General features: G+C 42.6%; 9 protein-coding genes across 14 annotated transcripts; 3 read left to right on the top strand and 6 right to left on the bottom strand.

The window, feature by feature from the left end:
- Window positions 1-19,578: 19,578 nt before the first annotated feature.
- kcnc4 (potassium voltage-gated channel, Shaw-related subfamily, member 4) lies at window positions 19,579-39,343 on the bottom strand. Its single transcript, XM_071903234.2, has 4 exons — window positions 38,476-39,343; window positions 25,419-26,355; window positions 24,794-24,988; window positions 19,579-21,292 (listed from the first exon to the last, which is right to left on the bottom strand). Exons 1-4 carry the CDS (start codon window positions 39,088-39,090, stop codon window positions 21,225-21,227), a joined length of 1,815 nt encoding a protein of 604 aa, XP_071759335.1. The 5' UTR covers window positions 39,091-39,343; the 3' UTR covers window positions 19,579-21,224.
- Window positions 39,344-40,979: 1,636 nt separating this feature from the next.
- On the bottom strand, window positions 40,980-47,635 carry hspa1b (heat shock protein family A (Hsp70) member 1B). Its single transcript, XM_071903239.2, has 2 exons — window positions 47,536-47,635; window positions 40,980-43,001 (listed from the first exon to the last, which is right to left on the bottom strand). Exon 2 carries the CDS (start codon window positions 42,977-42,979, stop codon window positions 41,060-41,062), a length of 1,920 nt encoding a protein of 639 aa, XP_071759340.1. The 5' UTR covers window positions 42,980-43,001; window positions 47,536-47,635; the 3' UTR covers window positions 40,980-41,059.
- A 406-nt stretch (window positions 47,636-48,041) lies between these two features.
- ahcyl1 (adenosylhomocysteinase-like 1) lies at window positions 48,042-59,929 on the bottom strand. Of its 2 annotated transcripts, XM_071903241.2 has the most exons (17): window positions 59,824-59,929; window positions 56,014-56,128; window positions 54,957-55,100; window positions 53,822-53,922; window positions 53,629-53,731; window positions 53,402-53,496; window positions 53,182-53,288; window positions 52,261-52,377; window positions 52,079-52,142; window positions 51,870-51,958; window positions 51,606-51,676; window positions 51,203-51,297; window positions 50,976-51,074; window positions 50,610-50,678; window positions 49,930-50,008; window positions 49,580-49,700; window positions 48,042-49,454 (listed from the first exon to the last, which is right to left on the bottom strand). In XM_071903241.2, exons 1-17 carry the CDS (start codon window positions 59,854-59,856, stop codon window positions 49,448-49,450), a joined length of 1,509 nt encoding a protein of 502 aa, XP_071759342.1. In that variant the 5' UTR covers window positions 59,857-59,929; the 3' UTR covers window positions 48,042-49,447. The 2 variants fall into 2 exon arrangements, with proteins under 2 accessions (XP_071759342.1, XP_078144328.1); XM_078288202.1 differs by lacking the exon at window positions 48,042-49,454 and having other exon boundaries at window positions 49,576-49,700.
- Window positions 59,930-65,999: 6,070 nt separating this feature from the next.
- On the bottom strand, window positions 66,000-71,715 carry nfyal (nuclear transcription factor Y, alpha, like). Of its 2 annotated transcripts, none has more exons than XM_071903253.2 (9): window positions 71,616-71,715; window positions 70,665-70,770; window positions 69,566-69,712; window positions 69,110-69,241; window positions 68,891-68,993; window positions 68,580-68,749; window positions 67,647-67,820; window positions 67,366-67,476; window positions 66,000-67,109 (listed from the first exon to the last, which is right to left on the bottom strand). In XM_071903253.2, the coding sequence occupies exons 2-9, from the start codon at window positions 70,743-70,745 to the stop codon at window positions 67,044-67,046; spliced, it is 984 nt and encodes a 327-aa protein (XP_071759354.1). In that variant the 5' UTR covers window positions 70,746-70,770; window positions 71,616-71,715; the 3' UTR covers window positions 66,000-67,043. The 2 variants fall into 2 exon arrangements, with proteins under 2 accessions (XP_071759354.1, XP_071759355.1); XM_071903254.2 differs by having other exon boundaries at window positions 68,598-68,749.
- A 360-nt stretch (window positions 71,716-72,075) lies between these two features.
- Window positions 72,076-74,066, top strand: ngrn (neugrin, neurite outgrowth associated). Of its 4 annotated transcripts, none has more exons than XM_071903244.2 (4): window positions 72,076-72,194; window positions 72,383-72,636; window positions 72,749-72,859; window positions 72,993-74,066. In XM_071903244.2, exons 2-4 carry the CDS (start codon window positions 72,407-72,409, stop codon window positions 73,579-73,581), a joined length of 930 nt encoding a protein of 309 aa, XP_071759345.2. In that variant the 5' UTR covers window positions 72,076-72,194; window positions 72,383-72,406; the 3' UTR covers window positions 73,582-74,066. The 4 variants fall into 4 exon arrangements, with proteins under 4 accessions (XP_071759345.2, XP_071759346.2, XP_078144204.1 ...); XM_071903245.2 differs by having other exon boundaries at window positions 72,083-72,194; window positions 72,390-72,636; XM_078288078.1 differs by having other exon boundaries at window positions 72,083-72,218.
- On the bottom strand, window positions 74,056-90,002 carry sort1b (sortilin 1b). Its single transcript, XM_071903243.2, has 20 exons — window positions 89,403-90,002; window positions 87,415-87,474; window positions 87,084-87,157; window positions 86,895-86,997; window positions 86,020-86,193; window positions 85,534-85,607; window positions 83,996-84,045; window positions 83,424-83,551; window positions 82,460-82,604; window positions 82,036-82,191; window positions 81,426-81,532; window positions 81,040-81,142; window positions 80,685-80,856; window positions 79,947-80,137; window positions 79,593-79,782; window positions 78,770-78,886; window positions 78,518-78,626; window positions 78,292-78,404; window positions 77,949-78,078; window positions 74,056-76,658 (listed from the first exon to the last, which is right to left on the bottom strand). The coding sequence occupies exons 1-20, from the start codon at window positions 89,667-89,669 to the stop codon at window positions 76,644-76,646; spliced, it is 2,478 nt and encodes an 825-aa protein (XP_071759344.2). The 5' UTR covers window positions 89,670-90,002; the 3' UTR covers window positions 74,056-76,643.
- A 2,830-nt stretch (window positions 90,003-92,832) lies between these two features.
- sypl2b (synaptophysin-like 2b) lies at window positions 92,833-97,034 on the top strand. The gene is made up of 6 exons (XM_071903255.2): window positions 92,833-92,976; window positions 93,119-93,196; window positions 93,812-93,930; window positions 94,039-94,243; window positions 95,624-95,815; window positions 95,928-97,034. The coding sequence occupies exons 1-6, from the start codon at window positions 92,959-92,961 to the stop codon at window positions 96,048-96,050; spliced, it is 735 nt and encodes a 244-aa protein (XP_071759356.1). The 5' UTR covers window positions 92,833-92,958; the 3' UTR covers window positions 96,051-97,034.
- Window positions 97,035-97,356: 322 nt separating this feature from the next.
- On the top strand, window positions 97,357-103,266 carry atxn7l2b (ataxin 7-like 2b). Its single transcript, XM_071903229.2, has 10 exons — window positions 97,357-97,486; window positions 98,014-98,085; window positions 98,211-98,499; window positions 98,828-99,084; window positions 99,366-99,448; window positions 99,688-99,899; window positions 100,450-100,627; window positions 100,866-100,987; window positions 101,806-102,613; window positions 102,884-103,266. The coding sequence occupies exons 1-9, from the start codon at window positions 97,357-97,359 to the stop codon at window positions 102,608-102,610; spliced, it is 2,148 nt and encodes a 715-aa protein (XP_071759330.2). The 3' UTR covers window positions 102,611-102,613; window positions 102,884-103,266.
- Window positions 103,267-108,969: 5,703 nt separating this feature from the next.
- On the bottom strand, window positions 108,970-110,655 carry amigo1 (adhesion molecule with Ig-like domain 1). Its single transcript, XM_071903260.2, has one exon. It carries the CDS (start codon window positions 110,653-110,655, stop codon window positions 109,117-109,119), a length of 1,539 nt encoding a protein of 512 aa, XP_071759361.1. The 3' UTR covers window positions 108,970-109,116.
- Between the last annotated feature and the right edge of the window lie 6,581 nt (window positions 110,656-117,236).

Genomic DNA, 117,236 nt, shown 5'->3' with positions numbered 1-117,236 from the left:
AGCCTTAACACAGAGCAGCACTTCTCATGAAAGCAACCTTTCCCTCTCCTGAACAAACAAGGCTCCGGAGCAGTTAGCTGCTGCCAGCAGCGCTGCTCTTGTCTCTCCGCCATTCCAGCCGCAGCTGGCCTAGACAAAGCTTTCCCATTTTAATCAATGCCTTAGAAGGCAGAGGAGGCTTTGCATGGGCAAAGATAAGCAGAGCAGCTCGTGTTTGATCAGCAGGCAGCTTCGCGCTCGTCTCTGTCTGAGTGTCTGTGTGTGTGAGAGGGAGAGAGAGAGAGTGTTAGAGACAGAGAGAGAAGGAATTGTGTGTTTGTGTGTGTGTGTGCGTATTTGAGTCTGTGTGTGTTTGTGAGTGTGCCAAAGAGACAGAGAGAGAAGGGAGTGTGTGTTAGTGTGCATGTGCATTTGACTATGTGGGCAAGTGTGCATGTGCATGTTTCTGTGTGTGTGTGTGTGTGTGTGTGAGTGCGTGTGCGTTTGTTCCTCTGTGTCTGCTTCTGAATGAGTGCTGCCGGTGACCCTGCATGTTTAAAAATAGAGCTGCGTTACCCAGGGGAAGCCGTGGCAACGCACCATAGAGACGAATCCTCCTGCGATGTGGTGGAGGGGGAGGTGGAGGAGGAGGAGGAGGAGGTGGTGGAGGAGGAGAGCAGCGTTGCCTTGCTTTGTCTGCTCCACCTGCATGGCACATGCTGTCCTTTCAGAAATACAGTGATGAGACAATTTACTGTCAACAGTGTCCTAACAGTGTATCTCTGATGTTGTTACAGGGCATTGACTTAGTGGATGGTGGCTTTCAACAAAGTTCACTGCCATGCCACGCTGTGGATTATTCATATCTCATCCCACAGAGGATGACATCGATGTTTAGGGTTAATCGTTGTACATTCCTCAAATTGTGACCACTACAGACATGATCATCCCATAAGCACTACAATCTACACTTTATGTCTTTTTGTGAACTGAGGTGTGAAAACTAAAGCCTTTTTTTATTTTCAATGTAGAATCTTGTATGACAATGTATGTTTAGGGGTATAATGTGGAAAATGTAACGTGATATAAATGTTTTGGGGAAGCGGTAATACACAGTTTTCGCCACTGGGTGTCTCTGCTGGCCAGCGGAGGAGCCAGTGACATCCTCTGTCTTCTTGCCCCTCCCTGAGACGACACTGCAATTCTTCTTGAGACTGAACAGATGTTGTGTGAAGCACAGTCAGTCACATTGTTGGTGCCTGAACAGCATCTCTGTTGTCTGTTCGCCTTATGCTTTTGTCCTTTTTTACCGTCGTCGATCATGCAGTGTTGGCACGCAGAGTTTGGACCAATGTCTCGTCTTATTCACTTGAGCACTTTAATTAAGTAGAGACCCTGGAGTTGTCCGTTGAGCACAGATTTGAAAGAGCTTGTCTGGAGTTTTAGCATCGGTCATAGCAGCACTGTCACTGAATGTGTCTTGATCAGCAATATTTATAGAGAGAGAGAGAGAGTTGAATGTCTATGAAAGGCACAAAACAACCACACACAAATGGTACATGACCTAAGATGAAGGCACACACCTGGAAAAGCACATAGCGGAAGCACATGAAAGGAAGCACAAAGGAGTTACATGTCGTTTCTTAGTGAGCAATGGATTTTACCAGTCGACCCGATAATTATATCATGAGTCAGCACACTGAACTGAATGTGTGATGTAACTGACGGATCATGTTGGTTACGGTTTGATTCCTGCACCCCCACAGAGGTCAGTGGAGGATAAAACAAAGTACTGAAATGTGTTGTACCATCAGGCCATACTGCACCGCTACCAGCTGATCTGCACAATCAATAAATACATGACAACTTACTGAGATGAAACACTTGAGCTATCACTGATGCAGTAGATCCTGTACAAAGAGAGAGAGAGCACAATCGCAATACATCAGTTTATTATAATCTTGTGGAAACAGCATCAGTCACCGTGACAGACTACTTCCCTCATTTGTTTAAACGGTTTGCCCATTTAGATGCATGATGCCAAGGAGTTTCCCTTGTTCCACACACCGGGCACAGCAGGTCAACTGCCTCTAAAATGGAAAGACACTTGAAAGCACTGCTGAAATACAATGTGCGATGGAACAAGGTCTTCTCTTATTGGACCAAGTTCACCCAGTAATTAGGTATTGTAATTAGGTATTGATATTTGGTATTTATTATTGAAAACAAAGAAAGTTATATTACCACTCCAGGGTCTCTTTGTCTTGTCCATGTGTCATATGTATTGTATGTGTACTACAAAGCAACTCCTACAGGTTAACTCAGATTTCAAATGACTGAGATTAACGCAACAAAATTAGAGTTATAGTGTATTTATTTAACTGTGCAAATAGAGTCTTTATGTGACCAAACCATAGCTATATTTATAGTACTTAAGACAATGTATTTAATCTGTATATATTGATGTACATTCTGAGAAATTCACAATGAGTATCTATAGTAAGAGTGACAGGGTGAATACTTGAGCTGTAAATAATAACTGTATATTTTGAAATATTTCTGATTTTTGTACGTAATGTACCTTTGGTGTCTGTTCTATGGTGTTAGTGTGTGGTTGTTCTCAATCAAAATAGCTCGAGTGACTGTGTTTAGTGTGTGTGTGTGTGTACATGGGTGGGTGTGTGTGTGTGCGTGTGAAGTACAAGTACGTGTAGGTTTTGGTGTTCAAACGTGTGTGTTTTTTCCTCCACTCTCAGTGTTGTGTGCTGCTTACCTAATCCAGTAGATAAACTCCTGTTGTTGTGATGACCTGGGACCACTGATGTCAGCAATCTCTTCTTCTGTGTTTTCTGGAGCCGCTCACTGGAGATACAGTGGCTTCCATCACAAAACTGACAACATAATCAAAAAGAAATGTGTGACTACAGTGATGAGCAGAAACAATCTTTTTTTTCTTGCCTAAGAGAATGATATACTGTACAAACATGATGGAGGGAAATTAAAGTAACCACTTTTATGAAACAGAACTGTGTTGTATGTGTCATTTATTCAGACTTACATGACATTTACACTCCAAAGATGTGATTTTCTGGTCAAAATTTACGTTTATAGTGACCTGGCTGTCCTTGATTCCTGTGATTTCAAGTTTTCAAGGACAATATTTGTTCTTTAGCAGTCCTGACACTTACAATGCCATCTTACATAATCTTGTCATGATGTGTGAAGAAGAAAAAAAAAAAGAGTCAAAAAGGTGTTAGATCTCAACTTTATGCGGCCGTTTGGTCAGGCCACAGCACCAAGAAATTGTTCCCTGCGGAGAAAGATGGAGGTGGGAGTTAATATCTGCCTGTGAGGAAAAGTAATATCTGTCAGAATATAGTCTCTATGGGAGGGGACAGATACTCCCTTTGGACATTGGTTGCTAGTAGTGATTTACAGAGGCTGCCAGGAAATGTACATATTATATTTTGATGCCCAAATTCCATGAGATCTAATTTGGTTGGTGTTCTTTTTTTTTTATATTTTTCTCTTTACCAGACACTAAAATGTGTTTTCAATTTCTGATGTTAAGATACCATCCAAGGCAGATTTATTTTTTTTTGCTATGGTTGCTTCTGGTGAATGATTGAAGCAAAATTTTGGTCGACTGGAAATAGAATCAGCATTGATTCAACTGGTCGGCAGCAAGCGAGTTGCTGAGTTGCTCAGTAACTGCCACAGATGGGGGTCATATCTCGGTACGTATGAAAAATGTCCGCCGCAAGCCTCAATGCACAGTGCTGAGTATCAGTGACGGAGCCTGGGAGTCAGACACACAGCAGCACAGCTCAGCCTGGCCCCACGCCAGCAGCAGCAGTTACTAGAGCTCACTGGATGCAGTTACTGACCCGCAGCTCCGAAACTCCCAGGACAGTGAGTGGACTGTAAGCAGGGAGGATGTGTGTGTGTGTGTGTGTGTGTATGCTTGTTTGTGTGTGTGAGAGAGCCATAAAGAAAGAGAATGACAGAGAGAGGCTGTGTGTGTGTGTGTGTGTGTGTGTGTGTGTGTGTGTGCACAATACAACCCTATAAGCATGTGTTTGTGTGTAAAGTCATGGTCAAGTGCTCTTGCTCATCCTCAGTTTCTGCTCTACATGATAAAGGGCCGTGGATCAAGCTCCTTTTTTGTGTTTTTCCTATCAATGTGCAGCTTTCTTGTTCTATGTCCATGCCCCATGCTTGCTGTTATTACACTTGGCCCAATCACTGATAATCTCGTGTGCATTGTCATCCAGTAACAAGAAGAAACTGTGGTAATTGCAATAAGCCGAGTCCGCCCTCCATCCTTTCGGCTCTCAGGGCCACTTCACACATACGGCTTTTAAACCTCTTCCCACTGCTAAATTGAATGAAATTGCTTGGATCACATCCCATTGTGGCGTACACTTGGCTGGAAATGGATGCAGCAATTTGGTTAGGTATAGCTTCAGCAACCATTATTGTCACATGGTGCAATTTAGCCTTAGCAGCATAGCATGGAACCAGGCATTATCCAGCTCTAACACCTCAGCACGGACACAAATTAGGAGTAAAGGCTGCACACAGTCATACATCCATCGCAACGCAGCCTTATTATGGGCTGTTGACAGCAACACATCATCTGCCTTTTGAGCTGCCAGGCGCATCACCTGCTGGCTCTTTACCTCTGCTTAGTGGCTGAGCATTTATACAAGTGCAGTCAAATAGTACAGATTTATATCACTGTTGTGCAAGAAAAACATTTGCAAAATGTCAACAGTAACACTGGTGTGAAAATAGCCTGGCTTGCTGTCTCTAAACACATGCCTCCCAGGTCTACTCATGTCCTTGAGTTTGAAAAAAACAAAACAACAAAGCTGAGCATTCCAGTCTAAATCTAGTCTCACTTGTGCTGAGTAGTGGATTTAATAAAATGCTGCACAGCTCCCACAGGCAATCTTCAAGTCTACAATCTATGAGTCAACAAAGTGTTGTTTCTTTAATTGATATCCAACCGCATGTGCTTAGACTTCCACTAAAGCAGGAACTGGGACTTCCAGTGTGTTGGCTTGGCCACACAGGTTGTGTGCGTAAATGTCACCCTATTTTTCTCCCAGGCTGCGTCACACTTCCATTCTTAACCTGGCAGTCCTGCGCACTTTGAAGCACATCTCACTATTCAGTATCCTGTAAACAAATTCATTTCCCACCACTGCTCCCCCTCTGTCCCCCATGAGTTACACAAAAATGGGTTGAGGTATACACTGTGTAAACATGCACACACACACATAAACACACACACACATAAACACATGCATATATCACTTCGGTCCCCCACAAATGAGAGGCTAACATGCGCACACACTCACTCAATCATGCACACACACACACACGCACACACACACACACATATTCACACGCATTAATGGGAATCCCATCTTCACAGCTAATTACGCGCAGGTTCCCTTACAGATGTTTATCTAGAAAGAGCACATGCAGCCAAGAGGCCACTTCCCATTTTCCCACATGGCCCCGCCACCTAAATTAGGAAAAGGCTGCGGTGCGGCACATTTTTCACACTTTGAGCAGCGTTTTCCTGGCAGAAGGGATTGTGGGGGAGGAGATCCATCAGTCATATTCTCACATGGCTCTTTCAGCTCGCTGTCAGCTTCCACACCAGAGGCCAGCTGGTCCTCCACAAGGCCTGTTCAGAGGACTGACCAGACAGCCACCACAGCTCATTACTGTATGACCAGCTAGTCTGCAAACAACCCTGAGCTTTAACTGCATTCGCAATGAAGCAGTCCATATGTTGTTCAGTAGCATTAAGCAAAGTGTTTTGAATAGACAAAGTGATTTTATGTGACAAAATGTTTTTCATCTCCATCAGACGCTTTTAATCAGATCGCTTAGAGTAACTGAGTAACGTAACGTCCTGCTCTCCTGTCTCACTCAACAGAAGGCTATTGACAAAAACTAAACACATATCAATAAAGCACTTTTCATCATTTGACAGACACTGTTAATCAGATCACTTTTAAAGATGACAGCGTGCCTCAACAAAACATGTTATCTGTCTGCCTTTAGTTTTTAGCATCACAGGATGAGGGGGCAGCAGTAACTCGGCTTATGGAGGAAGGCTGCTATAGTTTGAATCCTTGGAAATCTGAGCAGGATAATGGATGATGGATGAATAGAAAAAAACAGTAGAAGACTGTGGTTGCACTGGAGATCTCCCAGGTGTAAAAGTGTGTAACTGTATGGATGTTAAGCAGGGCGTTGCTGAAAAAGCCCATTTGGTGGACAGAACAGCCTCGGGCCACGGAGCAATTTAGCAGATTTTGGTGGTGAGCTGGAATCCCCAATTCCCACGATGAGGCAATGATCGTTTTATGATCGTACATTACATTACGTCATTTAGCAGACGCTTTTGTCCAAAGCAACTTCCAATAAGTGCATTTTGTCAACAGTAGTCAAACCAGCTGTTGTCACAGTCTTCATCAAGACTTTAATGGGAATAAGTAGCATTTGTAGAATCAGAAAAAACTATAAAACTAATGGAGATAGAGACAAATCCTAAGGGTATTTTTTTTCAAGAAATCAATTTAACTTAACTTCAGAGATAGGAATGATGTTTTTGGGTGTAACAGCAAACCCTCCCTGGATAAATCAAGTACTGTAATGTAGTAATATAGTAATATAACGCCCTGCTCTCCTGTTTCACTCAACAGAAGGTTATTGACAAGACTAAACACATATCAATAAAGCACATTTGCATGTTTCACTCTCCTATCATCCTGTTTTTCATTCATGTCTGCTATTTTTATTGTTTAACTTATTGCCTTTTATTCATTTTTACCTCTGCCAAGGAGGTTATGTTTTCTCCCGTGTTTGTTTGTCTGTCTGTCAGCAGGAAATCTCAAAAACCTATGAACAGATTTCCATTAAATTCGGTGGACAGATCGGCCTTGGGCCAAGGAACGATTGAGCAGATTTTGGTGGTGATCTGGATCTGGGATTTCTGCGATGAGTCACTGATGTTTTTTTAGCCATAACTATAAAACTAATGGAGATAGAGACTTGATTCCAAATCCTAAGGGAATGTTTGCAAGGTCAAGGAATCAATTTAACTTAATGATGTTTTTGGGTGTAACAGGAAGTTGTTCAGAGTTGGCGGAGGTTTGCGCTCTCTAAGTGCCTTCTATTTATTTGATTGCTTTCAAAGGACTTTGTAGCAATGATCTAAAAAGTGTTATATAAATAAAGTTAGTCATATTATTATAGCCTATCATTATCCAGAATAGTGAGTATGTGAAGTGGTGAGGGGCAGGTTAGTAGTCATTATGAGTTGTGATACAGTTTGAACACAGAGAAACAGGTAGAGCAGGTCACAAGAGCCGGCTGTTTCCCCTCAGTCTGTTTTTTCCTGTTGGATGAGCAGCGAGCCGTGCGTCAGGCTCTCTGCTCTGCTGTGAGACACGGAGAGGTCAATTATCTGATGGCACAGTAAGGGAAGCAGGATACAATGGGCCCCTTTCAAGAACCACCCAATAATAGGTCTTGTAACATGTTTCTTTTCTCAAACTTGATCAGAAGTGAGCAGAGGGATAACAAGGTTCTGGTTTGGACTCCCTATGTTTGCTTTTGCTGCTTAAGTAAAGAAAATACTCTCTTTACATTAATAGAGATCAGGGTTGGGGACAATTCATGAATGAACTCATCAATTATAGTTCAACTGAGGAATTATTATTTATGTATTGTAATTAATGTATGCTTATAATTTCAGGAAGTTGAATTTAATTCAATGAAATTCTGTGAAATTCCATGTTTTTTTGTTTTTTCTTACCACATATCTGAGATGAGGCTACATGTTATATATTATCATTACTGAAGATCATAAAATATTAAAGATCGCTTTCAGGTGGTATTTTATGCAGAACATGTAATCATAATACATACATTATGATTGAATGTATTTGATTTGTTTAACTGTAATTCATTTGATTCATAATGTTTGACTTATAATGTTTAGCAAGTCAAGACAAACTCTCTTTGAAGTGGAATTTCCTGGAATTTCATGGAATTCAATTATGTTTCCTGTCATTCCAATTCCATTCCAATTCTGTTTCCTTGGAGCTGGGTGACATTCCAATTCCAATTCCAACTCCAGGAACTGAATTGGACTTTACCATGCATTCTCAATTCAATTAATGAATGGCCCCAACCCTGATAGAGATAGAGTATTCATGAATTGGAACATTAAACAGCACATACAGTGTCTGCCTGCTTTTACTGTATGTAATGTTCAATATAAAAACTTACAGCATGAGAGTAATCCTTGAGCACAAACCATGACTCGTAGTTAAAAGTTCACAGCGGAGGAACATGGACACCAGCAATTATCTCCACACTCAAGCCCTGCTGGACCACAATACACCTTGTCTTCCTGGATCCCAATTAGACGGTTGAGGCGGCTGCGGTCCCAGACACCCACTGACAACCAGCACCTTTAATAACCGCCGCGACGCCTTGAACCATGAAGAGGAGAACCTTTCGTGTTTCCCTTGCACTGGAGCTTGTACAGTATCAAAGAAGAGCCAGAAATATCTCTGGACCGGCAATAAAGATGGAGGATTGTGTTTTGAGCAAGAATATTTTCACTGGACTTTAAGTCATTATTTAAGCACAACAATTGTTCAGTGTGAAAATAGGAAGTAAAAACAACGCTCTAATTCAAGTGAAATGCTCCGCAATTATTTCTTTCTTTGTTGACAGAATGAATACACATACGCACATGCACACACACACACACACACACACACACACGGGTCAGCCATACAAAGCTGTTCCATTCATCCTCACATAAAAGCTATTTGTATCTGACTTCTTGAAGGGTCACAGGTAAACAGGAAGAAGTTTGAAAAGCACCAGGAAGAGCGAGGGAGGTGCAGAGGTCACAGAATCCATCTGTGCTAATATAAACAAACAAGCCGAAGACAAACACTGCCTTCTGACTGTATTAATCGTTTTTTTGGTATTGGGAAAGGCTTTCTGGAACATATTTATTGTCAAAATAAGGCAATGTGATACTATCATTGTCTTAAAAAAGCCATATTTAACTTTGTCAAACATCACTTTTTAGCATGCATACATGAATGAAAAGCCAACTTTTTTTGTTTTTGTTTTGACAAAAATAAGTATACACACACACACTCTCATTAACAATATATGCAAGCAGTCATTACTCAAAGATTGTAACCATAGACAAAATATAACGCTATCAAGATTTACATTATTGCAGGTTTTAAACTAGGTTTTAAAAACAAAAGCAAGTGACGTAACTACAGATGTCATGGTCAGAAAATAGCAGTGGTTGACAGCTTATGAAAATGGCGGTGTGCTTGCCAAAAAGTGAAAATGTTCCACCAAAAAAAAAAAAAAAAAAGAAATATTACTCATCCCAAGCAAAGCAAACGCAGGCTCATGAGCAGATGGAAATATCTACATGGCATCTTTGGATGAGCATCAGGAGAAAATTGGCAGGAGGCGGCGGGATCTTTGGAAATATTTGGAAGCAATTCATCCTTTCATATTCCACTCCAGCAGTGCTTGGCAAGAGCCCTGTAGGTCAATATTATGATATTGATCTCACTTAATCAGGCATCTTAATTGGAAATACAATACCCTATCAAATGGTGTGAGTGGGATGGCCGACATCAATTTCAAGGGAAACATATTTCCCCTCCTGAGTGATGTGTAGCTCTGATTACAGCATTTTCTCTTGCTAGCAGGGAACCACTTCAAAAATATGAGGAATTACAATCTGGGGAAATGGGTTTCTTGTTGCATTACAAAACATATAGTGCTGCACCTGTGTGATGACACAATATAGTATTTGTTCTTTAGGCGGGTTAAACCCAGTAAAATTGAACCGTCCATATTGTGTTTTCTCCATATCAGTGAGCTTTATTTTTGCCATAGTTCGGTCTTGGAGGATATTCAACATCAGAGTTAATTTAACTGGCTCAACATCCACAGATGTAGATCCTTGGACTACAACCATTGATTTGTATTAGACGTTCTGACCCATCCAAATAGCCAGTGTCAGAATAGACCGACCGCTGTAAGATCTCCTCTTCTGAGATACAGCAGCGTCATTATCTTCATGTTCATCATCCTCCTCATCTTCATCTTCATATGTGATCACCGGGGGTCAGGGATGATTGTCCATTGGGAGGAGGGAGGAGGGAGGAGGGAGGAGGGAGGAGGGACGTGGGAGGAGGGGGAAGATGCATTGTGGTTCCCTTTTGTGGGTCTTCAGAAGGCTGAGGAGGCTGATTTGTTGCATTGATCACTGCTCTGATTGAAGCTGCTCATATGGCCACTGCTGAGAGATCCTCGTTGGTTGCTATGGTTTCAGGTCTATGCCAAATCTGTCTCCTGGCAGAGCCTGGCTGTCGTTTTCCTCACACCAGGCAGGTTGGGGAGGAAGGAGAGGCTATCAAGAAATAACCCATGTGGTGATGATTAAATTACCCATCTGGAGATGCCAATATCTTATCCCGTTACACAGGTAAACTTACATGTCTAGTCTCTTTAGGGCTTCATGTTATCAAGATGAATTTGGAGAGAGAAGAGCATGAGTCAGTCAGTGAGACAAGGGCGACATCAAGGGCTCTAACGCTTTCCACTCTACCAAATCCACTGCAAATCTCCTCAACCACAGCTTGAAGTTGGATGAGCCACCCACCAGTAATCATAACTGGTTACTTGATAGGGGCCCAATTAGTGAATCAACCGCCATATGAAACATTTAACAGCTTCACATTGTATTTCTAGTAATGGAAGCAAAGTGAAGAGTTGAGGGTAGCGCAGTAATTCCTTGATAAATAACATCGGCGCCTTAATGATTACCCACCTACCTGGGGAAGGCCTCAGCTCTAATGCATTAGCCACTTAATGTGTGCAGCCCAGTGCTTAATTTGTGCCGGATCCTGCCGGAACAGGATCCGGCACCTCGCGGTTTTGGACTACCTGCATTCCGGTACTTATTTGCGTGGACCCGGCACCTCTGGTGGCATGAAAGTTTTTTAGATTTTTTTTCTGTCTGCCATGTAATAATCCCAATAGTTGACTCTTCCTTTCCCCTCCCTTCCAAAAACTGGCTCAATTGGCTCATTTCCATATGAAGACAGGTGATTACCATATTAGAAAGTAGTAACAAGCACATAGTAATCACGTCACATGAGTGAGCTGCTCTGCAGAGTGTGTTATGGTAAACTTCAGACATCGTCATGGCTAAAAGACAGTTGAATTTGCTGTCCCTATGTCCGCTGTGGACTATTTTTGGAAAATTAGACAAGGTAAGCATGTTTGGGTTTTTTTGTAAACGTGGTACAGTTTTCTGCTGGGACAATAACATCTAAATTCATATTTGCATAGATGAAAACAGAAATTATTTGGAGTGTGGACCTGTAAGTCCCACAGTTAAATATGTGGGCAATTGCGCATGTTATGTTGAGTGTCCAGAAATAATTGGTAATATAATTGGTTGAGTGAAGGGCTGTAAGCCCCACATCAATGTGGACATTTCAAAACCAGCGCGGTCCAGCTGAGTGTCGCATTTAGGTCGACTTCTAGCTGCATGGCATGACCATGATACGTTTTATTTCTGTCATTTCATTATTCGCTGATATTGTTTCCTACGTTCAAAATAGATATCCTATGAAAGTATTTGTGTTGAATATTAAGTACGAGTTGTCTGGTAAATGGTTGAAGCCATTAGTTTCCTTGATGTGTTTATATATGATTAGGATATCTCACAGCCAAGTAGGCCTATGTGGGCATTTTTATGTTGTGCACAGCGCAGTTATATCTTTAGTCCACTTCTTGAAGGGCAGGTTTGTAAAAACCCATCGTTTTGGACAAAATGAGCATTATGTAGCCTATGCAATAATCAAATATTGTTATAGGTCCCCAGTAGTCGGAGCTCTAAGGTCAGATAGTCGGTTATTCCTAATGTTTAGGCTGTTAGGTCTACAGTAAGCTATATGGCTGCACTGAGCACCACCGTGCCTCCAATGCGCTTGTTGTCTTGATATGTTCCGGAACCTTTTCCCTCCAGACCGACTCACGGGAACACCGACCCCTTGGTGTTCCGGGACCTCATCATTTACAAATTAAGCACTGTTGTAGCTGTGTTCGGAACCGCATACTAACGTACTATTCATACTAAGTATGACGTGAAATTGAGTATGTAGTGCGTTCCAACTGCATAGTATGTGAATTTTGTGTACGCGAGAAATGCCCGGATGTATACTAGATTAGCAAGAAATTCTGAGTATGTGTGAGCTTACTGGACATACTCAACCGCCCCAAAATGCATTGCGTCTCTTACATACTCACGTTAAGGTACAGAAGAGGAAAACAAATGGGGGCCGCTGGCTGGGTTTGTTTTCCTTCAAATCTCCGAAAACGGGCGTTATTTGGATAAACTGACCACATATTGGGAATCTACATGGTTACTTTCTCGCCTGAAAAAATACTAAAACTTAATAAAGTGACATATTAACAGTTGTAGAGCCAAAATTATAACAGCTTTTAGCCTGCTTTAAAATCCCCGCTATCGCTGCCGGCTGGTGCGAAATGCATTCTGGGATACTTGGTTGCATACTTCAGTGTGAACAGTCTGCTGGTAATGGCATACTTCATAATTTCAATCATTTAGTAGGCAGTATGCAGTACATACTCACTGAGTATGTAGTAGGCAGGACGTTAGTATGCGGTTCCGAACACAAAAGGAATGATTGCACCCATTCAGCCATCCGTCTGGAGTGCAGCTCTGATCCGTCCTGTCCGTAACTATAGCTGAAGAGCAGTGGGTGCTGATTAGACCACTGTTTAGAAACAGCGTGGTATCAGTCTCTCCTCATTGATCTCAGAAGGAGGTAGAAGACTTTATTATGCATGAGTAACGATCTACAGTAAGGAGATCGAAGCAAGTTTGCAATGTAGTGTTACTGTAAAGAGAAGGCATTTTGAGAAAGGTCATACAGTGGGGCAAGAAATGTTTTTGAGTGAAACCATAGAGCTGATTATAATAATTAAGTGTCAGGAAGTGACTGCATGGGAATGTATCTAAATGGACCCAGTATTTCAGAGACTTGAGAGGGCATCACGAAGAGGCAAATGCACATACTAATGGCCATGTTATTTCCCCCTGTCTTCAGACATAATGGCCAAGCTCTTACATAAGGCATCTCTCTCTCTCTCTCTCTCTCTCTCTCTCTCTCTCTCTCTCTCTCTGTCTCTTCTAAGAGGAGTCTCATCCCCTGTAACATGAATTTACTAAATGGTAGTAAAGAGCTTTACGAGAGGCTGTCCAGACAACGCTGCCTTCAAAGTTTCATAAACTTCCCTTGCTGTTTAGTTGATTCCCACTGCAAAACAAAGATATACAGTTGCAGTGAAAATGTCGCCCAAAAATAATGGGAGAGCGACAGTCAATTAGTTATATGTCAGTTTGATTGATTATCATGTTTGTAAGTTAGTTCAGGAACTATAAATGCTTCTTGGAAACACATCACATGGTTTTCCAACTCTTGCACAGTTTAAACAATCATACTTTCTATTCACCTTCCGCCAGATATCTGAGTACAAGAGCTGACTTCTCAGAAAGGCCCAAAGGAGCAGTGTAGATGTTTTCCACCAGCTGATGCATATCCAGTTAGCCAGGTCACTTGGCGCTTGGTGAAGCTTGATTATTGAGACACCGTCCCATTCCTGACCAGGCACAGGCCCAACATGTCTGACAAACAGGAAATTTCAGAGGTAGAGCGTGGAGTACAGTTTGTTCAGATTAGACATTAGTCATGTTTCTTCTGTTGATTATATTTTAGTCTAGCATCTAGACTTAAAATCATCATGTTTTCAAGATGTGCAAAAATCTGCCAATGGGGTGAGAAAGTTTCACTTGTTCCCAATGCAAATCAACATGTTTTAAGACTCTCTTGGACATATCTTGATACTTGATACTAGATACTTGATACCCATCTTATTTCAAGATAGAAGAAAATTCTTGGAACAGGTGAAACTGCGAATAAGTGAAATTATCTTGCCCATTTGGAGATTTCTTTCACATTTTTAAGGGAAACAAGATTTAAAGACTCAAAACTAAGAGTAAATAGGCTGAATGACTTGTTAAGAGTGATGTTGTTTGACAGTGAGGGGGCTAATATCTGATAGGAGATAAAGTTCTGTATAAAAACACTTTGGAAACACAGCTGTATGATTATAAAAAAAAAAAAAAACTCGACTCCATCTCCCACATCACAAATCCAGACACAGCTTTCTCATATTTTCCTGCCTCAGCCCGGTCCAAATGAGCTTATTATGAAGTGAACTCTGCTGTCTGTGCCGCCTGGCCTTTTCATTGGCTTGCATGCAGCAGCTCCATCACTCATTAAGATGTGAATGCTCAGCACCTGAGTCTTCTGGACAGCTGATTGAAACAGCGAGCATCCAATTATTTCCAATGGCTGGCATTTGGATGGAACCAACAAAAACAAAAACAAAACGTAAACTCATTTAAGGCCCGTGTGCACCCGTGGCGATTTAAAAGAATTATCTCAACATAACTGTGGAGAGTGTATGAGCAAATGATCTTTCCATGGAAGCGCACCATATTCAACAGCAAATATGAATGACTAAAAACATTACGGATCATTATCTGCTTTTTTTGTGCTGATTAATCACAAGCTGTTACCAACTGACTCAACCATATGCCATATGTCCCAATGAGTGTCCTTGGCCTCTGTGTTGCATTATTAACATTATTAATACTTCGACTTCCAAACATTTTCAGTCTCTGTAGTCTCACACCTCACACATCTTCAGCAGACATGTTGACCCTTAAAGCAATATTCCACTTAGTTTCAACATGGGGGCTATTTGGCACTTGACCGCCATGAAAACCAGAATATAAACTAATCACCAAGATCTGATGCAGCTGGACGAGTTTGTAGCGTTCAGATTTTTACTTCCCATTCGTTTGAATGAGGCAACGAAAAAAACCTGAAAACTGACATTTAACACGTTGGTGAACAGATTCAACAACAGATCCTGCTTTTAAGACAACAAAGCAGTCCTGGGTCCATCCTCAATTTGCGTTTCTATTCTTGGTTTACACTAGAATTAGTATTTAAAAATAAAAGTAGATCCGGTCTCCCAAACAGGAAACATCTCTCCTAAATGGTATCCCTCCGCTATGTTCTCTTCTATCAGTGAAAATGCTGTTGGGGGGAATTATGTTGTAAAACGTTGGACACCCACAGTCAATTGAAAATCACAGTATAACAGGATCTGTTGTTGAATCTGTTCATCAGCCCAGACTGACTTTCTGGTTCAGAAACAATGCTGCGTAGTATTTGATGACGGAGTTCCCGTGTGTTTGCGCCGGTTGTCGTGTTCAGCTGGTGTCCTGTTGGTGGTCTGATGATCGTGTGACGGTTGCTAGGGAAGAGAGCGGCGGTGTTTGATGGCGGGGAGTAAGGGAGCTGATGTGGTGTGTTTTCCTCCAGGGTCGTCACTGATGGAGCTGCAGAGTCAAAGGGCAATATCAATGTTCTTTCACTGTCGTACACTTACTTTCCCACTTTTTACCCCCCTGTCTCCCTCTCTCTCTGTCACTCACACACACGCACGCACACACACACACACACAACACACAGAAGGGGCCGGAGGAGAACAGGGAGTGCTGTCCATTAGTAGCCCCACAGAGACTGGCCTTTCTGCTGAACACATAATGCTTCTGCGGCAGGGGGAAACTCCCTCTAGGAGTGTTGACCGAGAAATAATACATTTGCTCTTCACAGATCATTAAGTTTCCATCCCCGTTCACAGAGTTGGATTGGTTTCACTTATTATTTTTTGTGTGTGTGTGTGTGTTGTTGTTATTGTACTTTTCACTTTAGGACTGTCCTCAGGAAGCATTCTGCCTGAACTGTTATGAAGAGTTTTGAAAAACGATGATAGAAATGGACATTGTGATTCTAGTGATTTGACGAAATGGACATCGTAATTCTAGTAATTCGTAGAAGAGATGAGAGCGGTGGTAAAGAGAGATTTGAGACACAGGCTTGTGACCGGAAAGTTACATTTAAATACTGAACCGCCTAGGAAAAGTGAAGGATTGATATTCTTTCTCACTTCAACAAATACTGCCACTTTGCCCTTGAGCAAGGCACTTAACCAACAATTAGATAGATAGATAGATAGATAGATAGATAGATAGATCAGTATGTTTGTTTTCAGTTTGTTTGAAGTTGCCAGGCAGATCTTAATAGCATGCTTTGATCTCTTGTAGCGGCACAGTGGCACCTGAGTGGCTTGCAAAGCCGTCAGAGATTGATTGACACCATCTGAAGTGATGAAATATAATAAGATGTGAGCTCAGCCTGCGGGGAAACATGACACAGGATCCTCTGCTCCCATAATGCCGTGCATAGTAGCTATCAGTGAAGAGGTTCTGCGGCTACACATCCACTCCAGTTCTAAAGGCTAATAGGGGTTAGCTCTCCAAATGGGGATGACGCTTGAACTCGGGGAGAAGAGATACGGAGGGGAAAAGAAAAAAAAAAAAAACACCCAACGCCCTAAAGCTGCATCTCCATAGCAACCACATTGTGCCTCTGTTTTCTCCCTCCTTTCATTTGTCCTTAAGAGGCGAGGAATTGGCGGAACAAGGCTTGCACAGAGGAGAGCCTGTGAATACTGATAGACAGGGCCGAAACCAATTACACCTTCACTTTCTGACATGTGACAGACACGCTGTTCTCGCTCTGGACGGGCTTTCATTAGTCAGGTGTAGTCATGGCTTTACTGTGGCTACTAAAAAAAATCCTTCTCTTTTGATGATAAAATATTCTTGAGCTACATACAAAAGAAAGATATCCATTTTGTGTCAGCTTTGATGTTACCACTCCTTGCGTCAGACGTCAATATTTGTTCATGTGTTTGATGGACTTTATTTACTTTTACAAAGCATTCAGCACCACATACAGATTAATTAAAATGGAATGAAAGCTTTCTATGTGAAATCTTTAAAGTAAGATACTTTCACTTGTACAGCTGTTCAAAACAACTAAAAAGGCTTAGTCATATCCCAGGAGTTCGAAATTAATCTTCTCACTCATAAAAATAAAAAACCACAACCATGTGTTGCAAACAGCAGAGGAATGGCCAGGCTTTCTTGACAGAGGCACCAGCAGACTCACACAGCTGCTATAAAACTATAGTTAGAGTTGCACAAAGTGTGTTCAGTATGGTGATCCAAATCCCACCATGCACCTATCTGTCGTCAACTCTCAAGTGCTTTTGAACTTGTGCAACAGTCCAATAGTCATACATAATTTATACGAGGCGTGGAAACCCCTTACCTCTTATGGATAGTGGAAAGGGACATTGCTTATTATAGGCCACCCTCTAAATCGCAGCCTCATAAAGTCATAAGTGAAGTTTATTATTCCACCAGTCAAGATAAGAAGTCAAGATGGCCCCTTTCCACAGGGGTAACACTGAGTGAATGCAGCGGTGAACTGGCTGGGGCTGAGGTTGAGCATTTCTCCATGGAAACTGTGTTCAATATCGTCATGACAACCTTCAACGGAGGAGAAAAAAATAAAACAACAAATGAGGGGAAACAATGAAAGGGAGTAATCAGGGATGACAGGACGAGGCCTGTGACAGATACTCTCCCTCAACTTGCGGCTCAGGCGCTCTCTCCTCTGCCTCGCGCTGATCTTGTTTCATGAATCACGGCCCGGCAATCTGTCAATCACTGGAGCGTGCTTCCTGGCCCTCGGAGTGTGTGATGCCGCTACACCAAAGGAGTTATTCAGGTGTGCAAAACTATCAGCTACTGTGATGATGACTGCTTTGTTTTGATAGAGTCGTCAAAATATGGCGTTCAAGCAAAGGGAAGCATCCAGCCGGGCAGTTATCACCTCCCGTCAAAGAGAGGTACACAAGTTTAAAAAACACTGTTAAGGTGATAAATCTTGCAGGAATTAGTGAATTTTTGTTACATAATTTTGTTGTGCGACTGCGACTGCCAACTGCATGGCAGATGTATATAAGAGCCCATGTGGTGATCACAAGGCATTTTCTGCTGTTAAGTGATATCTGATGTGACCATAACATTCAAATGCCATCACAGTGAACATGACTGATATAAAGAGTTTGCCTTCACAACAAGAGCTGAGCTACAAAAACTTTCATTCACTCATGCCTTCTTTACCTTTACATTACCTTCCTTTATTGCTTATTCCTTTTCAGGGTCACATGGGGCTGGAGTCTATCCCAGCATGCATTGGGTGGAAGGCAGGGAAACACCCTAGACAGAGCACCAGTCCATCGTACCAAAGATTTGAATGCAGCATATCACTTATACACATGTTGAAGGCTGGTTCTCCATTTAAAATGCTAAAATGGCCCCCAAAATCAAAACACAGCCCACCAGTGCATCTGATTTTAATACTGTGGAAAATGGTAAATGAAATCCTAAAGTTTTGCTAATGAAAGAGCCCTCAAGCTACAAAACCCACCTATCACACAAATGTTCAACATACTAAAAAGGGTTTCAATTTGACCCATGTCATCACTTTGCATATAGATGGTATAGAGGTGATGCATGCACTCAACTCCAACAACTTGCCAATTTGCGGCCTTAAATGGTCAAGGTGGCAATGATCGAATGATAAGATAGCTATTATTCTTCAATTTTCTTAACCAATTTTCTTAATTTAATGAATTGTTAATATAAACAGAGCAAAATATGTGAGAACACCCATTTGAGCGACAGTGACAGAACAAGTGCATCTGCTCCTATCAGTCCAGTCAACCTCTCAGCCCACATTTAGCCTGGTAAGAGAGCGTGTGTCTGTTCTCATATGAAAACAAGGTGTCTGCTTTCATATTCATGCAGCCTTGATGTTTGTGACTCACCGATGTCATCTTGTCCTCCTCCCCTGTCACCACAGTGCAGTGCACACTTCAGCTCTGAACATCAAAATGTTCCTCATGGGCAACAACAGTAATGATGATCTTGCCCTGAGCTGAGGTGTGAGTGAGTGTGAGTGCGTGTGTGTGAGTGTGAGTGTCTGTCTGCGCGGGTGCGTGTGTGCTTGACTCAAGTGTGTGAGTGTGTGAGAGAGAGTGTTTCTGCATGCATTGCGTGCGAAAGACAGAGGGAGGGGGAGACGGAGGCAGGCGAACAGTAATTAGCGTTGCCTGTCATCCCAAATCTCCATGGAGATGTGTTCTGTATGCCATCTACACCTTCAGTACATAATCATGCAGGCACAGGGGAGCAGGAGGCATGGCTGTGACTTCCATTACACCACTTTGAGCAAGCAAAAGATCAACCAGACCACAGTTGGGTGTCACTATAAATAGAGGTAGTTAACAAAACAGCACCGCTATGGTCACAAACTGTGCAGTTAATGGAACAATGTGGATTCCATAGCGTAAACTGTGATTGGAAATATTCTGCGTCAAAACAGAACGGGAACGCACACAGAAGACAGTCGCACGCTTGTATCTTAAACACAGGGGGGGAAATGGATTTTATTTGTATTTCTGCATAGAAACACATGCCTACATGATACAAGATATCCACTGCTTTGCATCGGACGCACAACATCTGACAGTTTGACTGGGTTTTAATCCAAGACAGTCACCTACACAACCCATAACGAGGAAATCCCAAACTGATGTACTGTGTGCTTCTCCTCTGTCAAGTATATACAACAGGGGGAATGGGAAACGAGGCTAAAAAGGTGAATAAATCTGAATTATCAAAATAATAATCTTTATAGTAATCTTTCATTATTGGTTACTTTAACAGAGCTTCATGATGCATATGCATGTCATATACATAAGAGAAAATGGTTTAGGAATGATCCAGTATATCGTACTGTGCTACATACAACTGTGCTTTTACATAATTACAGACTTCTGTGTCAGCATAAAAATGGGACTGGAGTCTAATTAAGATGAAATAAACTTTCCATTTGTTTATTAAACATAAGGCAACTATGGTCGACCATGAGGAATATATTAAGTCACCAGTGAAAGAAACCACACTCCTCCTGTTCCCTCCTTGGAAACATGTAAAAGCGTTTCTACAGATCTGACACAACTAGAAGTGTTAAGGAACAAATCTAATTACATTACTGCACAAATTTAAGCTCCATTACTTAACAATAGGCACAACTGGAACTGATGTCGTGTGTATTTTTACTATGCTTTCACTAACGATGGTAATGAAAATCTACCATGTAATCTAATAGAGCCTACATTTGGTCCCGACTCAACCAGTAATGATGCATCAATTGTATACAGCTAATGTAATAGACAGACAATACCGTTCCATTGATTTTTTTTTTCTCTCTCTTTTGTACAAGGATTTACAGACAGTGTGTTGCCTGAGCAGCATTCATAACACACTGTGTCTTGACAAATATCTGCATGTTGTCCCTGTGGTCTGTGTTAAATAGCAGTGGCACGACAGAAGGCAGAGACCGGTTCCTCAACAAAGTACTCTGGATCCGTTTTGTTGAGAGACAGCTTGGAACAACAATTTCAAGTTTTCATCTAATTCTAGTTCACAGTAACATTTTTTGCTGTACAATCCCATATTCACACGTTTTGGGTGTTTTTTTACTCAACAGTTACGACATTGATGGATAAAAGACAGGAGTTAAAGTGACATCAAAGTTAGCGGTTTTTTGAGTTCCAAAAAAACTCAAACTAACCATACCTAAACGCTTTTTTTTCACACATTAAAAAACCTCGCTCACAAATGCATGGTAGCAATATCTCATAGTCAAAAATATTGCCGGGTGATTAAAACAGAGTCACTTCAGATCCAGACAAGCTAAGATATGTCTGCTAAATGATAAGCATTAATGTTAGTCATTTTCAAGGTACATCATACAATGCTAGATCATGCAATACATGCAAAAAGCGTCGTAACATATAGATGAGTGCACATATGTGTACTATGCATCTGATTTTCTACCACAGGGTTTTGGATGTGTGAATGAGATTCTTTGTCCTGAATAAAAAGAATCCGGTCTGCAGTTCGTTCTCTGGGGGAAGGAAGGGGAACAGAGCCGAAGCTCAACCCAACACGTGTCCTTGTTTCACCGTGAGTTCGTGCCCTTTCTCCTTATCGCAGCCAATCAGCATCAGGTTAGAGTGGTGACCTCCGGCTGAGCGTAGTTTCCCGTGGCAGCGAGGATGTCTTTACAGCTCTCTGTTGGGAAACACAGAGGGTGGAAATACGATCACTCAAAACCACATCAAACAACATCTTCTGATATGGGCATTAAGGAGCTGGAAAATGGAACTGGAGTCAAAGGTTTGGACACACCTGATTGAATGCACTATGTTTTTCATTCTCTTAAAGCCATTTTGATCTAAAGGCTTATGCTGAAATGCTTGAAATTTGCTTCTTAGACAAATATAAATAGTGAAGTTGATGCCTATGTATGAATTTCTTTCCAAATGGCGGCTACTTTAAAGAATCTAAAATATAAGATCGTTTTGATTTAACACCTTTTTGGTCACTGCATAATTCCATTTGTGTTATTTCATAGTTTTGACGTCTTTACTATTATTCTAAAATGTGGAAAATAGTAAAAATAAAGAAAAATGTGGTGTTTCCAAACTTAACTGGTAATGTTTATATATATTTCTGTAAGATCTGTGCTGAATAAATATATGCAAGATCTGTGCTGAATAAACGCTGACCCCGGCCGTGTCTTAAACTGTGAAAGGTCCGCAGGTATTGGAAGAACCCTGCAGAGGCCAGCAGGAGCCTTTATCCTTGACCAACCATGCTGTTAATGGAAACCTATTAGTGGCAATCATCTGGAGGAGTCACTTGGGAATACGGAAGCCCATCCCAACTCATAAGCCTTTCTCTGCCTCTCTGTGTATCGGCCTGCTGCATCCTCTTAGCAGCACTTGAATGGTTTGCCACACCATTATGCACTCATCGTAAGGAAATGAGCAGGCAGTTGTCACATCATGAGACAATGTGCTTTTCAAACAGGAGAGCGCTTGCTTCGGCGTATAAATGGTGACAGGGAGCGCAGACGCTGTCACAGACTCCTTGTCACAACCAAATCCACCAGTATTTTGCTCCTACCAGAGGGCAGGCAACCATTTCCTGGCACTGATAACCATCTAAGCATTTTCAGACCTGCTGCATCCATCTGTCCTTTTCCCTGTTTCCTGCCATATTGCTCTCTTGACATATTATCCATACCCTACATCCTGTAATCCTGGAATTAACCTAGCACCATCCCCTATGGGCATAACACTGAACAGCAGAGCCAGCGCGCCATAATCTATTTCCAGCTAACCAATTCAAAATGGCTCTAATTGCGACGGCAAGCCTCCTCCATATTACACCCAAGCAAGGATTTCTGATTTTGCACTGAATTCTGATATAATTAAATGCTTTAATATTGTTAGGAAACAATGCAGATCCACCTCACCCATCATGCAGGTAATGTGCACTAAAATGTGTTGTGTATGTGTGATATTCCCCTGTAATAGACTGGGATGTCATTATCCACATACTCACCAGACACAGGGCTCAGGATTGAATTACCCCCCCTCCTCCTCTCGCTCTCAAAGATTCGTTTTGAGGCGTTCTGGCTTTGCTCAGCTTCCCAGCGTTTTTGTCTCGGCGATCAGAGGAGGGCTAGCTTGGCACTTCCATAAGCTGACCATATCATTTAACATATTATTAGAAGTAACCGCATCAAGACAGGCTTAGCAACGTGTGTGTCCCTACCCAGTGACGGACTTTGCATGTTGTATTCACGGTTTATTTCAGCCCCTGCAGACCTTTCGGACTGGCAGGGGGAATTATCTGTGTCCTCAGCTCCGACCCTTACTACACATCACAACGTGTCCGCACACATCCCTTCTTCTCACCTCTCTGACAGGCTTAACTGAGGCTGTGTGACTGTTATCAGCACATGACAACGTGCCATTAAGCTACACCAATCTACAACACTCAACACCTTCAGGGATTGACAAGGCTTTCAGGCAACACGTTGAAATATAATTTCCTTTTAATGGGTTGTCGGAAAAAAGGGGGGATACTCTCATTGGGGCCAAGCTAAGTGCCCCATTTATCTGTTGCTTTTTCCTTGACAGTGATGTACTAATGAGCTTTGCTAGAAAAATGCATCTTGGGAAAGTGCTTTTTTGTAGGTAAACACCTTCATTCTCGTTGGGCCTTTTGTAGATGAGAGTCAGGATGTTTAAGGGGTGGGATGTTTGCTCAGGATGTGAGGAATGAATCCATGACTGCCAAATATAGAGCCTCTTCTCACAAGGGGCTTTGGGTAGTTTGGGAAGCTCAAATGTGAGATCCGGCGGGCCATTCAGGCAGAGAGAGATGGCAGGCTGACAGCGGATGCTGATGAAAAGAATTAGGAGGAGCGTCACCTTCTCATTCACTGCACCCACGTTGCCTGTTTCAGATCTAGCTCTTAATATAGTCTGAATTTCAGAATATTGGTGTCGCACTTTATTTTATTTTATTTTATTTAACCTTTATTTAACCAGGAGTGGAGTCTCATTGAGATAAAAAATCTCTGTAAAATCTTTATAATTGTGTAGCTTAAGTTAGTAGAGAGACAAGGAGTGAGACAGAATGTGTTTATAGTTCTGTCAGAGCGTCTGGTAAGATCTCACAAGATGATTGATTTGCTTAGTAATACTCTAATTATACAATAACTTTGTATCAACATGTCAAACGCTAATGTACTAGTGATGAATAGTGCTTTTTCTTATTTTATATACATATTTAGACGCAATACTTTGTTTAGTGCCCTGTGTTACCACACAACCTGCGAGTACTCTATGAAGACACTGCATTATTCAACAAAGGCTAAGTCCCTGAGAGCACACAGACAGATAGATGATGCAATTAGTACTACAAAGCTCTTCAATTGATTTTCCTTTGATCTGTCAGATGAATAATGACTAAAAACTGCCCTTAGTCAGTTGGGGTTTGCAAGAAAGCTGATAAAGGTTTAGGAATGGAAGTGGGTATACTTTGAAGTTTTTCTCCCACCTTTTTAGCAACACACTGCAGCCTTGGTACAGTATGGCCCGGTGTGTTAAATCTATAGAAGCTTACAGCGGTAGGCATCAATAAAGTTCCTATCCTGCAGCTATCTTCCACTAGTACTGCAACTGCCATGCAGCATTTTCTTTTATATATATTATAGATAGAGCTAAATATGCATATTATAACATGAAGCTTTTACAAGACCATTCTTTTACCTTCTGATGGCTGAAAAGGGAGCAAAATCTGAAAAAATATATGAAGTCCAAGGCACTCATGTGGGTTGTAGAGTTAAACAGCCTTTATTTCATTAGGGCTAAGACATTAAAATGCTTCTCACGCTACCAAAGCCTTCATCAGGGTGTCACCCTCAACAAACAGACATGTATGTATAGGATGTGGCTTAATTAAGTCACATGTCAGCCACCAGTCAATAACGTATTGGCTAGATGATTTAAATCAGCCAATCATCTCTTGACTGACACACTCTTCTTGAATAATCTGATCCCTTCCCAAAGAGCACCAGTGGAAGTAATACGAAACACCCAAGAAGCACTCCTTCACGTTTTTTTTACTTGCGGAACAAAACATGAATTTTCCAAAACAACAAAAAAAAAAAAATGTGGGACTCTATTCATGTGCATTGACGTGTGTGTAACCCACCAGTGCGGACGGTGGGCTCTCCGGGACAGGAGAAGTCCCCAGAGGTTAGCAGGAAGCAGGTGGCGTCTTTCTTAGTCTTGTCTCGTGCTCGGGAGCAGCGCAGGGACCACTTCTCGCTGGGGGACAGCGGCTGGGTCAGGCTGCAGCCCTCCTCCTCTGAAAGGGCCACGTTTGCATCCCCGTTCTGTTTGGAGTCTGACAGGATGACAAAAACACACAGCAACGTAAATGCCAAAGCTTTTACTGAGCCTCCCCCGAGGGCCCAGACAAAGGCTGAGGCATATTGCATAAAAACAGTATTTTCCTGTGATGAAATCCAATTTGACTGAGATCTTATAAGGAGTAATTGGATCCTGGTGTGTTACTGTCTTTATGACTAAGCGAGGTTCATCTGTCAGGCAAACGCTGAAAAGCCTCAGGAACTATAAGATGAGAAATACAGTGGTTGTTTGTGTTACCATTTGGGACATTAACAACACTCAAATATTTGTCATTCAGGTTTTAAAAGATGAATCCACTGGTTAAATGAAGGGGTTAAACAAGAAAATCAATCCACATCTTTGCACATGAAATATGAACAAATCCAATCAAAAACATTCGCTTAATAATGGATGGGTGGTCTGACCTGAGCGGTTCCTGCCGATACTCTCCTCTGCAGCCAGCGGGCATGTGTCGCTCTGAGTGCTGTCTCTGTGAGAGTTAGTGTCCGACTTCCCAAACGAGGCCGAGTCAGTCGGTGCGTCCGGGTTCGGGTTGTGCTTCTTCTTCTTCTTCGGCAGCTTCTGTTTGGCCATGGCCAGGGAGTAGTACATCCCAAAGTTATTGACGATGACGGGTACGGGCATGGCTATGGTCAGCACCCCGGCCAGCGCACACAGCGCCCCCACCATCATGCCCAGCCACGTCTGCGGGTACATGTCTCCGTAGCCCAGCGTCGTCATGGTGACCACCGCCCACCAGAAGCTGATGGGGATGTTCTTGAAGTGCGTGTGGTTGGAGCCCGTGGGGTCGTCGGGGCTGGCTCCGATGCGCTCGGCGTAGTATATCATGGTGGCGAAGATGAGCACACCCAGTGCCAAGAAGATGATGAGCAGGAGGAATTCGTTGACGCTGGCCCTCAGCGTGTGGCCCAGCACCCGCAGGCCTACAAAGTGACGTGTCAGCTTGAAGATCCGGAGGATCCGAACGAACCGCACCACACGGAGGAAGCCCAGCACGTCGCTGGCAGCTTTGGACGACAGACCACTCAGGCCCATTTCCAGGTAGAATGGCAGAATGGCCACAAAGTCAATGATGTTGAGCATGTTCTTGATGAAGACCACCTTGTCTGGGCAGCAGACGATACGCACCAGGAATTCAAAGGTGAACCAGATCACACAGACGCCCTCCACCAGGGTGAGGATAGGCTTGGTCACGATCTCCCACTTCTCCACTTGCTTCGTGACGTTGCCCTCCACCACCAACTCTGTCCGGTTCTGCACGTCATTGAAGGCTTCATGGGTCTCCAGGCAGAAGGTGGTGATGGACACCAGGATGAAAAAGAGAGAGGCAAATGCTACTCCCTGGAGGAGACAGACAAAACAGCTCATTCAGAAAGGCAAACAGTAGATACTAGGCTGCACAATTAATTGTGAAGTGAAGAAGTGAAAATATATGTCAGGTGCAATAAAAGTGCAATAAAATAATTTGGTTTCCTGAGACTGAGACAAATAATCAGGATCTGTGATTTATAATCGTGCTCACAATATTCACAATAATCATTTTTTATTATCATTTTGTTTTATCATTTTTGCCATAATCGCGCAGCCCAAGTGGATACCAATATAATATGCTTATCATTGCTTCATTTTGCCTCCTTACAACATGTTATTACCTGTCAGGGAATCAAGAATTGTATGATTGGACACTACTGTTCTTGTTTCAAGATTAGTGACTGAAGCTATTGTTTTCATCTGAAGAAACCAATTTGTCCACAAGAAAGCCAGGACGACGCTCCCAGAGAAAAAAAGCCCCATTTCAAATCAATTACTGCTATGCACACAGACTGAATCATGCTGAGAGAAAATGCGAATCCATTAAGTTCAACCATCATGGGTCCTGCCACTCACAGACAGCAGGGGGGGCTCACATGGCACCAGGTGTGCGCTGGCTTATCAAGGTAGACAAAACCGAACCATGGAACTGTGTTGTTCTTGCAATTAATTATGGAAAAAAAAAATCTGACAATATTATTTTTTCAGTGTTACAGCTTTCAGTATTCCCTCTTTGACAAAAAAAAAAATCCAAATTAGCTAGCTTAAAAATCCATATCCAATCAATATGGTGAGTGAGTTAAATCACTTTAACAATCCCTGGCAGGTGTCTGCCTCTTAAAACTGAAAGATGTGGCAGGCATTCACCTGATCCAGCACAATGGCCACGTCTGTTTGTGTTAACATTGTGTGCCAACTAATACCTGATCTGTCTTTATTGTTTACTATAGGCTGGACAAATTGTAATGCCTCTCCAACCTTACTCATCTCCCAGCTGGATAAATATGTACCTGTGCCATGCATGCACTTATCAACCATTTTCTTCTGTCAGGCCTCCCACAAATCAATCAGCTCTATAGTGTTTGGGTCTATGGTTAGAAAAACAAATAAAGCATGTGATGTCCAGCTTTACTAATGGGGACATTCACTCATTGTGGGACAAACATATTCTCTTTAAGACTATAAAATAAGAACTGGACAATATACTAGATTTATTGAGTGGATCTAGGGACGGGCTCTGTTTGCATGTTCAAAACAACAAAAACTCTTGAGATACTGTAGTACATATTAGTATAGTATCTTATATCTGTCTATTCAAATACCTATCGTGCGACCAGATAAAACCTATCTGCAACATTCAACCATAACAGCCCTCTCAGCTCCATGCGGGGCCCCTCCAGACCTCCAGGGAGCTCCACCGCCCGCAGTGCCGTGCCGTCCCCCAGGAGCCGGTGGAGACCAGCACCCAGCCACGGGACAAGAGGGAAAGCCTAGAAGCCTTAACTCTGCCCCAGGAGGACCACAGAGTTCCCCCTGTTGCATAGACACAGTTACCCTGAACATTACCAAGGCTAGTCACTGTGAATAATTGCACCCTTATGTGAACAGTTGCAGTGTGTGATTGAGTATGGTTAAGGAGCAAAGGTATTAGGCAAATCGCCACAAGCCAAATGGTAAAGTTGAAATTATAGCACATGGGTGGATGAGTAACTAATTTAGCATGTTTCAGTGCCTGAAGCTGAGGATTGTGACCATGTACAAGGCATTTTACTATGCTTTTCCTATATGCATCAACAGGATCAAGATCTTATCTTTCACTAGCGGAGCGCAGGCAGGAAATGCAACAGCCAGTCAATAACCTCTCTTTCCTCCTCTCTTTCCGTTTCATTCATTCAACAAACATGCATGTGCATATACCAAAGAACTTCATTTATCTGATCCTGAGACATACAAATTTATTAGCACAGAGAAGAAAACACTTGGCAATTGTAATTTTAAGTTATTGAGACATTAAAACTGCAAGCATTTCAAGCAAATTAGACTATACGGGTTGCTCTGGAATGAGTTCTCATCACGTTCCTTGTTTTTAATGTGAGCTTTACACTGGAATTTCAATGTACTTCAGTAACACTGAACGAATCTGAGCAGCCTTCATTCCCTCCAATTAATGAGGTTCTAATGTATATGAGAACAGGCGCTCGCAGTATCTCTCTAACACACGCACACAGATACAAAATATGTTTTCATTGTGTCGCTCTCATCCATAATTTCCTACTCGAGAGCTATCCAGACAAAAGAGCCAGATATGCAGCCAGTGCCAGATAATTAAGGCGGTCCTGACAAACAAGAGTATTTTGAGAGGCCAATGTGGCGACGGCATCTGTCTATCAGTGCCAGACAAAGGCAGTCAGTTCAGCCTCTATTGCAGCTCGTCATCGCAAAAATTTCCAAAGTCAATCAATCAAAAATGGCCCCAGCTTTTCAGAGCGCTCTATCCTTTGTGGATTTGTAGATCCCGCTGTGGGCTCTTGACTTGTTGCATAAGTCTGAATAATAGCCTGCTCTTTTTTCACAACATGGCCTGAATGGTGGAGCATAAGTGTCTAGAAGTATCTAGAGAAGAGCTGTTAAAGAAGGAGCTTGTGGTACAAGTTGAACTGGTGGTGGACTTGTTCAAACGAGCATTAAGCACTTAGAAAAAGCAAGCACTGCCATCTCATGACTTCAATAACCTCATGAATGCTGAGTAGAACTGATGTAACAGCCATCAGGTAAATGGGAGACAGGCAGTAACATATAAACGTTAGTATTAAATGAGTCTTTTGGGCTGCTTTTGCATAATGTAATCTCTTACTGTAGCTTAAGGTCAATAAGCCATAGAAGGCAAAACGTCTCCAGAGAACAGAAGCTCAATACTAGACAGAATAGCTTGTCATTAACATAACTACACAGTATGTTGCACCGCTCATCACAGTATGTGCCGTAGTTCAGTTCTGAGATAAAATTAAAAAAAAGGTGATACCTTTGTTGGCGTTGTATGCATCATCACATCTAACTAATTATGCAATTCACTGTGGCATGAAATTGTTTATAATAGCAATAACCACAGACCCTGAAAATGTATCAATGTAATATTTTGTCATGGTAATGATGACTGGGAGCATGTTCCACTTGAGTTTTGTGTTGGGAAGCGACACCGGTACAGATGAATAGACTCACAATAAATCACTGAATAATTTATTGTAGCGCTATTTAAGCAGATGAATTTGCACCATCAGTGTAAACTGTGACCTAAATACTGGATAAGGTTAGACACAAAGGTCACAACATGATAAAACATTTAATCTAGAGACGAAATCCAATGTTGGTCACAGAAAGAGCTATAAATAATAAGCATTTGTCTAATAGAACATTTACTTTGCTGTCCTACAGACTCAAAGTAATAGAATTTCATGAACGTCACTTTAGATCTGATCTCCACTGGCACAGTGGCTCCCCAAGGGACAGTCTTCTCACCTTTCTTGTTTACCTTGTATACAAATGACTTAAAACACAATCAGGAATTGAGCTATATGCAGAAATTGTATCCTCAATTTAAAGAAAACAAAAGAGATAGTGCTTAACTTACGGAAAAAGGCTGAAGCCCTGAATCCAGGTGTCGTACAGTGGGAAATGATGATGTTAGTTAAGTATTTAGGTATTACTCTGGACAATAAGCTGAATTGAAGGGAGAACTCATTACAGCTTTATAAGAAAGCACAATCTAGGCTCCATTTCCTTAAGAAACAGAGGTCTTTTCAAGTCTGTGACAATTTTGTTTTATGTTGTTAGTGTTCTTAGTTGTGCCCTCATTTGCAAGAAAGGGTTAGGGTTAGAAAAGAGGATGACAACGAACTGGGAAAGATCATAAAGACAGCTGGTTCAACTGTGGGATGTAATCTGGAATTACTAAATGTACTGTGCAATAGGAGAACCAAGTCACAATTTCAGAGTATCCAGATAATACAGATCACCCAATTCACAAAGTACTGATTCAACACAGGAGCTGATTCAGTAACAGGTTTAAACTTCCCACAATGTCTACAGACAGGTTAAAATTTGTTTGGGTTTTGACATCCCAATGTCATCCCCTGACATTTGTTAGGCTTAGGGTTAACCCACTGCGATGAAACTGAGGAATGATCATAATGAAGTTGTGTCTGAACTGTCTGCTTAGTATAGACAGGGATGGTTGTGCATATATAGAACTGATGTAACAGCCATCAGGTAAATGGGAGACGAGCAGGTTACTTACTGTTTGGTTTGTGTGTTTGCCCTGTTTGTGTCTTGCACTGCTTGTGAACAAAAGCTGCTACTACTATCAAGAAGTCTCCTGCATAAACTATATTTCATATTGATGGATTATTAGATTTTTAGATGATTTGGCAGCCGCCATTAATGCTGAAACAATTAGTCTATTAACTGATTAGTCAATCGACAAAAAATGAATCGATTATAATTTTGATAACCGATTAATCATTTTAATCATTTATCAAGTAAAAATATCAAATATTTGCTGGTTACAGCTTCACAAATGTTAAGATTTGATGCTTTTCTCCATTTAATATCATTATAAAGTGAATACTTTGGGGGTTTTTGGCTGCTGGTCAGACTAAGTAAGCTATTTGGGCTCTGGTAACTTGTAATGGCCATTTGTCATTATTTTTGAAATTTCATAGACTAAATGATTAATCAGTTAATCAATAAAATAATCGATAGATTCATCGATAATGAAAATAATCATTAGTTGCAGCCCTAGCAGCCATGTATCCCAGGTCTGTGCATGCAGTGGCCTTGGGTGAGATGACAACATCCTGATCATAACTACCAAAATGTATGGTTTTAGATATTTGTGACACTACATCAATTGTGATATGTACAATTAACATGATTTCAAATCGTGTTAGTTTCATTTTGGTGGGTGAATAGATAACTCCTCTGAATCACACTTCTCTTGGTTTCAACATAAAGATATCACCAAGGCTTCTGTACTGAACTGTGGTGTGACAGCTGACCAAATAAAATGGCGAATCAGGCTCAGGCTCTGCTGTTCTGATGTGTGTGATGAGCCCAACATGCCCCAACAGCGCTTGGTTTATTCGAATGCCAAACGGTTTATCCCAGAACTAAACAGAGCTGTATATCTGCACGCCGTCTTGTCCAAGGGCACCATGTGCAGCGAAGGTGCTGGAGGTCTGGGAACACATGAGGACACCTCGCTCTGCTCATAAAAGGATCAGCCCTAAAGTCTAACAATAACATGACACTGCCTGACACCGCACCTGTGTGTGTGTGTGTGTATGTCTGTAGGCAGCTATGTACATGTTTGTCTGACGGTTCTCTTGCTGTGAGTCTGTCTTTGGGTGTGTAGCGGTGTATTTGTTTATCTGTTTGTCTATCTGGCTGTTTGTATTTATCCATCTGTGTGTGAAACTTCAGGAGCCGCCATGTCTGTATATAAATGTCTTTGCCTTTGCCAGTCAACCTAGCAGCATTTAAATGTGTGTGTATATTTATGGCGTAACACCAGGGGCTACCACGATATTACGTTTACAGTTAAGTATCAGAAACTTTAAACACTGTCAGTGTTGGAACGACTGCCAGAGCATTTCTGTGTTGGTCTGCAAGGCCCATTACTATTACACAAGCAAGAATCAAGCAAGTTATAAGACCTATGGATTATTCAATAACTGGATGCAATTGAACATCTACTTAGTTATTAAAATATAAAATATAAGAAAATATATATAAAGTAAATAAAGTATATGAATGATGATATGCGATGATATAAAAGTGTTGGAGCACTGCTAGAGTAGTGAAACCTTTGAGTATATGTATTTCTATTTTTTTTTATAAAAATATAAAATCTTCAAATAAATGTCCCTACTAAAACAAGTAATACTGTATATGAATGATGATATAGACGAAGATATAAAATGGTTAGAGCACTATCTACTAGATTAGAATGAAACTAGGGCTGGGCGATAATTCAATATTATCGTTTATCGTCTTCCAGTGGAATAATATCGTCATGATATCACGATTATTTTTTTCTTCCCCCCAATACGTATTGTCACATTTTTGTATTGCGATAAATTGAATTTCGATATATCGGCCCATCCCTACACCTAACATTACTATTTGGTTCAATGGGATGTACATTAATTTGATTATTTAAGATGGGAATTTGCATACATGAGCCATATCCTGATATATATCGATATTGAAAAGAATCCGTACGATTATCGTGATATTGATTTCAACCATATCACCCAGCCCTATGTGAAACCTCTGAGGATATGAGATGTCAGACACCGATGTCAAAACGACAACAGTCCAAGGTTATGAGGAGTCAGAGTGAGCAGCCCGGAGGGGACGGGAGGCCGGGGCCCAGCTGGGACAGCCGGAGCGGGAGGCAGCGTGGCTCGACCCTAGACAGGCAGCAGGCTGGGCAGCAGGCAGCAGCAGCTGGGGAGTCCCATCACAGCCATCACCTCCAGCTGTTCAGCATCACACTCTGTTACTAACACAGAGACACGCCACTCTATACATAACACCGTGGCACCGAACCAGCCAGCAGCTGCGGGAGCGATAAGAGCAGCCGCTGACGAGTTCTTTTTTTTTTTAGAACTCACGTCAAAGTGGCCAAAGACGTAGACCTGAGGGCGGAGGAGAGTTATGTCCACTACTCAGCCTGTCAGCTTCTTACATCTTCTTACATCAGCTTCTTACATCTAATGTCTGTCATTATCACACACAAAAAAGGGGATAGGAATTGATAAGTGTGAACTTCTACCTACTCCACTTCTGTAGATAATGGGACCAGAAACATGGCTACAGCAAAAAAGTGGAGCCTGACTGTGGAAGAAAAACATCATAGGGATGAACTGTATTGTCATTGTAGATCTCAGACACAGCCTGACTCCTGTCTCTTTGAATTTCTGTTAAAGGGGCATTAAGTATCTATGACTTTTATTGACCTCTATTGGCGACCAAGGAATAGCAGCATCGACAGTTTCTCTGGCTCAGCTTACAGTGGCCTCTAATTGACGCAAACAATATACTCATATTTTCACAATAGAGACAAGTAAGCTAACTAATTAATTAGAGCAGAGATCCATCAAAAAGGTCTAGTGAAGAGGTAAAGTATCATGATGCAAAATACTGTAATAACAATACTTGCGCGCGCTTCGCTCGCACCACCGTCCTCCACTGTTGAATATTTACAAATAATAGTAGGTGGGTGGGGGGGGGTGATGGGGTTTGAGGGGGTTTGAGGGGGTGGTTGGAGAGAGATTGGGTGCGTTTTAGGCAGGGAGATTTTGTTCCACAACAGAGAATGTGGGCTGGAAAGTGAGTTTTGAAAGCCAGAAATCTCAACTTCTGGTGAAGTAATCGTTGAGTCATTGGTACTGATCAACAACTTTATCAAAACCCCAGATGTATTATGATCATTTTGCGCTTTGGGCCAGTAAAAATCTTCTTATTGCACCTTTAATTTGCAACAATTTGCCCAAATTTAGGAAGTTTTAAGATGAGAATATAGAGTTTTATTTCTTTGACATTCCCTCTGCATTTAAATATAGCTCCCACAATCCTGATGAAGTTTTCCTGATAAAAAACTATATATGTCAATAAAAATATAACTTCCAAAAAACACTCTATATAACATTATTCAATCTGCTTCACCAAGTAGGTCTCCCACTTGTGAATAGTGCTGAGTTGTTAGCTCAGTATAATGTTTTACATCGAATTCTCTATTGTCAGCCAATTTGTCCTCCAAATACTCCAGATCAGATTGTTTTAAAAAGGGAAAATCAGACTGAAGAAAGCCAGTAAGCTGCAGCTCAAAGACCAACAAGCCAGGTCACAGATAAGTGCTACTTGTTTAGTGTGGAACTAAGATTATATTGTCAGTAAGATGAATTTATTGATTTTTGATTTGGATACACAGAAAACCCCCTTGTATCTATAAAGGCAAATGACGCAGATCCAAAGCAGAGACTAACAGCGCTGCCTCACCTTCAGTTTGTGCGAGGTGGCTTCTGCTGGGTAATTTCACATTTGACTGTCAGAACTGTCTGCACAGAGTCGCAGACTTTATTCATCCTTGCGCTGACGCATCCACGGATGTTGCAGCAAGAGAGCCAATTTATTTTCAGCGAACAGCTTAGACCAAAGCAGAATAAACAACAAACATAATCACACAGGATTACAAACCCCTTTTACCGAGAATTCAATGTGATAAAAGCCTCCCTAATGAGGATGTGTTGCTTTGATGATGTGTGAAAAATCAAACCCTGTATTCCATTCACAGAGTAGTAGAGAGAGGTGGCGGCCCTGTGAAAGCCGGGCTGCTGCCTTGGGGATGGGGAGGGGGTTGTTGTACTCAAACAGTCCCTTCTTATTATTTCTCATCTGGGTTTCACACTGAGACACAAGGTAAAGTGTGTGAATAAATTGTATCATCACCAATGAGCAAAGCCATTGATTAAAAGACAGTAGACAGTATTTCCTACTTTAAATCATTGTTACTCGGCTTCTTGAATGTTACTTCAGTCCTTATTCCAAACACACAGATAAATAAAGTCTTGATTAGATCATTTCTCCATGATGTATTTGTTGGAAAAGCTTTAACCAGTGGAATTTAACAACTGGCTACACTGATACTATTCCCTGATGCCACAGGTGATGTTCTGAAATGACCAAACCTCAAACATTTTTTCTAATACCGATGGTAAATTGATTTCTCGCTCTGCTTGGGAGCTTTTCTCCGGGCTTGGGAGTTGTAATTGCTCACCACTAAGAACAAGTTGCAGCCCATTAACCAGAGCAGTGATTAATTACAGCAAGAGCTTGGAATTAATGAAATAGTGCATGAGGGAAGACTGTAGAAATGTATCTGATCTGAGCTGAGTGTTAATACTAACTATGGTCTGTGATTGTCACATGCTACAAAGCTAAAATACAATGCCTAGTATCGGTGTCATGAACATCTCTATTCCCTATACAGGTGTTATAAATAATTACAGACTGTTAGGTACTTATTTTAGCTGTATATTTTTCTTACATGTTAAGCATTTCCATAGTCCTTCCACTGACTGTATAGCATATTTGATTAAAGTTGTACAGTAACAAGACACTACTAGTACCTATGTTATGGCTATTGTACTCTTTGATATACCTGTTTAGGTTCCTATTATATTTAGTGGGGTTACATAATTCTGTCTGCCTCCTGCCTGCAGTATAGAGGCTTCATGTGCTGACTTTTACTCTACTTCTAGCCTTGGTTCATATTGAAGAGGATGTGGTGTAAATGATGGACAGATTAACCCCCCCCCCCCCCCCGGCTCTTAAGAATCACATTACCTGGGATGGGCTCAGAGGCTCTCTGAAAATAAAAAGGCCATAAAGGTAATGTGAGTCCCTCAAAATGCACTCTGCATCCGTTCAGAATGCACATAGAGCCAACATGCATGCATGAATCAGACGGAGAGGAAACAGACAATGAGCCTTATAGATGGTTCATAATGGATCCGTCTTTTCCCTTTCTTAACGTTCACTTCCGGAATGCCTCACATCTGCACTTCTGTCTGCCATAGAAGTTCACAAAGCATAAATCATAATTATTTCACATGATTTACAAATATTCCGTGGTGAGAGACAGAAGTGATTAACGGGGCAGGTCATCTTTAGACGCCGTCAGCGCCATCATGGCAGCTGTGTGACTCAGTGATGTCGGCTGTTCTTCGGTCACAGCCTGCAAATGCCACCTGGACTAAAAGCTAAAATAAACACTATTTGTAGTATGACTGGCATGCAATAAGGACATTATACTTCTGCAACACTGTGTGAGTGTCTGAATAGACCATACAACTCCATTAACAGGCAAACAGAAATACAGAGTGAGCATCAGCCTCACTCTCTTCTGGATTAAATGTGGTCTTCTTTCTGACTCCTGAAAGCTCTTGATAACAATGCAACCTTGCACTGCCATTTGCCTGACAACTACTGCTGTAATGTCACTTGATACCTGCTTTCACATTTACCTCACTAAGTACTCTGCTGCTTTTGTTGCACAGCTATTAGCTACAAAATACTTTCAAATGCTACAGCTGTTTGATATCCCCCTCGGAAGCAATGCTAGTTAATTGATTTTAATTTACATCACAGCTACAATTATTTATGAACCAAACACACTGTATCAAACAGGAACTTTTTCTTCAAAATATAATAAACAACTTATATGACCACCTACATTTTTGGGTATAGTCACATATACTCCAGTATTTACAGACATTACACATCTAAAACATGTTTTACAACCTCAAATACATGTAAAACTAATGTTTACCTGTCACATACTCTCAGTCCTTGTATAAAAGGTGAGTCAACAAACTGAGTGTAACAAAAAGTCTTCAATCCACCAGAAATGGGGCAACAGTGTTTCACTGCCATACTGCAATTAAAGATTGGTTGCTCATTTGACCTTGAATAAGAACAGTACAAATTAATGGTGTAGTAGACAGATGATTGGTTTATTGTGTTCCACTCATCTATTGTAGGGTCCATCAATGCACTGCCTAAAGAAGTGTATTAAGATGCCCATTATCCAGATCAATGTATAGCACTGAAGCCTTTCAGTTGCTGTTGGAGGATCTTCAAGTGCAAACCTTGAAGCAGATGTGTGGGAAGTTATTTCTGTCATGAAACGCTATCAAACACAATCAAAATAGGTGTGAAGTGGAGAGTGGAGATGGATAGTTTTCTCTATTTCCAGTGTTTTGATACACTATTAACAACTACACAAGTGTATAGAGTAACAAGTCTAATCTAATCTTGACTGAAAGACTGCTTTTACACAGTGAAGACCATACAATTACACGCTCACGTATTTTCTGGTGGCACCACTTGGAAAAGTGGATGTATAGTTATAGTATCATTTTGTATTCAATTCCCCCATTGTTTCAGTCACCAGTGACGATGATCCAGTAAGAAGTCTCAGCTGTCATCTGTGAGCTTGCATTATTAACCCTTACACCAAACAAGATATTAAAAATGTTCATAATTTTGTGAGTTAGACTGGTGTTTGTAAGATTTTCCAGTTGAACTGTAGCTTCTAAAGTCCAAGTTAAAGTGATATTGGAGAATGTTCAAGTTCAACTCCAAATGTATGTGTGTAGGAGCACTAACACTACTACACAACGGGTGTGAGGATGAGGACAGTTGTCAGAGGGCAGATAGTGTCCGAAAAAACACTTTACTATACAAAGCACAGCATGCACCTTCTACTCAACTTGTCAAAGTCTATAGGCTGCCAGACTCTTTTCAAAGTCCAACAGATCCAATGCTGCAACTGTGTTTAATTTTTCACATAATGTCTATAATATGACAAGAAAGTCACAATTAGCTTATGGATATAGAATTTCCAGGGTCAAAAACTGCAGAAATGAAAGTGCAACGCATGAAAAGTGACTTTTCTCAGAAAAGATAACTTCCCCAATTACACCGATTAAAGGAACAACTTTTGCAACAGATTTTACAGTGCATATTCAAGGTGTGACTTCAGGTCACACTTTCACACCAACAAAGGAGTTCCTGACTCTTCTGCCTAGTGCAGTGTGAGATATGTAAATTGGGCTACAGCATAAAGAGCTTGGAATTACAAGGTTCTGCCTGACTTGTTTTTTGTTTTTTTAATCAAAATTGAGTTATCCACCTTTGAATGTTACTTTAGGCTTGTGTGCCCTATTTTTTTTTTAACATTAAATATTTAAAAAGATATACATATTTTTGAAGCTCAATATCACAGGACAGTTGAATGTTAAATGTAGTCTTAATGGGACAGAATAAGTGAAAACCTTGACTATAAAGGTTGAAGCACAAAGCCGATAGTTCACATCCAACCCAACATTATCACGCGCTGACTCAAAAGTTGTGCCTACCTACCTCTGCCTGATGGGCTGGTTCATGCAGGGACACCTGTTGATTTGGGCAGCACGCGCGCCTTTTTTAAATGGAAATCACCTGAAGGCTTTATGGTTTTTTACATTGTCCATTCACAGAAGGCTATAATTAAACAGTGAGAGAACAAACACCTAGTGAACTCACCCTCGCAGCCCTGGAAGAGTACGGGTCCTCAAATAGGGCCCATATCTTCGGCTGCCCAACTTTGCAGCAGCCCCTCGACCTGTCGGGACAGTCCTCGATGCCGAACCGCCTTGGTATCTCTTTGTCGTCGTCGGTGTCGTCCGGGTCCGGTGGTTCAAAGATGTCGAGGGCCTCCTCTGCGTCCCGGTGCTGCCGGTAGGTCATCCAGCAGCACGGCTCCACGTCGGTCTCGTCTATTCCCCAAAACGCCAACTCCTCCTCAAAAAGCGGACCGCACACATCGGCGGGGCAGTGGAGCTTACCGGTCCGGTAGTAGTTCAACACATACGCGAAAATACCGGGGTGCCTGTCGAAGAAGAACTCGTTTGTACTTGCCGGGGCAGAGTCCGGGTCCGAGCTGACCTGTGTCTCCGGGTCGGCCAACCATGCCAGGCGGGTGCCTGGCAAGGTCCTAAGGGTGCTCTTGTAGGTTTCGTGTCGCGTGCCACCGACATTGATGACAATTTTGTCCGAGTCTTCCCCCCTGGCCATCTCCTCCTTCAGACATGATTTCGACGGGGGTTTGTTGCCCGACTTGCGCCCTCGATAAGACGAAACACACACCGAGCTTATCATTTAGCTGGAGAGAGCTTCTGGTTATTCCCTGGGTTATAAACTGCTGTCCGCTCGAGCAGTAACACAAAATAAATGCAGAGTACGCCCTAAATTCAGACCCCAGTCCTTATAGTAGACTGTGCGGCTCATTTATCCAAATAATAGTCCAGACAGAGCCAGAGTGAGAAGCCCAGGAATAAAAACCACCTGTTACAACAGAACTCAGACAGGTCCAGCGGCGCGGCGGTGTGCAACAAAACGGAGGTAAAGCCTTGCTGTAGGTGTTGTAAGGTGTTTTCTTCTGATAGATTACTTAGATTATTAGATGTAAGAAGAGTATTTTTTTTTTTTTTTTTAAAAAACACGTGATTCAAATTGATGGCTCCAGATGTTGCACTTACAGCGACCTTAGTAAATTAGTTCGCTCTCATGAAAACAGGGTTGCCAATACAAAATATAGGCTAATTACACAGGTTAGTATTGTACCTACAGGCCTATAGACTGAACCATTGAGCTTGGTAGAGGAAAATGATTACTCCTCACCTTTTTGACAAATCTTATCCAAATTTTGCAATGTCAAAATCCACGCGGAAAAAAAACTAACCCTGGCAACTTTTATTTTCTCCATGCAAGATGAGGAAACCCAAGAATGATCCAGTCGCGCAATTAATCATGCATTGAAATATTCCATCAATTCGTGCTGTCAAAAGCTCGGCTTGCATGCAAGATGTGGGGTTGTTTTCCACCCGAGGATCTGTTGCTCCTCCACAAGTATCCTCCCTCACCGACACAGCCCGGTTGGATGGTGCGTTCAACAACAGGCTCGACAGATTTAACTCTTCGCCTGCTGGTGGAGATTGTGGCGCATTATTGAACCACTCCCTTTAATTAGATTGAGAGGCTTGGCTGATGAAGTTGTGAGAAGCGAGCGATAACTCAGGTGTTTTAGAAATCCACAATAAAATTTTTGTACCGTTACAATTTGAACGTTGTGGTTATATTACCAGGTCTGTGTGTCATCGTGGGGACATATAATGCTGATCTACAGTGGGCACCAAGATTTGGAAAATAATTCCATACCTATAAATGTAATGAGACGCATACGCCTATCCCTAAAACTACAAACAAATAAAGCACTGAGCACAATATGCCAAAATTAGAATGCTCATTTAGCCTAGATAATAGACATATATGCACATTCAAGAGACAATATAAACATAGACTAGACAAATGTTGTAATAAAGGACATAACACCACTACGCATAGGAATGATGATCCCCAAATGCAAAAAATCAACTAAACAAGTACACTAACCTCTTAAATTTGTCTACTTCCTAGGTTGTTGCTAGACTACTTTAGACTAACACATTAACAAGAAAATGAAAAGTTTCAGTAAAAGCCTCTTAACAGACACATGGGAAATTGTTCTCATTTCCAGGAGTATGAGCAGTTATTCTGACATATACTTTATAGTCTAATCCAACAGGTGTTATATCAGTGTTTAGAAAAACAGTGATGTTGCTGGCACAACCTAAGATTGCCACCTAGTGGACTTTTTAGAGCACAACATGTTAATGAAACGTCTGTTCAGGGGTTTTGAGTGAGCCTTCCATTGTAGTGCTAAAGCATTAGCATTTAGAGATCACTGTTACTAAAAATTGGGAAATTTTATACATTTTCATAAATTGAGGAATAACTTCACCAATCCTACATTAAACTAATCTTGGTTGTAAATAATGAGAGTATAATAATGAGAGTGCATCACATAAGAAAGGCAATTAAAGAGCATTGGAAGCAACATCTTTAAACTATCACACAGAATGTAACAGTGTGCATTAGAAGAAAACAACTGCAAATTTTTCATTTTCTCATTGGCTTTTATTATGACAAGTCAAGAAAAAAAACAGTGAAATTACAGGAGTTATGGTATTGAACAACAGTGATACAGCCAAAGCATTTCTGTAAAAATCAAATGGGGACTTTCGGTTGTTTAGTCCACCTCCTCAATGGTGGGGCCCTTGGAGCTAGCCCCTCCCTGACTGCCACAGCCTCCTGTTGGGGCCGAACCCTGGTACAGCTTGGACACAATCGGACTGCACACCTTCTCTAGTTCCTTCTGCTGGTGCTCATACTCTTCTTTCTCAGCCAGCTGGTTGTTCTCCAGCCAGGAAATAGCCTGGTTGCACTTTTCAATGACCTTCTTTTTATCGTCCTCGCTAATCTTCCCTTTCATATTCTCATCCTCAACACTGCTCTTCATGTTGTAGGCATAGGACTCCAGTGAGTTCTTGGCTGCTACTTTTTCCCTCTGAACATCGTCCTCAGCCTTGTACTTCTCAGCATCCTGTACCATCCGCTCGATCTCCTCTTTGCTAAGGCGGCCTTTGTCATTGGTGATGGTGATTTTGTTTTCTTTGCCTGTGCTTTTGTCCACTGCAGACACGTTTAGAATACCATTAGCATCGATGTCGAAGGTTACCTCCACCTGTGGTACGCCTCGGGGGGCAGGAGGGATACCTGTGAGATCAAACTTGCCCAGGAGGTTGTTGTCCTTGGTCATGGCCCTCTCACCCTCATACACCTGAACCAGCACACCTGGCTGGTTATCTGAGTATGTGGAGAAGATCTGGGTCTGCTTGGTGGGGATGGTGGTGTTGCGTTGGATTAGAGCCGTCATAACTCCGCCTGCAGTCTCAATTCCCAGAGACAGGGGAGCCACATCCAGCAGCAGCAGATCCTGAACGTTCTCTGAGGTGTCACCCATGAGGATAGCAGCCTGGACCGCCGCACCGTAGGCCACCGCCTCATCCGGGTTGATGCTCTTGTTCAGTTCCCTGCCATTAAATAAGTCCTGCAGGAGCTTCTGGATTTTGGGGATTCTTGTGGAGCCACCAACCAGGACGATATCATGGATCTGGCTCTTGTCCAGCTTGGCATCTCGCAGTGACTTCTCCACTGGCTCTAGTGTTCCCCTAAAGAGCTCAGAGTTGAGCTCCTCAAAGCGTGCCCTTGTGATGGAGGTGTAGAAGTCAATCCCCTCAAACAGAGAGTCGATCTCGATGCTGGCCTGCGAGCTGGAGGACAGAGTTCTCTTCGCTCTCTCACAAGCTGTTCGCAGTCGCCTCACTGCTCTCTTATTTTGGCTGATGTCCTTCTTGTGTTTTCTTTTAAATTCTTCTACAAAGTGGTTGACCATGCGGTTGTCAAAGTCCTCCCCACCAAGGTGCGTGTCTCCTGCAGTGGCTTTCACCTCAAAGATGCCATCCTCAATAGTCAGGATGGACACATCAAAGGTGCCCCCACCAAGATCAAAGATCAGAACATTGCGCTCTCCTCTTTTGCCTTTATCCAGGCCGTAGGCGATGGCTGCTGCCGTGGGCTCATTAATGATCCTCAAAACATTCAGTCCAGAGATCACCCCAGCATCTTTAGTGGCTTGCCTCTGAGAGTCATTGAAATAAGCTGGAACTGTAATGACTGCGTTTGACACCCTCTGCCCCAGGTAGGCTTCAGCAATCTCCTTCATTTTAACCAGCACCATGGAGGAGATTTCCTCTGGATAGAAGGCCTTGGTCTCTCCCTTATAATCCACCTGGACTTTGGGCTTTCCATTATCACTGATGACCTTGAAAGGCCAGAGCTTCATGTCGGACTGCACAACAGCGTCGGTAAACTTTCTGCCAATGAGCCGTTTGGCATCAAAGATTGTGTTGGTGGGGTTCATGGCCACCTGATTCTTGGCAGCATCTCCAATGAGCCTCTCTGTGTCAGTAAAGGCCACATAGCTGGGAGTGGTCCTGTTGCCCTGGTCATTGGCAATGATCTCCACTTTGCCATGCTGGAACACACCCACGCAAGAGTAGGTGGTGCCCAGGTCAATGCCAATGGATATTCCCTTAGCTGAGGACATCTTGCTTATTCCTTTAGAGTTCCTAGGAAGATTAGGGAAATATGTTTTAGTATTTTAATGCTACATATCAAAGCAGTGATCACTGTAGTTGAAATCATTCTAAATCAAACATTCTAAATGATTGATGCCAATAATTCTGATTAAAATGTTTAAGTTACTAATAAAGCACCATCCTTTTGTTGAGCCCGTCACCTGGTTGGCACGAGGGGTTGTGGACCCTGCCACCAGAAAACAACAAGCTTTGGCAAAAGCAGGACAGGGGGTCAATAAAAAGCGGATCAGAAAGATAGTTTGGAAGGAAAGGAGAAGGAACATGAAGCAATAAGAAGCAGCTTGCTGAGACCAGGGGGTTTCATGTCAGCAACAGGCTCACTGAAAGATTGTGAAAATGTCATGTCAGCAATAGGCTCATTGAAAGATGTCATGTCAGCAACAGGCTCGCTTAAATGTATGTGACCATATTTAGCTGTGCTTCTGCTTGCTTGCTAACTGAAATGTAATGCTTGATTTAACTAAAGACAGTGTCCACCTATAAGAAAACAGGACATGCCTGTAAATGTTTTAATCATCAGGAATATGTATGATGAGAGGGGTGGTAAGAAAAACACCCTGCAGAAGCTTGCTATATACGTATATCCAGCTTGCTTGCTGAAGTGACAGAAACACTTCCTCTTTTGCTAGGCAGCCTATAGTTTCTCAATAACGGGAGAGCGTGATAATTTTGTAGTGTATTTTTTTTAATAAAAACTCGGAAAGACAAAGCCAGGACTACTTCGTCTTTTTTCTGCGCTGGGGACCAATAAAGATGCTGACTGCTGACACTTTTTCAGGGGTAATATTTTGCTCTCGCCAGGGTGACCTGTTTAAACTTGGTTGGCTAAAAAACAAAGACTAGATACAGAGTTAGGTCATAAATCTAGCTAAGTTAAAACTACTAACCTTCTCTCTTGAGGGAACTCAGGGAATATCCCTTTTCGGCTTCTGGACCTATGGGAGCTAAGGTTGGGTTAGTGACCTGAAGGGAAGAGACTCCTGCCCATACCAAACCAAGGGCCTTAGGGACGAGTGAGACTAATACGAGAAGAGTTTAGTAAGCTAACTCCAGAACAAAAGAAAGAGCTATATGAGAAAAGGGAAAAAGCCAGACAAGAACAAACAAAAAACGAATTGTTCCAGGTACTCTACTCCATGACCTAAACCAAAAAGTGCATGAAAAAGATGAAAAATTGTGGGCGAAAATAGAAGGCGAAGAATTTGAATTTGATTCAGGCACTGATGGGCTGGTGGTTAATAAATTGGATAATGTAACTAAACTAACCCCAGTAACGTTGGCAAAGGACAAGCAGCTTTGATGAAAAAAGGCAACTGGAAAGGCTAACCCACTGTGAAAGAGTGAGGTAGATGAAAGAAATAGACAATGAAGCACTAATAGAACAAAAAGTAGCCAAATCAGACCTAAAGGACAAAGATCGTGTTAAAACGATTCTATCACAAGCAAAACTATCCCAATTTAAAAATGACTGCGGGAAATTGGACAAAAAATGGGCTCACTCAATAAAACAGGGGATACCTCCGAGGACGCCACAATACCCGCTCAAACCAGAGAGTGTGGAAGAATTGGGAAAAACAATACAGGAACTCTTGTACTTGGGAGTCCTGGTTCCTGTCCAAAATCCACCAACCAACAGTCCTATCCAGGGTGTAAAGAAACCTGATGGGACGTGGAGAATGGTTCATAATCTGATAGAGCTAAATAATAGAACAGTGTCTGATGCCAGAAGCCTTATCAGTATGTCCAAAACAGTGCAAACGTTACCCAACAAAAAGTATAAAACATACATTGATCTCGCGAACGGATTCTGGTCAGTACCCCTGACTCAAGAATCCACAGCCAGAACGGCCTTCACCTGGGAGGGAAGAACACTGGGATGGTCAGTGCTTCCCCAGGGATACAAAAATAGCCCAAATGTCTTCCAGGCTATAGTCTCTGAAGTGCTAAAGGATCTCCCAGTCATAGTACACATCGACAACGTATATTTTTCTCATGACGATGAGGAAGAGCACCTAAAGGTTTTAGAGGAAGACTTTTAAATGAAAACTTTAACATTGGTCTAAAAAAATTTCAAATTGGAAAGGGGTCAGTGGAGTACCTAGGATTTGCAATTTTAGAAGAAAGGCGAGAATTGACTCTGAGCTACAGACAAAAGATCAAAGACCTGACAACCCCATTAGACAACCCCAATAGAGCTGGAAAGCAGAAGCTTCAACTCGAGACTCATTGTGAAAGCGGAACTAGTGGAAGTGGAATGTCCCCCAATAGCCCTACTCTCAATGGCACTTGAAGGAGCAGAACTAAAATGCAACCCAAGTGAAAAAATTTTGACCGGGCTGTACAAATACTATCCACCTCTGAATGATTTATCAGCAGGGAAGGGATAGATAGATAGGGATAGTTCAACAACCACTAGTGGGCCTGGCGACAGCATCCAAACAAAGCCTAGTAGATGCCAAGGCGTTAGCCTGCAGGTGGGATAAATGGAACCTAGTGTTAATGGATCCTAGTTGGAGGATAGTCCATAACCAAGGAAAGACTCCTAAACCAAGAATAGCTTAATCCAGGACAGTGGATACTGAATGGCATCTGTTCACTGATGGTAGACTAATGTGGATAAAAAGGCAAAGTGGGCTTACATCCTAAAAAGAGGAGAGAGGTGCGAAGGCTGAGCGCAAACAGCTGAAGTCTGTGCTATAATGGAAGGGCTAAGGTGGTGCAAAAAGAACAAACAAAGGGTTTTGACTGTGGTAACAGATAGCGACTACTGTTACAAAGCCGGTACGGCAGATTTAGACATATGGGCTGAGAAGAGCTATGAAAATGCCAAAGGCAAGGCCCTAGTACATGCAGATCTGTGGAGGGTGATAAAAGAAATCCAGATGGGGATGACGCTCGGGTGGGAAAAGGTAGAACACCACACCGGATCCACCTGGCTCAGGAAAGGAGAAAGCCATCAGAAGGGCCTAGGGAGGCTAAAAAACTGTTGGTAGTGTGGCCAACTTCATGGCTCAGGGATGACATCACCATAGTACCTCAAGAGTGAAGTGGAAAAGGTGGTGCTCCAGGTGCATGAAGGCCTAGGTCACGTGGGGGTTAGACCCCTGTGTGTCTGGCTAAGGAGCAAGAATATTTGCATAGGCACGGCAAGCGAAATTGCATCCAAGGTCAGGAAATCCTGTGCTGATTGTGCTAGGGCAGGAGGATTTAAAAAGACAGAATACACACTTGGAAAATCAAGAGTGATCAGATAGGTGTGGATTTTAGCGCAGATATCGCTGGACCTCTAGATCATAGGAGCTCCAGATGGAGCAAATATTTTCTAGTCGTAGTAGATAATGGAAACTTTGAAATAGTAGTATATCCATTAGGACGAGCTACAGGGAAAGCAATTGTTAACTGTCTAGGGAGCTTCCTGTCATCTCACCCAGACATGAAATCCTTAAGGATGGACAATGGTACACATTTTAAGAATACCACCGTCCAGGGGTTGCTCATTGAAGGGGGTGTTCAAGCTATTTGGTCTATACCCTATAAGCCAGAAACATGGAATGGCAGAAAGGGCAGTAAGGGAAGCCAAAGTGATTGCTGTAAGAGAGGAAAGAACAGTTGAAACAGATAAATTTGGCTCTGTTCATATATCCCAAATAAGACCAAAATAGTTAAGATGGCAGTGAAGCTACCCGATTTACTGCACATGGCCAACAGAGCAGGTTACATAGCCCTGGCGAGGGGCCCCGGCAGTCCCCATCAAATGGGGAAGTGTCTGCAACAGGCAAACCTGGCCAGAGAAGGGTATGTCAAGGCAGGGTGCTTCTCGTGGATTAGACAGCGGAAGCACGGTAGTGATGGGGACATAGTCTAATGCAGTGTCCTCTTCAGTCCAGGAGAGGGGGACCCTAGGGACCCAAGATGGACAGTAGAAAGGACCCAAATGGCAGGAGAGGAAAAAAGGAGCAGCTAGTGAAATCCCAAACTGAGATGTCATGTTTCATGGAACAGTTAAAGAATTGGCAGGCTGTTTCATAAACTAAACTGCACTAACAGAGATACAGTAAAATTTCCCCTAATGATAGAGGCCTTGCGACAGTCCTTTTTCTGATGATTATAGCAATTCTCGGAAAACTAGGGGTCTTTGCAGGCATTAGAGCCTGCTGTATAAGGGGAAAAAAAGGGGAAATTGAGTGAGCAAGTTGATAAGGAGGAGCTGAAATGCCTACTGAGGGCGTTGGAGGAGGAGATAGGGGAAGGCTTAAAAAAAAAAAAGTATGGTGATATTACAGCACTTTCTGGAATGTACTCTGGAAGACATCTTCATCATCAAGATGCTCAAGCAGAATTGATACATTAATATTGATAAACTCTAATCTTGTCTTCCAGGGAATTAATAATGCCAGAAGATTCACCCCACACCATCAGACATTATCAGCTATAGAAGACTGTCCACTGGTTTCCATTCATTTAACCACATTAGTCTAAAATCTGATTATCAATTGCCACTTACTTTCAGTAGTAAGCTTTCTGTTCCTTAAAGATGTAGAAGGATCTCAGCTGAGTCCCCTTGAGTAGTTTCCTTTGTCAGCTCTTGCGTCTGAGTTGTGTGGTTCTTCTAAAAGTCATGCCTAGACAAACTCAGACCCACTGCTTATATAGTAGAAAGCAAGTTTCCAGAATGCTCCCAGCTCCCCTGAGCTCAGTGACTCAACTGTTAATATTAGCAAGTAATGCAGTCGGGTCGGTCCGCGAGAGCCGGTGAATATTCTAGAGTGGGACAGCGCCTGTAGCTGAGCAACCTGACACTCTGCCAAAAGAGCTGACTGAGAGGCATGGAGCGAACACAATGCAGAGAATGGAGCAGTAAGGCACATTCAGGAAGGTGTGTGAAAGTGTGAGCAGTCATGAATGTAAGCTTTAAACCCAGAATAATGGAAAGTATGTGACCACTGAATTTCTCTCTTTCATGCTCTGTTTCCATCTTTCTTGCATAAAAATAAACGATTAGAGTTATGCTTTCTCTGTTAACAGGGTTGACTTTATTGCTGATTTAATACATTCTTTTACATACATTGTATACACATATGCGTTTTATAATCACTTGTGAAACATAATTCTTTTAGGTGACCCTTTTGGATCAAAATAAGACGGTGATAATCATATGGCAAACATTAAGTCTCATAGTTTTTTTTAATTTTTTTTATAGCTTATACCTCAATATAACAATTAGTACCAGAAGCAGTGGAAGGAAGACAGTGGATTAACCACTTCTAATATGTGGTATAACAAAAAGGAATAACCAGTTAAGTAATGTGGGTGCTGATAAAATGACTCAAAAGGCACATTCATACCAGGGCCTTAAAGGTATTATCCAGTCAAAATACTCCATACCAGACAGTACAGTTTCACAGTGTGACTAATGTTGGACGGAATTAAGAGTAAGCAAATGAAAACTCAGTATTAAATGACAGTGGAGTTATAGCAATTTGAAAAGGCTTCCCTGGCTCCTCTTCCTCAAGCTCATAGTTCTTTCCCTGTATCCCCCTTTTAAGGAAAGAATACAGTCTGTTACCTTTAATAGTAGAATACCAAAGGTCTTAATCAGTTGTTATGGCATGTTAAACATCCCTTTGCTGTCCAGTTGTTCAGAAGAAGCTGGTTTTGTTTATAAGATCTTTTCAGGATGGGTGTTGAATGCCAACCCCACACACTCAACCTGGGATTTCTCTAAGTCAACATCTTATGCCAGACATTTAAAAAAATATTCAACCAATTGCAGGCTATTATGATTTAGAAAAAGACAGAAAAAAACTTTGGGTCACATTATCTATACATCAACTTTGTCACAGTAAATAGGACGACTGGATGTTACCTTTAAGGGTGTGTATGCAGTTACCATTCAATGAGATTAATCAATGCATGTGATAACAAAACATTTCTAAAATACATCATTATATATAGAGTCCATTATGGGTCAGCCCCAACCCTGGTTCATGGAATGTACTAATAAAGTTTTAATGTCATAGACAGACAAAATGTAAATGGTGTCTCCTGTTTCAATCGTATGGCCATCATTTGGCACTGAGTGTAAATTTAGGATAAATAGACAAATCGACAACCTTGTGATCTAGCAACATAAGCAGTAGCAACTAAATGAGTACATACAGATGAGAGCATGCAAGCAGGCTTTTTTTAAACAAGTGACAGGCATGTAATGGTACACTTGGTCACATCTTATGTTTCCTATGTGTTTTAATCTTATGATTCATATCTAACACAATGCCTGAAGTGCTAATATTAAGTTACATTCAGCATAAGTAAAATAATTCCTCCGTTTTTGTAGCAATTTACAAAATAAAATAGATATCTCTGTTTATCCCAGGGCAGCTGTGTGTTAAGGGTCACAGCATCAGACACTCCCATTAATACCTGTGAACAAAATTAACATTTAGGTAAATCCAGTGTTATTGTACAGATGTGAATCAACACAACTGAATAAACTAAGTAAGAACTAAATAAGAAGAGATGCGTTGGACTGAATAGGTGTAGTCTACCTGTAATAGTTGGGTTTGAAGGGGCCGTTCTTGTTGAGTCCCATGTACTTGGCCTGCTCATCAGACAACTCTGTCAGGTGGGCGTCAAAGTTTGGTAGGTGCAAGCTGGCCACATACTCATCTGGAGGAAAGAGACAGATTGTGATCCAGACTTTCTACATGTATATCATTTTTTACTATGCTGGAGCCTGCAGTTTCAAGGTCAGATGACTAGGTGGCAACAATGAGCTACACACAAGTTAAGTGAGCATTAGGAAGTTTGGCTACAGAATATGACGCTAAACTGTGCTTTTTTCACAAATTATGATATAATCATTCAGATACTAAATATAAAGTGAATCTGCTCTTACCCATCTTCTTAGGCAGGAGATACACATCCTGTTTATAACGTCCATCTGGAGCATTGAACAGCTCAATCAGGGCCAGGGCCTAGAGACAACAGACCAAACTGGCTGTAAGACTCACAAGCAGGGCCTCCTGAGCTTTTTGGGGGCCCTAAGCAGTATTAAACTTTTGTTGTTGACAGTCATGATATAAGAAGACTGTAACTTGTTTACATACACTGTATTCCTCCTTAGCACAACAACACTTTCAATTTGTGCCTGAACATCCTGTTTTTTTTTCTCCCTCTCTTATCAGCACCTGACAGGTAGTGTCACTTTGACATCTTGCTGTTTGATTGCTGTGAATTGCTTCATGATGACTGACAGTTTGACGGGCCCTGTGATTGATGTGAATGATCTACGCCATCACCAATTAAATAATAGCGATGGTGATGGGAGGCCGGGGCCCGATCAAGTCTTCATTCAACTTCATTCCACAATTTTTTAAACTGATTTTTCTGATTGGTGAGGAGACTTCATGTGACTATAGAGCAGCAGGGTGTCGCTGCCCCAGTGAGTACAAGCATCTGCCCTGCTGCAGTGTCCTTGAGCAAAGAAACTGAAACTCCTACCAGCTCCTGTGACGCTGGTCTGTATCGGACCCTACACACTGACATGACCAGTGAAAAGAGAATTAAACCACTAACCTGAGTTGTAGCAGTGATGGACAGTACAAACGTAGGCACTGTGGAGCAGCTCAGATTTAGGAGCCGGCCCTGAGAAACAACACAGGAGGTGGGTAGAAATTCAGAAAGTTGCAGTGTAGAAATTCACATTCAATGGGTAGTTTAAAGACAGAAAAAACAGCAGACTGCAATAACACAATTACGAATAACATACAGATATCGAGCTAGGAAAGGGGACCACAGAGCACACAGTAGGAGTTAGGGATGGGGAAACAAAGCCGTGAGTTACAGTAAGACACCTCTGTGTGGGGAAGCTTACTTTATATGATTTAGGGACGTTTAACAGACACAATGCTGTGAGGATACAGGGCTGCAGAGGCACATTACCTCTGCCAGCAGGACAACCCTCTTGCCGTCGGGCCAGATGATGTGGTCGACCTGAGAGCGCACCCTCTCCCAGGTGAGCTCAGGACTACGCAGACTCGCCTGAGGACAGACAAGACCGGCCAGTCACACAACAGGCTGACATAAATGTACAGAAATAAAACATGCAGAAATGCCCTGATAGACACACAGACACACATACATTTAAGTTGTATCAAAGCATTACTTACCACATCAATCTCGGTATTGGAATGTCCCATATTGCAGACTATGCAACCATTCTTCATTCGGTCCAGCTGTTCTCGGGTAACAACGTTCTTATTACCTAAATAAAAAAAAAAGAAAAGGAATTGACCTATTGTAACAGGGCGACTGAAGTGAGAGAGATTCAAGATTTTAGAGGGTGAAAATCAAATAAAATCAATGCATGTGTTGAGAAGGGTTTGACTTCCGAATTGGTTGGTGATTCCCTCATCTGAACAGCACACTGACTCAAAACGCAACCGTTTTAGCATTTAGATGAAAAGCCTGAATTTTTCCCAGGGACCTCAAGTGGGCGTCAATTTCTGTGCTTGTGAAACCTTGTGATTATCAAAGCAGAAATAATAGATGTCACTGCATGGGGCAGCTTACCAGTGCAGGTTATCACCACGTCCATCTGCCGGATGACCTCATTCAGCTTGACCACTCGGAAGCCATCCATGCTGTGTGGACACATATACAGATATGTTTTTTTAAGTTTAAGCAGCATAAATGAAATGAAAACAAATGAATAGAAATAAATTACGATTATTTTGCCCTTTTGGCCTCACAACTAATCCGATGCACAGCAGCATATAGACAGAAGGACAACCAGGATAGCACATTGATTTACTGATGGGATGGTTAGTCACCCACCAGGCCTGCAGGGCACAGATGGGGTCGATCTCTGTGATGCACACAATGGCTCCGAGGGCTTTAAGAGCAGTGCAACAGCCTTTCCCCACCTACACACCACAGGACAGGAAAATAAAACATGCGCATTCAGTATAAAAAGGTCTATCAGTGAGAATGCAGTCATGCTGTCTAAATTGAAGTATTGAGAACATAATCCAAGAATGATTCACCTCTCCATAACCACACACAACGACTTGTTTGCCGCCAAACATTACATCAGTGGTCCTCTTCAAGCTGGCAGAGGCGAGCAGAGTCATAAGCATTAACACAATCAAATGAGCTACAGCACTACATTTATTAACAGTGGCTAGCGTTTTGGCTTTTTAAGTGTTAGATGATGCATTCTCCTCACCCATCTAGGATAGATTCACGGCAGCAGTAGAGGTTGTCGAATTTCTGCTTGGTGACTGAGTCATTCACATTCATCGCAGGGACACACAGCTTGCCAGCCTTAGACAACTGGTACAATCTGAGAAGACACATGGGCGAAACATGCGCGCGCGCACACACACACACGCACACACACACACACACCGAGTTGGAGGGCTGTGTGACATTATACTTTCCAGATAGTCTGGCTAATTGGATCCACTGAGAGTTGTATATGGACAGCTGCTGTGACCTGCAGTCTAGCTCTGTCATGTTTCCAAATGGGCTCCAGTCAAATCAGGATAGTGCCCTTTTCAATCTCCAATGTCAGTATGTATTAATACTGATTTGACTCATATCCGTGCTTTTGATCCTGTTCCTCCTGACATATTTCATACATCAACAACTGCTTTTTTTCCCCAGCCCAGCTCCATTCAGTTCAGTTCAGTTCAGTTCAATGTTAAAGGGGCATTAAGTAAGATTTTACTGTCCCATAGCACACAATTACCATAATATATCTGTGGGGGTGTGAGTGTTGATCAGTACCAATGGCTCAACGATTACTTCTGGCTTTTGAAAACGAATTTTCCTACCTGTAATCTGTTTTGGAAAACAGAGCCAAGCCAAATTCAATTTCAAGCAAATGACAAAGCAGTGTTATTTTGAAATGTGATATAATACCTCTTCACTAGATGTTTCTGTTGGTTCTCTGCTCTCATTAGCTAGCTTTCTTGTTCTACTGTAAAAATGTGACTTTCATATTTCTGTCCATTATATTTCTACCATCAGCTGTGCCAGGCACTTGTTGATGTTGCAATTCCTTGGTTGCCGATAGAGGTCGGTAAAAGTCATAAAATCATCAATGCAAAACCCCAGGACTCATCAAATCTAAGCCCCGTCTGACCTATGCACCCCAGTGACACTCTCCTCCACGATGCCCTGGGCCTTCTTGAACACGCTGGGATACTTCTTGTACACCCAGTGGGTTAAGTCTCCCCCGTCATCCAAGATCTGAGAGAAACACAACACATGAAAGATGAATAACGAGTCGCTCCATGATAGTAGAGCTCAATATACAGACTAGGATGGGTGTCGAGTGCATCGTGGGATTGTCAGGCTGATACCATGTTGGCCTGCCAGCCCTCGGTGTTGACACAGCGGTCGATGCACCACCAGAAGTCATCCTCTGACTCGCCCTTCCATGCAAACACAGGTACTCCTGTAGGAAATAAAACACACACACACATATAATTGCAAAGACAGAGCGAGAGGGAGAGATGGGGATTGGCCAGCTGCTTAGGCAACAGGTCCATTAGAGGAAAGCGTGTGTTGACTGTGTAAATCATCTCACCTGTCTCAGCGAGAGCAGCCGCCACCTCGTTCTGAGTGGAATAGATGTTACAGGCAGTCCAGCGGCACTGAGCTCCCAGAGCTACCAGCGTCTCAATCAGGACCTAATAGAGAAAGATAGATAGAATATATAAATGCAAAAACAGGTTGCAGAGGTAATGAGGAGAGAGAGGTAACTGAATGGGCGGACGTACTGCTGTCTGAGCAGTGATGTGGGTGCAGCCTACTATCTTCGCCCCGGCCAGTGGCTTCTCCCCCTGCGCTCTCTTCCTCAGGGAGATCAGGGCAGACATATCTGTGGAGGAACAGAGGGAGCACAAGTTAGAGGAAATTGGTTGGAAAATGAGACGAAAAGAGAGAAAAGTTTTTGGAGAAGAGGGTGTTCATGGCTGCATATGAGATCATTTTGAATACAAAAATCATCTCTTTCTGTGTGGTGGATGTGCAGTTAATGGCTGTTAGATGCAGATTGGTTGAACGACAGTGTCGGCAACAGCTGTTGAGGCGCAGGCTTAGGCTAGAGGAGCACTTATCCAGCACTTAGGCCTACTTAGCACTCACATGGGCATTGTAAACAACCAGAAAGAGGGAAAAACGAGAGAGGGAAGAGGTGGTGGATTGAAGATTGAGAGTGCGAAAAAGTTTGAGATGGGAGGAGAGGTGTCAAAAATATGAAAATAAGTAGCAGGAGAGAAAGAAAGAGAGAAAGAAAGAAAAAGCTTTGATCGTGTTTTCCCAGGAGAACATTGACACAGCCCCAGCCTTCGGTCATGAACTGTTCTGGAGTCAGAAGGAGGACTTTTACACCAATAGTTGACTCCAACAATGTCTAAGCAGCAAAACAGATGCCACATGATATGCATCTGGGAACAAAGTCTCAACAGGGAGCTCAAAGCCCTCTCTGTCTTGATGGCACTGATACTGAGCCTCTTATCCCAGCAACAACTGAATCAATTGTATCACAACAAGTGATATCCCCGCAAAACTGTATGACTAACATTTACAGTTAATACAAAATCCTAGTAACAAGATTGAACTCTCTCTGTGCATGATTGCCTCTCTGTGTATCTTTGATTATACATCGTGTGAAGAGAGAACAATGACTCCATATGAGACCAAACACCACAAACCCAGGCTCATTTAACTTCAAAGGAAACCCATTTTACAACAGAAAAAAGGTTTTCTGTTTGAACATTCAATAATTCAAACAAAATAATTTATTGACCCCCTATTATGTAATATGCCATTTTAAAGCTTGGGATACAAAGATCGCTTATCAATGCAAAACTCCCACAATGTGCCCGTTTTCCCATGCTGAGTCACATATACCTTGTTCTGCAATCTCAATCTCGCGCCGGCCAAATTCGGCCTGCTTGATGTTCTTCACACAGAAGTCGCTGCTGCCTTGGGTGTTGACCTGGGCTTTGTCCCGCGGGGAGGTTTCATCATCAGAGCTGTCAGAGTAGGAGGCAGCTGGGAAATGTGCAACACAAAAGGTCACTATTGTGGTAAAGCATACAAAAGAGACAATTATGAAATTAATACTTAATATCTATTGTGAAAGGGGTGGAGCTTGTGTGTGTGTGTGTGTGTGTGTGTGCAGTAGTGTACATGTGTGAGCATTTACACAGTGTACGTGTGTGAGCATGTATGCGTGTGTGCATATATGAAGTATTTAATTTGTGAATTCTTAAAATGGGTGGCATTCCCCACAGGCTATCCACAGGTGATTCTTCCCTCAAAGACAGAATTATTTTGTAAGCAGAGGTCTTAAAGGAGAATGCCACCCATTTTAAGAATTCACAAATGTTATTTCTGTGCCTCAGGACAGTTCAGTCAATGTTTGTGAACTCACTCTTTCCTAAAGCTGGAAATCAGAGAGAGAACCCTTGAATTTGTGATGCCACTGGGATGTAAAATCTGGGACTGCTCCACAGACAATGAATGGGGAAGTGACTTTGTGGACCCATTAGATGCGAAGTTGAGTTGCCAGACCAAAATGAAGTTTATACTCAGGTATGAACCAGAATTTAAACCTCATTTGGGTGCGAGAACTTCCACAAATAAATCAAAGTCAGTGCCCCATTCATTGTCTATGGAGCAGTGCCAGATTTTACATCCCAGTGACATCACAAATTTAAGTGTCAGTTCTCCAGTTTCTAGTTTTAGGAAAGAGTGTAGTAATATTGACTGGACTGTCCTGGAGCACAGGAATAACATATGTGAATCTTTAAAATGGGTGGCGTTCCCCTTTAAGATGACACTTTAATATTAACCCATAATGGGCTTTACTTCCATGACAGCCATCATTTTGTAAGAGTAGATGTCACATTTTTCAAATGGTGGGTATGTGATTTTGGAATGAACCTTTTCAGATGTGCAGTACCTGAGCTGTAGCTGTCTGTGGAGGACTGAGAGATGGAGCGAGAGAGGGAGCGGCGGCCTGCCTTGGTCGGATACTTGCTGAACTCCTGTTTGTCCTCTGTGTTCGCAAACTGGATCTGGAAAAAGCCCAAGACAAAACCGCACACAGCGTTAACATAAATGGCAAATAAAATCTAGACATTAATCACTTGATGCTAGTGCGTGTTAGGACTTATGTCTGCCCACATGTGCTGATTTAATGTCAACGACACAGAGGGAGACGGGAACTACACAAGAAACGCCATACAGCAAGGAACAAAATATAACTTTTCAAACATTAACAAAGGTGACAGTTTCTGTTATATGCCCACGGTTCTGGTAATGTTTACCCTCTTGGTTTGTATTTGGACTCATTTTGCTGTGTCAGGCATAACGGAAAAAATGTCCCTTCAAAGGTAAAGGCTGTGAGTACTTGGCTTCACCTGAGACTGTTACATTAACACAGAGCAGATAAATCACAGGTGGATCAGGAAGAGGGAGCCGGTGCCTATTTTTAGATGCTCCCTCCTGCTCTGTGATTTATGCTTTGTTCAAATACACAGGCCTCAGCTGTTGGCGTGGTTCACCACCATGTCAACCCAACCCTTCAAAGGGCCCAAGATGAAAGACCTGGGTGCACAGAAAGTAGATGAAAATGCAGCTAGCCTGGATATCTGTTAGTTTAGACCTGGCTTTAACAGAAATATTAAGTCTCAATTGTCCTATCCTGGGGTTATAGTACAAAAACACAAAGGTTTATTTGCTAAAAGCATAACACAGCTAACTACAGAATTAAAGCCAGTGGCTAGTATGAAATTAGTTCTATTTAGGGCTTTGTGGTTAGGGCTAGGGTTAGAATTAGTCTCAAGATCTGACAAATCCACTGAGTGTCATTTAGACACGCTGAGCCAAGAACCGTATGGCTGCACTAGCAGTAGACAACAGTCAGTTGTCAACATTAGAAAGATTAGGGAGAGTTAACCAGATGTCCCGTCAGGTCCTTTAAACTGGGTCAGTGAGGGCAGTGAGGAGGCACTAACCACTGCTACACTCCAGTGGATCACACTATCACACCTAGGTTGGTAGTGAGGGAAAATCCAGGAACAATCCCTTGCACTGCCCTTTATCCTGGATGCAGAAATGCTTTGCTTTACCAATCATGCTATACCGATCATTTCTACGTAATTATAAAGACATGCCTAGCCATAGGAGATCTGAAAAAATTAGATGAGCCATGTACAGCCTAGATGAAGGGTAGTAGTAGTAGTTTAGTAGTAGTTTCCATCTTGCTTACACCTCTCCATGTCAGCGAGATCTGCACAAAAATGGGTCTGTAAGAAGAAGACTGTTTCTGGACAGGGACACGGGGAGCTCTGCAGCTCAGTGAAACAGGACGTCTGCAGGTAAGCATCAGGTCTGGACCTCTTGATGTCATTTGGTTTAAGACCCTCTGGCTACAGCTCCGTCTGAACCAACACAGGCACCAGGATCCTGTCCTCATTAAAGACCCGACAGGCACTGATGTACCACTGCTCTTAACACCCTGAGCGCAGTCGGCAAGAGATCTACTACTGTAGGTCTAGCAGCACAGAAAATCATTAACAAGACCCTGCATGAAAGAAATTATGAAACTAATGATACCCTGACCCCCCTAAAAGTCTGATTAGGTGATGCGGTTAACAGGGATGTTTGCCAAAGCTGACAAACAAATCACTCCCTTTTCTAGTGTAGTGGTTCTATCCCTTCCTGCCTTTCCAGGAAATCAATCCTACAGGTGTCCTGGTGGTTTAGTGGCTAGAGCGCATGGGATCAAATCCAAGCCCGTCCTTTGATGTTTCATCTCTTTTCTTTCCCTCAACACTGTATATTGTCACAAAAATGAATCATGTACTCGAGGGCGGTGGACTTCCACGCTGCTTATTGTTAGTGCAGAAAGGCCTTCACATAAATTTACTTCTTTTTTCTTAGATTATTCCTTCCTTTGTCCTTGCCTTCCTTCCTTCCTTATCACTGCTATTGTGCGAAAACAGTTAAAATCAGTTTTGGTGATTTTCCTGATGGTTGACAGTTTGCAGGTGCTTTTATGGGCTGAGCAAGTTTAAAGCCCATGAAGCCCATTCAAAACCTGTCGTACAAATTTAATTTTCAGTTTAAAAAACCTTTGTAATTCCTGAAAGATTGACTTGTACAAAAGGTTTTCATTTAATAGCAGCATTACAGCGCTGTGTCCTCTGTCGTCAATTCTAAGCATTAAGTTCCTTCAGGTATACTCAATGCTACCCTTCAGTTTCCACATGGCTTACATACTCTTCCACACTCACTTTGCCTCAGTAATACATGAGATCATTCCAATGTCTTCATTCATTCTGAAAAGGCTGTAGGATTGCTTATTGTTATTTTAGATGTCCATAGACTGTGTTTGGAGTAAAAACGAATGTGCAGGACAGCAGAGTTGACACAACACACAGCTGATAAATCCGGGAGGACATGAATGCCAGACTAACAACAGTGAGGTGGGTAACATTTGAGTGTGAGGTGCGCTGCATATATGACCAGTATCCCACAGCAATGTCTTACAGGTTTAGTTTAGTGTTAACTAAACTCAGACTGCGGAGTGTTTGTGTAATGATAAAATACTCAGGTGACTGCTGACAGAGCACCTACATACAAAGCAATGTTGTATGCTGAGAGATAATTTCTGTTTTCTAACATAATGCTGAGAAGGAACTTTTATGAGAGTACTGTAGGAACCAGGTGAAGCTGGTATGCATGATTCAGTTCCCTGGTAGCCGCCACACTCACGTCAGTAAAATTTAGCCACTGCTAATACTGAATGAATGGGTTTCATAGGGGCAGCCACGACATGATGTATAATTCTTTAAGAAATAACCTTAACTCAACCATATGTTTATATGAAATAAGGATGATTTTGCCCAAAATTTGAAACATGTCACGGTTACTCCTATGACTCCTATGATTCACCTGATTCTTAAAATCCTCCAAGAACACTACAAATATCACATGAAAATAGTTTTTTAATTATTCAGTAAGAATTGGCTGAAACAGTACAATGACTTTACTCACTATCAGTCAAAGTGTCCACATCTCACAAACCCTCTTTCCATGGGCGGTGATACCTGGGCCTAAACAATCTACTGTGTCAGTATAAAGAAACTCAAGAACCTCCTGAGACAGTATGAGCGGAGGGGATCTCTGCAGGTCTCCGTTTTGGCAAATGGGAGTGTGCTCTTTCTCACACTTTTGCAAAATATTATTTTATGTTTGCTTTGCATCAGTTTGGACTCTTGGGGATTCAGCATAAGTTTTGGCCGGTTTGTTGAATTTCAGCATTGTTCCTCCCTCAGTACACAGACAGCAAAAGCAGAGAATCCTTCTCCTGTGGTTATAACATGTAAGAAAACAGAGGTTGGTTTGATGAATGATGAACAGCTTAGCGTTACTTAAGACATTCTGTTTATGCTGCTCTTACAGAGTAGATTACTCCAGAGGCGTGCCCTGTTAATAACCTGGGCCTTTTGAAGAGAAGATTATATACTCTACCTGTATTTCAGTGACGGATATCATTTTTATGGCAAGTCAATGAAAACACACTTCTGTATAGTCCGCATCGGTGCGCAAGTCAAGATAAAGAACCATTCTGCAAAACTACAACAAGAGGACAGAAAACTTGCGGTGTGCCAAAAGCAACTCTGTCACATCTGTGTGTGGGACATGCAATTTCTTGAATAAATGTGCTGGATGAGCTCCTGGTGATGCATTAGTAGTGACTCACCCTTTCTCTTCCGTGCCCATGTCTGTGTGCCATGGCTGCCAGTCACTCCCTGCTCTCTCCAGTTTCTCAGCCTATTTCCCCGTGCCTGTGTGTCCTCTGTGTGATGGTACTAGGTGTCCCTGATGCTATTATCCCAGAACACTCCCAGGCAGGGCTGGGGGGAGGTTCCCAACTATTATCATGATTTCTAATGGCCAACCTGCAGAGAGAGAGAAAGAGAGAGAGGCCTGGAGAGTGGAGGGGGGTCCAACCCGGCCCTCCTCTCTCTCTCTTTCTCGCTCTCTCTGGTTCTGCCCTTGACAACTAGCTGCTAAAGTCAGTGGTTTGTAGGCTGTGGTCTAATTTTTTAAGTGCAGGAACACACAAAGTAAGATGTTGACTTAGACACAGAAAGACAGACAAATTTGCACACACACACACACACACACAAACCACATTTATTGCAGCTTTTACTTTCCGGCTGTATTCCTGGTTCGGTCTAATGAATGAAAGGGGATTGACAGGAGGAATTAAACCCTGTTTCCATTAGCCTTGTGCCGCATCAACAAGCGACCCATCCAGTCCCATCCTACAGCTAAAAATACCCTTTCTCTCGTAGATAGCAGGCCGGGTCACAGACTTAAGCCGTGGTGTGACTGTGAATGGGCGGTATAAGGGCTGAATGTGGGTTTGGCATAAGGCGACATTAACCACTTACCCTGACACCACTAATGCTCCGCAGCGCCATCTGATTGAAAAGACATCCAGTCTAATCCTCACAGGCCTTCTTTGTATAAACATCAGGCCCTGAAAACTACTGACAGCTGTCACACTCAATAACTTAGATAGAAGTTCCATAGTATTTTCTTAAACTGTGATAGAGTATGAATGGTGTGTAGTACGTGAGCAACTCCTGAGCCTCAGAAAGTTAAAACTCTTCAGAGACGTCTAGCTCCAAAGACATTAAACTTCCTTTGATCTCCAGAGGCGTCTGTTTAGATAAACACAAGCGTGACGGATTACACAGTAGTGTTGTGAAAAAAATACAGGTTGCTAATCCCTAACGACTTTTGGCAGACACTATGACCTCTACTTACTCGCTATACCTTGATCTTGAGAGAATATGTACAATAAGGTAGTACACAACCACAAGAGGGTACAACCCTACTACATTTGGACCTAACAAATATTCACTGACCATATCAGCTTGTTATTCCCAAAAATGCATTTTTTGAAGGCCAACATTGAGAAGGCAGCCAGCGTATTGAGAACTTCAACTTGAAGGTAGAGAAAGCATAACAGAAATACTGCAGCGAAGCTAAAGAGATCCTTTTGAAATTCCACCGGCACAGCTTAAAACACAGAGGGAGACTGAAGGAACCCGTCAGTATGGATGTGTTATATTTCTCAGCTTATAGCGATTTTTCCCCCAGTGTTAATATGGCTCACACTGGAGGACAAATACTGTACTTGTGCGGACTGTGACAGATTTGGTGTTTCAATAAACACTAGAAAGAACCCATCCTCAAAGCAATTTCTCAATGTAGTCTGTCCGCGAATGAAGTTTTAATTTTGAATCTGAGAGTTCTGTTAAAGGACTAAGAGATGGCTTAGGTGAGTGGATATTTCATCATATAGGCCTATCATTCACGTTTCATAACAAACATTTGTGTATACCAGGAAAAAAAAAATCTGCATTTGACCTCAACTATGCCATAACATTATGATAGACAAGACCAGATAGTAACAATGTAATATAAACACTTTTCAGAATCGGTCTCCTCTATGTAAAATAGCCCACAGGCATCAGATGAAAATGATGATGCATGAATAAATTCACAGTCACTGAGTCCAACTCCCAGGGGGCGTATTGTGTAACTGTTGGATGGATTCAAAGAGAGAAGAGGCAGAGTAGCGGTATTGTTTCACACACACACACACACACACACGCACACACACACACACACACACACAAACACACAGTAATACACACACAGTCACATCAATTTTGTGGCATCTACGTATTTGCCTATGGCACCCTTGTCACATTTGATGCAGTCTGTGATTTTAATTTAATTTGTTTTATTTTCCTTTTTCTATCATTTTCAGTATCTTGTTTACCCATTAATTTTTTTTTCACACAAACAGGTGGCACCGTTTGACACAGGGCTCTCACATTTATTCATAACATAGAGCTTTGTTTTCATAAGCGCGGTCCACATTCCTACCATCCAATATGTCTTACATCAGGCTCCCTGAGGCTGCTCACAGTCCACACATTATTGCCTTGCCAGACAGGGGGTCGCGGATAATGTTCTGGGCTCTACAAGCCCCGCTGCTGAGAAAAAAATATTTTTTTTTCTGCACTGCGGTTAAACTCTTGGGTAAAATTTGAAAAAGAAAAATACTAGGGATGAACTTCAACTTTTACATAAATCACATCAAGGCAGCTACACAGGCAAGTCATATTAAGTTGAATGTCAATTAACAGTAGTATGTGTCACCTTTAAAAGAGGTTTGACAATCCCCACTTTTATATTCAAGTTTTCAAAGCAACATGAAGTTCCAAAGAGGCCAAATAGTTGGTGCCCAAATTGCAGGTGCATCAGTCACAAAAACTGATCGAATAATTTAATGTAGCATGGGGAACGGTGCTGAAAATCATAACAACATAATGTCAAACAAAGACGAACTGCATCAGCAAGGAGGAACAGTGGTCACAAGTCAAAGGTCACCTACAGGGATGGACAGACAACAGGACAGTTGCTAAACACAAAACTAGAGCTTCAAAAATTACCAGAAAATGTAATCAACACCTCTGTGCCACAGTCTCAACAAAACTTTTCATTGTGAGCGTCACAAAGCTCACAAAGGAGGGCTGTCAATCGGAAACAGCCAACGACACATAACCTGGTGTAAAGAGCACAAAACCTGAACCCTTGAGCAATGGAAAAAAGGAATACAGTCTGATGAGTCGTCTTACACCATTTTTCCTACATCTGGACAGGTGAAATTCTCGAGAAAGCCAAAGGATGCCTTCAACCCACAATGTGTGTTGCCAGCTGTTAAGCATGCTGGTGAATCTGTAACAGTATGAGCAGCCATCTCGAGGGACTCATTCAGTCCGATGATTGCTCTGTCTGCACTGCTGTATAACGGCCAGGGAATACAAGGCCGTTTCACATAGGTGCACTGTATGTTATAAACCCCGTTCAATCACAATGTTCCCATATTCCACCACGACGACACCCCCAGATGAAGTCAAATGCCTCCCCAATCACCACATAGGCTACAGTATATAGCCTACATGATTAAACTTTTATGGGAAGTACTGGAACACAAAGTACAAAGTAGATTTCCATCTCCTCCATCCCTCAAAGAACTGGAGGCTCTCCTTCTGGAAGAACAGTTTGATATTCCCACTACACACAGATCAGGACTTGTATGATGGGAATCCAAGAAAGACTGAAGCTGTTCTGAAGGCAAAGCGTGGCCCTACACCTCATTAGGTGCTTGAAATTCATAAATTGTTAGGTGTTTCCATTATTATCTCCACCCCCATATATACGCTCAAGTATTTATGATCATGTATTCCTTCAGTGTGCAGATGTCTTGAGACAGAGGGTTAAGAGGCAACATGCCTTTTTATTTATTTAAAGGAAGCATACTGCCAGCATAATGTGGAACCTGTGATTAAAATAACCAGGAAGGCCTCATAAAAACAGATTTTAACAATATTCAGGTCTTGATAAAAGCCGCTTGGCAACTGAGGCTGATACAATGTTGTTAGACATGTAATACAATCATATAAGATAGGATTAGACTGTCTAGTAGCACAGGCTTGATAATTAAATTCCTGATGCATTACTGCACAACTTTGCAAATCCTTCAGTTCATACTGACTGTCTTTTATGGTTAAAATAGTTTCTCATATCGCATGCTGGGTTGGGATAGTGTGATTCTTTAGCGGGATAACTAATTAACGTGAAATAACGTGATTCATTACACACTGCAGTATCATAACAAATGCATGGTGGGGTTCATCACAGGTCCATCAACCTTTAGGCTGAAAATGATAACAGTTGGTGCTGTATGAACACATACATTCACACAGACTAACATAGACTATCTGGCCTTTGTGTGGTAGACTTTGCTGCAGTGCAATGCGCATCAACGCGGATTTATCCTCCTCACATGTCACAGCCTACAGTACACACAGCCATTCCCTATGCCAGTGAATGATGATGGGGATCACGTTTCTTACCTTCTTGACGGATTTCAGAGTGGGGACCGCAGTGAAGGCTGCGGAGGGCAAATCCCCCACGTTCATATTCAAATCGCTGTTTTTGCTAACAGTCAATGCTGAGTATTTTTCTGCAACGTTTTCGGTTTCTTTGACATATTTCGTCGCTTGTTTAACCTCCGTCTCCGTCATGGCATCCAGGTGATATCGAGCTAGCGTTGGAAAATGTCTAATGATGTCCGATTTTGAAGAGTGTGGAGTCCGTCGCCTTCCTCTTCGTCTTGGTCAAGCTTCGTGTTGCCTTGAAAAATGTCCGAGCGGGGCAGTAAAGAAGCACTGAAGCACCTCCAGCTGACCTTGCACGGATCAAGAATTAGTATTAAGGAATATACCTGTTTTATTTTAGCCTCACTGCTTTCTGATGGGCAGTGGACAACACTTCTTTTTGTCCAGGTCAGCTGTCATCATCCACAGACAGCAGCATCTACAGGGGGCGGTGTGTTGAGACTGTCACCTGAACAAGTGGGCAGTGTGTGGGCGGTGTTCATCCAATCAGCATCGGTGGGGAAGAAAATGATCCGTGTTGGGCTCGTTACTCGTTACTTATTTCAAAAGTAGCCTAATGATATCGGTTTACTTGTGCCACTTCTGCCATTTCGCATCTAAGCTAACTAAAAGCTAGTGATAACCATGGTGATAACCTAACGCGTTACTAAGCAAAGTGGTAACCGTTGAAAATGCAACACTTTTTCCAGTAACAAGTAAGCCTAGTGTACTCCAGTACTTTTGTTGTCGCCCCATCTGTTAAATATCAGATTGTAGTTGAATTATCTGAAAAAAAAAAAAAAAAAAATCCACCTCCATCATCGATTAGTTTCATTCAGTTAACGCTGACACAAAGCTAATTTGGATGAGAAATGACAGAAATTAGTGGAAATATTCCCACTAGTTTGATTTTACCCAGCAAAAACATGACATTGAACATTATTTGGTTTCCCTGGCCATTCACATGGGAAGATGCAAAAATTCCCCCCCAAAAAAAGTAATGGTAAACTACTACCCAACACTGAAAAGGACACGGGATTATTTTGATAGGAAATAAATGTGCTGACCCTGCCTTGACCTGCCTGTCCACAGCACTATAAATCTGCTGTAAGTGCTTGGTCTGGTCTTCCAAAATAAATTTAAGCCTAATGGCTGCTACTTCCATTGATAGGCTATATCTTGTGTAACTGCACACAAATCATAAAACACCAAAAAAATAAAGAAAGTGGGAAAAACCTAGCAGGCCCAATTAAATCGCATATAAAGAGTGTGCCTCTTAGGCTACACAAATTGAAAATATCACACTTCATCATCTTTCATCCCTAAAAAGTAGAGGGTTTTTGGCTAATTTCCACAGAATTGTGATCTAAAGGTTGTCTCAGCTTGTTTCATATTTTTGAGAGTAAATGGAAAACAATACAAGGAAATTTGAGGAATGCAAGAGCATTCATATTTCATGTTGTGTAACAGTTTGTGCTATACTATTTTTATGACATCTATATATATATTTTTTGATTGCCATCATGAAAGTAAAACTCACCAGGGTTTATTGTTGAAATGATTAGTTTAAGACCTTAAATGAGAGCTGGTGGCCTCTGTTGCTGAGGACAGGACTGGAAAGCTTCAAGGCAGTCTGGGATCAACCTGTATTACCCAACTGTAGGTGCAGGCTGGACCACTGGTTGAGGATATGGCTTTACTGTATTTTCTTAAGCAAAGAAGCTTTAAGCATCAGTATTGAGTTGGGGTGTGTACATGGAAATAGCCCAAATGGTAAAAATGAAGACAGCAGAATATATGTATGTGTAAGTCACAGATTGAAGTTCTTAAGTCTGTACTATGTTTACATAAACCAAGCCATCCCGATAACTACACAAAACTGGGAGTGAAAAAGTAACCACAAATAAACTTAACACTTTGATAAAATTTAATGAACACAAATTTCATCATGAGTTAAACATCCAACTTTTTTCATTATTTAAAAAAAAACATCATTGTAGGACTGCATCAGATGGATAAAAAAAAAAGCTATTATCTACAATTTAAATAAAAAACACCCCTACTGTGGACTGACAGACAATGAATAAGTAACTACATGGATACAATGTGATGTAACATTAATGAGTTGTCTATTTTTTCTACAAACATTGAGTCTAATCATGAAAAAGATTGTATAAAATACATCCAGATAATTGGGCACCTTATTCAGTACAGCTGATACACACTAGGGAAAAAGAAATTCTGTACAATATCTTGACATCAGTATCAGATTTAAGTCTTTTCTCAATGGACTAAAGTTGGACTTACTTGATTTTTCTTCCCACAATATGTGGATATAAAAAAAAGAAAAGAAATCTCAACATACAGGACATCACATAAAATATATAGGGCACAAGTGTATAATAAATTCACTTTTCACATGTAAGTGTGTCAACTATCATTGCATTTCTGGAAAAAAACAAACAAACCAAACTTAAATCTGTACCATTTACCAAAAATACTTAAAGCAACAAGCATCCACTGGTGACGAATTCAGCCTTTTGATTGACAGAGTATGGCTTCATAGCTGTCATTTCCAAGGTTTCCACGAGTTTGGCCCTGGTTCCACATAACTTCACATTTCACTATTGTCCAAATAATATGTCCGTATGAAAAGCAAAGCGGCTCCTAAGTGCTCTGCTGGGTCAGCTGAGCAGGGAGCCATCCTCAATTTCAGAGGAGAGGAACAGAGGAGTCCACAGGCTCAGCGGCCACATGGCCAGCTCCTGGAAGACCAATGAATGAGTGAACAAATAATGGAAGAAACCCGATGGCGAGGCTATGGTTCGGTGCATGAGTGTGGGGCAGGTGAGAGTACGGGTGAGAGGAGAAGGTGCAGCAGATGGGTTAGCTAGGGTGAAGAGTCTCAGGCAGGGTGGAGTTCACAGATGGAGGCATTATGTCGGTGACGGTGCTATGAGACTCGGATCATCTGAGCCACTGTCTCGTCTGCTGCTGCCTGCGCTGCCTCCTGCTGTTGCTGAGCGAGAGAGGACAGAGAGTCCGGTCATAACAAAATATGAAGAGTTTTGTTCCAAAATAAGATGCCTCACTATCAAATAAAGTGACACTTGTCCTTACAAAATGATTGACAGAACAAAATTACAAATGATGATACTTTTCAGATGAAGGTAGGTAGCTTAAGTCCTTGGCTGACAAAATGATAACACTTCCACAGAATGGATCCTCGGTTTTATATTGAATGACAAACTACAGGTAATGTTGTTTTTCCTTACCTGTGCCAGGGCCAAAGACATCTCTTCCTTCTCCTTAGGTGAAAAGAAACGCCCTCCATCGCCCCGCTTGCGCTGCATGGCGTGACGGTGGCGAGACTCATGTAGGTATTTCTGACAGAGAGAAAGTGGTGAATTGGACTACGGCTTATTTAATGTTGTAAACAGACATTGTGTGTCCAAACTTCATCAGGAATCAACCGCCATGCCAGTGTTGTATTCCTTTACACATGCAGTGAAAACCTAGGCTTATGTGGTGTATGATGATGACCCATGTGCCTTACCCTCCTCTCCTTGGGGATCTTGCCCTCAGCCTCCAGCTTGGCCCGGGCCTGTCTTCGCTTCAGGATGCGGTGGTACTGCTTGGCATTGACATACAGAGGCTCCTCCTCCAGCATCTCAGCTCCTGGCAGGGGGATACGCTGCATAGTGGGCACTGTGCCACCTCCAGGCACCATCTGAGAGAGAGAGAGAGAGAGAGAGACACATACAGGCACACAGTGCTTAGAACCTCTGGCAGGGAAAGGGTAAAGACAAGTACAAACTGAGACAGACACGCAGGCACTGTGCATGCTGGACACGCACAGTGGCCACATGACCTGGAATTATAGACTAGGACATCTAAGGCTATGGTTACACTTGTTTTCAAATGTGTCTACATTACTTTCCCTCCCAACTCTTAACCTCTACATTGTGTACACACTGTGGCTGGATTGCATCCAGACTAAGTGGAATTCAGATAACATAGCAAACCTGACAACTTCCATATCTGGTTTTGAGGATCTGATAGTAATGTGGGAAAAATCAGATTTTTGTGTGCCCAGACCTCTCACTTTAACGCGTCCTGGCATGATCAGATAAAAAAAAAAGTTGCATTGAAATGTGTAGTTGTAAGGACATCTAATGCACACGCTTTTAAGAACTTATCAAATGTTTCAAATGGCACGAAGGGCAATAAATACATTTCAAGAGCAAAAGTCTCTATCGCATGCTATAAATAATAATACAATTTTGATTAGTGCCAGAATATTCTTTAAATTAGTGGTACTGTGCACAGTGCATGCCGTGAGTGAGCATAAATTTTGTTGTTAGCGACAAAATTACTGATAACTAAATTTGGTGCGTAGGAGTGGTGCTCTTATTAATTCTTTGACCTCCACCACACAGCCCACCCCTGTGTGAGGCTAGGTAAAAGTAGGTAATAAGATGCTGGGTACCTCTGCGCAGGGTCTTACCATGACCATTCCACCTGCATTGACCATGTTGCCGGAGACTGGCAGGGTGACGGTCACAGTGCCTTGGCCGCTGTTGGTGGTGTTGGTGGTGGCACCCCCCGCCTGTACAATCTGGGCACCTGCCAAGCTGGCGGCTGGAATTGTGATCATTCCTACAAGTACAAGGATCATCATCATCGTCTTGGTATTAACATCACCATTCTTAGTCAAAATGAATACTTGTGGTACTGCTGTTAAAAGTCTACGAAGTGAATGTAACAAAACCACAAAAGGTATAGAAGAGATGAGTTTACCTTGCTGCAGGACGGTGCCATCTGCATTGACAGGCTGGTAGACGATGGTCTGTCCGTCAGCTGTCTGGGCCACCTGCTGGCCCTGCACACTGATCTGCTGGCCCTGTGGGACCACAGGGGACGAGGGAAGACACTCATTAATGATGCTATTATAATGTCAAGGATTTGCCAGTCGAAGCTGGTAAAACAGGACTCGTCAGAATGGGGATGGAAAATGACCTGGTTCTGTCCAGCGGTGATGGCTGTCTGGGGCTGCTGGATGATGATCTGCTGCGGCTGACCCTGCTGGCCTTGCAGCTGCAGCGTCTGGCCGCCCTGCAGCTGGATCTGGCCCGGCTGCACCAGCTGGATCTGCACATGCACACAGTAATATCCACAGGTTGGCTTGGCTCACTTCACCTTTTTAATAAGATGGTAAATACATAATGTCCCAGCAGTGTTTCCTTTAAATCCATTATCATTATATACATATCCAAATAAGAGGCATTCTTAAACTGCAATGCCCATTGGAGCTGATCCTGGAATAGGAGTGAAAGTAGGTCTCAGACTAAGCATTTCCTACACCCTACACATGTACCCAATACAATTGTACAGGAAACACTGCGTCCCAGTACAGGATAATGCTGTAAGATTTGCATGCTGATCCTGATGTAGTAACTGCACTGTATCCCTCACCTGCTGTAGTCCCTGGGCTCCGGACACAGGGACCTGCATGATGGTCTGGCCCTGACCCCCCGACATGGCCTGTACCATGATGGGTTGCCCTGACGACGTGATGAGCTGCCCACCGCTAACCTGCACCATCAGAGGCTGGCCCTGGACCTACACAGAAAGACAAAAAACTGTTTTAACAACACAATATCTGTTAAGTTACCTTAATACCATGGCCATGATTTAGCAAGCAAATGATGTCATTCAGGAACATCCCAGATATCAAATCTTGGTTAATGGTATTTGATGATTTTTCCGTCATTCCAGCTGTTTTGGGATATAAAAATGAATACATAATGCAAAATGGAAGGAACCCACTGCCATTTCACAATGACAGTAAGAAAAATATAGCATGAGATGAGTGCTAAGTGACAGCCTGTAATGACTATGGATCCATGTAAGACAAGTGGCATTCAACATTCAATACTGAACCCCACAAGGTTCTCCTACTAGTTACAAAACACATCCATAACACCTATGTTTCAGATGGCTGTGTCCACATCATGGAGAACAAGGTCTGACTTGTGAAACCTGCTTTTAAAAAGGAAAGAAATGGAAAACATAACTTTGATAAACAATAGTCCATTGACAGCCATGAGCATAGAAGCAGAGACCTGAGGCTGACACACGTGACACACTGTACTGAGTCAAGAACATGCAGCTCAGGCAGCTATAGGACATGCTAGGACGGAGGACGAACCAAACAGCACTGATATGGGTCATGAACCATGCAAACTTGTAGGCTGTAACACTGTTGTGACACTGTGACACAGGGCGGCGGTCACACCACTACCTGGAGTGTCTGCACTTGCTGGCCCGAGGCCGTCACCACTGGCGCCTCTGTTTGCAGCTGCACAGCCGTCACTGTGCCCTGTGTCTGCAGACAAGGCAGGACAGCTACAGTCTCGGGCAAGGAACTACACAGCGCAGATATCTCAGCACTATCAGTAAAGTTGACTGGTTCAGAATGGTTTAATTCTGGATACCCATTACCTGTGTGCTTACAGCTTATTGTGTGACAATCTTAGTGTTCAAAACCAACTTTATTTGAGCAAATCCTCACCTGTTGTTGGATCTGTCCATTGGAAGTCTGCACAACTATCTGCTCCCCAGTTGTAGTTGTGGCAGTGGTGTACTGCTCCATAGCTAGTTAGTGTTGCGGTCCTCCCCTAAGACATTAGAGACAGAGACATGTTAAGATGATGATTAGCAACAATGTCTTTCACATTTGACACCCCGCCTTCTTAAAACATTAGGGATAGAGACATTAGATGATTAGCAATAATGTCTTTCACATTTGACACTCCCCTTCTTGAATACCCCCAAAGACAAGGTTTGTGTAGCTGTTTACTAACGTTACATGTTGCTAACTCATTGTGTGTAAGGCAATACATATAACGGTATTTAAATAACCAACGTTAGTATTCCTTTAAGCCCAATTCGTCACGTTAGCGTGTCTTTTTGTCTAAATCGAAGGGGTGGGACATGACCCCATATTCCGATATAGAACAGCTGTTAGCTTGCTGTGTGGCGTTATGTTGGCATGTTATTTTCATGGGAGAGCTAACCAGGCTAGCGTTAGTTAGCTAGCTAACTATATAGCGTGGCAGATGTCAGAAAACGTAGAAAGATAACGGTTAACTGTTAGCTGGCTAACGTCACCCGGCCAGCCAACACATAAATGTAACGTTAGGTGAGCTGTTGTTAACATGATCACCATTTGCTAGCGAACATTTACCGCTAGCTGGGTGTTAACGTGATCCATCATCCCTTTGTTTGAGATTCGAGACTTTAGCTAGCTAGCTAACGGTCGTCGACCACACAGATCATGTTTCCACACAACAGCCAATGTTGGGAACAAGAACTTATTTGCAGGCTACCCAGCCGGGGACGGAGCGGTCGGAATCAAACTGTCATTCGATTTTTGCATTTAGTGGGGTTAGTAATTTGGTTGGTCCATGACAAACCAATCCGTGCTGACAACTACCAATGCCTTCAATCGGGTCTCCCTTACCGTATCTTCGCTGTCCGGTTTCCCTCTGATTGGCTCTAGTACAGCTTTCTAAAGCCCAATCACCAAAGTGAGCGGACAAAATGGCGCAAATGAAACAACAGCGACTGGGAGGAGGTGCGTAGCTGCTGCTTGAAACATAAAAGCAGGATTCCAGGTGCAAAGCCCTTTGGCGCCCGGCAGATGTCACCATTTGCATTCATTCACACTAGCAGACCTTGTTGTTTGTTCCTTTGCAAGCTCCCCAGGGATATAATGCTGTCATTGTCTACGAATTACACTGTACTTGCGAATCACCGCGAGCTGATAAAATATTATGCTGTGGTATTAATAGTTACATCTTAAAGGTGAACCTCCATGTTCAGGCCTAACCAATAATTACGCCTCCACTCCAGCAGCTGGCAGTACCGAGCCTTTGTGCTACGAGGCTCGTGCTACAGAGTATATTTGCGGAAGTACATAAATTTCTAGTGGCATCCACACGAGTTTTGTTGTGTTACTCCAGAAAATATTAGCGCATGTTCTTCTGGACAGCCTCTTGACAAGACCTGGATGCTGCTTAGACCTGAGAGGCTTGACAAGGTGAAGGTCTCAGATCTGAACAAGGTCGGTTATTAGGCACTTAGATTTTATAGCTATTTTGAAACAGAAGCCAATACCTGCATGTTAGATAGCTAACTAACACGCTATTAATTAGCCTCTCTAACAAAATAGACTAATAGTATTGGTTCAAAGAGGATGACACCAGCTGTCTCTGTGTGATTCCACAGTATCCAGACCAGTGACCCTTCAGCATGGCCAGGCCCCTGCGGGTCTTCTCCCTGCTCTCCAGACTGGGTCCTCTGTCAGTGATGCCCACAGTTTCTGCAAGGAGCTGTCGGTTTGCAAGCAGAGATGCCAGGGCATGGACGGGACAGAGCCGTGTGCACAGAGCCTCAGACAGAGCACCAAGACAGAGCCGCGAGATGTTTGATGACGATGTTGACATGGAGGATGTAGAGGACAAGCTCCAGTCCTTGATTGAGTGAGAAGCAGCACCATTAATTTGGACATTTTCTCATATATCTAGACCTTGGTGCATACTGTGTTGGCAAGCCGTGACAAGTTAACTACATGTTCGCTCACTTGTTTTCCAGTGAGGAGAGGAAGAGGCAGAGGACTGTGAAATACCATGTGATGAGGAGGCAGATGACTCCATCAGGAGCTCCAGAGAGGAAGCTGAGCTGGGATGCTATCCAGCAGATCAGGTGAGGAGCTCTGTTTTGCAGTAGTGACCCATGCTTCATTCAGTCCAGCCACTCACACAAGAAATACCTCATCTTTCTTCAGTGTAATTGTACAAATGACACTTTACAGCATCAAATGTTACTCATCTTTCAGATATCTGAAGCAGGAGCAGCCAGAGGAGTGGACAGTGGAGCGTCTGGCCGACAGCTTCTCCGTCAGCCCCGATGTCGTCCTGAGAGTCCTCAGGAGCAAGTTCATCCCCACTCCTGAAAGAAAAGCCAAGCAGGACACTAATGTAATGGCTAGACTCGGTCAGCAGGCTCTGTCTCCAGGTGGGACAGGGCAGGACAAGCCAAAGTTGCCTGGGCAAAGCACACCAGCCATCCTGCCCAGTGGAAGTAAAGCCGGTGAACTGGTCACTGTGGCCAAGCAGACTCTGATACCTGGAGGCAAAGGCTCGGCATCCCTGGTGACCAGTCCTGCCACTCTGCCCACCCAGCTCTCCGTCTCACCGGCTGGTTTTACTAAACATGCCTCAGTGACAGCAAGATCAACAGAGGAAGACAGCGCTACCAAAAATGATGCTATGGAGGAGGAAGAGGAAGAGGAGGAGGACTGGGATGGACAGGTGTTTTCAGAGAGCGAACTTGAAGAACTGATGCTAACAGCAAAGATTTCTCCTGTGGTGCAAGCTGGGAAAGATTTCTTTGACACAGAGGGGAATTTTTTGTATAGAATCTGAGAACGTCCTGTGTAGAACTGTTGGGTCATTAATGTGTTTTTCAGGCTGGCCTTGTTACATTTAGGTGGGATGCTCTGCTCAGCGACTGTCTACCACATCAGCTTTGTTGCTCAGTATCACATTAACTTAATAGGGTCGACTGTGTACACAGGTATTAGTAGGAAATGAGGCAGCGGACAGCGATGAAACTGATATGAATGAGTCCTGTGTTTGTACCTGTGTGAGATATCTTAAATTGCTTGCAGCAGCCATATTTCAAAGGAATAGGAACTTAGCCTGGTAACTGAGCACTTTGTGAACAAACTGAAAATGTCATAGACTCTGACACAAACCACTGTGTTAACTACACAGCCATACCTAGTTATTTTGCATATTACTATTTGCATTCTGCATTTTTACTTGCGGCTCTACTTTTGTCAGACACATTTTACATTGCTGGGAGTCGGAAACAAGCTCAGAAATAACGTACAGAAATAGAGGAACATGTTAATTTATTGGTCAACCCAAAGCAAATTGCCTCGAATATACAGAAGAGAAAAACATAGCAGATACAAAGATGTAACATTGTATATTTACAGAACCATCACAATGACTTATTAATTTATACAGCATTTTCAAACTGTAAGAAAAACGTGTCACCACCACTTAATGCAATAAACCTTCATTAAATAAGAATTCAGCAAGTGTCTCCCCAGTCAGTGTATAGCAGCTACATACCACTGTATCCACTCTGTCTTTTTAGGTTGAGGTGATTCTCACTTCAGACCAAAATATTTAAGTCAGAATGACATGAAACATAGCAGAGAGAACAATCAGGTTATCGTAGCCTATTTTCTTTTTCAAGCTCTGTGGATTAGAAGAAATCACTTCATTAAACATATGTATTATTATTGGAAATCAACATGCGATCAACTTCAATGGGAGCTTGTATGAAACAGACACTTTCTTCACTGTTTTCACAGGATTTGTTAACTTAGGCAACAAGTGCAACTTCGGGGTGTCATTGACATACCGGATGTAACTGGTCACACATTAGTTGATATAAGCGATTATCAGTGAATCCATGCTGGCCACACATTGGGAGGGCTCACATCATATTCCCCGCGCCAGGCACTTGTATAGCCACATCCAAACTATATATCACATTTACTGCACTCTGAACCTGCTCATCACAAATAAATAAAACCTGTACGAAAGCAATGCATTGAACACAAGACAAAGACAGATAATTGTGCAACAAATGTTTACAAGGAGCAAAAACCCTGTAAGAGTTGATATGATAGACAAGACATATTTGTTGAGAGGCAACGGCCAATCCAGTTATGTTTCAAAATCATAGCATCTTTGAATAGTTTCAGGAAGATAAAAAATACAGTAGTTCATTATGAAAGGCGTACCCCAGTTAGAAACCTTCAACAGTCCTGTGATTGTAGAGAATTTGCTCACCTCATATTCAAATACCAACAAAGACAACAGTGCAGCACAAATTGTCAGCTTATACAAACCAAGTCGTTAACTCTTCAAATACGCTAGCATCTGTCAATCATGCTAGACAACATTTACATAATTACATTGCTTTTCTCGTCGCTCCGGTGTTTCTGTCCTCGAATTAAACTGACGCATTGATTTATTAATTTCATAAATGAATGTTGTAAAAATAGCTGTAGATATTTACTACCAAACTAGAGATATTTCTGTAATTTCTGAAACTCTTCGAACCACATGACAATTTATTGTCATTTTGTCATTTGATAATTAAGTTGAAAAGTTCTTGTTAGTACAAAAACTGCTCAAGTAATTATAAACATGACCTGTATATACAACAAAATGACATGTTACAATAGTGATTATTACAGTTTCATCACATTAATCATTAGTGAGATCACATTTAGGAAAAATGTTAAACTACAAACTCTTAGCATACAAAGGACCTTGTGCTTTAGGCAGTCACAGCTGCAGACATTAATTCTTGAACTAAATCCAGTCTTGAAATAGACACACTTGACCGTCTTCCATAGTGATGTGTGGCATGAAAGATAAGCCTGGGTAATGCATTTCACACAATAACTTCTCCATGAATCAAAATGGACTAATTGGAGAGATTAGAGATATTGTGGCAATGAAAGTGTTAAATGTGCCTATACAATGTACCTAAACATGTTATTGCTATCAAACTTAATGCAAACGGCAGTTTCCACTTGCATCTTATTACTTAGACCAGAGATCTCAACCCATGTGCAACGGAGGACCAAGAGCACACAGGTTTTCATTCAAACCAAAGACTACACCAGGCAATTTCACCTATTGGTCCCTCCTTTGGTTGAAGGTTTGCTAATCAGTAAAATCACTTGATCTAGTCTTTGGTTGGAACGAAAACCTGCAGACTCTCGGCCCTCCATGGCACATCGTTCGACACCCCAGACTTCGACAAATACTTAATTAAAAGTAAGGATTAAGACTTGAGTGGCTTGGGAGAGTTATTAACCAAGCCACAGCAATCAACAGCAACCCTATTATCACATACCCAAATCAAATCACATCAACAATGGCAAAAGGAAAAAGGTTTATGTACAAGTGCATGAGGAAGAAGGACACACATCTTCAACAGAAGTGGGTAGTATTCCCAAGAGCACTCCCAGGTGATGGGAGAGGCAGAACCCGTAATGCAATGGTGGTGTATTAATATAACTAGCTTGCTTCAAAGCAGCAATCCATTACTCTGGTTCTGTCAACAGTTCAAATTACTGCATTAGTCCTCCATTCCCTAGAAAAAAGAACTTGGAAATTCAAACTCAACAGAATCAATAGTCGAAGCACAACACTACAAGCCCTCCTTAGTTCTCCTCAACCGTGGCATTAGTCCCAGGAAGCCTCTGTACATTCATTAGATACCTCATGGATGACAGCGGAGTGACGCAGACTCTTCGTCCGGTGACGGAGGCCAAAGGTCACGCTAGAAGGTGAAAGGAAGAAGTAGCTGGAGACGAAAGAGTGACAGGACAGCGGCCAGCCACAGGTCGGGCTGGAAACCTGTTGCTCAGTTGCACGACAGGTGTTGCCTGCTATTCAAGCAGGTCCTGTGCAGGGAAAACAAAAGAGCATACCGATGAAGCCGGAGCCGCCACAGAAGAGCAAACAAGGAAACACTGGCTATGTCTACATGCACGTTGTTTACCCAGTTACTCAAGTAACCTGGTTTAGGGTTAACATGTACAAATGTTGATTTTGAGAAACCTGGTTAAGATGACTGGTTTACTTCTATATTTCTGTGTCAATTCATTTCAGTCATCCAGGTAGTAAGATGTCCAAAAAAATAGAAACAAAATCCATTTTCTTGAAACAAAATCCACTGGACTTAAAATCATTTTAAGTCCAGTGGATTTTGTTTCTACTCCTATATTAGACAGATTACTGTTGCATTTAAACATCTTACTCCTTTCACTTTAGGCTTTCACCATCTGCGCAGACTCTCACAGGGTTATGAATTGTTATGAATTGTTTGGCGACAACATGAAACCTCCAGCAGCTCCGTAAGACAAGTGCGACTCTCATAGCATGTGGCATACAGTAGGTGTGCACAGCGGGACGGCTTCAAGGCTTCATTATACGCTCCGTAATGCTGCACAACTTGACAAATGAAGCCCATGACTTGCAAAAATGTTCTTTCCATTCTACATCTGTAAACTCAGCGCATAACCAGCCTCTCCCACCAGTCCTGACTCCCGACTCTCATCTGTAATTGTCATATGGATGAAACCGTATTGTGATATTCCCTGCTGAGAGCATCTGGAAAGTTTTAGGGATGAGTCTACAGCGGCAACTATAGCCTGGTGTTCTTGACATCCCCGATTCATTACAGTGAAAAACATAATTGCCTGTAACATCGGGCGTTAAGAGGATGGCACAGATTATTACTGGGATCATTTTTTTTTGCCATGTATTACAAGTAACCCACTCAGTCAAAAAGGGAGGAGGCTGCTGGCAGGTGACAGGCAGGAATATTGTGTTAATTGGTTAATTCATGACAACAGGGATTCTCAATTAAAGTTGCATGTAAACAGCTTAACCCAAATAAGAGCATGGTCAATATCCAGGCTAATCCATGCATGTAAATGCAGCCATTGACTGCCATACAAAAACCTCTCCATTTAGTTTTCCTAAACTCCTTTAGCTCTCTGAATTTATAAATGACATCTTGTGAGTTTTGAAGACACACATGTTTGTCTAATACCAGTGGTGGCATTAAAAAATCTACTTCATATTACCGCTATTGCAATACTATGGCACTGTCTTTGGAAAAAGTTGGTATCCTGAGTATCATGTTACTCTCTCAGTCTGTGTACGAGGGAGGAATGTTTCCACTGTACCTCGTCTGAGTCGTCATGGAACTCCCTCTTGCCGTTTTGACTGTGGTTGGTCTCCAGCGGGTCGTCGCCCCCCTCAAAGGCATTGGCCTCAGCGTGCTGCTGCAGCACAGAGTACCTGTGCACCAGGAACCTGCGCGGCACATTCAAAATACCGTCAGATCACCCGAAACACAGAAAAATTCAAACACAGAAAATTTAGAACAGAGGAAAAGCAACAGAAGAGAGTTGTCTACATATAAAGTATCAGATCCTGGACACATGTTCTTCTGATGTGGATTGGTTTAGGTTTACGAGTTTGGAATACAGTCACAACTATAAATACGGGCCAGAGAGTTACACCCACCTGCCGCCACAGACATATTTCTTGACGAAGATGACCCCTGCTACGATGCTGAGCAGCATGACGATGATGACTGTTATCGTGATGGGCACAGTCTTGGAGGAGTGATTCACCGTCTGCAACATAAGCAGAGGGACGGGACGGGAGCAGAAATGGGTAACTGTTAGCATAAAAATATATATATTCACAAATTTTACAGAAGTCTCAGTAGGCGGTTGGAGATACTGACCAGTAGTTCTGGGCCCAGCAGGTCACTGACACACCTCTTGCTGAGGTCGATCTCTTTACGCTCAGGCATCTTTCCTCCCTCACATTTATCTCCAGGGATTTTCCTGTAGCTGTGGACCAGCAGTGCATCGGTCAGTTCATGATCACCGAATGGAGAGAGAATGATATTTTGTTTAGTTGATGCTAGAGGAACAGGCTAATGCACTGATATCTAGAGATCTACTGGATTCAGAGGCTGAGACTGGAGCCTTACCCACTAGTCTGCAGTTTCTCCTCCTTTCCATGCAGACAGAACTCCAGAACTTGGCCTTTCAGGTCCGGCTGCTCCACACACTCTGAGCTGTTCTCCTTACGGTAGTATCCAAAGTCACTGCAAAGAGTTGCAAGATTGTTATTGTTGCAATTATTCTTTTTTTTGGTGTACCAACTTTCTCTCAACCTGCCTCATCTACTTCTACTTAAGTTAGTGATTTCTTACATTTCATGTTCAAGTTCAAGTTTATTTATATAGCCGTTTATCACATGCATGTCTCAAGGGACTTTACAGAGAATGTGTAACTAGATCTAACTAACCTAACTAGATCTAACTGATCAACAATCAGCCATAGAACAGTTTCCCAGAATGACTTTGACATGCCCCAGGGAATGGGCGTGAACTTGTTGCATTCAGCTGTGGGGCAGGTGGAGAGAGTGATAGCGACAGTGCAGCGAGAGTTCTTCCAGTCGAGAAAAAGAAAACGTTACGCCAGCGCAGCGTGTCTTGTGACTGCACTGCATTATGGTCTACTGATTATATGTAGCAATGCCTGTTACTCATTTACTCTCAGTACATTTCAAATGAGCCACTTTTTACTTTTACTTAAATAGATGGTAATTTTACTTCTACTCAAGTAAAATGTGAACCAAGTAACAGTACTTCTACTTGAGTAGGATATTTTGGTACTCCCTCCACCCCTGGTACATCAGAGTTGTTCTTACCACCAGAGAAGTCAAAGAAATATAAAACCAACACTATCATTCTATTTCTGGCCTGGTCGTTGAGTTTGGTATTTTGAGCCTGGAAGTTGAAATCTTACCACAGGAAGTCATCCAAGGTACACTGGCAGGGGGTCGGCTGGGTGTTGACCTGGTAATCTCGTCCATTCCAGCAGACGGAGTCTTTCCTTAGGCGCAGGAACCTCTCTTTGTAGCCCAGCATGCAGCCATCCTTGGGGTCGCTGATGTCATCAGAGTGGGCCAACCACTGCACGTAATCCTTATCGTCACCTAAAAAAATATATGTATATATTAGACAAAATGTGGTGGGGATCCGGAGCTAATCCCAAATTATTGACAAATCCTGACTAAATTACTGAATTACAAAACGATCAGCTAGTTATATCACATCAGGTTAAATACATTTCTTGTGAACGAGTCACCAAGTCACTCACAGTCTCTGGTGAGGAGCTCCCTGAAGTCGATGGTGACGGAGACCCAGTACTGGCTGATGAGCGAGTCTCTGTAGCCCCAGATGCTGACATTCATGGAGCGAGCTCCCGGCTCTGACGCCAGCCCGGTGAAGTGGATGGGGTCTTGGGTGAAGTTGTACACACCCCAGCACTGTCCTTCATCAGTGGAAAACCTGCCAGGACAACAAAGAAAGTACAGATCAAAAAGTTGAAAGTGCCCTGTGCGCAGCGGTGCTGCTCCCCGGGGTGCCGGCCGATGCAGGAAGAATCAAAGTCAAAAAGCTTGAGAGATTCAGCGCACACACCTATAGAGAACCTGACGCAGCAACAACGCGCAAAATGCACCGTTCACTCCTTTGGTTTTATAGTCTACAACCACTATGTAGTCTATTGATATAAAAAGAGTTGATCTAATTCTTTCTGGTGTGTGCTGAATTACTCAAGCTTTTTGAAAGAATGTACAGATATATCAGCATAATCTCAGGAAATAAAAAAAGGTAAAAATTATGCTATTTCATTAACATCTCATTTATCAAACTGCATCTTTCAACAGTGCCTATGTACATCCTTGAAACTGCTATTGTTTATGAGGTCTATGAATTGAAATTTGCATCCCAATGAGTTTAAATGTGACCAAGCACACAAGATAGAAGAACAGAAACAGCAACAACTAACATAGGTCCAACCCAAGCCTCTCCATTCCCTCCACCTATAGCTCACTTGATCTGGTTGATGGCTTGAGTGGTGCTATGCTCCACAGCCACCAGCAGGCCTCCAGAGTCCAGGATGGCGTAGTGATGAGGTCCGCTGAGGGCCTTCAGCCAGGAGTAGCCCCCATCATCAGACACATACACATCAGGCTTCATCACTGAGATGGCATCGCCAACGCTCCCTGAAGGGACACACAGCAGCAGCAGCAGAGGTCAGAAGGCAAGGAAACAACAACTCTTCCAGTTTATCACCACATCTGCATGATAAACCCCTTATTTAAAGCAAAGCAAAGAGAAGATATTCATGAATAATTCTGGATGGAAACTCTGCAGACAGCGCTGAGGGTGGTGAGTGGGGGAGTTACCGTGAGCTATGATGAGGCCCACAGCGTTCGGTTCAGTCAGCGGCAGCATGGGGATGTTCAGCCTCATCGCAGTGCTGTAGGCTGCGTGGATGTGGAGACTGCACTGTACAGACACAAGCACAACCAGCGTTTGATATCCGACTGTCCACAGAAGCAACATTGTGTGCGTTTTTATTGACTAGAGATACAAAATAACCCAATTTTGCCACACTAAAGGAATTTTAGCCTTGTTGCCATTGTAATTCAAAAGACATTTTATCAAAACTGAATTCATCATAGGTCATTCAACACTGTATCTTTCAAAAGTACACAAGTTTCCATCAAGTCAGATCAAGTTTCCACCCTCCTACATCTTCCTCCTGACACACCCGTCTCCTCTTGTTTACCTTGTCTGGGTCTTTGGATGTAGCATCACATTTGCTGTTGGCAGGTTTCTGCAGGGGAAGCCACTCCCCTCCCTGGTCAAAGGACACCACAGACTGCACTGAGCTATCTGGAACAACAAGACAATGACTTACATTCACCTGCCGACTTGGGCATTTAGCTGATGCTCTTATCCGCAGACAATGAGTACAAATAAGAGTGCAAGAGTCAGGCCCTGCCAATAATCCTGTGACCACAAAATGATCCTGTAAGACAGAAGTGCTGGGGAAAGAAGTAAAATAACATTTAAGGCGACAGATGGAAGGGATTTTTCGGGAGCAAATACAGTGAGCAGAGCAGAGGGGATATGATGGAGGTATGATTCAGTGGGGAGCTGGTAATGTGAGGTATTTCTGCTGAAGTGACAGCCTGCTCCTCCAGGCAGGCAGCTCATCTCACACTGAACAGCTAATGAAATATTTACATAAGGCCCCCCCCTCCAGTGTGAAATGGATAAGTCATACAGTGTGTGTCTGTGTCTGTGTATGTGTATGTGTATGTGTGTTTCTGGGGGAATGTGAGTATGTGTGTTGCTATTGGTATATCTAAATGCATGAATATGATCACAGCTACCTTCAGCCAGGACACTGGTGATGAAAACCCCCCGCAGGGACGTGACGTTAGTGAAGTCTGTGTCGCCCCCTGTGGTCGTATAAAGGTGGCGCTCCAGCGACTTCGAGTACACCGTGCCCCGGTCATCTGATACATAAATGGTGCCAAATCCTGTATCTGTGGACATTAATAACCATTGTCAGCATAGAGAAATTCACATTGGATCACACATAAAATAAAGATGCAAAGATTCAGAAATTGGAAATAATGTAATGGGGGGAAAAGTGTACATTCAGAATAAGGTATGCTTGATGATGATTGCCTGGATAGTGACTGCATTATTCAGGCACTGCACCGTTTTTTTTCTCCGCTCTTAAATGTCACCATCATTATACAGTATGGTGAGTAGAAGTGTAAAATGGCCCGGGGTGCCGTGCGGACTGACCTCCTGGTTCGTCGACGTGCATGAAGACCATGTCGTCGTTGGCTGCCAGGATAGAGTAGAACTGCTCATGGCCAACAGGGGGCAGCTGGGCCATGTTCCACACCTCGCCCTCATCCACTGACACATGGATCATCCTCAACATGCCCTGCAGAGACGGAGGGGTGGAGAGGGAAGGGAGAGAGACAGGCAGATGAGAGAGAGAGAGAGAGAGAGAGAGAGAGAGAGAGAGAGAGAGAGAGAGAGAGAGAGAGAGAGAGAGAGAGAGAGAGAGAGAGAGAGAGAGAGAGAGAGAGAGAGAGAGAGAGAGAGAGGGGAGGAAATGGGAAGAGTTAGGGTTTGGAGCGAAAATAACCCATGCAAATATATGCTAACAAGTCTACATACCCAGGAAAAGAAGAAGAGACTAAGGACACAGACACAAACATACCAGCAAACACACAGGATCTGTCCACACAGCTGTGCTCACAACATTACAGTGCTGAATGCAACAGAATCTGCTACCATGGATCATACATTTAACATGCTACTCATATTAGACTCAATTTCAGTAAATATGGTCCATACTGAAGGACAAACATCAATGTTGTTGTTGACAAGCATGACATTGTCGTTTTCTGTGGTTAATTTCAACATCAACCACTATTACATGGGTAAAATATCATACTACTTCCCATATTTATTACGAACTGATACTTCTCTTCGAAACCAAATGCAGAAATAAGAATAATATCCATTTTAAGTTTACCGATATTGGAAAAATATTTTCCTAATAAATATTTAAAATTCACTACCATGAAAATTATCTGCAGGTACTACGTGGCAGCTCCCCTCACAAATGCATATTGCATTTCAAATCAAGCAGACTGAAGCTTTTTCTGACATCTAAAGGTCTAAAGAATCAATATTATGTCTCTGTATATTGATCATGTTTCCCTATCTGCTGGTGATTTGAACTCATACTAACCTTGCCTGTCATTACAGAGGCAAAGAGGAAGCGTCCTCCCAGGCCAAAGGAGAAGATCTTACTGGCCACAGTCTTGACGGTTTTTCCATAGTCTGTTGTCCTCCTCAGATCCAGCATCCCCCGTTCATCTGGAAAATAAGAGAGGAAACGTTCAAAATTAAAATGCTGGAGGTGTAAATGTAACAGAAGTAGAGATGAACTGATTTGCATAATGTCTATTTTGGGAGAATTACAGGCTCCATCAGCAGCATACCAGTGCTGCAAAGACTTTTCCTCATCTGATCAGGGTCATCTGTCATCTTAGAAACAGTTTGTCTGCATTTTTGCATTGGGTTATTCTTACCTCATGCTTCAAATTATTATCCTTAAATCCAAATTGATTAATTGGTAACAGGAGTCTCAATATAACAATGTCCATGCTTATATTTTGAGTCAAGTTGGCTTGAGAAAGATACAAAGACATTATTTCCCATATAGTGCTCCTGTAATCTGTGTGAACAAACCTGAGGTCAAAACATTCAGGTTGGGCCTTTTTTTTATTTAAAGTTTTGCTTAATGAAGGTGTCACTTACTGCAGGATCCATTGAGGTTGGAGGAAAAGAAGATGGTGTTTTTCATTCCCCTAGAATGAAAAAGTATCAAGTATGTCAGATAAGCAGCCACACACAAAGTAGCTAAGCGAGAAGATTGTTGATAAGGAAGTTACAGTTCTCAGTGTGCTCAGTTCACAATGTACAAGGCCAGGATGCGGGTTTAATTTTGGCACATGTAAAGCTGGGGAACATTTCCTGCATGAAGAAAGAAATTAAATTTGTCTCACATTTGATTCTATATGAATATCTTTTCCCTTAATATGTTCGGCTGCATTGACGCAGTGGGACTCTGTATCATGTTTGATAGCCAGTGAATGTAGTTGGGTTTCGGCTTCATGATGTCCAGCCACACTGTTGAATATAGACTGATTGAGCATTGGAAAACTGACATCATGTTTGATTCCCACTGAAAGGGGTTTGTTTTCTTTCTGACGTTCAGTCACACTGGCTGAGGATATAAACAATGCTTGCTCGACTGGCACAGTCTTCCTGGCACACACCCACAGCCGTAGGAACCTGGTGTTTTGCGCTGATACTCACTCCTTTGTGTGGCATCACATGCTCTGGCTTATCAAATACAACCAGCATACAGCCTTGCCCTTCCTAAATATGTACTTTGCACTGAGTGTTGTGTTATGACTTCAGAAAACTGCTGCCCCAGTTGAGGTTGACCCATTTTCCCATGGCCTGTTCATATCAGGGTCAGGTCTTGTGGGACGATATGAAAGGCTGTCGGAGGAGAGACCGTGTTGTGCGTACAGCTCTGACAGACTCAGACTCAGCACCCTTAAAAATCAAAAGTAAACAAACATGCACAGCTGCCAAAGTGATTCAGTGATGCATGCTAGGAAATACCTCCAAAACGAGAATAGTGCTGCTAGGGCTTGGCCCAAAAGAAAAACAGCTAGTCAAACAGTCACCGACTGCAATGCAGTTTTATTGCCTATTTTGCAAAGGTGCAGCAACAATAAATATCTTGGGAGGGAATTCTGCACACGTTTGTCTCAGGCAAATCGATGTTCATATAAATCTTAGAATTAATCAGCAAGCTTTCCAAGGAAGAGCAAGCCAAGTATAATTTTAAACAAGTCAACACATGGCCAAACATACTTTGGCTTTAATCGCTCATATGGTACCTAATCTCCCATCTGAGAGAGAAGTGAAACTGTGTTCCCCTTACCTGCCATGACTACGCTTGTTAGAGGAACTCAAGTTGAGGAGAAGGACAATTAACCAACAGACATGTACAAGCAGAAATCACTTCCTGAACCCTTCGCCCTGTGCTAGACTGATAAGAATGGGGTTCCTCCACTCCTTCCTCATCCCGCTGAACAGAGATATTTCCCTGAGCTACGGTGACTAACGCTTCGACTCAGCTGCTCGAGGATAATGGATAATATTATATCACCTTGGTCGCTGAACACCTGAAAGAAGTCATAACACCATATAATTGCTTCCACTCATTCACACCTAGTGAGATAACAGATTATTCACTCATCACTTCACTCATCTCTTACCATTTCACCAGACACACCACGTCATGGATCTTTTTCCAGTTGCCACCAAAGTTGTCAGACAGCCACAGTTCATTCTGAGGACAGAAAATGATGGAACTCAAATTCCAACGGCCATGACAGCACTGTTTACACAGGATCACAGACACATACAGCTTGGTATATTAGAGCGGTCCATAAACAGTCCATAAACAGCACAGCTATCTGAATGAATGTGCCCAATGCAAACATGTTACAAATCATTGACCAGCTGGATTCTTCCTTGTATAAGGAAATTAGGAAAGGGTAAAGGTCTCTCTCTGCCTCTCCAATAATGACAGATTTATAACTATTAGCGATCTCAAATACCCACACACAGAACTAGAATAAGAAAGGCTTTTCTCACCAGGTCTCCAGAGAGCTAAGTGACATCCAAACAGGTTATTTTCAAAATGGACCGGACCACACCTCTAAACATTCACTGACACTTCACCGCCTCCGCCAACTTACATTGTTGCTGATGACCAGCAGCACACTGGCATTGTTAGGGTTGTATGTGATCTGCATCAGGGGGATGAAGGGCAGGTCCTGGTGGGTGAAACTGTTTCCAAAGTCACCAGAGACAAAGATCCGAGACCCGCGGCTTCCGGACACTTCGCCGGACACGTCGCCTGTCAGGATCACCTACGAGCCGCAGAGGACGAAATTCAGATTGATGAATAAAGATGGGAATTGATTCTGGCTGATGTTATAACACTTTACAGCAGAGCACACATTACAGTAGTGTTATTTGCAAGGGTGGAAGTAACTATTATTCATGTTATTGTAATTGAGTCGCTTTTTTGTGTACTTGTACTGAAGTATTGTATTTCACTACATTTTAAATCACATCCATTACAGAGTACAAATTTTGTGGCTCTCCATAAGCATCAGAAACTGGACAATCTTAAATTGACAAATTGAACAGTCAATCAGCAAAGAAGAGAAGAGTAATCTGGCTTTACTTTGTTTCTGCACATTATTTTGTAATTTCCAAGTTTTCCAGTTAAAAGAATCAAATTTGAACTCTGTCCTCCCGTCCTTTCAGAATTGCATGGGAAAGATCACATCTAATAACGTTCTCTTTTCTAAAAAGTAACTCAGCAACTTTTACTCTGAATACATTTTAAATGACCTGCTTTTTACTTTTACTTAAATTGAGTTTTACAGCAGTACTTTCACTTCTACTTAAGTAAAACATCAGCAAAGTAACAATACTTCTACTTGAGTCGGAAATTCCAGTACTCTTTCCACCACTGTGTATTTGTCAACAGTCCAGAGGAGTACGACACTGAAGTATGTGTGGGGAATTTTCACCCGGCAGATTTAATCGAGGCATGACTCACTTTCCCAGAGTTCTCGGGGCCGATGGCGATGCCAAACTCTGTTCTGATGAAGGTGTTGTTGATCAGGTTGGTCACATCTTGGAACGACTTTCCGTAGTTCTCACTGGCAGACAAGTTGGGACGGCCAAATTAAATGCAAACCAGACACAAACCATAATTGTTTCTAACAGGTCAGATCATGAGACATACCTTCGATAGAGTTTGGACTGCCCGAGTCTTAACATGAAGAATGGCACCTGAAAAGTCGTCAAAGCCAGGATGACCTGCCAAGAAAGGAAGGTTCAGCTTGAGGAAAGTGGGACATGGATCATTTATTAATGTGCATGAGACCCTGCTGTGAGTGAACTCATTATGTGATTTATGAGTGAAGTGAACCAGGCTCTGCGCTCACAGAGTAGCCTGTCATTTTCATATACAATCCGCTGAGTAATCTAGCCAAGTCTGTCCTACTCATGTCACAGCGGAACAACATTGCAGGAGAGATATGTTAAATGTAAACAGACAAGCATGTAACACTCACCCCGGTGCCATCTCCAACCCAGGCCAGCGACACTGATCCGCTCAGGTCGTTGAAGGCATACTGAAGAAAAAGATATCATGAAAAAACTTAATAGTCAGTTTTCAAAAATAATAGTACCAGTGTCACAAATACAAACCCATACATACAATCTCATATAACCATAAGTCAGAAACAATGTGGCAGAACAAATGTAACGGGGAAATAAAGTAATAGCTGTATATGATTTTAAAGGGGCCTAACTGATGAGGAATGTGTCTAAATAGCTGTGCAGATCTCAGAAACTGATGCCACATTATTAGCAGAAGTGCAGCCATTAAACCAAAAAAAGGAATGAGACACAATTCCTACACAATTCCATATTGCATGCAAAACCCATTTTTGAACTTTCACAGTATATTTTTGCTTTGACTAGCATCGTGTTTCCCCTCGCCAAGTGTTTAAGCATGGCTGACTAGTGTAAAAAGTGAAGCACCACTTATCAGCAAGCACCTCACCGAGCACTAGGCTTCAGACCAAATGCACTCATCGTAAAATTCCCCTATGGAAAACCAGTTAAAAACCAGAGTTTCTGTCTAACAAGAATTTTGTGTACATCAAGTCAGTGAGGCAGTCTGGGCTCTAACAAAACTATTAGGAGACAACTATTTCCCCAAAGGTCACTGATGAGATATACTTTTGCTTTCACTGTCTAAGCTACTACTGTTGCCTTATGTGCAACACTTAAATCCCTAATCTCATCAGGGCCCTTCACTCCTTAACTGTGTGCATATTCACTGATTGTGTAAGAGCAGGCCACTTCCAGCAGCTCATGCTATAAGCAGCTCTGGTGCCAGTGGGACCTACAGCAGTAACTTCCAGGGGAATGACCAGGGTGAGCCTGCAGGCCTGCTGCCTCCTGCTTAGAATACACAGGCCAATGAATACAAGGCAGCAATGCAAAGTCAATCACATGGCAATGAGGATCTAGGCAAATAAGCATCACACTGCTCTACTGGGGTCTGCTTACATTTTGCATTTGCTTTTGTTATGAGATCATTGCGCGATTGCCTAGATATTGTGTAAGCTGCATTAGCCTGGTGCACTCATTTCACGACTAAACCCAGTGCTAAAACAGAAATCCATAGCACATCTGGTGATACCAAATTTAGCCTACTCTCCTCTAGGATTTAAGTGCAAGGTCCTTAAGGACAAAGTAGTCTCTGTATCCTAACATCCTCTGGCTTCTGTCTGCCTTCACAGACAGACACAGCTTGCAATTACACAATAACTACCACACTGCCAGTCACAAGGATTCACCTAGGCCCGTTCCCTATCAACATTCAAGAAAAAGCCACATTCACACTCAGCGAGGCAGATAAAAGTGGGATCCTAGAATAAAGAATACAGTTGCATCCTTGAGCTGAACAAAATATAGGTCACAGCCATTAGAGGGACAGTAGAGATGTAACCTGGTCTGATAGTGCTTCCCTGGACCCCGAGCAGGACCTTAAGCATGAAGAATCATATCTGAAGATGTGATTCTTTCACTGCACTATAACGCCACACTACTTTTACTGCGCCAAAAAATAAGAAAGAAATCATCATGGCTGGCCAGAACTGGTACAGCAAGAGAAAACCTGAATGACTGCATGAGCCAGGGGAAGGATGGAATACCAGCCAAAACTTGTGTAGGCACATTCTTACTGTTTGCGGGTCAATTTAATGATAATAATAATAAATTATACAATATATTAATAGTATGCTTTATTTCATTTTTTTTTACAATGGAACAAAGAAACCTGCATACTGTGAAATATCCTCGATCTATGCTGGGTATCGTGGTTTACAGCTGAATGTGCTACCCAGGAGAAACAGCCTCAGTAGGCACTATGGATAGATGATTAGGCCTCAGCTTGGATACCTGGTTAGCACCTGCGCAGCTTAAGCAAATGGGACATCTAATTGTTAGACATGTGCAGAGTGTAACAGGACCTGTATTGGTAACTTACGCGGTGGGTGTTGTCGGCTAACTTGGTGTCATATCCTTGAAGAGCTTTACAGGTGTCCCCTTGCTCAGCGCTTCTCCTCTTTATCTTGTGCTTTGGTGAAGCAAGCCATCCAGGAACAGACCTCTTTTCGATTTTTTTCTCAGCTTTCTCTATTTTAGAATTCCTCACAAAAACTGACTGTCCGTATGGTTTGAATCCCTGCTGAAAATCCAAACCAACTGTGAAAGTGAAAAGAAAAAACAGCATACAGTGCCATAAAAGTCCCATTCTCGTTCTGTGGGTCACTGGCGAGAAAAAAAAAAAAAAAACACAAAAACAAAATGAGTCTTTGTTTATCCTAATCTTGCCTACAAATTGAAGGTCGCTCCAGCTCTGCCGCGGATGACATCAACAAAACACAGTAGTCCTGACAGCGAGTAACAGCTACTGCGGGCTTTGTATGCACGGGCTCATACGTTTCGAGGCGGAGCGCCCTAAGCTCCAACTGTTTCCCAGTGCAGCAGCGAAAATAACACCTGAATAGTACAAACAGATGAAAGCCGCAAATGTATTATTTTGACTGGATGTTTAAGTCCAATTATTCGCGGTGCAACTCCTTTGCCAAAGTGATACAATGTAACCAGCACTCAAATTATGTCTGTGGGACGTAACGCCTCCGCAGAGAGACGACGCTGTGATTGGCCCGTCTTCCGTTCAGACACACGCATACGTTGTTCTGATTGGTCCGACGCCGAGCGCACAAACTACAGCTACATAATTAGCTGTCAAAAGCCGTGTCGAGGTAGGTTGAGCGGTATGCTCTGAATAGTCCACACAGCAAGTTAATGCTGTTTGTGATGAACCGGTCCAGCCAGAGGCCTTTCTGCTCACAATGCTGGGAATTGGGCTGGCACTCTTCTGACCCATATCAAGCCCTACATGGATATGATTTCAGATTAGGAGAAATACAATTGTTGGTGACCAATTTTAAACTTCACACCAATTCACTCTCATAAAATTACACCAATCACAGATTTATGAGGGAAAATTTGGCCTAATTCCCTGAGAATGCACACAAAATCAAACATTTACTGTAACAATAATCACATGCATAAGATGTGCCACAAATTAATCACAACAGTAATTTTCTTCACACTTGCACACACTGTTGACTCTGGCAGGGATTTAACATCTGGACCCATGTGATGTGATGCTGGAAGCCTCAAACTAGAGGTTAGAAGAAGATGAACTTCAATAATCCCTCCAGCAGTGGGACTCTTTTATCAATGAACTGCATTTCTTAGTGGAGAGTGCATTTGAAGAGTTCTGTTCATATATTCATACACTGTGCAGTATCATGTGAGGGTTATCATCCAATACTGCCAAGCTATAGAAGATCCCGTCTTTAAAGCTGTTATAATGTTGTCGACCAACTTAAGTTTCCTTCTATCCCATAAAAAACGAATACAATTTGTTGTAGCACAAGACTTGTGGTCACTTTTTTCATGGTAGATATCTTATTTTGGAAGGAATGTCTTAACTTAATTAGTACAGAGATGTTACACAGTTTATTGGATGCAGTATTGCAACTGACTTGTCTGTATGACAGCAGATACATGGACTCACCATTTATCAATGTCCAGTCTCAACAACTTTGAGTTAGCTGAGGTGACACTTTATAATAATCAGTCCAGAACAATAGAACAAATTAGGAAAATTCACCTTTAGGCTTTGTGCTTCTATTATGTGACCTCTATTTGTACAAATTAATTTGTGTAACGCGCTCTCAAAATTAGATTTATTCATTTTGTTGTTTACAGTGAGTCATATTCTGTTCTTGATTGAATTTGTGCATGTGATGGGACAGTGGGTCCTGGTGCCAAAGGGAACCCATGACTGCTGGTCATGTGCTTCTAAAAAAAAAAAAATCCCCATAGCTGAAGCTACCATGAACTCTGATTCATAGGCAAGAATATTGTGGTTTTGGTTCTCCTGTGGTATGCTGGGTAATATTCCTCTTCTGGAAAAGACCTGCACCCCTCCAGGAGGGTGGGAAGCGATGTTGTTGCATAGTCACACTAGCAGGATAATTGAAACTCCAGAACAGAGAGGAGGATGTGATCAGATTGTCATGCCTATTAGTCTTTCGTGTGGCACAACCAGTCTGACAAGTTTGCTGGACTGCAACAAGAAAATATGTCCTCACACCATGGCCAAAAATGAGATGCTGTCAAACAAGTTTGGAGTGTTTCAGCCAACCCTGAAACCTTGAACTTGAATCAACTTTTCAAGTTTAGTTCACTAACCTAAACTCAAATACGACTTGGGGCATTCAGAATGTCAATTGTGTTTGTGTTACTTCTCTTTTCCTTAGTTATGAAAACATATTTGTTGCTCCCAGATTCATTCAGAAAGCCAAACAATCTGATCTGCAGAGCAGCATTCCTCCGCAAAGGGACTGTACAATGGAGGAGCAACCCCTCCCCCACCGCAGCCCAGTCAACTATTAAAAGGTGGAGAACAAAGGCACTCTTATTCCTTCGAGATGTGCTCTGTTCGGAGAAGACGGTGCCTTTCCACAAGCACCCAAGTGTTCCTGCCTTGGCTGCTTGGTGAAAGAAAGGTGAATCAAGGGATGGACACAAGTGCTCCTGAGTTTTCCGGCTTACCGAGCCAAAGAAAGAGCAGCTGAATTAAAAAGCTCCAAAGCAATGAGATTGCATAGACAGCCTGTGTGAATGGGGTCAGGTTACTCTTATGGGAGTCATGGGATGCACATGCATAGGCTTGCTTTGGGTGAAAAAGGTCAGTTTGAGAAGTCACAGTCACTGTGTGAGGAAATGGCGACCTCTTGTGACAAATAATTACTGTTACTGAACACTCACAACCTTTTTTGGACATTTCTGCAAACTCTAATAATGGGTGATTTCAGTGTTTACGTCCATCTCTTGATATGGCTGAATGTAACATATAGACTCACTCAGGACATAATATTGGTGACTGTTGAACATAAACATTATCAAGGTACAATATAGCTTTTCTTCATCCTGTTCCCAAAAAGGTGACATACAAAGTATATATGATTGTTGATGTTTCATTCAAAAATCCTATATATCCATTTTGCTACCTGAAATAGATCAGGCAATTTTTGAAAAACATGAATGATCCTGTCCTCAAAAAATTAACTATTTCATAAGCAAATGTCTTAAGATGACTCATAACTTCAATACTAGGCTAACCCATAATATGCTTAACTTTCATGCCAGCATGCAACATGGGAGAGTGGGTGTCATTTTTTGTTAAATGGTGGATATCTCACTTTGGAACAAAACTCTTCCTATATACTGGCAAAACATATGAACTACATTTCAGCCCCACTTTCACTGACTTTCAAATCCAGCAGCGCCCCTCGCGTCGCTTTAACGTCAGTGATCACGTGTTCAGCTACTACGATTCGCTGAAGTTGGAGAAAAGTTTGACAAGCCCTGCGAGCCACGAAAGAGCCACAAAAGAACCAGGAAGGGAAAACATATTGACGATATCAGCAGACTACTTTTTTTTTTTTTCTGGAGAAACGATGGAAGGCGTCGCCCAGGTAGGAACGCCGATAAGAAGAGTAAACAGTTTAATGGCGCATAATGATTAGGCACTTTTTCTTTTTTGCAAACACACCTATTTGTGCATGGCTTCTTAAGCAATATCCCTCTTACCGTTACACTGTGTCTTTGTATCACTAGAAAGTTCTGATGTCGGGCTTCAGTCTTGACCTGGGACCCCTGAAAGAGCCTCTGGCGTTTATTCGTTTGCTGGAATGGGTAAGTTTTTCTCAATCCTTTTTTACCATATGGCCTAAGAAGGCTGTGTTGAATGTATGAGCTGTCCGTCCAGCTAAATACCTTCCAAATTGATTTTCATGTTGGTCTTATGACCTATACGCCTGGAGACTGGCTATGTAACTCTTGTCTTCTGAGCTGTAACATTGTTAAAATATGTTATGCAGTACTTTCATTAAGTTATAACAGTTTACATGTATTAAACCAGCATACCAACCAAGTTTTGTGCACATTGTGCTCCACTGATATGGTTTAGCTTGTTCAGTCAAGCACCTGTAGCTAATGATGTATCTTCCTATGAAGAAAACAAGAAAATCTCCACTTCATCTGGCTAGTAACAGTAAAAATTGTCAAACACTACCACAGGTAATGGCTACATTATTATACTGTCAGTATTTAGTGCTTGACCTAAGTTTAAGATCTGGTTGATTGTAAATTTAAAGACATGCTTTTCCTGTCACGCAGTGATGGCATCCTGTAGCTAAAAAACAGATTTCCTGTCAAAATGAATTGCGCAAAGAGGGGGAAATGTGTGTGTGGGTGTGTGTGTCATTTTGTGCCAACATGTCTAATCTTTGCTTGTGTCTTTGGCTGCAGGTATTCTCCATATTTGCCTTTGCTACAGCTGGAGGTTACGCCGGCACCACGAGCATCAATGTCCAGTGCCATGGGAGCGCCAGCCAAGAGGTCCACGCAGACTTTAACTATCCATTCAGGTGTGTATGAACAGACACACACGATCTCACACAGCTGCAACGAGGCACTGGCTTATTAGGAATCATGATCACCAGAACTGAACTGACCGTATCTCTCTGCTCACACAGGTTGATGCAGCATCCGTACAAAGTTCCTAACTGTGTAGTCAACCAGACTGGCACCACTGATTTCTTCCTGACCGGAGACCACTCCTCCTCAGCAGAGTTTTTCGTCTGTATTGGAGTGCTTGCCTTTCTCTACAGCACTGCCTCCCTGGTGCTCTACCTGGGCTACCAGCACATATACAGAGAATCCAGTCGTGGCCCCATTGTGGTACGCTTGCCTGTATTCTTCATATTTTTTCGGTCGTTCTGACAGTAGTGGAAAAAGTACTCCCCATGATGGAAAAACACCCCAGTAAAAGTAAAAGCATTAGCAGTAAAATGTACTTAAGTATCAAAACTATAAGTACTCATTCTGTAGAATAGTGCCTTTCAGAGTGTTAAATTATTGATGCATTAACCTGTAAGAAGTATTTTATTGTTGTAGGAGATCTAGGTGGCGCTTGGTCTAACTACTCTATATACTGTTGGGTACTTTAAACTCCAACAATGTAATGTATTTTATGAGCTTATCATATGTTTTGCATGTAAGACTTTATTCTGCAAAGTTAACTAGTAACTACAGCAGTCAGATAAATGTAGTGGAGTAAAAAGTACATTATTTGCCTCTGAAATGTAGTGGAGTAAAAGTATAAAGTCTCACGAAATGGAAATACTCAAGTAAAGTGCCTCAAAATTGTGCTTAAGTACAGTATCTGAGTAAATGTACTTTACTTTCCACCTCTGCGTTTTGGTAAAATGTTTAACCAAATCTCCCCTCCAGCCATTAATAGGTTAGTGATGGGGTGAGACGACATTAGATGGCATGCACTTGTACATAGTTGTATTTGAAGCAGGCAGGTGTTGCATGCTCTTTCTTTAAGCTACTGTGAGAATTCAGCGAGGGTGATGACCGATATCTAAATGATGTCGCGGCATCTAGTTTTATCTTAACAAGTTGGCTTGCCTTTGTTCCACTGTACACTCACAATAGTTGTTATTTCAACTTGTGGGAGCAATATTTGGACTTCAGTGCTTTGTTTATAAAATTGTGCCTCTGATGTCAGCTGTTGGACTCGGAGGAGTCCACTTCATGCTGGAATCCAACAGAGGGTCAGAGAGAGGGCATTCAGCAGAGCTGTGTAAATGAAACCCTGGATGGGTGTGTTCACTTGCCACTAAGGGAGGAACTCCACCAGCTGCTGTCCATAAATGCTCCTTGATGGAAACTGCCAATGTGTTCTTGATTTTAAGTGTTTTGTACTGATAATGAAAAGAGATAGATCATGGCCTCTAGTACTTGAACATGCAAAATGTAAAAAAGGCATAGCAAGACAAACTTTTTGCAGTGAAAAATATTAAAAAGCCTGGTAAGCCAATAAAATAAAGGCTTTTGAATATTTTTCACTGAAAAAATGTGCCTTGGTATTATTTTTTGAGAAGAGGCCCTTTTTTTTTTTTTACATTTTGCACGTTCCAGGACTAGAGGCCATCTTTTCATGATCCAAGACCATGATTGACACCAGCAACTTTAATTTTTGTGGACAGTGCAGCAGTCTTTGTATCTCCTCTTCTACTGTTATGTACTGATATTTGTGTGTCCTGCTAAAAGGACCTGCTGGTGACTGCGGCCCTGGCCTTTCTGTGGCTGGCGTCGTCATCGGCCTGGGGGAAAGGCTTGACCGATGTGAAGTGGGCCACCAGTCCTTCAAACATTGTAGGTCTCATTGACGTCTGCAAGGATTCGACCAACAAGTGCACCGCAGGTGCCTTGCCTCACATGGGCCGACTAAACGCCTCTGTGGTAAGCTATATGCGGTTTTTTGTCTTTTTCAAAAATGCTAAAAGTGATGTGTAGAAACCACAGCTTGGGATATTTGACTTATCTGTCTTTCACTTTTACCCTCCTTTGGCAGATTTTCGGTTTTCTTAACCTCATACTGTGGGGAGGCAACTGCTGGTTCATTTACAAGGAAACACCTTTCCACAAATCAGCCAACCCGCCTGCAGATGTGGAGGGAGGAGTCAGGCCTTCCTAACTGCTCAGCTTCCTCATCTCAACAGTGTCATATGTTGTGTTGTTAAAGGAACCGTTTGGTACTAACTGTTCTTAGAAAATTGTCATAGATTTCAAAAACTGACTGGTCCTTCTTGATAAGTGTTACAATTTACGTTTAGGGTTATTTTATCTTGAAAAAAATAAAAATACATTTCTGAAGATACTGAAGCCGAACTTGGTCAGACTGAAATCAAAATGTAGCTGTTTAAAAGTTAGTCAGCAATATTCTTTTCATGGTTGTTCAAATTTCAAAAAACTTTTTTTTTTTTTCATTTTGATAAATTGGATCTGTTCAAGTTGCCAATTTGAGATTATTTATCATGGACGAAAGCGATTTTATTTTTTCCTTGCATTTTGTGTCTCATCTCACTATGTTAGCCTAATAGTTGCATATTTTGTTGTACATGGTGCATATATCAGTGTGTATTAGCTCTTCAGTCATTTTACATATAACCAACATTATAGGCTGCTTATTAGGAAGAATTTGTAGATCTTTTTCTAAAGGATATGGACATTTTTTCTCTGTCCTGCATGTTTGTAATGTTTAAATTAAGGGTTTTCTAAGAAAATAACCCAGCAAAGTCCTGCAGTATGTGCATACCAGTGCTCTGTCATTTTATAGCCTTATACAGTCTGGTTAGTTGCTACTCAGTTTTTCATAAACAAACAATTGACTGATAACTGTTACTAATCTGTTACTAATTAACTGCATACATGTCTAGCTTGCTTTTGCCTCTCTTCTACCTCCAGTCAGTTATAAGGGAAGGCAAGCTGTCCATGATTATCATTATATAACGCATTTCCCTTTTTGATATAGCCTTGCTTAATTTACATGTTATAGCCTGATCCACCATTGTGTTAGTATAAATGTGAAATAGGTCAGAGTGGAGTCCAATTACAATCCAAGATGAAACTGTGTGGATATAAAATGCTGTAGGCTACATCATTAAAAGGAAGAGCTGGACTTGTCCATTTGTGTGTCTGATTTTCTGCCAGACTGAATGTCTCACTGGTAGCCTTGTTTTAATGGCCATCCCGTCCCACACACATAACTTCATAATATGCTCGCCAGATAGCTGGAGCACTTCAGGAACATGAGGAAGAGACTGCATGTGTTGGTTTGTTATACTGAGACCAGGCTGCTCCAGACAAATCTATAAAGGACAACTTTGCAAATACCTTTTACACTCGGTCATTAATATGGCGCTATTTGTGTGCGCGATCACGCTGTGTATAATCCAACGCGGGCACGAGCTTCATGACGCGGATAGGTTGCGCGTGAACTGATGGTGTCAACTCGTGAGCGCGCAGGAGCAGCAATGGCCGCTTTGGATCGGCGAAATCCTAATCTCGACGATTTTGTTGGATTAAATTGGAGTTGTTGGGTCGATAGGGCAAATATTTTATCATCTGACGGTGAGTCACACCCCCGGCCCCACAGCTGTTTTTTGTCTCGTCATGGTGTCACTGTACTGTGATTTATTTCTGTAATATACATAGAGCCACATAAAGCGCAACCCAAACAAAAGACCCACTGGGTCCTAGTGCAGGATGTGTTTGCTAACAATGTTAAATGGCTAGCCAGTTAGCACGCCAGGCATCAGTCAAGAAAACAATTTAATTTAATTTTTTTGACATTAACTGATGCAGCGTTAAAAACGCTACATTACATGTGAAAGGCGCACCTGTGGACAGGTACAAACAACGTTAGCGTTAGCTTGCCAACTACTATAACACAAAACAAAACAACGCTACTTAAGAGGGATTTGTTTAGCTTGCTAAAAGCAAAACTAACCAGCCAACATTAGCTGAGGCTAGGCCAAATAACAAGGAACTGTTGTCAGTGGGTGTGTGATAGCGGAAGCCCCAGCAGAGCCCCTTCTCTGACTGACTGTGTAAGTTTTCACACTGAATGCCGTTGCTTTGCTTTGCTTTGCATGCAGCTGGGTCAAATGTGGAAGAATGCAGCAAATATGGGAAGAGCCACACAGAGACCATGACCCTCAGGAAAGAAGGTGAGGCTGGTGGTTCATGAACCTCAACACCAACAGCTTTCAGTAACATCTCCAGCTGGCATATCATCACCCTTCCCTTCCGAAATATATTTCCCTTGCACTCTACTTTGTATTTTCTTCTACAGACATGCCCATATACGGCCATTGCCCGGCACATGATGACTTCTACCTGGTGGTGTGCAGCCACTGTGGTCAGGTGGTCAAGCCCCAGGCCTTTGAGAAGCACTGTGAGAGGCGCCACGGTCCTCTCACTAAGCTGTGCAGCCAGTCCTCCACCTTGGCTCCCCAGCAGCGGCCTCGTCCCGGTCGCCCCTCCTCAGTTGTCTCCTCCTCCAGAGAGAGGCAGAAGGACCCCTCGGCAGCGTTACCTGTCCCCCAACACAGACCTGCTAAGGCCCAGAAGGAGGCGGTCAGGTAATAACAAAGTGTTTTACTGTGTAACAACTGCGAGAAATGGACAGTTATAAAGGAAAAGTACATTATGCTTTAGTACACACTCAATGGGATGCTGGGTTCCTCTTGAAGATCTCCGTCCTGTTAGTTTACTTGTTATTAGTTTGTTCATTTGTTGCTTGTTTGTTGCTTTGAAAACATCATCCAAAGTCACACAGAAATCATCTCATGTTTTATGTTATTTGGGGCTTTGCAAGCACCTGAAATGAATTGCGTGATAAAAGATCCCACCATCTCCATCTCTCTCATCAATTAATTCTTTGTTTAATTTCTCCAACTCCCTCCACAGTTTACCTCCAGTGGAGACGTTCCCTCAGGAGAACCCTCCCTTACCCCCCAACTCCTCCACGCCTCGCCCCAGGGTTCCTCCGTGGCACTCGGGACCCCTGCTGCCCGGTGGCTCTTCCTCCTCTTCCTCCTCCTCCTCCTCCTCCTCACCCTCAGAGAAACCCCCTCTGCAGAAGCCCGTGGCTGGGCAGCCCGATGACCTCCACAGTCCTCTGCGGGGCCCGAGAACCTACAGCCGGATTTACAAAAAAGTAGACAGTAAGTCTGTCATTCATACAGTGGCTGTTGTTTTTTCTGCCTGCAACTTTACTTCCACCAATTTTTGTATTAGCCTGGGTATAGGTTGTATACAGCAGTATTTTGTTGTATAATACACTCAGGCCTTATGCAGTAGTGCTGTCAATAATTACATCTTTTGAGAATGTAGCACACAGCGGTCTGAAAACTCACCCCAGCCAGCATGGATCATCTGACTGTGAGTGTCCCGCTGTTGTTGCTGCTGCTGCTGACTGGCTACTGTGTTTGTTTTCTTTCCCTAGAGAAAGAATGTGACCTGGACAAACACTGTGGAGTTCTGGATCCAGAGAGGAAGAAGCTGTGCACCCGGCAGCTTATGTGCAATGTAAACTCTCAGTGCCTCCTCACGTTCCCCTATGTCCTTTTAACTCATAATATTACTGTTGTCTTGGCTATCGTTATCTATAATAACACAAATATCTATGATTCTTTCATCTTAGAAGTTGAATTATTTTGTTTAATACAAAGACATGGAAGTGAATTTTTTTTTGAAGAGATTGTTATTTGTATTGGATGAGATGTAAACGGCTCTCCTTTCTCTCTTTCCCTGTTCTTTCACAATAGATTCATTCCATCCACCAGCGGCGGAAAGTGTTGGGTAGGAGTAAGACCTTTGACCAGCTGGTAATGGAGCAGAGAACAGGGTCTGCAGGCCACGATCTGGAGCGGCTCCCTGTCCCACCGAAAGATGCTCAACCACATTCGGAAGCCGCTGAAGAGAAATCGGCAACCCAATGCAACAAACCCAACTTTGGCAGCAACTGTCCAATTCTCAGGCATGGAATACTAAGTTTTATGTTTTCAGACGCACAGATATACTTACAAAATTGATCTGATTCATCCAAATAGCTCTGAAGTAAGCATTACTATTTGTAAACTATTACTATTGCTATTTTGTAAAGTTGTAATTCTCTGAATAGTGGGCTGGGGTAAAAAAGGGCGCAGTGAAAGCTAAACAGCATGGTTAGTTGTACAGTATCAGTGTTGGACACCATAGATAAACACAGACCATCTGGGTATCTGGAGGATACAGCTAACTAGCTAGCATTGCAACCAGTCTATTTATGACTGTTAACATTACAAAGTTATTAATTCTCACCATTGCATAGCCTGTTGACAGAGGAGACAAATATGTTTGTCTCCATGGCTAACATCATGACAGGCTAACAAAAACAGAAAATGAATGTTTATATTTGAATAAACAATGATTAATATAAATACATGTGTGGGGTACAAGTGTGTACCCCACTTACCATTTGCTGTGTCGATCGATACTCTGTTGTAATGGATCATTCTAATTTTTGCATTCCTTTGTATTCCCAGCAGGTCCAGGGAGTCATCAGAAAGCGGTCCAGAGGAGGATGGCGACAGCGCTGTGGAGGTGGAGGTCCAGCCTCCCTACCCCTTCAACCAGAGCCTGCTGTCCAGCGAGGAGAGTGAAGGAGAGGAGCAGGAGGAGGCCAGGGATCTACCTGCTACCCCCTGGCACCCCAAACCTCTCGGGGTGAGCACAGGAACACACTGAGTCACAGTAGCAGCCGCTGGATTAGGATTTGTAGCTTAGATATTTAGCCTGTATCACAAGTAGTAAGATAAGATAAGCTTTATTGTCTATCTTAGACACACAGTGGCTTTAATCCTTCATGATAAGGAGCTTAGATAAGACACTGCTGTCAGAAATAACACCCCACCCAAGGCTACCTGAGTGAAGCTGACTTAATACAATTGTTTCTCCTCTTTAGCTATGCACTTTTGGAAGCCGCACCTTAGGGTGTAGCATCTTCACCTTTGACCGGCGGTTACACCACCTGCGGTTTGCCCTCAGTGCCATGGTGGAGCACCACATCAGCGCTCACTTGTGGAAGTGAGTGTCACTGTACTTAGGGGAAATGCCACCAATTAGGGGACTACAGGATGGAGTAGTGATTTGCCTAGTGAGTTGGGAGAGGACCAGGTTCAAGCCTCTGTGTTGGCAAGCATCCGTCCTGGAGCAAGACACTGAATCTCTATCAGCTCCAGGGTCACAGTTCTGTAGCTGACCCTGACCTCCCTGTGGAGGGGAGGGAGTGAAAAGACTAGTTACATTTTAAATTTAAAACATAAAATATTGTACAACTTACTCGGTGGTAGTTCTGTTGGACAGTAGTAATGTCAGCCTTCTTTTGTCATTCGCTGCCCATTGGCTGTACCCCCCAAGGCATGAACTAGAAGCCAGCATTTCAATTACTTTGCATTGCTTCCCAACCAATTTTTAACTAACCAATACACTTTGATGATCTGATAAGTAATGGTTAGACTTGATTAGAGTAGAATTTCAGCAGCAAAATGTCCCTTATTCTTTACTGAAGTATGTGCATTTTTCATGTGTTCTATACGTAAGAGATGCAAGTCATTTTCAAAGCGTATTTGCCTTCTTTCAGTGTATTTAAAGGGTTATATTTCAGAAATCTAGCTGGGCAGTCATGCAAACTAAACGGCAGGGAAGCTAGCTAATGCTTGGGAAGTGCAGCCACTGGGCAAAGCTATCTAATGTTGAAGGAAGCTGCTGGTCTACCAAACCACATCAGGGTAAGTGAAACTAGTCCTCTAATATTGAACACTGGGTGATATTGAGCCTTAATTTCATATTCATGTGCCTTACCAGGAACCTAATCAGCTGTGTGTTTTTGTTTTAACTTACAGGAAAATGCCTCAAGTGTCAACAGGTCTCAGGTCACGTCACGTCACAACTACTGCCACAGGGTCATCTGTCAAGTCTGGGGCCAGAGCCTCCTCTACTACTGGCTCCTCCAGCCTTGGCTCCACCTCCTCAGGACAATCGGATACCAAGAGCAGTCAGCACAACCCGCCCAGCACCAAACCGCCTTCCTCCACCGTCTCCGCTAGCCTCGGTCCGGGCCGACAGCGCAACCCTGTCGGGCGACCCAGCAAGGCCCGGCTGAAGGAGCTGGAGCTTATGCGAGCTGCAGGGGCGGCACAGAAAACTAGCAAGCTGTCACACAGCGGTGAGGACCAATCCTCCAAACACATCAGGGACCCCGCCCTCCACGAGAAGGGCCAGCCACACTCCCCCACCCGGGTCTACCCCTCACCCTCCTCTCAAGGACCAATCAACGGTACCTTCTCACTAGGAAAGAAGCCATGCCGTCCTCAGCCGCTGCAGCCCTCAGAGAAACACTCGCCCTCACCGCTGCCGGGTTTGGGGAAGCGTTCCCCTTTTCCTGCGCCTCACCATCCAACTCATTCCACCCCCCGCGGCAGAGGGAGACCCCCGGGGACTCAGCGGAGGGTAGTGGGCTATGACCACAGGGGTTTGGCCCAGAAGCGCAAGACCAGCAGTGGGTCACCGCCACTCAGCCCTTCGCTGTCCAGGACCCCCAAGTCCCACTGCCTGTCCTCCCCATCTCACTCCGGCCTCTTCTCCTGGAAGGGGGAGGGCATTGGGGGCGTGCTGGCTCGGGGCCTGGAGAAGAGAGTGGACTCCTAAAGAGTGAGTGGACATCTGCTTTGGCTATTTGCAATACATTCCGTAAAATCATACAGTAGACTGCACACCATAAAACTTTAATGTGGCAAAGTGACTTCCCTTGGTGGTGATGTGGATCCAGCCCCATCAGCCTAAGTTCACGAATTGCACTGTGTATGATGTTCTTCTGAATTTTGTTGTGTGTGTGTGTCTGTTCTTTTGTTTGTTTTTTTTGTTTTTTTTTCCATGAATGCATTTGTAAGTGACAGCTGTTGTTTCCTCTTGTCTTGGCAGCCAAAATGGCAACATTAAGGAAGCCTGCCTTAAAAAGACCACTTGGGAGAAGAAGCCTGCTGCAGGCTGCAGCTGCTGCCAGCACAGTGTGTGTGTGTGTGTGTGTGTGTGTGTGTGTGTGTGTGTGTGTGTGTGTGTGTGTGTGTGTGTGTAAGTGTAAGTGTGTATGTGTGTGTGTCCACATGTATTCTGTGTGCGAGTGTGTATTCATGTCTTTATGCACAAGTCATTAGGAATGAGTGTTTGTCTGCACAGTATGTGTGTGTATTAATGCAATTGTTCACACTATTTTTGTACGTGACTGAATGACTCAGTTGATTACCTGTGTATGAACATAGAAATACCTCGACCTACCCATTATGCTGCTAAAAGGAAAAGTCATTCTATGGTAAAACAATTAAAAATCCTTGAATCCTTGAATCCTTGAAGTGCTATGTCTTTTTTGTATTTTACTGTGATTCTGTGCTGTACTAAAGTGATTCAGGTTGTACATTTAGCATTTTAGTCAGTTTAGTTTACTTATTCAGAGTTCCTATAGGTCATGGGATTCCTGGAAAACCATGAAATTTGAGAGGTGCATTTGAGATGGGGAATGTTAGGGAATTTCATATTGTGTAGGTTTAATTGCCCTGACCCTGGGTTTTGATTATTTTTGATGAAATGGTGCCACCTGGTGTTTGGAAATATCACTCAGTGATGTGCTGTAGTCGTGCAATTATGGCAGTGGAGCAGGTTTCATTCTTCTTTTTCCCCCTCTTATGATGCTCTTGCTATTTTTTAAAACAAACATTTAACCAGGTAGTTACCATGAGATTTAAATTATTTTTAACAAAATTCTTATCAAGTACATTTTTCCTGGTTGGGTTATTATATTATGAGGAAGTAGAAACCTTACCCTTATTTCTAATTTTCTACCAGTCATCCTTTGTCCATAATCTTATGTGACAAATTTGTCAAGTCATGTCTCTTCCATTAATAATTCATACACTAGTTCACTATGACAGGGGAGAAGAGACCAGTGAAACACCCATGTTGAGTTAGTACATTACATCATACTGCCACTAGATGGTGCTAAGCCATCAGCTTTCCTCCTCAGAAACAGAAACGGCTTGTTGAATCATCAGCCACTGATTAAACACTTCTACCCCAAGCTATGCTCACTTGGCCCTTAATTTCATATCATCAACACACACTGTAACAAGGAAACTATTCTGTCTTCTATCTGTTCTATTGTGGTCATGTGACTGGTAATAAAAATTAACTGAGATTTCCAGGTTAAAGCAGTTATATCTTGCACAAAAGCTTATACATTACACACAGCATGTAAAATAGAAACCATTGAATAGAGTTGCCAATAACATAAAGGCTCTCAGTAGAAAAGTGACATTCAATCCGTTATTAAGCAAGAAATAATCTACTTGATCTGATCTTTAAAGCGTCTAAAAACAAACTGCTGGCTTTGTTTACTCTGTAAACAGTTCTAAATAATGGCCACGAGCAGCATGCTGTCCATTCAGGTGAAATCATTGCCCAAATCTTCCATTAGAAACTAGCTTCAAAGGTTTAGAAGCAAATACCTTGTAATGTTTTAATAGGATGGATGGATTTATTAATGCCATTAAAAAGTTAGTGTGTGGGTCAGAGTGCAGGTAGAACAGGCATTTGACTTTGGGAAAGATAGATGAGGAAGAGAAAGCAGAAAAACACAGAAGGGAGGCAGCACAAGATGTAAAACACGTCTTATCTTTTATTAAATCAAATGATATATCATAGTATTCTCTATAGTATCGCCTATTAGGTTGCACTTATCCTGCAGTTAGAGAAGCTCTTAAGCATACCATGCAAAGCCATTCAACTTTATTTGCAAGACCTTTCAAATTCTATGGCAGGAACCAGCCAACTCATCCTTGAAGCAGCAGAGTTTACAGCCTACTACTTCCAGGATGAGAACCTCCATACTTGCTACTACGTACTGTGAGTACTCCTTTCCCTAATGTCTGTGAACTGTCCAGAGGGTAATCCTTGTGAGGCTCAGGGGAAACGGGGAATAGTGTGGCAGTATTGAACATAAAACATTTAAATCCTAAGTGTAGTAAAGGGCCCATGATCTGCACAGATTTTTGTTTTTATCTTATTGATGCTGCTGTGTGAAAACCTTGCAAGTCCAATAATGATGTTTTCATGTTTAAATGTCATGAAACATATTACAAAGGAGTTTAAAATGTACATAGTCCTGAGTAGATTTCTTTACCCTAGGTCCCTGAGACCCATTGTGCTGTTTCAGAAATTCATTGGTGACGATGGAGAGATCAGTCAATTTTCCTAAATTCCTGACATTTTAGAGAACAATTCTTGGAATATTCTTACAGCCAGAGTCATAGCTCCTTTAATGTGTTGAGGACTTGTATCACACGACTCCTCCTCCTCCTCATCCTGAGCTGGCAACTTGTTCAACCTCACCAGAATAAACCACTGATGAGTCACCTGGAAATCACCTGCCATAGCCTCCAATCTGGCGCTGCACTGTGCCTACTCCTCGACTTGTGTTCCTTATGGCTTTATGGGCAAAGTCAAGTGCTGACTGAAAATCACTGGCGGCTACATACTCACTGTGCTTTAAGATGTATTAATGTCCAATGATGCTGATATGAAACCGGGAATAAATTACATAACTCTTCTAAGGCAGTCTTCGATATATATATGTTCAATATATTTTTCTGTGTACCCATCATCTTCAGCAGAGTCAAATGTAAAATACATCCTCTTTCAATAAAAAAACAACCCCACCCCTCCCCTACTTAGAAAATCCACATTGATATCAAGACTGGGGGTTAACACTGAAACAACTGACAGTAGCACGGCTGCAGACAAAATGCAAAATGATCAACAACATTGGATTATACAAGAATACCGTTAGTACACTGGTAGAACATAGCAGTACACAACTCATCAATACTGAACACAGAGAAGTGAGTCTTAATACACATATATATAGCTATATATAGGAAGGCAGATTTGCTCTGGAGAGTACAAAGCTAGTCTTCTCCACTATATTAGGACCCTTCACAATAGCACTTAGTATTTCTCTATACAGAACTGCAGCTTGTGTTGTGAGTGACAACCCAGAGACGAATTAGCCTCCCACTAGCCACAGCAGATTCTAGCCTGATGGACTTTGGGTTACTACAGGGCAAACACATGCTATTCCTCTGAGATCCTGTCGGTTAGAAGCGTGCTGCAGTTACACCCACAATCTCTGCCCAAGATTTTGTCAATTTTTACAAGGTTTTAGCCATTTCAACATCTTTTTTGCTGACATTTACTGCCTTGACATGCTGCTGTCAGTGGCCAGGCCTTGAACCCTGAGGAGATTTTCGACTTATGAGCGGCTCATTAGGATCACTCTGGGTAGACAGCAGGGGGAAAGCACATATGATCTGAAGATGCTTTACTTAAGGGCAAATCTCAGGGCTTAATAAGTCTGCGAAATGGGACAGATTCCTCGCCAATTGCAATCATTAACAGCGCTGAAATGTGTCATTATTTAAGTGTGTCCTCTAGTATTTTCGGTGGTCTATATTTCTCTACCTGATATTCCTTGGTGTGAGAGAGTGGAATGATTCACACACCACCTCTCTGATAAGTGTGACTTCCTTTTCTCACCCACACAGGAGAAGCTGCAGTGCACATCGCAACTGTGCACACTCTATCAATCCCAGAAAATGTTCCAGTTTCACATAAAAACCTATTGCCCATCCAGACTGTGTACATATTAATATTTGAGAGTTAAAATTGGCCGCATTAAATGGCAAAGTCCAAGAGTGCATGTGATTTTTCCATAACTGCCAAAATTCTCAAATTTACTGAAGTACTGCTGGAAGTGGAAAGCCTAATAGCATGATAAACTCTTTCATTACACGCTTCAGCCAGATGACTCAGTAGGAAAACAAATGTTCTTTGGGAGCTCCAGGCATTTCCCTCATAAACAAATTACAGACTACTTAAAGGGCATCACATTCATTGCCTGGCTGAATAATTGCTTTTGAATTGAAGTGAGGGCAGCCTTGTAATGACAGAGATACACAAACAAAGGAAACACATCCAGGTTGAATTGAGGCTGTCAATGTACACGGAGCCAGAGAGAATGGCTTTGTGTGGCTGTGACTCATGATAACACACCTATCCGCTCCTGCTCAGAGAGACAAAAGGAAGGGACGGCAGAAGGAAGCCTCATCCCATCAAAAGATGCAATTAGCATTTAATCATGACCAGCCTTGTTGTGTCATGAAACGAAAAACCCGCACAGTATAATGAAATCACTCTTTTTTGTTTATGCCAAGACACAATCGCCCGCTCCACACCTAGTTAATTCAATATGCACAGCATAAGAAGTGGCTGCATACGTTTGGATGGTGAATTCAATTCATAATATATTCAATAACAATCTCTACTGGAGAAAGCAAGGGATCTCCTGAAGGCAACAATCACTGATTCCCGTGTGGTGCGACAGATAAGACCTCTGAAATCATGATCCAGCTCTCTCCTGTCAGGTTCAAATATGCACAGCCTCATGAATATTATTCATAGGCATCATCTTCTGGTTATGTAATATGGCAAAGTCTATGTTTACCTGCTGGTAAAATGTATATCGCATTCTACCTACCACAGGGCAAGATGGCTATATCTTAAATCAATGTTATATCAGGAATTATTCATTTGAGCAAAATGCAAGAAGATCAAATACTTAAATCTACTACACAGCGTATGATTTATGAATACACCAAGACTTATGCTTTTTGTGAACAATGTACATTAAAATACATCAGGCATTAGTGTAAGGAGCACAATTTACACACAGGAAGAAAAATAAATCTGGGAGCCTTTAGCATTGGCTTGATATTTAACTTCCTGGTAATATGATGAAGAAAAACAAATGCTATGTGTTGGCCAAGAGGAGGAGTCAAGCTCTGCAGTGTGTGGCACCTCAGTGGACTTGTAACAAACAGAAGCCTATTCCTCCTTGTGAGGAAAATGTTACCTGTCTGTACACACTGTACACAGAGTCCAGACAATATGTTGACAATCATTCAAAACAAAATACTTCCCTGCAACTACTGTGTATCTACTGGACGCATTCCATGTTTCTTATTCTGTGTAAGGCTTCAAAAGTGTCTTTTGAGTTATTCTGTAGATGTGCAATAACTAAGAGTCAACTATTTTGATCAATAATTCATTATAAACAATCCTAATGCCTTGCGTTGGTTAGCAATTTAATACCATACATCTATGTAAATTGATCCCTTAACATAGCAAAGGAAAAAAATAGAGCTCTCCTATCATTAAAGACAGACAATATGAATACAAGTAAGTACAAGGAGCTATCTGATGAACTATATCTAACTGAGTGCAACTCTGAATAAGTATTAGCTATGAAGTAGGATGAAAATGACCGGTGATGGTCTTTTAATATAGTGTTTGTGCTACCATTATCTCAATGTAAATGACTAAATATCCTGTTGAGAAAGATCCACATTTCCTTTATCCCACTCACACAGGTCTTCTTAGTCTGGGATCTCATATAATGTTAGTTTATGGCATGCTGCTTCTCCATGGATGACTCAAGGATAATGACGAATACTTATAACCCGGTCTGTCTATCTAACTCTGTCCATGTGTTGGTAGAGGAGGGGTAAATATACTTATGCTCTAATGTTTACATAAGACTCAATCTAGTCTAGTCCTAGTAATAAATATAATTATGAGTCAGCAAGGCTCATGCTCATGGTTTGAATATACTGTATGTGTGAACTATTTTCTTTTTCGGATCTAATTTCAATCTAACTGTGCATTGTATCATATTTCCCCCCACTTTAGCAATCTAATGTATCACTTCCTGAGTACTGATATCCAACAACACAGCCTCTACTTTTTACTTTCATAAGACTAGTTTCCACTGTCCATGTACACTGCCATTCTTTCACAGTATGAATATTTAAGTGCTACAGATTAAAATGCTGGAAAAGTCCTGTTTATTGTCCTTGTCGACAACAACACAGTTCATTTATTACTCCCTTTGAGACCCTTATTTCCACTTGTCAGCAACTACAGACGAACGTTCTTCCTCTGTTCTCTCCCTCAAAGTCCCAGTCACAGTTAAGGTTTACTAGAATATGGCTCACATTGCACCATATACATCCAGTCATGTGATGTCCATCTGTTTTGCCCGTCCCGCCTCAGACCACCATGGGGGTGTCTGAGAAGACGGAGCTGATGGACTCTGCTACTGACTTCTTCCTCCTTCCCTTCCCCAGCGTGCCGGCCTCCTCGTCCAGGTCGTCGTCATCCTCGTCCCCGTTGCGGTTCAGCTTGCCATTCTGGCCCTGCAGGTCCTTGGAGTCTATGAACGCCACGTGCCTGTTCAGCTCGGCCTTGAGCGCCGGGTCCTCGTGGGTGGGCGTCACGCTGAGCATGGAGGAGTGGATGCTGTCCTCGCCCTGGGCCTTATCCTTGTTGGGGCAGCAGAAGCAACGGCACGGCGTCAGGTAAAGGTAGATGAGTACCAGCACCACGCTGGCCAGGCAGCCCACCAACGTGGTGTAAGCTGTGTTCAGGTTCTCCCCACTCCCATTCATGGTGTAGTTGTGGACCTTCAACACCACATAGAGCGTCTCGTTGACGGCTGCGCTCACCGCAAAGCAAGTGTAGGTCCCAGAGTCCTCGGACCTCACCGGACTGATCTGGAGACTCCCATCTGGCAAGACCTTGGCTGTGTGGTTGCCTCCAGGCGTCACCACCACGTTGCTGGGCATCACCCAGGTCTTTGACATGGCCCTATGTTTAGTGTCACAGCCAAGGATGAGTGTCTGCTCCAGAAAAGCCTCTTCATCTGCCTCCTTGAATGTGCTGCAGTTCAGAAACTCACTGTTGAGTTCAAAAACACCTACTTGTGTTTTTTGGGGGCCAGGCAAAACACATTTGTAGTCATCCTTAAAGTCCAGGGCGGAGTTGAGCTTTCGGATGTGCCAGTGAGCTAGGAGGCTGTAGAGATCACAGTCACACAGCAGAGGGTTGCTGTGGAAGTAGAGGCCATTTTTAATCCAGGCAGGCAGCACCTGGAGCTCATCGAGAGGTAAGATCTTGATCTTGTTGGAGGAGACATCCAGAAGAGTGAGTTTCTCCAGGCGGGACTTGTCCTTGACCAGCTCCAGGGGGAAGCGGGAGATTTGGTTCTGGCTAAGGTAGAGCTTCTGAAGGTTGCTCATGCCTACAAAGGCTGAGCGGTCAATCTGGGAAATGTGGTTATTGTAGAGCAAGAGGACCTCCAGGTTGACCAGAGGCTCAAAGATGAACTCATCCAGCTGCCGCAAGTTGTTGGAGGACAAGTCCAAGTACCGCAGGTGCTTGACGTATACGAAAGCCTCCGAGGAGAGGAAGTTGAGACCGTTGTGGCTGAGCAGGAGGTTATGGAGCTTCAGCAGCTTGACCGGGGTCCACTCCGCTCGCAGTCGTGCTATCTCATTATAGCTGAGATCCAGCACAGCAGTGTAGAGCGGTAGGCCCGTAGGAACTGTGGTCAAATTCATCTTGGAGCAGCTCACGATGTTTGAGGCGCAGATGCAGGTCTTGTGGCAGTTTAGGGTCGATGCTGCCGCCCCCGGGAGCCAGAGGAGCGCCGTGCAGAGCGTGAGGAAGAGGGCCCATCTCAGACGGTTACTCAGGTGAGGTAATGTTTCCAACAGGCTATCACCTGTTCTGCTGGGAGGCTGCAACATGCTAGCAGTTGATCTAATTTCAAGAGGAGTTCACTACGATCCTGTTCTCAGAAAACAGCATGGAACAGCAGCTGGAGGATTCCCAGGCATTGCTAATTGGAGGCTGTAAAGAAAGAGAAAACATGGGTGATGAATAAACATTGCTATTGGATACAAGTTAATATCATGCCTTGGACACACATGCGCGCGCACACACACACACACACACACACACACACACACACACACACAGATTATCTATATTCCAAGACATGCAATCTCTCTCTCTCTCTGTCTCTCTCTTTCTCCCTTGCTCACACTCACTCGCATATACACAAACAAACTTCCCCTACTTTACACTATGCGTGTCTTCCAAACAAAAATACAAACACACGCATCCCCTACACACGCTAACTCATGTGCATTCACACTCCTACAGGACATGTATTGACTTTCTTTTTCTCCCCACTTCTCTCTCTCTCTCCCAACTTCTCTCTTTCTCTCTCTATCTCTCTATCACGCACACGCACGCACGCACGCACACACACACACACACACACACACACACACACACATATATATATATATATATATACACAAACACACATTACAACCGATAGAACAAAGACATTGAAAAAAATGAAAAATAAATAAATAAATAAAACGTTTAATCATGCAACAGTTTACGTGTGCCAGTCTGTGATGTTCTTGTCCATTTCTGGAGGAGCGATGTAAATGTTGCATTGCACCATTCTCTTCGAAAACAAATGATCACTCCATGAAAATGTGAGCTGGGTGATGGAGAAGGCAACGGGGAGAGCCACCTACCTTCAGTCTGGATGCAGCAATCTCCGATTTCATTAAAATAGCTCCTCGTCTGTTTACAGTTTTGCAGCAGTCCCTTCAGTGAGTCTGTGTGTCTGCTGTAAGGACAACAACGGATGCAGGGAGGGAGGGAGCCAAATAATCCTGGTCCACGCGGCGTCCAATACCCGGTGCAAAATTACGCAAAAAAAGATTACGTAAAGATCAGACAACACACGTCTTTTTAACTACTGCCACTGACCTATTAGACTGGGTTGTAATTAATGAATTAATTCAGGTACCGTAGCTCGAGTATATTATACACACGCGGCCTTGCATCCGTCTTCTGCAGAGAATCGGCGCATTTTGAGCAGGACCGACTCCTGACGAGTCTCATCAGCAGCCATGGAGATAATTAAGCAGGGGCAGTCTCTAGCCGGAAAGACTCCCTGTGGCTTCTCTTGCTACAGTCTTCGTGCAGTGCTGCTGCTGCTGCTGCTGCTGCTGCTGCAGTGAGCCGACCGTGGCTGACGTGAGTTTTCAGCAGAGCCGCGCGCTGCTCAGAAGGCGCCGTCTTCTCTCTGGAAGATGCGGAGCGGAGACGAGAGGCGCGCGCTGCTGAAAGACTGGGAGCTTCTGAATGAAATGAGCTCAGCGCGGAGCGGCCAGGGAATTAAAATGATGCAAAGCAGAAACGATGTCTTGAGTCATGAAGGTTATTGATATAGTTTACCAAGTATGATAAGCATTCTCCAATTACCTGAGTGTTTTGTTGTTGCTTTGCATCTGAATTATTTACATCTTGTTCTATTATTATGATTATTAGGCTCCCCTAATGGATTTGGCAATGTCATTGGTCAAATCGATGCAGCTCGTAATGCCCTTTCACCCATGATTGACAAGTTGTTTGTTGATTGAAAGTGTTATAACAATACAGCTGTATCATTCATGCTTCCTAAAACACTTTGCCAGATTGTTAAACTTGAATCCTGGTCGTAGCACTGCAGTGTATGGAGTGTTTGTATGGGAAACTATTTCCTTTTCATCTGATGAAAAGACAAGGTTTGTTTTGTAGTATCATATCCAACCAAACCTCTGATTTATAATGGCACATGACGACGGTGGTGTTATTGTTTGAACAGTCTCACTTTTTTGGATTAATGCCATGTTTATGTAAGATTTTGCTAAGGTGTGACAAAGTGCCCAGGTGGTTGAATGTGCTAGTATGCATGCCTGGTAAAATAGGCCATAGGCTGCACCTGCATGTTGAATGTGGCCAACATTTTTCTCTTCTCTTTCCAGTCTATCCTCACTGTACCATCTGACAACTGAATATGTTGGCTACCACTGCATGTTCTTACTACTGCCGCTATTTTGTATTTTCTCACCATATATGTAGGTTCCCATTCATAAAGTGGGCTATCTTTTGTTGATTTATGAATGCCTAGAATGAGCAATCAGCTCTGTAGATTTGTAGTCAGATAAATTGGTGGTTCACCTGCAGTTGCCACTTCTTATTTGCTCTCAATATCACAAGATTGCCATGGGGTCCTGTACCTGTAATTGAACACTGCACAACAAGCTGCCTACATGATTAACACATATGAGGTAATGCCACATTTTGCACTCGATAATAAAGAAGAGCATCATCACTCTTCTATGAGTTCTGAATCTCTGAAGAGTGTTTCAAAATGCTTGATTGTTTTGGTCAAACAAAATGCTACATCAGGTTTCACAACACTTTATGTTACAAAAAAAGTTACTGTATATCCTAAATGTTTCTGTTTTTAAGGACTCTGTAGTGTCTGCACACATCAAAGTGTCTCAGCTCTCTGCGCTTGGTGGCAGCAAAGTTGCAACCGCATTCAGGGATTCAAGAAACTTTCTATTAACGGTGCAGAAACATGAACCCACCATAATATTCTTTTTATCTCTGTGGGTGTTTAGTTGTTGATTAGCCCAGGTAACCTTTGAGGGGATTTGCAGCTTAATATTCACAGCGGTGCATCATGTTGTGTATGCCTTTGACTTTTAAACATTGCCCACCTCTCCACACTGCTGCAGGTAGACAGACAGGCTTCCCAACAATGATTCCTCAGCCAAACTTGCTTACAGTGCAGACTCTGTTTATGTCGTTGATTAGGTCTGTTTATGAGCGGCTACCCTGAGTAGGGGAAACCTTGTCATTTTTTACTCAAGCGAATCCACCCACATGCTGCTTTTTGGGATTTTAGGGTTTTTTCTCAATTCACAGAGCTGCTGCAGCAAGAATGGCCTTGGCAAAGCTGTGAGAGCTTGTGCCTTGCCAATGGGCAGCTACACCAAAGTGTCCTCCTACTCGGGATACCGTATGAAATAATTTAATACATTCGGTGAAGATTAGTGATGGGCATCTTCCTTGTGGAAAGCACTGGAGACATTATAGTGTTGACAGGTGATAATTTGGTATCAGGCAGCCACTGGCATTGGGGATCATCTTGGATCACAACGCCATCATGTCAGTGTCCCCTCCTCTTTATCGCCTGTGTATTTCCACCACACACGTCACAGGGATCCCAAGGCCTCATGACCAGGTCAAACCCAATTGACCAGGAGAAGAGTTATGACCGGGAGAGCGACCTTCTGTGACTTACTGCTCTTGAATCTCACACAGATTTCACGCCTTAAGCAGACAATAAATTCAGTTCAGTGTGTTTGCTCTTGCCGCAGAGCTGCATGGGCACCATCTGTGCGAGAAAGACAAGGGTGGGGGAGTGTAGACATATTTACAGAAATTATGTTGGAGTTGCTTTGAGAAAATGTGTTTTGGCAGGTGAAACAAAAAGCTGTCAGGGAGAGAGAAACCACTGCAGACACAACTCGCCACTAATAAGAACTGAAGCAGATTGAACTATGAAGGAGTGGATACTAGATTGGAATACAAAGGCAGATGATTTGCTGCAGTGTGGGTCGATGCCAAATTAATTGTCACTTTGAAACAAGTTCAACTCTTTACAGGGCTTATTCCATTGGTCCCACTTATAAAATAGAAGAGCCTCTGCACTGTTCTTGCACAGACTGTAAATTTACTCACATGTTCGTGTCTCAGACTTGAGTTGAGCAATGGAGTAAAGAAGATAAAAACATGACTAGTATGACATTCATTCTCAGAGATGTGATCCAATCGTCTTGGAAACATGCCTCTTGGAAACATGACTTTCTCGCCGGGCCTGTGAGTGAAATGTGTCGATGCAAGAAGAGACGTGCGCTTTTGTGTTCGGACCGATGTGACTCAATGCGATGTGAAACCTGTAGTCTGTCTGACCACAGCATTGTATACGCTCGCAGTGACTTGTGAGATGGAGCTCAAAGTGATTAATGTTCTGTTCGACTCCACTTCCTGCTGTGATAGGGATAGTGTTGCCTGGCAACGGCCCGCGGCCTTTCGTTGACTGTTTTGGCTCGGCGGCGGCTCTGTGGTGGCCTTGCCTTCACTTGTTCTCCACGTACCTGCTCAGATTGGGTTTCTAGTGCGGAAAATCGAAAAAAAAAAACACTTCACATCTAGAGAATCACTGCCTCCCCATGAACACAGGCATTGACAAACAAACACCTGTTAGCAAATTAATGGACCTTCCTATTCCATAATGCATCAGCATACATTTAAATATTTACGGGTAGGAATGTCTCTCTTTCTCTGCAAAGCCGTCTGCCAAGGCAAGCAGGATTCCCCCACTTATTAATCATTGAGTGGTGGCAGCATTGTTCAGAGGGATTTTAAGGCCTGGCGTTACTCTGCCTAAAGTGGCTATGCCTCTAAGCAGCACTTTGCAGACAGAAAGCCATTCCTTAGCCTCAGATGACCTGATCATATTTCCCCGAATGATAACATATGGAATTACAACAGACCGAGCATCTTGAAAGCCATTAACTCCATTCCATTTCTATGAGGATTTCTGTGTCGTCGCTTCATTTATGAAGCCTGATCGCACCTATGTAAATGATCTGATGTTTACATAGGCTCTTTTCTATGCACCACCTGGCCTCTCTGCAGGCATGGTAAACATATACTCTTGTCTCGGAGCTGAGTGGTTTACACAACACACACAGCTGGATGCAACTAGACCCCATGCTGGCTGCACACAGCAGACCTCCAGCTGGGTCCACAACCTTCTGTTCACATGAAACTTAAAGCTTTAATTTTGGCCATACTTTTGGTTACTCTTTGGTTGGTCTCAGATTCTCACCACAGTTGGAACAATGTTGGTTTATAGTGTGATTGCATGGTTTGTAAATACAAATGCATGAGCATGAGCATGATACAAATGCAGCTGGATGAATTTATGCTTTATTCTCTCACCTGAAGGGATTAATGGGCTGATGTTAGGTCATCCAGGTAAACATTGGGGATAGATTGCACTGAAGACACTGTTAATAATGTATTAGTTCTAAATAAATAAGACAAGTAGTGTTTATTTATACAGTAGCAGGGCTGAGCTACGTAACAATAGCTAAGTGAGGTGTTTAGCTCATCAGGGGTCAAGTTGCCCTTCTTGCGATATCAGTTTCCTCTGAATCCAACAAATCTGAGTCGTGCAGATGCAGCAGCGGTCCGGGCCCAAGGGCAAAGCATTTAACAATGGTCTTTGTAGAGCCTGTGTCTGGAATGCTCCCGGTTTCCATGGCAACACATTCAGATTTGTGTTTGATCACCTGTATATCCAACATCTGTAGGGATGGAACAAGTTCACACAACATGCTCATCGTGGGGAAGGGCCCGCGCCGGCGGCAGATGCTTCCGTACAATCGTTGCTGTTTGTAATCTTAGCACGTCTCATTCTTCTATCGCTTAGCAACAGGCTGTGCTTTGGCCATGTGTGCCAAGACCACTACTCTAAATCATGGACGAACCCCTGCAGGTGTCAGCCCACACTGTGGCAGTGGAATAATAACAATGGATGTAATCAGGAGGCATGGCACAAATTGTTTTCACTCTCTAATCAAACCTGTCGCTAATGCAATTACAAGCTTTGCTGTAATAACTGTGCATAATTACCTTTGTCAGGTGAAACTGTCAAGCCGAGGACCTGTTACGGATCTATTTAAAGCTGTCTCTGGGAAATGTTAAATCCACTCATCAAGTGTACTGCAGAGATGGGCAAAACAAATCATATGATTATGATGGGTTAATAATCTGAAGATAGAGAGAGAAGGAGAAAGAACGAGAGAGAGCGAGCAGTAGAGAGAGTTATTGGAAGACAGGGCATTTCCCAGTCTATATCACTAATACCTGTTAATCCGGTCCTTAAGGCAAAGATAAAGGAGTTGATTCAAGCTGCCTGTGGCTGTTCCCAAAGGAAACAGATGATTCTCTGCTAATTAACTGTGTGGAAAAACAATGATAATCCTCTGTCTTTGGGAATAAGAGCCTTGCTCCTGCACCCTGCCAATAAGACGAGGTCCACTGCAGAAGGCAAAGGGAAAGGCTCTAAATAGTCTGTGACTCACACATTGCCTCCCCGTTTTAGATTCACAACCGCCATTCTTCCAGAGCACCTAACGTGCACAAGATGCTATCTATAATGTCACATGGACTTTTTAGGGTATTCCCGCTTGGTAACAGCCTCCACATATTTCAAATAAATCTGCTGTAATTACACTTCCATTTTAAGAACAGAAATAAAACATTGCAGGAGCTTCCATTTTGTTAGAAATGTGAGGAATTGAAGCTTTATGCCTGAATAGCTCTGAAACTAGAGAAGGATCTACAAGCGTATTTGTAGAGGTTTGGTTTCCTGCCTGCGTCAGAAACCTTAATT

The sequence above is a fragment of the Centroberyx gerrardi genome, chromosome 14, assembly GCF_048128805.1.
Source record: "Centroberyx gerrardi isolate f3 chromosome 14, fCenGer3.hap1.cur.20231027, whole genome shotgun sequence".
Lineage (NCBI taxonomy): Eukaryota > Metazoa > Chordata > Actinopteri > Beryciformes > Berycidae > Centroberyx > Centroberyx gerrardi.
Note: the sequence above shows the minus strand (reverse complement) of the source record. Positions and strands in the feature narration are given on the sequence as shown.

Bases quoted from the DNA above. Each gene is read 5' to 3' on its own strand.
- kcnc4 (XM_071903234.2), bottom strand. From the start codon at position 39,090: ATGATAAGCTCGGTGTGTGTTTCGTCTTATCGAGGGCGCAAGTCGGGC. The intron at 26,356-38,475 runs GTGAGTTCACTA...TGTCTCCTCCAG, and splicing joins ACTCTTCCAGGGCTGCGAGG to GGAGTAGCATTTGCCTCTCT. The intron at 21,293-24,793 runs GTGGGTTACACA...GTTTCCCAACAG, and splicing joins AGAGCCCACCGTCCGCACTG to AGAGCTGTAAAGACATCCTC.
- hspa1b (XM_071903239.2), bottom strand. From the start codon at position 42,979: ATGTCCTCAGCTAAGGGAATATCCATTGGCATTGACCTGGGCACCACC.
- ahcyl1 (XM_071903241.2), bottom strand. From the start codon at position 59,856: ATGGCACACAGACATGGGCACGGAAGAGAAAGG. The intron at 52,143-52,260 runs GTGAGGAGAATG...CGCCTCTGCCAG, and splicing joins CGTGAATCTATCCTAGATGG to CTTGAAGAGGACCACTGATG. The intron at 51,959-52,078 runs GTGAATCATTCT...TGTGGTGTGTAG, and splicing joins TTGTGTGTGGTTATGGAGAG to GTGGGGAAAGGCTGTTGCAC.
- nfyal (XM_071903253.2), bottom strand. From the start codon at position 70,745: ATGGAGCAGTACACCACTGCCACAACTACAACTGGGGAGCAGATAGTT. The intron at 68,994-69,109 runs GTCATTTTCCAT...GTGGTCCCACAG, and splicing joins TCACCGCTGGACAGAACCAG to GGCCAGCAGATCAGTGTGCA. The intron at 67,110-67,365 runs GTAAGGAAAAAC...TCTCTCGCTCAG, and splicing joins TGTCTTTGGCCCTGGCACAG to CAACAGCAGGAGGCAGCGCA.
- ngrn (XM_071903244.2), top strand. From the start codon at position 72,407: ATGGCCAGGCCCCTGCGGGTCTTCTCCCTGCTCTCCAGACTGGGTCCT. The intron at 72,637-72,748 runs GTGAGAAGCAGC...CTTGTTTTCCAG, and splicing joins AAGCTCCAGTCCTTGATTGA to TGAGGAGAGGAAGAGGCAGA. The intron at 72,860-72,992 runs GTGAGGAGCTCT...CTCATCTTTCAG, and splicing joins GATGCTATCCAGCAGATCAG to ATATCTGAAGCAGGAGCAGC.
- sort1b (XM_071903243.2), bottom strand. From the start codon at position 89,669: ATGGGACTTTTATGGCACTGTATGCTGTTTTTTCTTTTCACTTTCACA. The intron at 86,998-87,083 runs GTATGTCTCATG...CTTGTCTGCCAG, and splicing joins CAGTCCAAACTCTATCGAAG to TGAGAACTACGGAAAGTCGT. The intron at 83,552-83,995 runs GTAAGTGACACC...CTTATTTTCCAG, and splicing joins CAACCTCAATGGATCCTGCA to ATGAACGGGGGATGCTGGAT.
- sypl2b (XM_071903255.2), top strand. The intron at 94,244-95,623 runs GTACGCTTGCCT...TCCTGCTAAAAG, and splicing joins CCAGTCGTGGCCCCATTGTG to GACCTGCTGGTGACTGCGGC. The intron at 95,816-95,927 runs GTAAGCTATATG...CTCCTTTGGCAG, and splicing joins GCCGACTAAACGCCTCTGTG to ATTTTCGGTTTTCTTAACCT.
- atxn7l2b (XM_071903229.2), top strand. From the start codon at position 97,357: ATGGTGTCAACTCGTGAGCGCGCAGGAGCAGCAATGGCCGCTTTGGAT. The intron at 99,900-100,449 runs GCATGGAATACT...TATTCCCAGCAG, and splicing joins AGCAACTGTCCAATTCTCAG to GTCCAGGGAGTCATCAGAAA. The intron at 100,988-101,805 runs GTGAGTGTCACT...TTTAACTTACAG, and splicing joins ATCAGCGCTCACTTGTGGAA to GAAAATGCCTCAAGTGTCAA.
- amigo1 (XM_071903260.2), bottom strand. From the start codon at position 110,655: ATGTTGCAGCCTCCCAGCAGAACAGGTGATAGCCTGTTGGAAACATTA.